At 38.5% G+C, this 144,179-nt stretch overlaps 3 protein-coding genes across 3 annotated transcripts; all 3 read right to left on the reverse strand.

The window, feature by feature from the left end:
• Positions 1–23,938: 23,938 nt before the first annotated feature.
• ereg.L (epiregulin L homeolog) lies at positions 23,939–33,315 on the reverse strand. Its single transcript, XM_018252411.2, has 5 exons — positions 32,984–33,315; positions 27,163–27,252; positions 25,960–26,083; positions 25,323–25,469; positions 23,939–24,212 (listed from the first exon to the last, which is right to left on the reverse strand). The coding sequence occupies exons 1-5, from the start codon at positions 33,024–33,026 to the stop codon at positions 24,146–24,148; spliced, it is 471 nt and encodes a 156-aa protein (XP_018107900.1). The 5' UTR covers positions 33,027–33,315; the 3' UTR covers positions 23,939–24,145.
• An 18,260-nt stretch (positions 33,316–51,575) lies between these two features.
• Positions 51,576–57,097, reverse strand: epgn.L (epithelial mitogen L homeolog). Its single transcript, NM_001097861.1, is given in 5 exon segments — positions 51,576–52,448; positions 53,434–53,586; positions 54,158–54,269; positions 56,666–56,734; positions 57,011–57,097. Coding segments are annotated over 4 exon segments (378 nt in total). The 5' UTR covers positions 56,730–56,734; positions 57,011–57,097; the 3' UTR covers positions 51,576–52,399.
• Positions 57,098–71,866: 14,769 nt separating this feature from the next.
• Positions 71,867–111,064, reverse strand: LOC108711079 (probable bifunctional methylenetetrahydrofolate dehydrogenase/cyclohydrolase 2). The gene is made up of 9 exons (XM_018252423.2): positions 110,830–111,064; positions 107,058–107,117; positions 105,857–106,041; positions 105,236–105,358; positions 94,320–94,472; positions 93,684–93,791; positions 84,717–84,809; positions 76,929–77,054; positions 71,867–72,150 (listed from the first exon to the last, which is right to left on the reverse strand). Exons 1-9 carry the CDS (start codon positions 110,913–110,915, stop codon positions 72,038–72,040), a joined length of 1,047 nt encoding a protein of 348 aa, XP_018107912.1. The 5' UTR covers positions 110,916–111,064; the 3' UTR covers positions 71,867–72,037.
• Positions 111,065–144,179: the final 33,115 nt, after the last annotated feature.

Consider the following 144,179-nt stretch of genomic DNA (forward strand, 5'->3'; position numbering starts at 1 on the left):
GTGAAGGATGAGGGAGACTATCAAGGTTGGGATGTTTTCTCTGAGAAAAGGTACTTTGTGAGAGGACATGCTTATTCTTTACAAATACATTAGAGGACATTATAGACAGATACCAAGGAATCTTTTACACATAGAAGAGAACAAAGAACAGGAGGCCTTCCCTTTGATTTGAGGAACTGAACTTTAATTTGAACAGTAAATAAGAAAAGTAAGGAGAGTGAGTTTGTGGAATGCCCTGTTGGGTGATGTTGTGATGGCTGATTCTATTAATGGTTAAAGTTTAATATGTGAGTATATTGATAGGTCTGTATAAATAAATATATGACGCTGGGTGCGCTGACGATAGGGACGCTGATGCTGAGCGTGTTGATGCTGATCGTACCAATGCTGGACAAACTGACGCTGGGCATGTAGATGCTGGGCGAACAGACCTTGTACGTGATGATTTATGTGTTGCAACACACATTGACCTGCGAATAGGTGTGTTCATGAGTCCAGATGCCCTCGTCAACCAGGACCCCAAAGGTAAGTCTTACAAACACTGAGGAATGGGATCATTGGGGAGTTAGACATAGATCACTGGTAGCGATGAGTGAATTTTTCGTCAGCTCTGGATTTGCAGCGTAATTCCGCATTTCTCCATCTGCAATTTTTTGTGAAACAAAAATGTCACCAAGACGAAAATGTCACCAAGCCAGAAATATTGCCAAGACAAAAAAGTTGCCATAACAAAAAATGCCCATTGACTTTAATGCATTTGGACAAAAAAGTCACCATAAGAAAAAAACTTTTATTGACTTAAATGCATTTGGACAAAAAAGTCTCAGAGACAAAAAAAAGTCTGACACGAAAAAAACTCCCATTGCTTTTGCAGCAAGAAAAATAGTTGCACGTGTATAAAATTGTCATGCGTAAGAAATTATGACACCCATTGACTTCAATGCATTTAGCAATTTTTTTGCAGTTTCACGATTTTTTTCACCATTTCGCTAATTTTTTGACAAATCTAAACTGGACAGATTCGCTAATCACTAATCACTGGAGGACTGAGTTTTTCAAAGTAAAGGACTAAAGAAAAATAGACCCTATAGTTTTGTATTCACTCCATTCATATGTTTGCTTTATTTCCAAATATTTTTCTCTTATAAAGTTTCCCTAACTGCAGAGGTTTGCATAACCTTTTTTTATCAATGCCAAATTTAGCTTTAAATAATAAAACAACTTTGCCATGTTAGTCATAAATGATGCACCAAAAATAATCTTACCTTTGTATTTAAATACGTAATATTGTTTTGCATGAATTATTATTTAAGTAGGTTTCATTATAGTGCCCTAACATAAAAAGACAAGGCCTTGAAAATGATAAGGAAGACAGCTCTTTTTTTACACCCAAAATACATAAAGTACTTGGTTACACATTTTTTTTCCTTTTAAAAACAAATTGCTCATGTCTTAACTTAGCTCCTTAAAAACAAGCCAATTATCTAATTATTTTTAGATATGTAAAAAAAAAGTGTAATGTTTGCCCACATGTAGTAATCCATAGCAACCGATGAGATGTTTCCTAGTAAATGCAACCTGCTTATTGGTTGCTACTCTATTAGTGATTAGTGCTATTAGTGATTATTATAGCCCTCTTTTGAGCCTAATGGGGGTTAACATAGGAGCTAAATTGCACAAGTGCAATTACTCATAGCAATCTGATCTTTGCTTTTATTTAATAAACTAACTGCTGATTGATTACCATAGGTAGCTGCACTGGTGGTATTTAGAACTTACATTAAAGGGGCTGTTCACCTTTAAATTAGCTTTTAGTATGATGTAGAGACTGATATTTTGAGACAATTTGTAGCCAGTTTGAATTGTTTATTATTTGTGGTTTTTGAGTTATTTAGGGTTTTATTAAGCAGCTCTCCAATTTCAGCAATCTGGTTGTTAGGGTTCAAATTGCCCAAATAAACATGCTTTATTTGAATAACAGACTGGAATACGAATAGAAAAATTAGTAATTGAAAGTAGCAATAACAATAGATTTGTTGCTTTACAGAGCATTTGTTTTTTAGATGGGACCCCCATTTGAAAGTTGGAAAGAGTTAGAAGAAGAAGGCAAATAATTCAAAAACTATAAAAAAACAAATAAGGAAGACCAATTGAAAAGTTGCTTATAATTGGGCATTCTATAACATGCTAAAAGTTAATTTAAAGGTGAACCACTTATACCAATTATACCCCATTATATTTTGTGTGTCCAGTTTTTCCCCAGTAGCTCTAATTGTTTTGCCCCTTTGAGTCCTCCATAACATTTTCCATGCGAAACCCACTAATAATACCTAGCTCTCTGTACGTACTGTATGACACACTCTACTTATATTAAATCTAATTTAAGATCTATGTCTCATTTGATATTTATTCATTGTGGTTTGTCCTGTCTTATTACAAGATTTCACCATCATCCACTCACACACACACACACTGTCCCTTGGAAGTTTGCATGGGTGTAAACCATCACAGCACACTTCCTTTACCACAACTAAATCCTTTCTCTCTCCTTCATGTTCTAATACCTTTGTCATAACCTAAGAAATTCTGTATTTGATTGTGATGCTTAGCTAAAGGATTGCATCCTGTTTATAGAGAAAAGACTGATGTGGCTTTACCCAGTATACTGTAGTTATATTTTCATTACTGGAACATCCAGACTTGTATATGTAAACTGTTATTGCTTCTGAGACTTTTTAAAGTCCACCTGGCTTTTTTAATGTATGTATGTATGCATGTATAACTTTATTTGTAAAGCGCTGTTAAGGAGCCTCAGCATTGTACAGTGCATAAAAGTACAATATATATAAAAGTATACATGGGGTAGACAAATCACATAATAAATATATACAGAATCATAGGACAAAGAGCTTAAGTGCTATGGGCAAATTCACTAACCTGCGGAGCTTCGCTACCCTTTGCCGCACTTCGCCAGGCGCCGCTAATTAACTTAAAACCAAAGTTGCGCTCAGGGAGGCGAAAGGTAGCAAAGTTGCGCTAGCGTTAATTAGTCAAGGAAAGCGCAGTTACGCTAGCGATGCCTAATTTGCATACGCCACCAAGTTAAAATACAATGGACGTATATGTAGCAGCAAATACATTACACTACACAAGCCTGGGAAAGCTTCATAAAATAAAATAGAGTTGTTATTTTGCCCTATACATGTGCCCACTGTATAGTTTAGGTACCATATGTTAGGAAATGTAGGAGGGAAGGAGGGTACCCCCAAAAAAATTATGAACCTTTTCAGCCTATCACCCTTAAAAAAGGAAAAGACGCCAGCGTTTTTTGGACTTAAAAATATATGATGTAAATAACTGAAGATTGAGGAAGTTCTATGCACTCCATTGCAGTTTGCCTGGTCTGAGCTGGCGAAGGCAAGTCTGGCGAAAGAGGTAAAAAAAGGCTGCATTTTAGTGAATTTGGGGAGTAACGTCCATTCGCCAAAGCGAAAAGTCATCTGGCTTTGGAGTGTGAATCACTGCTAAGGTCTATCTCCTTTGCTAGCGAAGTGACACCTGCACCCGTTAGCAAATCGGTGAAGTCCCTGAAAGCGCTAACACTGGCAAATCATCACCAGCGTTAGTCAATTCGCCCTTTAGTAAATCTGCCCATGTTTGGGATGGGAGTCTTTTTTGTTCTATAGTTGCATCATAGTGGAAATGAGCTTCTCTGACAAGGTAGAAAATTCCTTTATCCAAAGATAACTGTCCCGAGGCTTTTTTCAGTAAAAAATATAATTTTATTTAAATTAGTATTAAAACTCAGATACAAACTGACCCCACCAGGCCCACCTTACACGTTTCGCACCCTCCGGCGCTTAGTCATAGGTGTATCCATAGGGCAATTTATATGGTATTGCAGAGCTAAAAACATCTTCACCGCAATGTAAATTCACCTTTGATTCCAATGCATTTGGTAACATTTTGACAAACTTTGCTGTCTTTGCAGATTTTTCCACAATGTCACAAATTAGGAGAGAAGTGGAATGTGCCAGTTTAGCACATTGCTAATTATTGAAAATTGAAAATACCAGTTCCATAATAAAATAAAAACACTCCCAATTTGCATTGATACATAATGTACATTTTTAAAAGGTATACAATTTCTGCACTGATATTTACGTAGCCTCTCACTGTGTAAAATATGGATTTAAATGCAGCCATGAGTTTATTTACATAGAAACTGGTGAAACTACATTATTAAAACAGAATGAACATTAAGGTAATATAGGTACAAGGGATTTCTAAGATATGCAAGAAGATTTTGAAAATTCCAGGCACTTCCAAAAGGCATGCACAAGTGATAAACTAGTTTGGCGAAGTGTCATCACACCAATTTGTCATTCCTGGAACTTATTTAATAACAAGTTCCACATTTACAACTTTGGAAATACTCTGTCTCTTTTTTCCTTGTTGCTACATACTGTAAAATTAAATATTATACAAAGTATTACCCTTCTGCTTGGAGGATGTTAAGTCATACTTCTCTTTCCCATGCCTCCCAACACTTGAAAAAAAAAAATTGGGACATGTTATTCCACACAACTAGTAATGGGTCAATTTATTCGTCAGGCGCGAATTTGCAGCGAATTTCCGCGTTTCGCCGCCGGCGAATAAATTTGCGAAATTGCTGCAAAAATCCAAATTCTGATGCCAGCGACAATTCCGACGCCGGCAACAATTGTAGGCGCCCATTGAATATAATGGGAGTCAGGATTTTCGTTTCGGAAATTTTTCTCGGTCGGTGAAACAGGAGAAATTCGCCCATCACTACACACAACATCCATTTATGTGCATACACCCCCAGTCTGACCAAACTCTGCAAATTTAGTAGGACGATGCAAACCTAATCAAGGATTGTCCTGCCTAAATAGGGACAATGGGGACATATGCTTTTCTGTTCTAACTACTAGAGGGAGATGCCCCGATGGAATTGTGGCCCATGCATTAAAACTGATGCAGTTGTACTTGCATTTTTAACACAGATTTGATGTGACTGAGCTGTAAATCTGTGACAATTAACTCAGGTCACTGTGGGAACCCAGCAGCTACAACCTTATTCAGAGGTGGAGGTAGGTCCAGTGTTTCCAGAGGCCTGCATCAATAGGTCCAACTACACTCAGGAGGCAGGATAAAGACAGCAGCAGGAAGCACAACTAAAAAAGTACATGGAGTATGTTGAAATATCTTTTATTTTTGGTGGTAAATGACTCCAACTGGGATTCTCAAATTTGTGCTTGCTAATTCTACTCTGCAATGAACATTCAGAAGGGTGGATTCAATTATGTTTAAACATTAGGAACTAGAAAAGATTATTTAGTGCAAAAAGTATGGGGGGTTATAGGGGCACTCCAAGGCTAGGTAAAAATGTATAAATAAAATGGAAATGCAGCTGACAAAATCTTACTGAATTAGCTACAAGCAGACAAAAAAAAAAGAGGGCATTGATCAATGCACATTGCCTAGTCCCCTGACTCACGGGTAATCTTGTATATTTGCAAGTGTAAGAGGAGACTATAAGATATAGATAATACTGTAGTTGAGATGTGACATGGTAAGGAAGGGAAGGGTCCTATTAGATTTGATGAAAGAGACATAAGAAGGATAGAGAAAAGATAGCAAGTGTTTACCTAAGGTTTCTTAGGTTAATGACTAGTGAATGAAACCTGAAACTGAGTGAACTTCCTCCTACTGATGTATAATGGAAACTGTCTGTCACTGCTGGTAAAGGAAGTTTTTGGCATAAAAAGTTCCAATTTTGGGCCAAAAATAACCTTGCACTAACAGATAGATTTTATTACACCTAGTTGGGAAAAGCAGAAGTGATTTTGGGCTATTATTTTTAGAGAAATCTAGAGAGATCTTTCTGGAAAATCATGTAAGCATTAAATAAACCCAATAGGCTGGGTTTGCTTCCAATAAGGATTAATTATTCTTAGTTTGAATCAACTATTTTATTAGTACAGAGAAAAAGGAAATCATTCTTATAAAGGTAAAATGTAGTCTATGGGAGACAGCCTTTCTGTAATTCTGAGCTTTCTGGATAACAGGTTTCCAGATAACCAATCCCATACCTGTATTTGGTTTGTCAATGGGGAAATTACAGTTCATAAGAATGGCAAAGAAAAAACAGAGGACGTGGATACATCATAGAGCAAGGCTATCTAGAAATTATTTTGTTCATGTTCATCTTGAAATCTGCATGTAGAGATGAAAAGATAAACTTTACAGAGTTCAGAAGAAAAGAATGAGAGCAAAGGTAACGTTGGATGAACTTGATGCCTCACCTCTTCCTTTCCCTTCACAAGTATTTGGTGTTTTGTTAAATGGAAGGCCTTCCAAAGCACCCTCCAGATTTAGTAATCCACAGCCACCATTAAGATTTTAAACAGCAGATCAATAGACCCTACCTGCTGATTCTGCACCTGTTTATATACTGTACTTCACAAAAAGAAACAAAAGGGTATTTAGTTGTTACATAATAATGCTAGCTTTTAAAATTTTAAAAAGAACATCATTTTATCAAGCACAATATATATATATATATATATATATATATATATCTATCTCTATATATATATATATATATATATATATATATATATATATATATATATATATATATATATATATATATATATATATATATATATATATATATATATATATATATATAGAGATAGATATATATACGTATATATCCGGAGACCTGTTATCTAGAAATCTCTGATTTACGCCAAGGCCATTTTCCATAGACTCCGTTATAATAAAATTATTTACATTTTAAAAAATGATTTCTTTTTTCTCTGTAATAATAAAACAGTACCTTGTACTTGTCACTTTCTAAGATATAATTAATCTTTATTGGAGGCAAAACAATCTTATATGGCTTATTTAATGTTTAAATAATTTTTTAGTAGACATAAGGAGGCTATTTACTAAAAATTCTATTTTTTCGTGATTTATTATACCCCAAGGATGGAAAAAGTCTGAATCGGAAAATCCGGCATGTCAGACCTGCCAAGGTTGTATACAGTCAATGGGAGAGTTCCCTATCCTATTTGGAAGTTTCTTTGGTCTGTGCTGGAATTAGCCCATAAATGAAACTATGTCTGACTTTTCGGGCAAAAATCCGAAAAATTCAGCTTTTTGGGAAAAAGACAGAAAAAATCATATGATTCAGGAAAAAAATCAGAAAAAAATCTTATGATTCTGATTTTTGCTTGATTTTATCGTTTGTCCCCGATCTGATTAAATCTTGCTTTTTTATTACTTAATAAGGTCACATTGTCGATTCTAGAGTGGTCAGTAAAAATAGGATTTTAATGAATAACTCCCTAAATAATCTATTGCCATGGTTTCTGTGGAACCCTGTATTTATTAGAGAATGTGAATAATAGCCTTTCTCAGACCCTTTTGCAAAGGATATAATGAAGATCAAAAGCTGGGGAAGTGCTGACCTTATACAGAGTCACAATCTGACTTTACATCCTCCCACCCCTTCCCTCTGTAAATTCATCTCATGCCATTGGTCTCATTGAGCATATGTGTGCAAATCCAGGAATCTAGTCAATAAATTAACTAAATGAATAAATACTTTACTGTGCTGAAATTGGAATTTCTGATAAAAAACAATGATACAGGTCCTGACCTATGGTGCTTGTGCTTAGGGCACATTGTTAGGGGGTAGGGGAATAGGCACAAACCTCTTCTGTCTGCCTGCCTTCCCCTAGTTCCGGTGCTTGTACAAGCTGCCGTCAGATCTTCTTCAGTGACAGTGCATTATCGAGAGGGGGGGGGGTTGAGGGGAAGGTTTATGAGCGGGTTGTGCCAGCAGGAGTGGTGATGACGAATGGTGTGCTGGAGGGAGACACAGAAGCTTGCCTTGGCTTCTCAAACCTATTGGCCCTGCACTTCAGTGATATTTATTTGATTAGGAGCAGATGTGTAGAAGCATAAACATTCTCTTAAATGTTGCTCACTAACTGTGTGTGCACATAAGCCTTTGCTCAAATTTGATGGAGTAATACATTTTATTCTGAAGAACGTCTTAATGTGAGTCTGTCTGAATGATGCATCATCTCTGGCTGCTACCTGATACAACACATCATTGTCTATTTATTTATCACTCACTAATCCTCACTGGGAATATAAACTATGTGCAACTGAACTTAGGATAACTGTTTTTTCTGAATTGTGCTAATTATGTTTAATCATGCTAGATACATTTTTATAGTATCCAGTATATAGAGACATATAGAGAAGACTATATGTCCCCAGTACAATTAGACTACCAGTGAAGGTGGAAAACAGGACAGGAGAAAAAACTTGGTCCTCCCATATGTAACTGGGGTGTTGGAAAAACTTAGGACTAAAAACTATATCCCTATCTGCTTTAAACCCAGCAACACACTGAGGCAGCAACTAGTTCACCCAAAAGACCCAACCCCAAAGCACAAGAAGAGTAACATTGTGTATGCAGTGCAGTGAAGAGTGCTCTGATTTGTATGTGGGGGAAACCAAACAACAGTTGCACCAGCATATGGCACAGCATAGAAGAGGCAGCTCCTCTGGTCAGAACTCAGCCGTGTACCTACATCTAAAAGAAAAAGAGAGTTTGAAGACTTCCAAATCCAGATTGTAGACTAGGAGAGCGACTGGTTCAAAAGAGGTGTTAAAGAAGCCATATATGTAAAAACTGAAAAACCAAGTTTGATTAGAGGCAGGGGGGAGATGGACATCTAGGGGCTGATTCACTAAGGGTCGAATATCGAGGGTTAATTAACCCTCGATATTCGAATAGGAATTAAAATCCTTCAACTTCGAATATCGAAGTCGAAGGATTTAGCGCAAATACTGCGATCGTACGATCGAAGGATTATTCCTTCGAACGAACGATTAAATCCTTCGAATCGAACGATTCGAAGGATTTTAATCCAACGATCGAAGGAATATCCTTCGATCAAAAAAACTTAGGAAAGCCTATGGGGACCTTCCCCATAGGCTAACATTGACTTCGGTAGCTTTTAGCTGCCGAAGTAGGGGGTCGAAGTTTTTTTTAAAGAGACAGTACTTCGACTATCGAATGGTCGAATAGTCGAACGATTTTTAGTTAGAATCCTTCGATTCGAAGTCGTAGTCGAAGGTCGAAGTAGCCTATTCGATGGTCGAAGTAGCCCAAAAAATACTTCGAAATTCGAAGTTTTTTTACTTCGAATCCTTCACTCGAATTTAGTGAATCGGCCCCCTATAGTCTGCCACATACAATGCTGTTTTGGCACCTCTCCCTGGAAGGTTTAATAACACATCAAAGCTCTCTTCAAATCAATCTTGCTAATACAATCAACACCTAACATCATGACATCATTGTGAATTATGATAAACAGATTATGCTGATTGGAACAACATTCTAGAGGATATATAGCGAAGCAAGTTCCTATGTACGAGTTATTCTGAATTGAGAAAGCCAGTTGGATACTGGTGAAACGTCTTCAAGAAAAGCACAGCAAGTCCAGTTGATATGACTTATTTCTTCACAAACATTTTCAGATAATAATTCCCATACCTGTATATTGCCCTGCTTTTCTATTTTAATGGCAGTGCAATGTCCCTCGTATCAGTCATAAAAACCACAAACCCTTCAAATCTTTTGAAAATGTGGAAACCATGATTTTTTTATTATCTTACAAACATCTAAAGTTCTTATGGAATCCTATGCTTACGTCCTGTATTCTGTGAGATAGGATGTGAACGAAGAGGAGAATGCATGACCTACATAGGCATGCGTTAAAACATGTCTTTGTACATTCTGCTAAATTATGTGTAAGAGATTTTGTGACAAGTTCTGAATAAGCAAAGTAGTGTTTTCTTAAATTGCATTCCGTCATTTGTTTAGTTCCTGTCTGCATCCTGCCATTTAGTGTACAATGCATTATGTCATTATTATTCTTCCCACATACAGTTGCCTTCTTTGCATTGTGTGAGGTGGGTAACAATTTAACCCAGGGACTATAATGTATATAAACAACAATATGTTTATTGATGAATGCAAGTATATATATACCTGTATACACATTTTCAATTTACATAATTTGATTTCACTGGTGACAGTTCAAAGATCAATACCACAAGCCATTTTTATATCTAATATGACCGTGATCTGTTTTCATAAGAGTGCCCTGGGATGTGTATAACTAGAAATGAATCAGCCTCTTTTCTTCTCTACTAAAACTCTTTCCCCCCTTCCTCGATGCAGTCTCTGCCCTCTCTCATCTCTTTTCTACACACCAACTTTTGTCTGCCTATAATGGGATACTAATAAACCATTATCTTCTACTGTCTCTCCTTCTCCTTCCATTATAATGGGATGCTAATAAACCATTATCTTCTACTGTTTCTCCTTTTTCTGGACCTTCTAACTTTGAAGGCACCATTTTCTTTGCATTTGCACCTGTCCAAGATTTAGTGCAAAGTTCACTTTGTATCTTGCACCCTTTGCTCAAAAGTGCAATTTGCAGTGAGCAGCCAATGAAAGCCTTCTATTTAACTTGTGACATGATAAGGCATTAAATACAGGGTTCTCTATGCACCTTGTAGCTGCAGATGCATTCATCACTTGACTCTAGAATTATAGGCTATACAGGGTGTGCATGCTCACCCCCATGGGACTTTCAACTGATGCTCCATTATAGAATATACATTAGTTGTGTGTACTAGAGTGCAATTCACAGTCAGGTCACAACGTTTGCAGCCCATAGTGGAGTGCATCTGACAATGGAGGCCAAAAAAGGCAATTGCAAAGTGGCAGTTAGCAATATCCCATTTTGCAGTGATGATTTTATTTGAAGGTGGTGTTGTTCATCCATAAGTTAACTTTTTATGCTATAGAATACCCTATTCTTTGAGCTTTTCAGTTGACCTTTTTTTATTTGTAGTTTTTAAATGTTTGTTTTCTACTTCTACATCTTTCTCGTTGTCAGAAGGTGGTTACCGACTCTAACAGCTAAAAAAAAATATTTCTCTGTGAGGCTAAAATTTTGTTGCTGGTGTTACTTTTTACTACTAACCTTACTTACACACATCATAATTAAAGTTAATATAAAAGTGAACCACCCCTTTAATTTCTATTCTAATTGATTTATAGCCTGAGGATATTCAGATCTGCGTATAAATCTCTCAGAACTGAGAGGACGTGTGCTCCAAGAGTCAATGAAGCTTGCAGCAAAGTCTGCAGCCAATTGGTCTTTATTTTCTTAAAACCTTTTAATTTTTTGCTTCACTGCATAAAACAAAACATATCTCTGAAAAAATCGAAACATGTTTTGATTTCCTCTGCACGTGGGAGGATGAGTGAAGACTCTTTACTAGTAAAGTATGTTTTTGTCAGTAGGTTAACTTACAGACTTTTTTGATGAAAGTAAGGCTAAGCTTAAATGGTCCCTGACACACAGGGCGCCATAAAGGTTCTCAGTACATACAAAAAAAAGTAATTTGTTATTTTGCATATGGCATTCTTGCAAAGAAAAGGGATTAATGAAACAATATACTCTCTGAGCCCTACTGTCCTATAAGCAACAGGATGTCTTTACATCAGAGAGTATTGCATGATTCTTTACCTCCAACAAACAGAGTCAGATTGTCCTCCTGCCTTCAGTTAAGTAGATGAACGCTGTGGGAGTTTGAATTTCCCCAAACACAGTTAATACATGTCACGTAACATTGAGATACACGTGTTTGTCACGGCATATTGTAACTGAATCTAGACTCTTTATCAAAGTAGAAAACATAATCCATGTTAAAGAGGTAACCGACCAGATAATCAGTGCAGGTATTTGGCAACGTTTTTGATTTCAACTAAAAGATTACCTTCTGTAGATGAACTTCCACGAAGGACTTGGGGGTAGATTTACTAAAGAGCGAAGTGGCTAACGCTAGCAACTTTTCTCCAGTGTTGCCACCTGCAGGGACATCGCCAATTTGCTTACGGGACTGTCACTAGCATTCATTCGCACTCTATCGGCAGGAGATTTCTCGCTCTGGCGAACGGGCTAAATTCACTAAAATGCTTCGCCACCGCTGATCATGCGAAGTGCTATAAAGCAGTTAGATCTTCCTCAATCTTCTGTCACTTACATCATATCCTGTGAGCCAAAAATGCATCAAAGTTGAAAAAAAACGCTGGCGTCTTTTCCTTTTGTCAGCGTGATTTCCTGCAAAAGTCCTAACAAGCTTTTTTTTGGGAACTGTTTTTTTCCAGACATTTCCTAACATATGGAACATTCATTTTAGAGTGTGCTCATGTGTAGGGCATTATAATAACTCTATTGTTTTTATTAAGGTTCCCTGGGTGTTTTAAAAAGTGGAATTTGTAAGTATTTGCACCAACATTTAGCATAAAGACGTCCATACAAGTTTAAATGTCCCGCCCTATGCAAATTGACCAGAGTACAAGATCACTAGCGATTTTCGCTAGGCAGAAATAAATGCTAGGCCTCTAGTGAACAATGAAATCACATAGACCATGCTTCAGGCTGATAGTGGCCTTTTAAAAAGCTTGTATGGATACAAAACAGAAATATATTTAAGACTTCCCACTTTACTAAGCATAAATGCATGCATACGCATTATTGGCAAGTCTACTATTTAATATCCAACAACATTAAATAATTCATATGACAAAATATCCACCTCATACAAAAGCTGAATTCATTAAAAGCATTATAAAAGGTCAGAAATTCATGTTATTGTTGAAATTCACCCACTTATAAAAGGCTACAATTCATGAATATATGAAGTTGGGACAATGATCCAAATTAATTACAGAGCAACTGGCAAACTGGGAGTCTTAGTAGGCTTGGAGTATTTGTCATGAAATATATAGTTCAAAATTGGTAATCTATTGGCATTTAACATTGAAGCAAAATGGCATCCATCTAGGCACAAGTCAGTTGTGATTTGCATGCAAACTGCTGTGGATTCCCTGGAGCTCTAGTTGTGCATACATTTATTAATATTTGTGCACTTGCATTCATAAATGAGAATGTATGAGATTAACTACTGTGTAGTAAAAAGGCATAACCATAAAGCAGAAAGAATGATATGATTACTGAGCAGGTGCCAAAATATTATGCATCATCAGCAGTAATTATCATCATTTACCTTCAATTCATGACCCGCTCTCCTGTGTGCTGAAAACTGCATCAGTTTGGAGTACTTCTGTTTGAGCCTGATATTCTTCTTCCTGAATCTTATTTATAGTCTGATTCAGCTGAACATGCACAGTAAAAAGTTGAACTTAGAAGCAAATAATGAAGAATTGGAAGAAAAATATGATATGTTCTCCTAGAGAAGTACCCCAAGCCTAATATTTTGCAACCCTCCTCCCCCGACCATGGTTCTAACTTTACATCAGTGATTCAAAAAGTACATTCCAGCATTTAAACTATGGGGCAAATTCACTATGCACCGAAGTGCCTAAGGCTAGCGTCAATTTGGTAGCGTTGAGCATTTTCGTTACTTCGCAAATTCTTTAACGGACGCTGGCGTAACTTCGCTAGTGTAACTTCGCACCCTTACGCCTGGCGAATTTCTTCAAAAAAAGTTGAAAAATTTTCTAAGTCACAAAAAAACGCTGGCGTTTTTTTCTATATTATGGGTGATAGGCTGAAAAAGATCGAAATTTTTTTTGGGGCTCCCCTCCTTCCCCCCTACATTTCCTAACTCATGGCAACTTAACTATACAGTGGGCACATGTGTAGGGCAAAAAAAAAAAATTATTTGATGTTTTGAAGGTTTCCCAGGCATTTGTAGTGATTCTACGTATTCCTCCATTGAAATTTGAATTTGGCGCCATATGCAAATTAACCATCACTAGCGTAACTTCGCTTTGCTTAGCGAATCAACGCTAGTGCAACTTCGCAACCTTACGCTACCACTGAGCGCAACTTCGGAATTTAGTGAATTTGCGGAGCGCTGGCGAAACTACGCCTGGCGAAGTGCTGAGAAGTTACGCCTGTCGCAACTACGAATCTTAGTGAATGTCAAAGGCTTTTCTCATATCAGATCATAAAGGATAATTTTTCTCAAAATAAAATATTTGGTCTGTTGATTTAAACAGGGGGTCTGACATTTCTGGGCGATGATTTGTTCAAATGTTATTGGAAATAAAGTACAGGTATGTTGACAAAGAGGTCAAAAACACAATAGCTATGTGTACTACTTTCACCAGATCCAGCAAATCATTTCCATCATTGGGCTGAAATAATATAGCACCAAAGATTGATTTGCACTGCAGATAAGATGCTAAAGTTTGAACTGGAATTACTTTTTGATGAATCATCTCTCAGGAATGGGAAACCCCACAGTTAATCAACTAGAGGAGATATATAAATTAAATAAACTGATTCAACCATTTAGATCCTCAGTCTCATAGATTATTCATAAAGTAAATGTTGTGAAACACAGAACTATATCTTCCAACTCCCCTTTAAAATCACTTTTAAAAAGCACTGGTGTTGAAATGTCTGCAGCCCATCATTTACAGTGCCATTAACAAGCAAAAGTGCAAAACCAGATGCAAATCATTATGATTTTTACCTTCAACACAGAAGTTTTTTTTCCTGGATTCTAGCATTATAGCTAGGGTTTTCCAGACAAGGGGATGGACCAATTATCAGTTTTGTGTGGGGACAGTGTCATGGCATGGGGGGGGAGTGTTCATGATAGTTCAGTGTATGGAGGTGACATTGGAGGTGGATATAGGCCAGATTTTTGTTTGCTTTGACAATGCTGAAAATCAGACAGATGTGAGCCAAGGTAAATTGCTAGCAAGTTATGCTTAGTGTGAATTCCATCACAGGGCATTACTGGAGCATCAACACTGGTGTCAGTACTGGCATAGACATGTGATTCCCTAGATACAATTGAGTTGTGTCCAGCATGCTAATGATCAACACAAGTTTTAATTCCTGGGCATCCTTATGTCTGCAATAATGAAAGGGAGGAATCAGTGATGAAGGGCCATGTGGTCCCGAAACGTTTGCTCTTGTGAACAATGTGGAGAGCACCATGGAATAAAGTTTGGGATCACCCCGTTTGATGCATAAAAAGGTATCGGCTACTTTCATTGTTGCATCCTTATGTCTGGGCAGTTTGCCATTCCTCCTAGTGTGGACTAATTTAGAACAGACTGATGTGTACTGCCAATGTAAGGAGCATGCATTGACATATCTGCAGTGCCATATTGAAATAATCATTATGAGCACAAGTGAAATGTACAAAGTGCTAAAAATCAATTCAAATCGGTAAGTTGTAAGCATGGTCGGAGTAGGCCAGCAGGGCACCCAACCGGATAATTTTGGAGCAGCCACAAAATAGATGAAGGTATGAGGTTGGTGTGGGAGGTACAGGGTTGGGGTAGGAGGTACTGTACAATTTTGGGAGGTTGCGACTGGTCGGTGGGTGTCAGTTTATGGTGATGGGGGAGTTCGAGACTGGGGAATTTTCTTTTAAGTGTAAAGTCAAATTTGTCACCTTCTTATGTCTTTTAAAGCAACTCTGGGCAGGGGGCGTGGGGGTGCCGGCTCTGTAAACTGTTCTATATTGATACATTAGTTGATATATTTCTTATCTTTGGCCCTGGGGTATAATAAATAAAATATTCAAGGTTTTTTCACTAAAAATTCAGATTTTGTAATTAAAAAACCTCAAATGTTGGGGTTTTTGGGCTACAGACATTAGAGAACGCCATTCAAAGTAGTTTTTTTTTTTAAATGTGTAACTGTCTAAAGGGGAAAGCAGAAACTGGAATCTTTTATACCATACTGTACTAAATTACTTTTACACTTCAATGTCTGATGCTGAATTACTGTGTATTTATTCATATAGTGAGCAAGTGGTGTAATACATTCACCTCTGTCAAATTAAGGGGTAGTTCGCCTTTAGATTAACTTTTATTATAATGTAAACAATGATATTGGTCTGCAATTGGTCTGCATTTTTTTAATCATTTCATTTTTTGTTTAGCAGCTAAATTTACCCTAACATTTAGGCAGTGATCTAAATTAGAGACTGGGATATCATTAAAAATAGTAGGATAAATAATAAAAAGTGCAAAATTATAGCTTCAGAAAGCACGTTTTTGGATGTCTGGGTCAATGACCCCCATTTAAAAGCTGGAAAGAGGCAGAAGAGGAAGGCACAGAATTCAAAAACTATAAAATATAGAACATAAAAATAGGAGATGCTATAACATACTAACTTAAAGATGAGCTACCCCTTTAAATCTGTTTTCTTCTTGACATTTCTAAACAAAGTAGTTGCAGTGTGTCATAGACCTCTTGTGGGGAAAACTGTTACTAGCACTTACTTTAGTCATGTCTGATGGGTATAGTTTAATTTTAAAAATGTGAATCATTATTGGAGTGGTTTTTACACTGTTCTTTAATGGTAGAGGATGGGTTGTTCAAAGACATGACATGTCATCTCAGAGTAACAACAGTGAAAAACAAAATGAAGGTGGGAGCAAGTGCAGTTATACGATACGTTACCCAGAAAGCTCAGTAATTACTGGAAGGTTTAAAACATATTTCCTTTTTCTCTGTAATAACAAAACAGTTTCTTGTACTTGATCCCAACTAATTTATAATTAATTCTTATTAGTGGGAAAAGAATTATATTGGGCGTATTTAATGTTTAAATGATTTTTAGTATGGGGACCAAATTACAGAAAGATCCCTTATCTGAAAAACCCCAGGTCCCGGGCATTCTGGATAACAAATCTCATACCTGTAACAGAGACACAGGGAAGTATTTGGTTACTTCTTGTCTCTTGTCTTTCTAAACATAAGGTTCAGATTGTGGGCATATAATATCTCTATACATACATACATATCTACATATCTACATATCTACATATCTACATATCTACATATCTACATATCTACATATCTACATATCTACATATCTACATATCTACATATCTACATATCTACACCCCAATTGTTCACAGACCAGCACTCCCTATTTTAAAAGTTCAATTATTTATTGTTACATAGTATCTGTGCCCGACGTTTCAGTCCCTGTTGGGACCCTTTTCCTTGAAACGTCAGGCACAGATACTATGTAACAATAAGTAATTGAACTTTTAAAATAGGGAGTGCTGGTCTGTGAACAATTGGTGTATATAAAATTACTATGCACCCCTCCCTTCGAAGAAGTTATTGGCCTTGGATATATATATATATATATATATATATATATATATATATATATATATATATATATATATATATATATATATATATATTATATATATATATATATATATATATATATATATATATATATAACAAACAAGGGAAAGTTGTGCTCACCACTAGTTTTTAAAATCATTAGGCGGGGGTGCAATGAGGCTGTGACCACAAAATACATATAGACAAATACAAGGTTCCGCTGCACTCAACCCATTATCAATATATTTAAGACAGAGACATTTTGTGCATACTGCTACTAAAAAATGCCTTACCCTTTAAACAACACAGGGATTGTTTGTCCATATATTGCAATATATTTAAGCTGGCCAACTACGTCAAAGTCATCCCATATCTGGCCAGTCCTATGCTCAATTTTCATTTGATTCATTAAGAATTCTATGGTTTCATTATACATTTTATAAGAGGGACGAATACGTTTTACCTGCAACTTACTAGCTGCTTTCAAAGTAAAATTCCCAAACTTGGCTGCCCTTTTATTAGACACCAGTGGGATCACCTGACTATAGTTGGAGAGGGTGGGAGCTACAACATGGAGCTGGTCACTGCTCCTGTATAACTATAACAAACAAGGGAAAGTTGTGCTCACCACTAGTTTTTAAAATCATTAGGCGGGAGTGCAATGAGGGTGTGACCACAAAATACATATAGACAAATACAAGAGGTCCTCTGCACTCAACCCATTATCAATATATTTAAGACAGAGACATTTTGTGCATACTGCTACTGAAAAATGCCTTACCCTTTAAACAAAACAGGGATTGTTTGTCCATATATTGCAATATATTTAAGCTGGCCAACTACGTCAAAGTCATCCCATATCTGGCCAGTCCTATGCTCAATTTGCATTTGATTCATTAAGAATTCTATGGTTTCATTATACATTTTATAAGAGGGACGAATACGTTTTACCTGCAACTTACTAGCTGCTTTCAAAGTAAAACTCCCAAACTTGGCTGCCCTTTTATTAGACACCAGTGGGATCACCTGACTATAGTTGGAGAGGGTGGGAGCTACAACATGGAGCTGGTCACTGCTCCTGTATAACTATAACAAACAAGGGAAAGTTGTGCTCACCACTAGTTTTTAAAATCATTAGGCGGGGGTGCAATGAGGGTGTGACCACAAAATACATATAGACAAATACAAGAGGTCCTCTGCACTCAACCCATTATCAATATATTTAAGACAGAGACATTTTGTGCATACTGCTACTGAAAAATGCCTTACCCTTTAAACAAAACAGGCATTGTTTGTCCATATATTGCAATATATTTAAGCTGGCCAACTACGTCAAAGTCATCCCATATCTGGCCAGTCCTATGCTCAATTTTCATTTGATTCATTAAGAATTCTATGGTTTCATTATACATTTTATAAGAGGGACGAATACGTTTTACCTGTAACTTACTAGCTGCTTTCAAAGTAAAACTCCCAAACTTGGCTGCCCTTTTATTAGACACCAGTGGGATCACCTGACTATAGTTGGAGAGGGTGGGAGCTACAACATGGAGCTGGTCACTGCTCCTGTAGAACTATAACAAACAAGGGAAAGTTGTGCTCACCACTAGTTTTTAAAATCATTAGGCGGGGGTGCAATGAGGGTATGACCAGAAAATACATATAGACAAAAACAAGGTTCCGCTGCACTCAACCCATTATCAATATATTTAAGACAGAGACATTTTGTGCATACTGCTACTGATAATGGGTTGAGTGCAGCAGAACCTTGTATTTGTCTATATATATATATATATATATATATATATATATATATATATATATATATATATATATATATATATATATATATATATATATATATATATATATATATATATTAGGATTTGGCACAATATTAATTTTATCACCAGTTTAAAGGAGAAGGAAAGGCTAAAATTAAGTAAGCTTTATCAGAAAGTTCTATATAAATAAACCAGTAAAGTAATGCTGCTCTGAGTCCTCTGTCAAAAGAAACACTGCATTTCTTTACTTCTATTGTGTACACATGGACTTCTGTATCAGACTTTCAGCATAAACCTCCAGGGCAGGGCTTGAGCATGCTCAGTTTACTCCTCTCCCCCTCCCTCCTCCCATCCCTGCTGTAATCTGAGCTCAGAGCTGTATGTGAGCAGGGAGAGACTCAGGCAAGAAGTGATGTCACACCAAGCTTATTATGGCAGCTTCTATCCTAAACAAACAGAGTCAGTGTCTAGAGCTGTTTCTCAGGTATGGTAAAGCATTCTGCAGAATAAATATAGTGTTCTAGTTTGCACTATTGTGGCTAATCTGTTGGCAATAAACTGTCTTGGAGCTTTCTTTCTCCTTTAACTCTATAATCTTAATGGAAAAACAAACCCCTTATTAAAAAAACCCTACCCCCTACCCCACATAGACCCCCTCCTTTCTCACCCCCAGCCTAGCTGCTACCCATGGCAAATGTCCCTAACTTTTTACTTACTCCTCTGTGCTAGGATCGGAGTTCACGGCAGCCATCTTCCGGGTCTTCGTGTCTTCTTCCATTGCTTTTGCAATTTCCGTCCATTTCAGTGCATGCGCAGTGGTAGCACACTGAGAAATTGCTACAACTGCGCATGCGCCGCTCCACCAGTCTCATTCTCAGAATACCGAAGACCCAGAAGATGGCTGCCATGAATGCCAATCCCTGAATCTTCACAGAGGGGTAAATAAATGTGGGGTTTTTTTTTCATTAAGGGTTTTGTTTCTCCTTTAAGAGCATGGGGTTAGGAAGTAGTTCTTCCACTCCTTTGCATTTTGCACGTTATTAAGTTGTCAATTTCAGCCAAAATATAATAGTATTATTTTAATAGTCATCCACTATTTATTTATTTTTATATTATATACATTGATAAATAGCTTAAGGGGGAAATATAAATCTGTATACACATCAACTCGAGCCCAATAAAGGCATATGCATTCGTGATCCCATCTACCTGATTCTTGATGGCATTTGGGGGTGGAGGAAAACAGAAAACAACCCCTTATATTCTGAGACATGGAAAATTTGCTTCTTTTCTTTGGCATGCTAGAGTCAAATATAACAGTCTACTGTATCTGCCCCTTATTTTTCCTAGAGGATGGTCACATCTTTGACATTTTGGGAGTAAGTCTAAGGCCAGACGATTGCGACAGATTGAGAATCCACTGCACCGGTCCTCCTCCACTCCACTGCACTCTGAAGCATTGTCTCCTGTAGGCAGTTGCAACACATTTCGTGCCGGAATATGCCTTCCCTTCAGAAGACAAGGGGAGCAGCAGGACAGGGATTCTCCACCTGCGGTAGAATCCACCATTGTGTACATCATCTGGCCCTAGCCTAAACCAATGGGAATCCACCAATGTGTTGCCCAATGTAAGGATCTTTACCTTTGCAGAAAAAGAACCTCGCACAACCTAAATGAGCAACTACACTGAGGTTGTCATTCCACTCATAAAATACTAGTAAAGATTATTTACTAGTGTAGTCCATAGTTCTTACTAGTTAGGAGCTCTCTTTTAAAGTGATGTTTGGCTTATAAGTGCTTAGCAAGTAAAATAAATATCATAATTGTGAGAGCCCTTGAAATATGAAAAACTTGTCAAGCTTTTTGGACTCCATGTAGACAGACTTGTAGGATAAATTATCCACACAGGGCCGGATTTACATAGAGGGCGCCCCTAGGCCCACTGAGTTTGTCGCCCCTGTCCCCTCCCCTTTATTCGTGCAAATTTTCATCATCAATGGGGAAATTTGAAAAATTATTGTATCTCCAGCGCATTCCCAGTGTTTTTGAACCAATGTGGGTGTGGTTGGGCAGCAAGCCGCCCCCCTAAAATCCTGCCACCCTAGGCCCGGGCCTAGGTGGCCTTTCCACATAATCCGGGCCTGTATCCACACTATAAGTCAGGACTTTTGATGCAGTTTTCCATCTTTTCCTAATGTTCCATAGAAGTCAACCTACTGTAATTGCCCTGTGTCACAAATGTGCACTTCAATTGTAATATACTACTGCACTGTATTGTTGTTCTTGATTCAGCCCCACATATTCAGATAGCACGTTGCACAAAGAGTTGTTTAGAAATGTCTGGGGCTAATGCCCCTAGATGTGGATTCTGGCCTACAGGTCAGTAAAGGTTGGACTTTGAATGGCTGTGTATGATTTGCTAGTTTTCAAGGCATTTTTGCCATATGTAATTTTCATAAACACAATATGACTGGAAAAGCTACTGATAATGTAGAAAAACAAGTCGAGAGTAAACAAATCTGACTACTTCCTAAATGAAGCAAATTAAATGCAGTGTGGTCATTAATTATCCAGTTATTGTAATGAAGTAATAATTGAAAAATAAAAACAAAACAAACAGTAGATGAAACCATTATTTATTTCAGCATGTGTCATGATAACAATTATCATTAGATATTTGTATTTATTTTAGTTAGAATACATTGATTTCACACATACTCTACATTTACCCTGGGTTGCAGTAATTTGCATACCCAGCTATAGTTACAATAGCTGCACACAGGCTCATAAATGCACCAATCAATTTTCCCCAAGTTAAACCAGACTATTCCATCAAAATGAATACCCTTTAAAGGCCAGTAATTTATCATTTATTAAGATACTAGATTTTTTTTACTTAGCAGCATATTTAACAAATTACATTGACACTGTACAGACCACTTTAAATTAAGTGATGAATCACAGCATTTAGTGATATCAATTGCATTGCACTATATACAAGACTAGGATAATATCTATTATCTATTTCTAAGGGATGGAGGTGTCTGAAAACACTGAAATCAATAATCAATGCTTAAGCAACACTTATGAATTGACAAAGCAAAAGAAGTTCTTTAAGTTATATTACAACATCTACACGCCTGCAAACAACAAGCAACACTACCAAGCTAATAATTTAAATTTAATAATACTAATGAGCAATTCTTGGGCAAAAGCAATATGATAAACTTGCTTGCACAGATCACAAATAAAATGTTATATTCTGTTCTCTATTGTGCTGATGTTCCAGGCATTGATCTCAGATGCATTGTCACACTCTCCAGACTCCAATATCTGTTATGCAGTACCTGTTTTGAAGCTATGGGGCCCATTTACTAACAATCGAATTTCCTTTTTTTCCACAAATCTGTAAAAATGTGTGGTTTTCCGAATTTAAAAAAAAAAAACTCTAAAAATGTACAGTATTAAGTGTAAAAACAACTAAAACCACTAATACAAAACTTTACCAGGTAAAAGTTGTCGAATCAATGGGAGCTGCGCTGATCATTTAGTGTAGGACCGTTTTCAATCAATTCGGACTTTTAGTGGTTTGGATTTTTTTTTGCTGAGAAATGTTATAAAAGTTCTACTTTTTAGATGTTTTAAAGCTATTTATATTTTTTTATTTATATTTTTTAGTACATTGTTCAGCATTATTTTCCATTTGTACTTTTTTTCAGATCTTTTAATAAATGTCATGACATTCATGTTTTTAGAGAGTTTGTGAGTTTAGCAGTTGTTTCAAAAACCTCTAAGACCACTAAAATCCAGCCTTTGTTAAATAGGTCTCCAATTGTCAGCCTCATAGTGATGTGTGGGTCAGGTAAAAGCCGACCCTAACCCGCGCTCCCTCCACCCAAGCCCAACTTCCGGGTTTCTTTTTTAGACCCACACCAACCCGCCGATGACGTCACAAAATGGTTGGGGCGATCAGGTGCGCCGCTATAAAAGTGGAAGCCAGAAGTCGGAAGCCAGCAGTGTAAGGCACTGATACAGAGTCCAAACACAAAGAGCAAAAACATCTTAGAGGAGCTTTGAAAGCGTGTGGCTACCCAGACTGGGCCTTTGTCATAGCAGCAACCAAGCCCAACAGAAACACCAATAGAAATAACCGCCCGGAGACACATAGTAGGCGAAACATAGTTATCCCATATGTAGCTGGAGTGTCAGAGAAACTCAGGAGGATTTTCAACAAACACCACGTCCCTGTGTTTTTCAAACCTAGCAACACACTGAGATAAAAACTGGTACACCCAAAGGATCCAACACCAAAAAGAAAAACAAAGCAATGTGGTATACGGAGTCCAGTGTAGCATGGAGTGCACAGATCTATACATCCTATCACAGTAACTACACAGAATCAACACCTGTGAATTTCTTCAGATTTCACCTCTTTGAAGAGTTACAATGTGCCATTGTAATTGGATTAGTGGAAGAATTTTTATATGCCGAGAACTTCCCACACCAGTCAGTTGAACTGAAGAAGTTGCTCGGATGAGTAGTGAAACATCTTCATTGATTACTCAGCAAGTCCAGTTATTTTTAGATTTTCCTATACTAGATATACCATGACCTGGATGAATGAAAATCTTCATAGTCACATTTGTAATAATGAAAGTCATCAGCAGCACTTCCATTCCAGGCATAAACCATTACTGGAAAGCACAAAAGAATCCTTTGACATTAGTTTTTAATAATCTAACGTGTTATTGTTTTAGTACCTGACTAAGTTACATGTCAGTTTATAATAAAAAAAAAACCCACGGAACATAACTGACTAGGCTCTTTAAAAAATAACTAAATTTATTTATAAAACAAAGTATATAAATATTGAACAGTATAAAAAATTCATGTTGTTAAAAAAATTACATACAAGGCATTTACATGTTGTAAGACGTATAAATATATATTTATATAAATATATATATACACATACAATTAACAGTAAGCATATTCGAACATTGGCTTTGCCCTAACAAACCATGTAAAATATTAAGCAGAATAAATAATGAACTGTTAAAAAAATAGAAATGAATGCAACAGAAAATTCTATAAACTCTGGATGGTGACTTCTTTATATTCATTGCGAGGAAGTTCAGCTTTTTTCGTCTTGTACCTGAAAAATAAAAGATATTTTACTAAAAATTGCATTTTTGTCAACTCTACCAACATATGAGCTCTGCTACAATACTCTGCATGGAGAGGTCTGTGCAACTTTCTGCAACACATTTTAAAGTAGTGGGCTATGCGGGGAGGAATCTATGTGGGGAGAAAGTGGGAGGGGGGCCAATGGGTGCAAGTAGATGGGGACTCTCTTTAGAAAGGGGTTTAGTTCTCCTTTACACTGATGATAGTGATCGGCACAGCTGCTGGGGATCAATGAGCACGATCATCAGTCTAAATCCTTAGATTCACAACACAAATCGTTCTATCTTGGAAGCTCTTATGATGAAAAGCAACTGTAATGTTTTACCAAATGCTAACTATTGTTAACACTCAGTAAAATGTATTGTATTATACAATCAGCTCCTCAAAATGATTGGCTTAGTCTAACTAAATCATCAGCAGCTTATTGCTTTTGCGATTGCCTTCCTTTTTAGATAAAACTCTCCCTATCTTTAAAAAAAAACTACTTTGCCTAGGGTGTTATTGGTGACACTTGACCCAGTATTTACTTGACATTCAATCATGCATGTGACATGAGACCTTTGCTACATTGGGTGATTTCCCAGCAGCAATAAATAAGTGTGAGCCATAAAGTGACAATGTCCCTTCTGTGTGGCACAGTACATGAGGATTTCTCAGGAAGTACTAGTTAATGGACACTTCAGCAAGAATCTCTGAAATTATTAGGGCAATCAGTAGCTATGACAGTCAGTAACTTACTGATAGTATTAAATAATTACTTTGGGTTAAAAATAGACAATAGTCAACCAGACATACATAGGGGTATTTTATCAAAAGTGAAGTTAGAGGTAACTACAGTCTGCTGAAATACCACATCTCTCCATTAATTTCTATGGGATTTTTAAAAGTTCACCCTTTGATAAACACGCCTTTAAAAATCCCATAAAAATGAATGGAGAGAGGCAGAATTTCTCTCTAGGGACTGTGGTTATCTCTAACTTCACACTTTGATTAATTTGATTGGGTGAAAAATTTAACAGCATGGTCATATTGCACTTCTTTAAGTAAAAAAAAACAATACAAAATCAAAAACATTTACCATTTGTATGCAAATAATGCAGCCACTGCAACTGCCAAAAGCAGTAAAGAGGACAAGAATACTATTATTGCCAGATACTCCTCGTTTATAGGCTGATAGACAAGTTCAGCGTGTGAACAGCGAATTCCAGTATATCCCTTTTCACACCTGTAGGACATACAAAAACCAAAGTTAGTGGAATATAACTTCAATATAATGTCTAGGGAAAGCATCTAAATATTTATAAACACCATAAACTATAAACTCAACAGGGGCTGATTTTTTTCAGCAATAGATTGCTCTGCCTCTGCTGCATAATGACATTTCTTAAATTTATTTTTTGCACACAAATTTAAATGACTCCAGGTTTTGGCAAGCTTTTAATTATTGTCAAAGATCAGCTTGTGGGGAAAAACACATTTTCAGAAATGGCATAATGCAGCAAGTCTGAGCAATCCGTTTCTAAAAAACCAGATGAGATCACACTTTTTTATCCAATCATTGTGATCAACTACCTATTTTGCAGGCAGGCAACCTGATTAAATAAGTATAGCTTGTTTTTTTATGCATGTGTTTTGGACTACATGATCATTATTAGACCATATATGTGGCTAGTTTAAAGTACAAAGTAACTTTTCTAGTCTAGTAAATATATTACCTGCAATAGTGTTCATCAAGGTCCACAAGGTACATGCACTGCCCATTCCAACAGTAACTCTCCATTTCCTGTTGACACCTGCCTATTTTCACTGGTACCACTATTGGGCTATGGGTTGTTTGCACTGGAAGGAAAAAAATAATTTAGTTTAGAGAAATCAGATATCATTACAAAAGTATGGTCGTTTTATAGGTTTATCAACACCAGTAAAAAACCTAAAATGAGCCTATATATAATACTTGAGTTGCTATCAATATATTGAAAAATGTGCCTATGTATAATACTCAAGTAGCTATCAAGATATTGAAGAATGAGCCTAAGTATAATAATTGAGTAGCTATCAATATATTGAAGGATGAGCCTAAGGGGCACATTTACTAAGGGTTGAAGTGAATTCAAAGTGAATTTTCGAAAATCAAAAACTTCAAATTTCAAAGTAATTCTTCAACCATCGAATAGGCCAAACTCGACTTCGATTCGAAGTGGAAAAACTTTGAATATTCGACCGTTCAAAAATCGAAGTACTGTCTCTTTAAAAAACTTCGACTTCGACACTTCGCCACCTAAAACCTGCCGAATTGCTATGTTAGCCTATGGGGACCTCCTAGAACCTATAGCCAACATCTGGCTAAGTTTTTAGAAGTCGAAGTTTTTTTTGTAAAATCGTTCGTTAGATCGATTAAATCGTTCGAATCGTTCAAATCGAAGGATTTCATCGAACGATTTTACTTCGACCGAATATGGCCATATTCGATAAAAAAAAACAACTGGTCGAATTGGTAGAATTGGTAGAATTTCTAATTTTTTTTCACTTCGACATTCGACCCTTAGTAAATGTGCCCCTAAGTGTAATAATTGAGTAGCTATCAATATAATGAAAGATGAGCCTAAATACTATATGCAAGTAGCTATAAATATAATGAAGGATGAGCCTAAATGTAATATGCAACTAGCTATCAATATATTGAAGAATGTGCCTAAATATAACAATCAAGTAGCTATCAATATATTGAAAATGAACCTATATAAAATACTCAAGTAACTATAAATATATTGAAGAATGCTCCTTAGTATAATACAAAAGTAGCTATCAATATATTGAAAAATGAAAAAAAGTACATGAAAAAATTTGCATCACTATTATTTTGCAGCACTTATTTATATATGGTTTATTATTATTATTATAAAGTGTGTGTTTCTTACCCATGGCTGTTGTGCAGTTCTCTAAAGATTCACCAGGCTGACAAAGGGGAACCACTGTTGTTCCATACACTGCACGCACCAGATGCGCACCTAGAGAAAGAAGATTTTTTTATCACTACAGCTATAGTATGAACTCTGTGATTAAGAACTGTTTGCAAAAATGATAGATACAAATGACATACGTGGAAGGTAATTGAGGTTATCTACATTGATACAGAGAGACAGAAAGAGAGCTTAAACAGAATTTTTTTTTTATCAGGTTGCTTAAGTGCTCTGCTACACAAATGTTAGCTGCTGTGCTAGCCACCTGTCAGATGCAGAAAAAACAGGGCTGATGTACCTATAACAAACAAAATCAGTCCTTCTCCCTTTTAGACATTTTTGCCAAGGTTCAAATAATCAATGAGCACATTTATAACATTATTATTATTATTAGCCATTCCAGATGGTATTTTTTTACATGTAGACCTTTTCCTGACAGTAAAGTCCCATCCCAATGATACTATGCAAGGCATCTGTTTCAGCTTGCTGGCTTTTTACTGCAATAAGGAAAGGTACTTAGGTGGAGTTTTGTCTTTAACATTTTTCACATTTTTCTCAAATGTAATGGAAGGCCCCAGGTCTGTATACTGGAACATTTGAGTCAGTGTGATACCTTTAGCCATACTCCCACTACCTCCTCTTAGCTAAGCAAAGTGCTGCAAGTAGCTAAAAGGCATTTGCAGATGAATACATCTGCTTTCCTGAGAATGGAGAACCACAAACAAAGGAACCAAAATATAAAGATACCCTGGTCTTTAACACACATATTAACCACTAGCGGTGGAGGGGTTAAACTACCATATCAATTATTTCTGAAAAGCTAAGTTCATTTGTCCTGCGCAGCCAACGTGTCACTAATTTAAACAATGCAGCACCAGGGTTAGATCTATGTTTACTTTGGTTGGCTGACAAACAGTGAATAGTATTAAACTAACAAAGCTTAACCTGTAAAATATTTTGTCAATGCCAAAGCAATTCTATGTGTTATGCCATTGAGTCCAAAGGAAACATGAGCTGAACGCTCAGTAACCAATAACATTTGCCTCCATAGTTACTGGTCAGAGGAGTGTATTAATGGTTTGTTTGTGGATGTATTAAGCTGAGAGCAAAGATTTCCTTTGCATAATATTATATTGCAGCGAGCATATATATATTTAAACAAAAGCAATTGTATATACATGGAAGCATCGCTGTGAAATATGTTTATCCTAAAGAAAACAGCTGCTCAAATGTAATGTTAAACTCCCTAGTGACATGTGATATGTTTTACCTTATTTCCAAATGTTAACTACACAAATAGAAATAGCCTTATTTGTGTTCATTTGGGCTGCAGGTACTTGTATATCTGTTCAGCACAAGCACGGCCAGGAAAGTTGGTTCAAGTGAACAACATGAAATTGGGTATTATACCACCACAATTGATGAATCAGGATGCTGACAAGCCACAATTGCAAAATGTACTATAAATCACAGCAGAAAACATAAAAAAACAAAATGTGTACTTGCAGCTGGCTGCTTGCTGTGTCTTGTTACTTGGCTCTTCCCCTTAATACTTTACATAATATGCATTCATTAGGTTAATGGTCTGTTCTTTTCTTTAGGATTATGAATACTGTATATAATTTAACATGAATGTGATTGACTAGTGGAACACTGGTATAATTCCTTCTATTATAAAATACAAATTTCTATGTACTGTAAATTAGAAGCCCAACAACCAACCATTATAATACAGAAAAAATACGTGTTTGATAGCACTTGCAGAATGTGGGTTTATTTAGTACATATCACACCAGTTCCTGACCCACAGCAACTAATTTGAAAGCTGTCTTTAATTATTGTCTGCCTATTGGCTGATTGATCTCTGTGCAATGCATATGCACCATGCGTTTGCTCCATGTTATGGCAGAAGCTTGGTTATGTGATTCTCGCACCCTGTTCTCCAGAATGCTGGAGACTTGGTGTTTTTCAGACAATGGAATTTTCCATAAAGTGGACCTTCATACTAGAAAATCATCTAAAAATTAAATAAACCCAATAGGTTGGTTTTTCTTCTAATAAGGATTATTTATATCTTAGTTTCAGACCAATTTCAAGGTACTGTTTTATTATTACAAAGAAAAAGGAGATCATTTTTAAAAATATGGAGTCTTTGGGTGAAGGCCTTCCCATAATTTGGAGCTTTCTATTTGTGCAACGTTGTTCACATGTGCAATTTAGTACTGTCATTTTTTTTTAAAAAAAATTCCACTACAGATGTTATATTGTCCTATGGTGGAAAAAAGATAGGGGCAATGTGAATTGTCCTTTGCCAGGGCCCACCATGAGATCCCCCCTGGTGCTCTGGCAGTTAAGTCCAATTTTAGGGTATTTTAATGAAGAATTAGGTAGTTATATAATAATGAAATAGTGATATAATAAAATTATGATGCATGTAAATGTATAATGTCCTACTTTAATGTCTGTATGGTAATATGTGGGAATATGAATATGTGTTTAGTTACATAAGTGGACATTTTTTTATCCTTGATAAGTGCTTTATAAAAAAAGATTTTCATGTTAATAGTTATATGGTTAGTGTGTTACATCATCTTTGCGAGAAACAATGAACACAACATTCATTAGACAAGCGATTCTTCAAATGGAATGCTAATCTCTATAGCACAACAAACATTTATGTGGTTAATGCGGGATGTGATGGCAATCATTGAGGATTACCCTACTTAGTCGAGCTACAAAGACTGGACTCCTGAAGGTAATTAAAATAGTTGGCTGGCTTTTTTTGTTCCAGGTGGCCATGTAAGCAAATAATGACACTGCAAATGGGAACAGGCATGTTCATTGGTCCGAGGCAGGTTTCTGCAAGACAATTTAATTTCAAGTAGCTATTCAGGTTAATTATGCGCAGAAGAGCACAAACGAAGCAATTCTGTTCTATCAGTCTAGATTACAGACTTACTTACAGTTTATATAGTGGTGCTGATGATGAAGATCACAGTCATCACTGGACTGTGAGTAAGCAAGTAAGTAGATAAAATAATGCTGACTGATCTTTTTAATTGCAAAATTGCAATTGCTACTAAAGCAAGATGGTGTCATGCATATCCTTATTATGGGATCTAAAGATGTTTGGAGGTTTAGCCAAGAGGGTTTCTCTTTACAGGCCTTAATAAATACCTCAAGTAAAAATCCAGTTTGGAACCACCTCTATTAAAAGTATACTCGTGGAACTTATTTTACTGGGTTAATTTTGGTTCCTCTAAATGACCAATTTCCTTAGCAAATTATTAAACTTATAATTATGCTACATGTGCTTGCGGGAATAATTCCAATTATGAATTACTTGGGATTTTAAAAAATATTTAGTCCTAAACATTTTATGAAACAGTTGCTATACTAATAAAATGTACACTGGAAGGATGCTGGTGGATCGACACACTGTAAATTTATGGAATAAAATTATTTATATAGCAGACATATTCTGCTACCTCCACATAGTTAGTAAGAAATGTATGCTTACTTTGGATCCCTCTCCCTATTCCAGAAATTATGTTGTTAGCAATAATTATATAATAAAATGGGTTACTTTAGGTCCAGATAGGTTTATGCTGTGATTTCACAAGAGGTTGATCAGTTGAATGGAATATTTTTGGGGGAGGGTGGAATCTGGGAGTCTGTATTTTATTTTTTTGTCTCTACAATTATTCAAAGAGCTATTCAGATATAACACAATTATAAATAAATTAGTCTTAATATTTAACAGTATGCAACTCTACTATGTAGCACTGTACAATTATTCAGAAATGAGTGCCCTGTAGTGCTTACATACAAATGTGTTGCCCAAGGGGAGATAAGTGAGTTGCCCTGGGCCACAAATTTCTTGTCATAGATTTCATCACCTGGAATGTAACTCAGAACACCTCAATGCAAAATCCAATGACATAAGTTCTGACTGAGCCATTTTTTCTCCCTGTGTACAGCATATCACCAAATGCTTATTAGGCTGGAGAGCTTACGAAACAGTATTTAATTACATTAAAGACCAACTAAATACATAATAGATGCTAATTATTAATAACGCTCCTTCTTTACTTAAACAATAAAAATGAAGAAGTAAGTTAATAATGCACTAGGCCACACCTTTACTCAATCCTGTAGTTTTTTCTTCTTTACTGCTATTTAGTTTCCAGTGAACTTTGTACATCTGATGCAATCACTGATATCTGAACACAAGTTAACTTGGCATAATGTAGCATGTTCCTTACTACAAAATGCATATCTAGTAAATGTAACTCCAAACCGTAAAGAGATAAGATTGATATTAAATATATCTGTTGGCATGGTACCTAAAAATTTACTTAGGAAAACAGAAACTGGCCTGGGTAATCTGAAAAGAAGTTTTGCTTTACAAACAAAATACACAACCCATAATTATACAGCGAATATGTGGATACGTTTGGTAACCTAATCTGGGTGTCAGGCAATTTATAACACAAATAAAAGTGTGACATAAACTCCCAATGAAACTTCTGTAGAGGAAGGCAAGTTCCAAGCCAAATGTCTGCAGGTTTTATTGTGCTATGGAATGCAAGATAAATAGGGCACTCCTGTCATAATATGCAACATAGAAATCAGAAATACTGAAATAACTCTTTCTTTCTTTTTTTTGCATTTAAAGAGATCCACAACAGTGTTTTAAATGAGCCAGATGAATAATGCTTTTTACAAATACAACATACACTTGAGTAGAGTGGGGACAAATATTGCCCTTTATATTATAAAGGCCTGCTCCTCTGTGCTGCTTGTAATTTTAGGTAAGAATACTAAGAACATTTTTATCATACAAAGGGAATGATTTCATCTGTATCTCTCTTTAAAGACAAATTTCCATTGGATTAAATTTGGATTTGCTCAATTGGAAGCAGTGTTACCTACATAAAAGCAGATACAACTCTGTAACTTCAGCGGGAGTAGAAGAAGATTAACAGAGAAAGAAAACAGTGATTTGTTTTAATTTCTGCCTTAGTCATATTTAATATTTAACCTGCATGCACACAGAAATATCCCATGGTAAAACCTGGCATTCAATTGCTATATCTAGAAAAACAAGGTACTGCTTTTGTAATAGGTGTAATTAAATTAATATACAAGTTTTGAAACCATTTATAGCAAAATTCAATGTTAATGATCATATATTTACATTTACAGGTATGGGATCTGTTATCCAGAAACCTGTTATCCAGAAAGCTCCGAATTACGGAAGGGTCATTTCCCATAGACTCCATTTTATCCAAATAACCCAGTTTTTTAAAAATGTTTCCTTTTTTTCTGTAATAATAAAACAGTACATTGTACTTGATCCAAACTAAGATATAATTAATCCTTATTGGAAACAAAACCAGTGTATTGGGTTTATTTAATGTTTAAATGATTTTCTAGTAGACTTAAGGTATGAAGAGCCAAATTACATAAGGATCCATTATCCGGGAAAACCCCAGGTCCCGAGCATTCTGGATAACAAGTCCCATACCAATAAGCATTATATTACCAAACCTGGACCAAAACTGACTTGCTAACATCAGAACTGGTAATTTTCATTTACAATTAGTATGATATGGTATAGTTGATGTTATCATCAACCCAAACCACAAATATAAGTTTAAAATTAGATAAAATTGTATGTAAAATAAAAACAAAAAAAACAACAACTTCCATTATAAAGCAATTAGTGAATATCTATGATATTATATTAAACCAACATGCATTGTAAATTACTCACCAAGAAGAACTAAAAGGCTATAGAGATTCTTAAAGCATTCCATTCTGAATTTCTGACAGGCAGTGGGATAGGATGAAGAACTGCTAGTGCAGGCAGCAGCAGCCCCTTGGCGTTCTGATTGTTAGTGCTTGAAAAGAGATTATGAAACTTGGGAGGGTTGAAACACCTGGAGAGAGGAAAGATGCAGCCTTGAAAGAGTGAGTAATAGGGATCAGCGTTCAGGCAGGTTTCCCTCTTAGGAAGGAATGCTGTCCTTAACTCCTCAGCTCTGCTTTTGACCTCTGAGCCACTGAGTCATTTATATAACCAGTCCAACAAGATAACTATTTGGCTCAAAATGTAAAAGTGGGAGGAGTTTTTTTTTTTTTAATTTTTGGACCTTTCTGCCCACCAGCGGAAGTTATTTAGTTTATTTAAGCTTTTAAGTGAAGTAGCCACACTGCCAGGGGTTACAAAATTTGTATCATGGAGGTGGGTTGATGACTAAGTACAGCCATCAGGAGAGTTTCTGTCACCCCTCCCAACTTCTTTTATATCCTAAAGCTCAGACAGTAAGGTATTAAGGGAAATTCCTACAATAAAAATATATAGAGTAATATATTTAATTATATATGCAATTATTATTATAATCAAATTATATAATACTGGTAGTTTGTGACGACAATACAATTATGCTAGCAAAGGGATGTTAAAGCTGTATTGTAGTGATGGTCAAAGGTTCTTTAATAATTAAACTCATAGATCTGTTCACTCTAAGCTGCAACCCCCTTTTATAAAACATTATATTTAGAATTATAGTTCATTGTATTTTCTTTATTTATTAGATTCGAAAATTGCCACATGAGGGGGTAGCGTGTATTTAATTTATGATCATTTGACTATTCAGTGATTACATTTTTAGATGTTTGACTAAAATGTGAAAGAGAATGAAAACTTTATCAATTCCTATCTGTTTTATAAAAATGTTTGATTCTGAATGGGTTCCTCCACCCAAAACAGTTTACATATGAAAGAAATAAAAGTTTTCCACAACTTTCCTGTATACAATAATTACAGATATTCAGCTTTTAAAATACTGATACCAGAAATTAAGCCTTTTTTATACATCTATCATAACATTGTCTTTTCAAGCTAATTATAATTTTGCCATAAAGCATTTACCCAATGCTTTTATATTAACTATCTGATCCCCCCGGTGTGCCTTTATGAGGGTCTGCCATATTTGTGCAGCAGTAGTCTGTTAGCATTAGGGCTCACACAGATGGGTGTTTTGCCCTGGGTTCCTCTGCACTTAATTTTCCTGCTTTCCACCGCAGGGTAGGGCAGGAAGAAAAACACCCACTTTTTTAGGGGCCTGTACTGACACAGGCACATTCAAGCGCCAAACACAGGTGGAACACATCAAGGGTTATTTACTAATATCCAATTTTTTTTCCTTATTTTAATAAAAAAAAGTCAGACCAAACTAGAATCCACAATTTGACCTTATCTATTGTTAAAAAATCTTGATTTAATCGATTGAAAACCTGAAACGTACTGTTTTTTCTAAAGGTTTTTCTGAATCGCTAGATTTTTCGGATTTTTGCCTGAAAACCCAGAAAAGGTCAGATTTTCTGCTAAATCCAGCAAAGAAACTTCAAAATAGGATGGGTCCTCTGCCATTAACTTATATACAACCTCGGCAAGTCTGATATGGCAGATTTTCAAATTCGGGTTCTTTGCTGCATCTGGCTGTAATAAATCTCGAAAAATTTGAGGTTGGAAAAAACCCCAGAAAAATGTGAGTTTTACTCCAAAAAGCCCAAATGAAGACTAATAAATAACCCCCATCATGTTGCATTCCACATGTATTTAGCGGTGGGATGTGCCTGTGTCAGTTAAGGCCTGTAAGAAAGACTAGGCTGGGTTTCATAATGCATTCTCCTGCGTGAAACGCTGGAAAATTAAGCACAATGGAATGTAAGGCAAAATACCCATCTGTATGAGCCCCTTAGTAGGGGATACAGAACAGTAGTCTCTGTCACTAAGAGCTTACACTCTTATACAGAGGGCAACTTTGGTACTTCAGAGAATTGCAGTCATAATACAATTCAGGCCTTTGTCCCAAATGTAAATCATATAACAACTACTGCATGCAGCCCTGGATTTGTGGCAAAGCCACAATGGCCCTGGCCTAGGACAGCAAGATTTTATGGGTGGCATGCTAGCCAGCCGCAACCTAAGGAGATCTGGGGACTCGTACTCCTGTACTAAATGTATTTGTTAATGTACAGATTTATCATACTCTGTCCCTTTAAGAACCACGAATTCTACCGTTTGCCACCTAAAACCTGCCGAATTACTGTATAAGTCAATGAAAGAGAATTGGTGATGTTTGCAGCCTTCCTGACATTCAAGTTTTTTTCAGAGAAAAAAATTCGAATCAAGTTTTTTAAATTCAAATCAAGTTTTCCTAATTAGAATCAAATTAAATTCAAGTTTTCAGGTCGATTCAATTCGTCCGAGTTGAGAACATTTCATTTTATTAATAATTTTGATTGGTTGAATTTCAAATTTATGGGAGTTTATGGGAGTTTTAAAAAACTTTAAACTTTAAAAAACATGAATTTGAAATACGACCCTTGATAAATGTGCCTCGGGACCCCTGTCTGTTTTTTTTATATTCGCTAAACTCATGGCTCTGACTCTTTAAACAATATAGCCAAAGCCAGCTGCCTGAAGTCTTGGAGGTAAACCAAATTCTATTATATTCTTTCAAGAGTCAGAACCAAACAACACAAAGGGATAAACCTATACTGCTTTTAAATTACATTGACAAATAAAATAATTTTAATGGATTTTGCAAAGTCACATGTAATTACATTTTCTTTCATTATTCAAAAAACTTGCAAATATGTGGCTAGAGATCCACTTTAATGAGAAAAATATTTTTCCATTGCTAGGTAGAATACATATTCTAAATTATAATATATATTGTTAAGACATAAATGTATGTCTCTTTCTCTCTTATTAACCAGTATCGGTGTGTCCTTCTTGTTAACAATGAGTCATCCACTCACATCTTGTGTTGCTTGGAATAAATAAAAAAAATTATTTTCTGTATAACGTTCACCTTGATATTTGTCTCAAGGACCCATATACCAGTGTGCAGCACCACACAAAACATGTTGGATTAGGTTATTCTGCTAAACGAAAACGCTTGTGCTACCCAGATCTGATGTCCTGGCCAAAGTATCATTAACCTTATAAACTAGTTTTTTAAGTATAATATATTGGTTAAAAACTTGAGAGAACCACCAGGCAAGTGTACCTACCTACCTATCTTTAAATAATAGTTTGTACCTAGATATGTGCCAACTGCAACTGCGCATAATGCAGTGGAGAAAATAATATGGGGGTCACAGGGACTGGCTGTCCTTTATATTCCTTCATTATCCTTTATGCCCTTCATTGTGCACATTCCTCCTCTGCATATTCATTAGTGGGAGTTGCTATACTACTCTCCAGAACATGTTTTAACAGCACATATAAATATATTTGTCAAACATTTATTACAAAAATAATAAAAAAAATATATATATATATATATCATACCAATTGTGAATGAAATTTACCAGCTCTGATGTTAGCAAGTCAGTTTTGGTCCAGGTTTGGCAATATAATGCTTATTGGCATGGGACCATGGGACCAGAATGCTCCGGTTTTCCCGGATAATGGATCCTTCTGTAATTTGGCTCTCATACGTAAGTCTACTAGTAAGTCTACTAGAAAAATATTTAGACATTAAATAAACCCAATAGGATTGTTTTGCTTCCAATAAGGATTAATTATATCCCAGTTGGGATCAAGTACAATGTACTCTTTTATTATTACAGATAAAAAGTAAATCATTTTTAAAATGTTGGGTTATTTGGATAAAATGGAGTCTATGGGAGAAGGCCTTTCCATAACTCAGAGCTTTCTAGATTATGGGTTTCCAGATCACACACACACACACATATATATATATATATATATATATATATATATATATATATATATATATATATATATATATATATATATATATATATATATATAATGTACAAATTTCACATAGAGCCGCACACCATTTTCTTCTTCGTAAATCAAGTGATATTATTTATTTGCATAGATTTGTTTTCAAACGTTTCGGCCCTCTTCAGGGCCTTTATCATCCCTGATAAAGGCTCTGAAGAGGGCCGAAACGTTGGAAAACAAATCTATGCAAATAAATATCACTTGATTTACGAAGAAGAAAATGGCGTGCGGCTCTATGTGAAATTTATATATATATATATATATATATATATATATATATATATATATATATATATATATATATATATATATATATAGTGAATAAAGTACCCCCTTTTGTAAAATATAAGGATATTATAAGTTACCAAGGAGTTTCATGACCATATAAAAACACGAGGCCAAAGGCCGAGTGTTTTTATACAGGTCATGAAACTCCGAGGTAACTTATAATATCCTCATATTTAACAACTGGGGGTACTTTATTTATTATAATACACAAATTTCAATGAGTCATGTGACAGAAATGACATCAGAACTCACCGTTTATAACTGATGACATCAGAACTCACCGTTTATAAGGATATAATTTACAGGATATTCATGGCTTTTGTGTATTATATATATATATACTTGTATGCACAGCACTGTACATTCTGCATAGGGTGTAGATCTAGTAAGCATTATTGAAAATGAGCAATGCAGATTCAGCTTGTATATACTTGTATGCACAGCACTGTACATTCTGCATAGGGTGTAGATCTAGTAAGCATTATTGAAAATGAGCAATGAAGATTCAGCTTGTTAAATGTTTACATGTAAATTCATACTGTATATAATGTCTGGAGAAATAAATACAACATACAACATAAATGGTGTACAAAATGTTCATGTGTAGCCAATCACAGGGAGAGCAATGGAATTTGCTTGAAGATTCTCCAGTCCAATGACCTTTCCTATACAGTTATTCCTGGAAAGCTAATGCAAAATAAAGCATGTCTTTAGTGTACAGATGTAAATTACTTTAATGAATAGGACACCTGTCCTGCTTCCCACATGCTACTAAATAAAATATATACACCCCCCAAACTACTTTATGAATCTTCCAGATTTGTTATTCTTCATTACTCAGTAGCTTTATCTTTAAAATACAGTAGCTGGTCTAGAACAACTTCCTTTTTAGCTATGAGAATAATAATATCAAAGCATCTTCACATTAATACCGTTGGGTCAGGAATGTAATTTTGGGAAGGCAAGTTTCCAGATATGTTAGATTGTGTTAGATAGTGTATTTGGTATCCAAATCCAATGATCCTAAAATTACCCCAAAAACAGCTTAGGCTACTTACAGCCTAGTACAGGCATGTCCAAAGTCAGGCCCGCGAGCCAAATGCGGCCCATTTTCAAATTTACACCAGCCCACAGCCTCCATCATGAAATTAATAATTATGTGGCCCCCCAGCACAGTGCAATCAGGAATCGCGTAGCCGTAGCAGTAATATTTGGGCACATTAGTGAAATGATCTGCCACTTGGTCTATACTGCTGCTTGTGTGCTGAAGATTAATTAATTATAATAGTGATGTGCCACTCTTGCATACGTCTTTAGAGCTGAAGGTGCAATAGACGTACTGACGTGCCAGTACTGTAAACTAAAGACTTATGCGAGAGCGGTGCATCACTACTATCACTGTCATTGCATGTTTATCGTTAACACCTTCAGCACACAGGCAGCAGTATAGACATTCATTTCATCATGTCCCCAAATATTACTGCTACGGCTACGTGATTCCTTGTCTAAATGAGGTGTGAAGAATAAGTCCAAACAGACTCCACTTCTTCACTTCCGTCGTGTACGCGTCCATCTCCAGGAGAGAATGATCCTGATCACAAGCAAGCTACCTCGGAATGGATGTCAGGCTAAATGGTCGGCCCCCACACATTCACTAAATCTCACTAAATCTGGCCCTCGTTGCAAAAAGTTTGGACACCCCTGGCCTAGTATAAATGTTGCATTTTAGTTACAATCTTTCATGGTTATTCACTAGATGGCGCTGTACAACTCAGTCTAAACAAGGACACTTTGTAGAATATGTTATCTTATGTTTATAACTGCCATTATAGTGTAATTCTCCAAGAAATCTTATGAAATTCATATATTGTAAAGAAAGCAAATAATAACACCTACATATTGATTTCCTCTTGCATCAGTACTGTATGAAGACATTTAGAAAATTCTAAACTATTACACAAATGTTTGTCATTTTATAGTTTCAGTTCTTTGTAAAGCAGCTGCAAGGAAATGACATTATCGGGTACTATAAACTCATAAGTTTAGGGGTATGATGAAATACATTTTGAATGCACTAAAAGTAACTGGAAGTTATTCAGCAAAACAATGTAACTGGACTGCATTACTTTGAATCAACAATCATTATGACAGCCATTGTTGAGTATTAATATCAGTATAAGTGTTCTGATCCCTTTCACAGTTGCGGCTATTGATGCAACACACCAGTTGAACGACGAGTTACTGACAGCTTCAGGTTGGAGGTCGTTTCAGGGACCCCTTTCATAAATGTGCACACTTGTGTGTATTTTATCTGAGCAGGCTTGCATACTGTAGGTTCTCTGTACATGTTGCAAGTGAGCATGTATGATGCAAGTATCTTTGTGAATGGCGACACCGCATGCACTTTGCACTTGTGTTAGCTTTATAAAAGAACACTCATTGGGGCTCATTTATAAACACTGAGCCAGGGTTGTCCAGGGCCCCCTTACTGAGATGCGGCGGCTTGTCGCGCATGCACAGCGGTGGTGCTCGGCGCGCATGCTCAATAACAGTGATCGGCATCACTCTTCGCGCATGCGCAGGCTGCGCATCGCCGTGCCTCTGGAGAGGGGGTCTGGCCTGGTGGGGGCTGATACATGGCTGATACATGACCTGAGTATCGTCAAGTCTTGGACCCCTCTTCCCACCACATTTTCCCTTTACCATTAACTGGACAACTGTACACTTCTTTAATGGATTGGAAAGGCCCCAGCCACTTTTATTTATAAACAAGTTAACAATCAGATATCTTTAACATTTCAAACGTTAACATTATAACCAATGTCCAGCGAGATCTCCACCCCTAGCCGCTGAAGGCTGCTCCTATGGAGATTCCCTTGCTACTGGACCTATCCACATCCTGAGGCTAGGCCCCTTGTTTTGACCTTCCCCTCTTAACCGTGGCCAATGACCACACCCCCTAGCCTCAGCCCAACCAATCTTCCGCCACGGGCGTCCAGTATGAATCCTCATCCTGGCGCGCCCCCCACCCCCATGCAAAGGGCCCTTCCAATCCCATCTGCTAATCCAAGATTGAAAATGTCAGTCCCCACCGCTGACAAATGAACCCCGTCTCTACAATAGTGACCCGGCATGCATGATTCCAACACCTTATGCCGCACCACTATTCCCCCGGAGTGCCTTATGAAGGCACTGAGCAGTTTGTTCAGCTTCTGCCTACTCCGTTCCATCGCCTCTCGGTCCCGTGCCCATCTCCAAACCAACCGTCCCACCATCTCCGACCAGACTATCACCACCCCTTGAAAAAATGACCTCAGCTTATCCACATCTTGCTTCATTGTCCTCACCAAGTCTCTTTGAGACATGACCCCCATATCATTCCCCCCAGCATGAAGCACCAAAACGTTGGGATGTCCCTCTGCCGCTGACAAGCTAAATGCTTTGTCCATCACTCCAGGCCACAACAACCCTCCAATTCCAAACCACCTGATGTTCACTTGGTCTTCCGGAAAGCCCAGTTGCATTCCTCCTCTCCGAACTGCGGCTCTCTCCCCGGCCCTGCGGATGTACGAGTGCCCCAACAGCCATACCACTTTCTTGTTACCTTTTAATGACACAAACAACAGACCAACAACCAATATAACATGGCAACCACATCTCCCCAACCCTTCATATACCCTTTGTACCCCCATTTTCTTTTTAAACTAAAGCTGGTCGTATGTAGCTCCTAAACCGCCTGGACTCCCAACGTCCTATTTTCTTAATTGTTTCTTCTCCGAGGCCGGCCCTAGCCGCCTCTGTAGCCGCCCCGACGCGGAACGAGTGTGTCCCATACTCCTCCGGAACCCTGCCCAACTTCACTAGGGCCCGCCTAAAAACTGTCAAAAACTGATACCTTGATAACGGTACCCCGTCCTCATGTATCAGTAATGGTCCACCCCTCTCTGGGCGTACCTGCAAATAACGCTGAAGGCAACCCCGCGGGCAAATTGCTCCCCCGTCCAACTCACCCAGTACAATTTGTTTGCCCCTGGCCCATTTGTCCGTTTTGGACCGACTAAGCCAAATCCTTACCCCCTGCTCGTCCACGGATATATCCCCCATGGCTAACCCCCCTGGTTTGGACCTGCTCGGGCTCACCAGCTCACCTATTCTGAAAGACCCGAAAAAGGCCAGTGCAAAAGCTGCTTGGAACAAACGTATCTCATATGGAGACTTACCGATTCCCTCCACCCTTTCTTGTAAACCACCCAAAATTTCCACCGATACCGGTCTCCTGGCATCCTGCCCCTTCGTCCCTTTTTTCCTGACCCCTTTCAGTACCTGTCTTACCTCAAAAACTTTGGTGTAGTCCTCCCAGCCCCGCAACTTAAACAGAAATGCGAGGGCTGCCAATCCCCTCTCCAAATTTGCCACCGACTTACCCGCTTCCACTTTCCAAAAAACCCACCAGAGCAATGCCTCCCTTCTGTCCTCCGGTGAAAACGTCCCACCCGACCATTCCGCTAGGTGGTCCCACTCCTCCCAAACTCTTTGGTAAGCCGCCCAAGTGGCCTCTGACACCGATGTCCTCACCAGCCCACCAAGTCTCCTGTCCCGAGTTGCCACAGACCAGTGGGCATGGGGATCCCGACCCGATCCGCTCCCGGTGCCAACTGCCAAAAACGCTCCCACTGGGAGCGGGACAGAGCGTCAGCAATGAAATTCAATTTCCCTGGGACATGTACTGCCCTGAAGCCCAAATTGATCTGCAGACAGCGCAGTACCAAGGCTCTCAATAATCTCACCACCTCCGGTGAGGTAGCAGACTGCCGATTGATTGCCTACACCACCCCCAAATTGTCACAGCGGAAAATCACTCGTCTGTTTGCCAGAACCAAACCCCACAAGTAGACCGCCACCAGTATAGGAAACAGCTCCAAAAAACACAAATTTTTTACTGTCCCTGCCTTCACCCAGTCTTCTTGCCAACGTTCCGCGCACCATCTCCCACCTAAATAGGCTCCAAAGCCTCCTCCTCCCGATGCATCCGTGAATAGCTGTATTTCCTCGCCTGAAATTTCTTTCCCTTGGAACAACACCTTGCCGTTAAAATGTCGCAAAAACCGTGACCATATCTCCAGGTCCCCTTTGACCTCCTTGGGGACCCTGATGTGGTGATGTTGTTCCGTCACCCCTGACATGGCCAGCCCGAGCCGACGACAAAATACTCTTCCCATTGAGATCACCCGACAGGCGAAGTTGAGTTTCCCCAAGAGCGATTGTAACTCCTTTAATGTAGCTTTCTGCCGCCTCCTTAGCTGGTCGACCACCTGAGACAAGTCAATTAACTTGTCCTCTGGTAACCGCGTCATTCCCGCCTCTGAATCTATTTCCAAGCCCAGAAAACTCAGCCGAGTTGTTGGGCCCACCGTCTTACCCGGGGCTAGCGGGACCCCAAATTCCATCGCCACTTCGTTTAGCATCTCCAGCATAAACGAGCACTCCTCCGATGCTGCGGGACCGACGCATAAAAAGTCGTCCAGATAGTGTACGATCTTACTTGACCCCGTCTGCCGCCGAACCACCCACTCTATGAAGCTGCTGAACCTCTCGAAATACGCGCACGATATTGAGCAGCCCATCGGGAGGCAAAGGTCCACATAGATCTTTCCTTCAAATGCACAGCCCAACAAGTGATGACATTCCGGGTGTATAGGCAATAGCCGGAATGCCGCCTCGATGTCAACTTTCGCCATCAGTGCACCCTTCCCCGCCTCCCGTACCTTCTCCACTGCCCTGTCAAAAGATGTATAAGACACGGAGCAAAGTTCCGGGCTGATGTCATCGTTCACTGACCCCCCTTTTGGAAACGATAGGTGATGGATCAGTCTGAACTTTCCCGGTTCCTTCTTGGGGACGACCCCAAGCGGGGAAATCCTCAAGTTGTATAGAGGTGGGTCTAAAAATGGGCCCGCCATTCTTCCTAGTTCCACTTCCATGGCCAGCTTTTGACGGACTACCCCAGGATTATGTATTGCTGACTTCAAATTGGCGTGAACCTCCCCTCCCTCCCGTGGCTTAAAGGGGATCCTAAACCCGTTCAAGAATCCTTCCCTTAAAAATTCTGCGTCTCCCCGCCTACCGTACGACCCTAACCAGGGAAGCATCGCGCTTAGCAGCACTGGCGTCCTCCCCTTTTGCAGCCTCTGTTCCCTTTGCCCCCCCTTTGCCTTTCTTAAAGCATCTGATGTAGGGGTGGTTGGCGCCGCATCCGGAGCATTCATGCTGAAATTTGCACGAGCTGCCCCATTTGCACTGCCCTTCATTGTACAGCCAGCAGAAACCCAGTTTGTGGCCCGCCGATGATGATCCTGACTGGTCCCCACCGGCGGGCCGTGGAAAGGGTGAAACTTTCTGCGCTAACATCAGCTTCATCCATAGTGTCATATCTAGCTGGTCCCATCTCATCCCTGGGTTTGCTGCTAAACGTTGCCTGAATTGCTCATCGTAGCGCCACCACGCTAAACCCCCATATACCCTGAAAGCCTCCCATATCCCGTCTAAGTAGCAGAATAACGCTGAACATTTATCTGGCTGTTTTTCACCGATGACCCCTGCTAATATGCAAAAGGCTCTGAGCCAATTCCCGAAAGTTTTAGGAATTTTCCTGTATCTTTTGGCCCTTTCTTCCTCCTCTTTCTTCCCGTCCTTTTTCTCGTCCTCTTTTACCTCCACTACCTCCTCCAAAGGGAGCAGGGAAAATATTTCTACAAACTCCCCTTTCCATATTTTCTCTCTAGTCTCTTTCTTCAAATGCACCCCCACTGGGCCTGCGAAAGACACATAAGCGTTCTGCCTCGCGGACTCCGCCACTCCTCCCGTGATGGCCTCTTTTTCCTTCTCCCTGGCCGTCTCCGAACTGCTGTTTGCTTCCCCCGCGCTTGTTCCTGGGACCCCCGCCGAGGCCGTGGCTCCGCTGGCCACCGGTTGCCCTACCGTCCCTCCTTCGCGCAATATCGCCGCCAATCCGGCCTCACCTCGGTTCCCTTCCCAAACTCTTCCTATCCCTGCTTGATCCCCTCGTTTGTCCTCCCAACCAGCTAGAAAATTTTTTAGACCTTCCAAGAGGGTCCCCCCAGCCTTTTCCCTCGTACCTGTTCCTGGCCCTCCTTGGGCCGTGGGGGTTGCGGTTGCCGGGACCCCTCGGGGTACTGCCGCTTCTGCTGCGCTGGCTGCCGCCTCCTGCACTGATGTTAATCACCATCCCGTTGTCCCTCTGCTCCGTCCGTACTCCCAGTCCCTCTGACCTCCGTCCGTTTAGACTAGGGCTTCTCTCCGACTCCCGACTCCTTGGCCTGTGTGGAGAAGTACAGCGGCAGCATCCATCACACCTCCCTCGATTCCCTCCTTCTGTCCCTGGTCGCGGCCGTGACTGTTCCTGGCCACCTCTCCTCTCCCGCGCTGTCCCATACCTCTCATTTTCCCATGCTCTTCTGCTTCTGTCCCTGCTGTCCTCCCTGGTGCGGCTCCTTGATAGCCTGTTCCACTGCTCCCTGCTACTATGCCGTGACTGTATCCTCCTCTCTGGGGCCCTGCTATCCGGCCTGCAGCCTGAGGCTCTCCTTGCCCTCTGCCTGTTGCCGCTCCCTCCACCAGGACTCGCTCGAGATTGGCTCCTCCTGCTCCCTCCCTGCCGCGGGCCCTCTCTCTCCTGTGTCACCCGAGCCCTGTCTGGGCTCACTGACCTGGGCCTGCATGGATCCATCCTAGGCCCTTGTGTCTGCACCGGCTCCTGACCAGTGCGTGCCTCCTCCACTACTGCAGCTCCCTGCCTTGGTTCCACTGACCCTGCCATGGCTGTGCTGTTTAGCCCCTTCCTTCCCACTGCCCTTACTTGCCTGGACCTCCTGAGTGCTTGGCTCCTCGACTCAGTTTTCTTCTGTGACCCGGTCCTGCTGGCAGCTGAACCATGCGCATGTTGGCTCCGCAATTCAGGGCTGCGCTGTCTCCCCGCCGACAGGCTCCTCCGACTTCTCCTGGCGTCCGGTGCACCAGGGCTCAGGCGCTCCGGCGGCCTTGTCCTCCGTGCGGGTCTCCTCACCGCTTTCACAACTGCCGGTGCCTTCCCTGCGACTGCTCCGGCACCCGACAGCAGCTCCTGCAGCTCCTTCCTGAACCGCTCCGCATCCTGTCCGGTAAGCGCTGCCCTAATGCCCTCCATTGCTGCCTGTGCCATAGTAATCCTCCGCTCTTCTCCGCTGAACCGTTCCGTCTGTCAGTCTTTTTAAAATTGCGCCGGATTCTTTCCCGCTCCTGCCCTTGCCTATACTATTTCCCGCCGCCTCCTAAAGACTACATCCCCCACAATCCCTTGCTCCGCCTTCCGGGGTTCCCCTCCTCACCCGGTCATGGCCCTATCCCTCCAGCCTCTTCCGGTCTTCACGGGCCTGCTTTTGCTTCACTGAAAGAATGGGAAAGCTGTACCACAGAATAGCAGCTGATATAGAACTGTTTTGTAAAGAATTAAAGCTTAACTAAAACAAGTTGAGCTTCTGTACCAGCCCAAGGCAACCACAGCCCTTTTTGCAGGAAAAATTTCCACTTCCAAAAGATGATCCAATAGTTTCCCATCTCATTTTCTGCTGTTTAACTGCACATGCTCTGTGCTGCTGTCACTTAACAAGACCCATTTGAGAGTTGGATAGAGTCAGCAGAAGAAGGCAAATAATTTGAAAACTATAAAAACTAAAAAATGAAGACTAATTGAAATGTAGCTTGGAATTAGCCATTCTATAACATATTTGTTAAAATTTCACTGAACCTACACAATTAAACTATTGTGGTTCATGCTTACCAAGCATGTTTTTATAACTTTGTGTTTGCAAAAATATTTTTTTTTACAGAACAGTATGTGTAGATAGGAAGGTGGGTCAGAATAACTTATACATCTCTGCACTCTGTTCAGCTTATTAATACCCGTCTTAAGGAATGGAGCCCAAAATGACACTGCATACTCAATGAGGAGTTACCAGGTATCTACAAAGAAGCAAAAAATATTGAGGTAATCCCCTTTGTACAGTATACAAGAGAATGCTTTATAAGTCTGTTATCTACATAACATCCCAATATATTTCCATTAAGAAGGCCCCAATAAAATTTAATTTCATATTTAACTAGAAATTGTGTTATTTTTGCTGCCCACATTTATAATTTTGTGTTTATCAGTGTTGAAACTTGCTAGTTTGCTGCCCAGTTCTCCAATTTAGTCAATTCTCTATTACAGTTTTGTGTTAATATCATCAGTAAAACTAGAGATAATACTTACAAGGCAAACCACAAGGTCATTAAAGGACACGTAACATAAAAAAAATTCTCCTATAGAAGGCAGGGAGGAGAAATCGCCCTGTTGCCTTTTCTGAAGAGGAGGACAAGCGGAGTATCGGTAAGTTATTTCTTAATAAAGACTTTGCAAATGTAAAGTTAAATGTGTCTTGGTGTTTTTTTTTGTTATGTACAAACAATTTTTTTTTGTACATTTTTTTATGTTACTGGTCCTTTAATAAACAAGGTACAAAACAAAGGGCAAGGGAAGACCCCTGCAGTAATCCACATTACAACACTGATCGAATTAGAAAGTATTTAACACCATTTTTTGTAATCTACAATATACTAAAGCCAGGTCTCTATCCAAGTACAAGTAATATGTTCCAGACCAATATTTGTTAATCTAATCCATAATCTGCCATGCGGGACTGTATTAAATACTTTAGCTAAGTAGATAACATCCACTGTCATCCCAGAGTCTAGGTTTCTGCTCACCTTCTCCTAGAAGTCATTTACACTTGCGTGGCAATATCTATTGTGCATTAAACCATAGACACTTTTTTTCTTTGACCAAGTCTATAGTATATGTGCCTTTATCCCAGGGGAAGCCCTCATCAGCATATTCAAGGGACAATCCTTGCTAGGCATGTGATAGTACAAGTATGAGGTCTGTTATCCACAATGCCCAGGACCTGGGGTTTTCTGAATGACAAATCTTTCCATAATTTGGGTCTTCCTACTTTGTCTACTAGAAAATCATGTAAACATTAAATAAACCCAATAGGCTGGTTTTGCTTCCAATAAGGATTAATACATTTTAGATTGGATCAAGTACAAGACATTTTTTTATTATAATAGAGAAAAAAAGAAACCATTTTTAAAAATTTGAATTATTTGGATAAAATAAAATCTATGGGAGACAGCCTTTCTGGAGTTTGGAACTTTCTGGATAATGAGTTTCTGGATAATGGATCCCATACCTGTATTGGGTAAAATAATCTACAAAAGACTACAACTGGGCCAGAAACCTCTAACTAAGAAATCTTCTGGGATCCTTAAAGGGGACCTGCCACCTTAACAAAAAATTCAAAATGCATTTTTATTGTGTTTTCAAAGCAAAATAGAATTTACTTAGATTATATAAATGATTCAAATTGTGTGGTACAGAGGCGAGGCAGGTAAGATATGATTGACAACTGATATTTTAAATACTTTTTCAAACAGGTATGGCTTTTTACTGTATGTCTGGGTGACATGTCTCCTTTAACTTCCCTTTACAAATGTGTACTTATGCGTTTTATGCATAATCATGGGGCAGGTTGTGAATGTCAAACTTTGGTAATTTGATGTGTGTGTGTGTGTGTGCATATTTGGAGTAATTGATTTTAAAGCTTTATTTTTACTTTACATTCCTAAATGTAACCACCAGATGTCCCCGGGACTAGTGCATCTGAACTTTATCAATGTGTATTAAAGGGGATTAAGGGGATTTAAACTCTGCAGCACTGTTATTGGACTACACTGTTATTGGACTACATATCCCAGAAAACTTATTATTGAGGTCAAGGCACACTGGGAACTGTGCTCCTTTAGCCCATTCTGTGAATGACTGACCCTGACAGCTAATAAACTATTGCTATGAGGATATAATGTTACTGGTATTGATGCTTTTTATTGCTTATCTTTCTACTTAAGCTCTCACTCATTCATATTCTTGTCTATCACTGAAACATCTGGCTGGTTGCTAAGTTAATAAGTTAAATTGGACCCTAGCAACTGAAATTCCAAACTGGAGAGCTGCTGAACAGAACCTAATTAAAACAGGCTGCAAACTGTCTCAGAATATCATTGTCATTTAAAGGTGAACCATGCTTTTAATTTCAGTGGGGAAAGGGAGTAGTTATGTTAGATGCTTCAGATGGTTTCTACACTTCTGTTTGTGTTAAACAAGATTGTATAGGGTTACTGTGCATTGTTAGGTTTTCTGGCTTAAACTGCTCTGTGGCTGCAATGCATGTTTTAAATATTACTGTAAATAATCTGGTTTGAGTTTCAAATGCCTGAACTTCCTTTGACTGTTGTATGGCATGTGCAGTGACTGACCCAACGGGATACCAGGAAAACTCCCGATGGGCCCAGGTGTCAGTGGACCCTCATGCTGCTAAAAGTTTGGCCTAATTCATGGACATTTCCTATTTCTATGAGAACAAAGAGGTGAAATAGATAAATAATAGATTATAATATGTAAAGAAAAGAGACAAGGAGAATAGAGGTTGAGTGAGGAGAGTGGGCCCCTGGTCTAAGGTTTTTGGGTGGGCCCCTGTTGTCCCAGTCCAACACTGGCCATGTGTCAAAAAGCAGGTAAAGGAAATACAATAACATGCATACAATTATGTGCTTTTCCTTTTAAAATTAGCAGGGAAGCATCCCAGGTTTCATTTTTAATTTTAGTACAAATAATATTTACTTTTTCTCTGTAATAATAAAAGAGTAGATTGTACTTGATCCCAACTAATATATAATGAATCCTTATTTGAAGCAAAACCAGCCTATTGGGTTTATGTAATGTTTAAAGGATTTTATAGTAGAATTCAGGTATAAAGGTCCAAATTACAGAAAGATCCGTTATCCGGAAGACCCCAGATCCCGAGCATTCTGGATAACAGGTTCCATACCTGTATTGACAAAATCCTAATTCTAGTGTGTTGATGAATATTTTTGTTTGATACTGTGCAAGCTTTTGTTTAAATCTGGACACATTTTTTTAACATTTAAACAATTAAACAGTAGACTTTTAAGAACAGGGATGAAGTGAAAAAAATTTATTTTGTGTCTATCCTGTTTAAATTGAGGTTTTCTAACAGGTGATATGGGCGATACAGTGATAGGGATGTATCTACAATGACACGTGCAGCTGTTTTGTATCAAGATATTTCCTTTTCCCAGTTGTTATCATCATGAAAGCATGACCTCTAAATAAAAACATGATCACTGAAGCATTGTGAAAATATCCCATCATCGCTTCCTGTTTATGGCTTCCCTTTAACAAGGCTTTATATCACGTTTGAGTTATCTGACACTTTTTCCACCAGCTGGAGAGGTTTATATTAGGAATAACAAGATTTTCAGTGACATGAACAGTTTATGCAAGATGTTATTACTATTGGTATACATTATCTTCCTACTAATCCTACCTTTTGCTATGTCACTGGAAAAAAAAACTCATAAGCAATTAACTTTTATTTAATAATGTTGCAAGTAAGGATAATCCCAACATGAACGTCCCTTGTAATTATGAAATATTTTTGGGTTAATTTAACAGCAATCACAGGAGTCATCATGTAATCATACTTCAAGTAAAGCTGATGTCCAGTGTCCACTTGAAAATAAGGCAATAATGTGAATTACCTTAAAACACAAAATAAAAACAAATGTTTTATGTTTTTCCAAGGGGCTGAGATATGTGTGTTCCAGCATCCTGAAACTGAAAATTTAAAATCATTAAAAGCACTGTCACACTGTACTGATGTCCCTATTATGGAACACTTCTGTGACTATTTATAACAGTTCTGTATGGCTGGAGGGGGCAATAGAAATAGAAGTCAGTTAGCCCTTTATTGTTGATTTAACTCAGATTTCGAAAAACATACAGATCAGAGTTTCCTTTCCATAGGCTAATGCGAACATGCAGTACTGCAATTATGCCAGCATATCAATATGTCATTTACAGATACCACAAATTGCTAACTAACATTATTTGTTCCTGCATTTCAAAAATGTAAACTGGTAAAACCTGACTTGAAAGGCTTTAAAAAAGCATGTGCAATGACCCAAAACATGCAAAATTTACCTATTTTGGACGGTTTCTAGAAATATTTTAGAAGTCATCTGACGTATTTGGAAACCCCCATACAAATAAAGAATGATGTAGTTATCTGTAGTGTAGTCTTGCACTGGCCAATGAATTTGCTGGTACAGAGATAGCTGTCTCTACTGGCTTTCTGCCAGAAAGCAGACATTAGTCCTGTCTTTGTGTGTGATGGGGATTTCATGATAGAGAAATTGATAGCATTACTGACTTTGGCAAAGCAAACGCAAAAGATCAAATGTTTAATAGGCCTATGAGTAACTGCCCACACATGCAAGAAATGCGTTAGGCTTATGCTTGTCCAAATAAAGTCTTTTTAATTCATCAAAACTTGAGCTACTGCTTTACTTTGAGGTGCAGCTTACCCTACCTGGATTTTAGAGATGTGACCCCCCATATGAAAGATGGAAAGAGGGCAAAAAGAAATGCAAATAATTACAAAACCATATTAAACAGAAAAGGGGACTTTCTGATACTGCTGAGAAGAGGACACTCAATGACAAGGTGAAAGGTGAACTACCCCTAAGTTTCCATCTCTAGTTGCAGAAACAAGGTCCATGGGACTAGATTTACAAAGATTGGAAGATTTATTTACTCTGCAGTGGAGCATCTGCCCCAGAGAGCTAGATAGTTATTCATAGAGTAATATTGCTTTAAAGGTACAGCCAAAATCCTACTTAGAAATCCTATTTCTCTTAAATACTACTTAAAGGAGAACCAAACTCTTTTTATTGAAATCCCCTATCCGCCTACCCTACATAGACCTCCCTCCCTGCTCCCCCCCAGCCTAAGTGTTACCCTGGGCAAATGCCCCTGGGGTGCCATCTTCTACTCTTTGGTAATCTTTTTGTCTTCTTCCGGTGCTTCAGCAATTTCCGTGGCTTTCGACGCATGCACAGTGGGGGGGGCAGGGAGGGGGGCTATGTAGGGTAGGAGGGTAGGGGATTTTAATAAAAAAGGGTTTGGTTCTCCTTTAACACCTTAAGGTCTTTTCAGAATGCAAAGATGTACACAAAGAAAAAAAAAAATTGTGTAATTTTATGTATTATTATAAACATACCAAGAATCTCTTAAAGCTTCACAGGCTTTTATTATCAAGTGAGCACAATTACATGAGCAGCAAAAAACATATACACCCCAGAGAAAAAAAATATAAATAATTAGATTTAGATATATTTCAAGTATACTTGAAGGAGAACACGGGCTTATGCACTCGCGGCACTTCGATTTCCTTGTGAGGCAACTTCGGGCGACTTCGGAAATCGAAGCGACGCGAGTGCATTGGCGCTGCCATTTTCTCATTATAGCAGGCAGAAGGCAGGCAGTTCGGGGAGATTGTCACCCCACAAAACCTATATAACATCTAAATCATGTCTGAATGTTTAGTGTTAGTTAGTGTTAGTGTACATCTAACAGTGTTTTATGACACAGTTAAATCAGTGTAGTAGTTATTATGTCAAGAAAGCTTTCCAAATCTAAACATTCAGTGTATATGCCAAAAGGAAGGATGATATCTTCAGGCTTCATTCCCATCACAGGATTCTGAAAATTCTTTACTTTCACAGTGTACAGTTAACATAAAGGAAAATGAAAAGTCACCGGTCATAATACAGACTGCCCCTAGCTTATTCTTTTTTATATATATATATAAAAAAAGGTTAATGTGGACCTGAAATGCTGCTGTCTGGAGTCCGTGCCAAATGTATGCAGTAAATGCATTTTGTTCAGCAGCATTGAAGCACTGTCCAGAATATCAATATATGAAAAGAACAACAACAAAATCTGTAGAATGTCCCATTATTTTGGCACCATCAAGAAAACCATGCCATGACCAATAATCTTCTAACTATTGTTCTTGCTGGGTTTTTGCAGGAAACAATAAATAAGTCCTATATTTATATTGCATCTGTTTTCTCACAGGTTTCATACACTGGTTTTTTGCACCTAAAATGTAAAAAACACATGTCATTATTAACTAGGTATAATGCAGCACTTTTAATAAAAGAAAACTTGTTAATGATGTGGTTTATTGATCACAATCTACTATGGTCCCACTTAGTCCTGTATGTTCATGCAAAGCCTTGTATCTATCCTGGAGTAAATAATTGTAACAGAGCTTAGCATAAACATTTGTTACAGAGCTGCCTAGTGCATTCAGGGTAGACAAAAACTGTAAAAACTGTAGACAAACTGTAAAAAATAAGAAAAATCCAATTTTTCAGCATAATATTGAGCACAAAAGGGGTAACGTGCAACTGTATGGGTAACGTGCAACTGTATGGAAAAGCAAGCAGCATGTTTGGCTTTCTACACAACAACATGCATGCTATTGATGCATCTGCAAAAGTAGATGCACCCTATAGTCAACCATTTCAAAGAAATCTGCTTTATGAAACTATACACTCAAATGTGGTCTGGTCGTCTGTTCTGATGATTTCTCTATATATTTTATTATGAGGCCAAATACCAGGTTACCATTTTAATTTGGAATTTCACTACCTTTTTGTACTACTGGGAAAGGACAATAATTTTCTAACTAATTAAACTGTTAGAAGAGTGCCCCTGCACTATAATGTATTTTACAAATGCAATGAGCTATAATTTGTGCCTTCTGATTAAAAATCAGACAATAAGGGCCAGATTAAAATCAGTTTATCAAACAGTGAGAAAAAGGTTTATCGTGTAAAAACTCATGGATGAGATTCAATTTGAGATGCAACTTATCTCACTGTTTGATAAACTGATTTGAATCTGGCCCTTAGTGTCTGATTTTTAATCAGAAGGCACAAATTATAGCTCATTATGATAAATTAATGAGCCCATTATGAGAAAAATGTATGATGAAACATTTTTAATAATGGCTTTAGTGTCAGTTCAAAATCTCCAACTTCAGAAAATATTTGTTTAACTAAGATAGCCTCTTAGTTACCTTTTCTTCCAGTAATACCATATAAAGAAAATCGCTCCACTTATCAGCAACCCAACACCTATTCCAATCGCAATATATACAGCTTCTTCATCATGTGAGTACGCTGGTAAAGTCATGTGTTCACACCTTTCTCCTGTAAAACTGGAGTCACATCTGCAAGAAAGACAAATTGCAGGTTGCAGTTACAACACTTGAAATAGGGCACAACCCTCCTGTCCTAACATGTCATGAAACAGTATTACAAAGGGACAACATGGAACATAAGTTGAAATTCTAGGCAGAGGTGCTAAAAATCTAGGCAAATTCAAGTTGCACACCTTCAAAACAGACCACTTTAGAGAAGACTACTTAAAGGAACAGTAACACCAAAAAAAATTAAAGACTTTTAAAGAAATTACAATGAAATGTATTGATGCCCTGCACAAGTAAAATGGTGGATTTGGTTCAGAAACACTAAGCTTCTTTTTAAATACTAGGTAAATACTATAGAGCATTGTGTACTAAATAAATCTTACAGTGCATTTTATATATATTATAGAAACAGTTTGTCCAAGAAAATGCATGCACATGCATGCAGTATTGACTTTAGCTTTGCGCAATACTATACTCTATATAGGTAATGTAATAAAAGACACATTGCCCAGGGGCAAGAACCCATAACAACTAACTTAGTGCATTTTACTACATATGGGGTAAAAATATAAAAATGCATATAATACAGTACCTGCAGAGAGGAGTGGTGAGATCAGCATGAAACAAACATTGACCATTAAGACAATAGTTCAGATATTCTTTGTAACAAGGATTGCCATCTTTAATAAATTCCTGTTCTCGTCCTATAAATTAATGGTACAAAAAAATGTATATTAGAATACATTTCTGCTATAGAAAAAAAAGTAAACACGTTCAACTGTTTATCATCACTGTTCCCAACTTTAAGCTGAAAGCATCTTAAAAACAAGAAGTGAGAATTTTAAAAATTAGGAAAAGGAAAACTATGCAGCCTAAAAGAGTAATCAGTATAAAAAATATGCACTCAAATAATTTTTCTCTGCAGCAGGCAAATTCAGAGACAGAGTTAAGGGCAATGAAACAATGTAGAAACTCATTGTTGTGCTCCTTACTCAGTTTTGTCTGGGGTTAGCTTCACTCTAGCACAAGATTGTAAATTCCCTGCTAGATGCAGAGTACAACAATGACAGGTGTAAAGCAGTCCTGTCCTTCCCTTTTAGTTAACCAGAACCCAGAAGAAGCAGAAAAGTGATAGCTTTAGCATTAGGGGAATAATGTGTGTATGTAAAATCCACAAACCTTCTTTTAAAAGTCTATTCTGCAGCTGTTAAGTTCTGTTTAGAAGATTATATAACTAAGGTTATAATGAATTAATTTACATTGTCAACCTGCTCAGGCTATTTCAAGAGAGGTTAGTTTATCTGGGGGGGTTGTAAAAGTTGACAAATATGATTTAATAGGCTGCATTAACATATATTACCCCATGTACTGAATTTGGATATCAGGTGCAATTCATAAGTGCATCACACTATCATTTAGGGATTCCCTTAGAGCAGATTCATCTGCCCATCTGTTTCAATAGTAGTATCTCTAATAGAGAGATGCATTTGCCCTACAGACAATTACAACAGACAAGTATAAAAAGTAGCCAAAAACGTGGCTTTACCAAATTATTACAGGTATGGGATCCGTTATCCAGAAACCTTTTATCCAGAGTGATGCTAATTACGGAAAGGCTGTCTCCCATAGTCTCCATTTTATTCAAATACTTCTAGTAGACTTAAGGTAGGAAGATCCAAATTACAGAAAGATCCGTTATCTGGAAAGCCCCAGGTCCCATGCATTCTGGATAACAGGTCCCATACCTGTACTTTAAACATTTTTTTTGATTAAGTTGAAATTAGGATGAGCATTTTTTTCAGTAATCAGGACAAACAGGTGACAGCAGCATTTAAAAATAAATCTTTTTTTATATAGGTTTTTTTTCTGACAATGAATATCAATGGGATCTTTAGTGCCTTTAACATGTATTAAAGTATGTATTTAAAAAATGTATATAAACATTTTTAAAGTAACAATCTGAAATTGTGCTAGCTTGCTATGGGCATACTATACTTATTTCCTCATAGAAAATATATATAAAGCAACTGCTTTAAATCTGTCTGTGTGACACCAACCTAAAAACAAAACTATAGATTGTGTATTTCCAATATCACAAGTACAGGTAGGTGATCCGTTATCCAGAAACCCGTTATCCAGAAAGCTCAGAATTACGGAAGGGCTGTCTCCCATAGACTCCATTTTATCCAAATAATCGAAATTTTTTAAAATTATTTCCTTTTTCTCTATCATTATAACACAGTCCCTTATACATGATCCCAACTAAGATGTAATTAATCCTTATTGGAAGCAAAACCAGCCTACTGGGTTTATTTAACGTTTACATGATTTTATAACGTATGAAGATCCAAATTATGGAAAGATCTGTTATCCAGAAAGCCCCAGGTCCTGAGCATTCTGGATAACAGGTCCCATATACTAGTGAGCACTGACAGCGCTTATATCTACTAAAGCTCATATTTTTGGTTTTCATTGAGTAAAAACAGACTTTGTTTTTTAATTTTCTCTATACAAGCATCATGGGATTCTTTCCAACACATTATAAAAAAGAAAATGACAGTCAGTATTCAGTTCAACTGAGAACCTTGCCTCAGGCAGCTCAAAGCCACACCAGCTAAATTCAAGAGCCAAGGTTCCAGTTTTTGACTGGAAATTCAGCTCTTTTAGTGTAAGGCGTGTAATGGTGCTCTCTACACTAGTGAATCTACCCTCCCTGCCAGATATGTTCACTGCAGGCAGGCACTTAGGAAAAGACAGTATTGGGTCTGCTGTTTCAGTGACAGCAGAATCAGAAGCACCCCTGTCAGTATAGGTTCTAAAATTGATTTATATATTATGAAATTATTTCATGACTCCGCAATGTCTGCCTTCTACAGTATGTGCCTGTTTTGAATTTCAGGGGTACCTATGCAAAAAAACAGTAGTGTAAATCTTTAGAATTGCATAACACATAATAAAATGTATACATTTTAAGCATCTAACGTTAAGTTTTAGCTCACTTCCCTATTAAAAAAAACCCTACCATGCTTATTTAAAATGTAAATGTTATTACCTCTGATTATTCAACTGCACACTAACAGTAAAACAATGGAAAAATTACCTTCTATCTTGCTTGTAAGCTCTGGTGACTTAGTGACTGAATACTCCTCACTCAACACAATCATTGCTGCTGTGGTACAAAATACAATTTCAGTACATTCGGAAAGGCAAACATAGTTTGTTTAATTACTCTATTAAGCAGTTTAGTATATTTCTCTCACATGCTAATATTCCTATAAGTGTAAAAATAATTCTATTGTCAAGAGGATATAGTGTCAATGAACAGTTGAATCATATGTAACGTAAGAGGCTAATCATAACAAAGAGGCTAATTAGTTTGGATTTAATAATAATAACATAAAATATGGCATGCAAGAAAATTGTTAGTGCAGATAAAGAAACTTACCACATGTCAAAGCTATTAATATGATTTGTAAAGACATAATGAAGACTAAACCAGTTCTCTTTCGAATCGATTGCCTCTCAGGCTGCAGAATCTTGTCAGGTATCTTCCTTATATGTAGACAGAAAGGTGTTGTCTGACTTTCAACCAATCACAGCTGTCCAATCCTGGCACTGACCAAATGTATGCAATTACTAAAAATAACTTGATCTGTAATTGCACAAAACTTTCTCGAGGGTAAAGAAATATATTTCCACTTTGAAAAGCATTCTGAATTTTTTTCTTCCTTATTTCTGAGTTCCGGTTCATTGTGCTTAAAACACAAAATTGTGTTCATCTGTTCCTTTTAGTATGTGGTACAGTATAGTATAGAAGTACATCGTTTTATAGAGCAAAACTGTACATATGTATGTGTGTATGTGTATGTATGTGTGTGTGTATATATATATATATATATATATATATATATATATATATATATATATATATATATATATATACAGTAACCCTGATATATTAAATTCATTCTTACACCAAAAATGCACAATTTCATTGATATATATATACATTTATGCTAAGTGGTTTCTGTTCTCCACTGCTAGCCCCATGAATACAATGGTGACGGCATGGAGGTTTTCAGGCTGTAACAGAACCCTGTCCTTATCACCATTTATTTATAACAGACACCACATTGGCTTAAAAAATACAATAGAGGAGGGGTGTAGTGGTAGCAAACAAGATGCCTGCACATTGAAGTTCCTCTGCATTCACCGAGCAGAAATGAATGGGAAAAAAATTAAATAACAACTTCCAAGGTCATATATAAAACAGCCTTGGCTCCAAGAAAGCTCCGCAAGCATATGGCTCACTGCCAGAAGCGACATTACAAAGCAAAGGGTAAAACTTTGAAAACCACTGTGCAGCCCATTGATGCCAACTCTTCGCTCTCTAACTCTGCATTACCATCATCACCATCATCACCAGCCATGTCCAGGCAGATGAGTAACCCATCGTGTGATTTCTCACAGGAACTGCTTGACCTCGACACACAAGAGGTGAGAGACCCTGACCCTGAAAAAGCACTGCTTGATAAGTGAGTCCCAACTTATGGAAGGCATTACCCAACAGATGCAAGAACTCAGATCACGCACTGATCAACCAGAAGGTAAAGTGGACGGTATTATTAAAGTCCTAGACGCAAATGAAACAGACATTGTACCTTTACAGCAGCAGTTACAGGACACTTCATTAAAAATAGAGGACATTGATAATAGATAACTACGAAACAATGTACGAGTTTGCCCGACACTATGACAGCTTTACAAGCCACTCTGACCAACCTCTGCCGGTATCTCTGCCTGATGTTCCACTGGCTAGATTGGAGTTTGACAGTATCCATAAAGCACTTTACAAAACAAGGCCCTTCTTGACATCTTATGCAAAAGAGGAGAACCTTACAACCTAAACTTTTGTGGCAACATATTATAAAATAGAGATGGGCCTTTCCCTTCAGACTATTGTTCAACTATAACAATAAACCTTTCTGCTTTGATTCACTGGAGGAGGGCATAGAGGTGATGTCCAAACCGAAACTGTCAACCACTCTCATAAACAGAGTCGAGGCGGACATCCCCAAGAAAAAAACTCCTATATGGCAACAAGTGAGATCTCCTTCTTTGAAATTTGCAAAATTACGACAGCATGACTGATCATCATAGTCCTCCTTTCAGACCATAAATACTCGACTATTCACTGTGCCTAAAGGACCACCTCGTCCCAGTTGATGTGGTATAACTACTATGGAAAGAATGCCCAGAAATGTTTGTCCTTCCCCCCCTTTTTTCTCTCCCATACCTTTTTTGTTACTCCGATTTAGCTCAACATCTTATGGAAGCTATCCTCAATTCCCAGGAAAATAATATTATTTGTTCCTACTGAGACAGTGCATCTCCTTCCATCTGCTTATCGGCGCTTACAGAGTATCATGAAACCTGGCACGTCTTCACAATCATTCTAACATAGAACCTTTACAGTGAAGTGAACTATTAACTAACACTGAGGCTAGAGTCGGCTTCCTACCTTCCTAAACCATGTACTCTCTCTGGAAAGACAGCATCTCGGAAATTTTGCTCATTCCCATCCCCTACCCTATTTCCATTACTTTTTTCCATTTTCTCAATTTTAATAAACAGTGTTCTCTTCATACAGGTCTACTTCAACAACCAAGTCTCAGTGCTGGTCACCCCTTTGACTGCACCCCCTTCATGGACAAAGCTACCAATGTAGCGGACTGCAAGTTACAAGCTTATGATTGTTTGATGTTTTTGTATTGTATGTTAATATTTTGGCTTTACATAGCACAGGTACTTATCCTACCTCCTTTGTTAAATGCAATGTTTTACTCAGTCTAAGGGAGCAATACACAGAGGATCAGGCAGGTTTTACTCATAATCTTCAGAGTTATATTTTGGCATATTTGACACTATCTATAATGTGGCTTTGCGGGAGCAAAACGTGATAGATTATAGTATACAACTTATTTGGATGGGAATAGTGGGTGTATTGCTACTCAGCCTCTACTATTCACAATGTTTCTTGGTCTGATCACTCCACGATTTTCTTTAAACTTTTGAATTATGCTCCCAGGGATAAAACTCACCACTAGACCCTTAATGACTCCATTATTTGTATTTCTTCTCTAACAAAATAAATAAGTACCCCGCTTAAAAAATACTTTACAGAAAACCTTGGTTCTGTTTCTGAAACAACTCTGTTATGGGAAGCATACAAAGTGTTATATGGGGCAAATTTATACAACTTTGATTCAGTGTAAACAACAAAGGAATAAAGGAAGAGATGCTCTAAACCAGTGATCCCCAACCAGTAGCTTGTTGTTGCTCTCAGTGTCCTCAAACCAGGTGCTTATTTTTGAATTCCAGGCTTGGAGGAAAGTTTTAATTGCATAAAAACTAAGTATAGTGGTAAGTAAAGCCTCCTGTAGGCTGTGAGTCCACATAGGGGCTACCACAGTCAATCACAGCCCATAATTGTCACCCCAAGGGATTTTTTCATGCTTGTGTTACTCCCCAACTCTTTTTACATTTGAATGTTGCTCATGGATAAAAAAGGTTGGGGACCCCTGCACCAACCCAAGAATTCAACACGGTTGATTAGCAGTGTGATAATCCTGACTGATTTATTTAACACCCAAAATAGATTGTGTAATGTCTGACCTTGACCTAGCATTAATACATGAAGCTAAAAAAAGATTAGGATTAGAGATGAGCGAATTTCGCCATCTTTCTTACTGAGGCAAAAATTTGCCGTGGAACAATTTGTTGCAACAAAAAAGTTGGCAAGACAAAAATGTCTCAGAGACAAAAAAAGTCACCATAAAAAAAAAACGCCCATTGATTTTAATGCATTTGGCGCAAGAAAAATGGTTGCACACGTAAAAAAATTTTTGCACATTAAAAATTTTGATGCCATCGCAATTTTTTCACAGTTTTTTACAGTTTCACTCACTAATTAGGATGGTCACAACAGAAATTTTGTTAGAATGCAAACAAATCCAGTAAAATGTTTGCTTAATAGAAATATTCCTCACCCTAAGCCAGTATATTCACTTAAACAGACAAATGGCCAGTTTACAAGTGATCCTTCCAAAGTCCTAGAAACCCTCCTTCCTCCACCTATAAATGACTGTTTCATAATCTAATATTACCAATGATCTCATCACCATAATCAGCAACAATGGATTTTTAAAAGATCAGACATTCTATTACCTCCTCTAATGGAAACTTAATGAAAACTTTTCCACTATTTTGATATATTAGTGTTTACATAGGGGCAGATTTATCAAGGGTCAAATTGAAAATTAGATTTTTTAAATTCAAATTTTGAGTTTATTCTAGTATAATTTCGACTAGGAAATAGTCAAAATTCGATTCAAATTTCGAAATGTATCATGTACTGTCCATTTAATAATTCAAATTCGACTATCCCCCAACGGGGGACCTCCTACAATCAATTTGGAGTCATTTGGTGGACTTTTGAAAAATATTTTAATAAATCTAATTCTATCAAATTCGATTTGATTCAAATTTGCAGCTCCATCCTATTGACCCATTTTTAAAAAATAAGATTTTTTAAATAAATTTCGATTGATCTTTTTCTTTTCTTTATGGGAGTTGATGGGAGTTTTTAGAAACTTCCATAAACTAGAAATTCGACCCTTGATAAATCTGCCCCATAGTGTATGCTCTATGACTGAGCCAATAGAGGTAAAGATCCCATGGAAGCCTTTTGGTTGCCTTCGGAAAGTCTGCCAAAATAACTTCTAATTGGTTTCTTCTCATTTAAATATTTCTTGTTTGGCCTTGGTGACAGCCTTGGTGACACGAATCCCGTAAGGCTTCTGTTTTTATACAAAATGTAAAATAAAAATGTTTGTATTATTTAAATTTTTGGCTCCTGGATTCTCCTCTTTGGTGTTCCGGATTGGTGCCTGCCTGCCATTACAAATTTCTGTGAATTACTTCCCTTTGCTGAAGGTCTGGGTCATGAGCACCCGGACCCACCATTGAAAGCGGTAAGCTTATACATATATGTCCAAGGATTTCAGCTTCTTAAGTTTCTGAATAATATATGCCCCTGGATGCTATACAGACACCCTGACCCATCATCTGTCAGTTTACTGTCAATATGAAAATATTTACCTTTATTATTAACATGTATTTATTTAGCGCCAATATATTTCACAGCTCTGTAAAGTACATGTGGTCATACAAATAAATCACATGAATTACAGAACATATGAAGTTACATACATCACAACCAATACCGGTACAGAAGGTGAGGAAGGCCCTGTGTTAAAAGAGCTTACAATCTAAAGGGAAGGGAATAAGATACAAGGTGTGGGAGTGGGCAAAATCAGAATTAAGTGGGTGAGAGATGTAGTACTGTATGTGGTATAGCATTTGGTAGCTAAGCATAGGGAAGGTAGGCTTTTCTAAATAAGAGATCTTTTAAAAGCAGAAAGGTTGGGAGAAAGTTGGACAGACCGTGGGAGAGAGTTCCAGAGGAGGGGTGCAGCCCTTGCAAAGTATTGAATGCGAGGAGGTAATGAGAGAAGAGTTGAGTAGCAGGTCATTAGAGGATTGTAGTAAGTAGTTGGGTGAGTATCTAGAGATGCATACCTCCCAACTGTCCCTTTTTTTTTCGGAGGGACAGTCCCTCTTTTGACAGCTCAACCTGCAGTCCCTCATTTGTACTGGAAAGTCCCTATTTTCTCTGCACTGAACAGCCAGAAAAAGAAACAAAGTTTCTCACTTGATTGGCTTTTAGCAGAGAGCCCAGAACAGGTAACAGGTGCAAATAAGATACTTTGTAACAATTTTGAGACAGTTTAAATAAGGAGAATTATTTTCAAACTTTCATAACCTGCCAAATTTTGTAAAATGAACATGGTAATTAGGGGGTGTGACATGTGGTCATAAAATTTCGCTGCTCTACGAGCGAAAACATTTTTTGTCCCTCTTTTTACTTCCAAAGTGTTGGAAAGTATGGAGATGAGTTCAGAGATTTAGGGTAGGGCAGAGTTATGAAGTGCTTTGAATGTCAGGGTCATTAGTGGCACTTAGGTAGAAGTGACATGATTTAGTAAGTGACTGGATATGAGGAGTGAAGGACAGGGCAGATTCTAGGAGAACCCCAAGGCCTGGGGAGATGGGAGACGGGGTAATAGTGGAATTGTTAACTATGATGGATACTTCCGGGATGTTACAGGTGTTAGTTGGAGGAAAGAGAACCATTTCTGTTTTAGAGAGGTTTAATTTAAGGTAGCGTTGCGACATCCAAGTAGAGATAGCGGACAGGCAGGAGGAGACCCGAGTTATGAGTTCTGGGTTGAGATTAGGGGCAAAATTACTGCGTGATGTAATTTCGGTACTTCGCTGATTTACTTACGGTCGCTGGCGTAACTTCGCTAGCGAAGGAGATAGACTCTAGTTGTACTTCGCTCCCTAAAGCCTGGCGAAGTTGCAAATTCACTAAGATGCGGATTTTACTGAATGTTACCTCTTGCGCCAGACTTGCCTTCCCCAGATCAGACCAGACGAAGTGCAATAGAGTAGATAGGACTTCCTCAAAATTTAAAAATAATGTAATGTAATGTATTGGCTGCAACATATATGTCCATTAACTTCCCGCTGTATGCAAATGAGGCAACGCAAGCTCAACTTCCCTTTGCTTGCCGCAGTAACACTAGCACTACTTCGCCATAGTTCTGTGCCCTGGACGCAACTTCGAATTTTAGTGAATTAGCGTTGTCCTGGCGAATCTACGCCTGGCGAAGTGTTGCGATGTGAGCGAAGCCGTCACTGGCGAATTTTCGGAGGTTAGTAAATTTGCCCCCAGGAGAGGAGAGACCTTTATCAATGCCCACACTTAGGCCATTTAGACCATTTATACTGTGATCACGCTTATACCTACGTAGCTATTACACAGGTTTCTATTGATTAAGGATAAAGAATGCCTGTGCAATTATTTATATGTTCACCAGTTTTTTCTTTTCCTTTCTTTTCTTTTTCCTAATCTTATGTCTATGATTATGCTCAATATTGCAGTGACCATGCGGCCCACACTATACGGCATGTATTAAAAAAAAAAAAAATAGAATAGAATAGAATAGAAGAAAATAGAAAATAAGTAAAAAAGTAAAAAAGAAACATGGAAAAAAAAGAGAAAGAAAAAGGAGGATAGTTGGGCATGTGTAGCACTATTCATACCCGAAAACTAGTTCATTAACATTCCTAATTAGTTTATTTGTAAAATGAGTCTGATGAGGACATACTATAGCAATTTTTTGCATTGGTAATTTAGTTCCATCTCCCACAAATATCCAAATATTTAATAGACTTATCCATCAATTCGAATTTATACATTATTTCAGTGATTTTATTACCATAACTATCATAGGGAATGATAGTTGAGCCGAATTCTCAATCAGTTGCAAAAAAATAACTTTGTCCATAGAGACAACTTTATGAGAGTGATAAAAAATTGGGATTTTTTTTTTTTGACACACTGGTTTCGGCAGATTGCTTGAGCTCAGTCATTAAAGTTAAAATAGAAGTAGATAACGGGTGTGTCCCATTAGTTATGTCAAAAGGCAATGAAAAAGGTGTTTACCAATGGCATAACTATAATACAGCAGACACCTCGGTCACGTGGGGGGGGGCGGACCACGGGGTCTGCTGTAGTGTAATTTCCCTGCACACTGTGCAAAAGATCACTGCCCAATGCAAGTAATTCAGCAGCAGACTAAGTGGGACTTTCCCGACCAGGGCTGGTGGGAGAGGAGACTTATAGGGGCAAATTCCCTAAACGTCAAAAATTCACCAGCGATGGCTTTGCAGCCATCACAACATTTCGCCAGGCATAAATGCGAAGTTGCGTCCAGGGCACAGAACGCTGGCGAATATGCGATAGCGTTACTTCGACAAGCAAAGCGAAGTTGCGCTAGTGTTGGCTAATTTGCATACGGCGGGAAGTGAAAGTTGAATGGACGTATATGTTACAGCAAATACATTACACTACACAAGCCCAGGGAACCATAATAATATAAAATAGACATGTTATAATGCCCTACACATGAGCCCAGTGTATAGTTTATGTGCCATATGTAGGAAATATAGGGGGGAACCCTGTTACCCAAAAAAAATTTACGATCTTTTGCAGGCTATCGCCCTGAAAAAAGTAAAAGACGCCAGCGTTTTTTGGGATTTAGAAAACTTTTCAACAAAAAATTTACATCTTACTGAATTTGCCAAGTAACGTTCCTTTGCCAGAGCGAAAATTTGCCTGACGATAGAGTGCGAATGATTGCTAGCGTGTGTTTTTTTCGCTAGCGAAGCTATGTCTGCGCCTGTTAGGGAATTGGTGAAGTACCGAAATGACATCACACTGGCGAATTTTCACTAGCGTTAGTCACTTCGCCCTAAAGTAAATCTGCCCCATAAAGTGCTATGATAGATGATCGTTTCAGGAGGGATATTACACCTGTGACTGTAGACAGAAACATCCAATTTACCAACTTCTTTACATCCAAAGAAACAAACAGAGAAGGTGTCTTTACTCTACCAATGCACATTCTGTTGGCATCAGTTGCATGTCTACCTTGGGTGAACCGCAACTTGTCTGAGTGGATTAATCTCATCAGGACATTCAGCAGTTTACATACTAATATTTTGGCATACAACCCCTAAACCCTAAGGGGGGAATTCACAAAAGTGTCGGGAACGAAAAAATGTCTTTAAAATGTCGTAGAAAGTGTCGTAGCAACAGCCGACAAATTCACAGAGCATTTCTCCGCCAATTTTCCGACATGTGCGACACTTTTGAATTAGTGTCGTTAAAAGTGGGCGTGGTTTTTCGGCGCCACTTTTCCCGCCATTTTTATGAATTACTCGTAAACTCATTTTTTTTACCGACAATTTTTCAGACACTTTAGGCTCTCCAAAATGAAAATGTCAGACAAATTGTCGTTTAAAAAGTCTTGGTAAATGTCGTTTGTACGATGAAAAGATATACGACATTTTAGAAAATTGTCAGACTTACGAGACATTCAGAGATGGTAACATCTGCCTTTGTGAATTTGCCGTTCATACGACATTTTACAAATTTGTCGACCGCCACTTCTGGGTTACTTTTTTTACCGACACTTTTGTGAATTCCCCCCTAAGACAAAGGGGGGATTCACAAAAGTGGAGATAGCCTATTTTTGGAGTAAAAGTGGTGGTAAACTGGTGTAAAATGCTTTCTCCTTATTCACAAACAGAAATCCGACTCAACCGCCACTTTTCATTTTTTAGTGAAAGAAAGACAGTTTACAGACACTTTTATGAATTTGTCTTTCAAACAACATTAAAACTACATTTTAAACAACATATTCTCCCGACATTTAAAAATGGAATAAAACTCAATGTAACTATTCCCCATGTGTCAGATCAATTCTAAAACAATCTGCTCTGCTTTGGTTCACTCAATCTTTACTTCACAACTCTTGTAGGTGCCCCATTGGGGAATTATTAGCATATTGAAAGGATTAGCATTTTAGGGCAGAGACACACACTGCTATTTCGGAAGATTAGTCACCCATCCACAAATCGCTTCTTTTTCGGGCGACTAATCTCCCCAAACTGCCTTCCCGCTGGCTACAATGTAAATCGCCGGCGGGATGGCACTTGGAACGATTAGTTTTTCCGAACTTGCCCGAAGTTGCCTCACGAGGAAACTTTTGGCGACTTCGGATAGCCAAAATCGTTCCAACTGCCATCCCACCTGCGATTTACATTCTAGCCGGTGGGATGGCAGTTTGGGGAGATTAGTCACCCAAAGTAGAATTGATTTGCCACTGGGTGACTAATCTCCCAAAATAGCAGTGTGTCTCTGCCCTTATAGTCAGGGAACAAGTTTCTGTGTAACCTTATATAGGTGTAAAAGCCTCATTAACAAAACAAGTATAACACTGATTAAATTAAAAAAAAATAAAAAAGTGTATTTCATACAATTTTATATGTAATAGGTTTTTAACTCACACTTGCGTTATTTTACTGGTTTTAGCTTAATGAATGAGGCAGGATTAGCAATTGAATGGCTATACCATATAAATCTAAAACAAAAAGTAAAGCTTCCCAGCCATTTTTTTTAATTTTAGCAGCACTGAGACACTAGACTTAAGACAATAAAACATATTTCTAATACGAATCCCTATATTATGCAAAATAGCATTTTTTGTATTTTGACCCTTATATCTTGTTACAGAAGTGGAATTAGACAAACATGCAGGCAGATTTAGAAAGCCTGGGTTATACTGAAAAAATGATGTATAATTTTCCTAGATAAAATAAACCCCCTCCCAGGAAATCGCAATTCAGGGGCAAATTTACTTAAGGTCGAATATCGAGGGTTAATTAACCCTCGATATTCGACCGTCGAAGTAGCGACTGTCAAGGATTTAGCGCTATTCGAATGATTAAATCCTTCGAATCGTTCGATTCGAAGGATTTTAATCCATCGATCGACCGATTTTTCTTCAACATAAAAAAGCTAGCTAAGCCTATGGGGACCTTACCCATAGGCTAACATTGACTTCGTTAGCTGTTAGGTGGCGAACTAGGGGGTCGAAGAGACAGTACTTCGACTATCGAATGGTCGAATGGTCGAATAGTCGAACGATTTTTAGGTCGAAGTAGCCCATTTGATGGTTGAAGTAGCCAAAAAAACCATTTGAAATTCAAAGTTTTTTTTATTCATTCCTTCACTGGAGCTAAGTAAATGGGCCCCTCAATGTCTGACTGACAGGTTTAGTAAGAGCTAAAGACAAATTCATAAAAAATGTCATTAAAATGTTGTGAGAAAGACAAAATCTTTAAAGTGTCTGTTTTAAAGACAAATTCACAAAAGTGGAGATTAGGCTTTTATTGAATTGTGAATCTTAATTGCACATTACAAACCTTTAACACCTGCTTGAAGGTGGCTTAAACTTTTGGCACAAACAAAAGAACTTTTTTATTAAGAAGTTTTATTACATACACTGTTGCATTGCGAATGAATTGCAAATTATTTTTGCATTAGCAGCCAATATTACATTCCCCCATTAGAGCTGTTAAAATATCTGAAAAGGTTTTATAGTACAGATGTACTCTACCAGGGAATAGAGGCAAGGAGTGGTTTCCAAATAACAAGACCATGTACTAGGGGTATACATGCTTGAAGTGGTTTCCAAAGATCTGGAAAGTGTGATGGAAGATTTAATTTAGCCAAGAATCTATGGAGCAAATTTACTTACCTCCGAATTTGCGGCAGCGTTGCCTTTGCCACACTTCGCCAGGTGTAGATTCACCAGGGCTGCGCAAATTCACTAAGATCTGAAGTTGCGCACAAGTTAAAAAAAAACTTAGTAAATTTGTGTAGTATCACCCCTTCGCCAGGGTGTGAAGTTGTGCTAGTCTATCTACTTGCTAGCGAATTTTCACCAGGGACACTGTTGGCCGAAGTGGCAAAATGGCGTCACGCTGGCAATTTTTTGCTAGCGTTAGCCACTTCGCCTTTTCGTAAATTTGCCCCTATGGATTGGAAGGTTGAAATGGTAGTGTTCGAATTTACCAATAGATTGTATAATTGTTTATAGTAAATGATGATCGGAAAATCTGTATACGCAGCTTCCACCTGCAGCATTATACCCCCCTTTAAGTTGTTAGTGCTGTCTCAATACTTCCATGGTTTAGTTTTACTATGCCCTTGAGTTCAGAACTACAATGTAACATTCTGAGAGCAGTTCCTTACAAGTAGGGATTCACCGAATCCACTATTTTGGATTCGGCCAAACCCCCGAATCCTTTGCAAAAGATTCGGCAGAATACCGAACCGAGTGGGAAGGGGAAAACATTTTTTACTTCCTTGTTTTGTGACAAAAAATCAGGCAATTTACCTCCCGACCTAATTTGCATATGCAAATTAGGATTCGGATTCAGTTCTGCTTGGCAGAATGATTTGGCTGAATCCGGATTCCTACTTACAAGCTTGTCTTGTGCTGTGGAAAATCTATACAAGCCCTGTAACTCCATTGTTTGGGATTCTGACTCTTCATGAGTTCAGAATTCCTGCAGCTCATGTCAAATAAACTTTGTCTATTACCTCCAGTTCCTGGAATTTCCCCATCACCAGCAAAACCAGTTACCATTATTTCTGTTGTAAAGAACCTGCTTAATAAACATAGTTTGACCTATGTTAGATGTATGTCTGTATGTATTTACCAGTATATACTTTCTGGTTAATAGGACATGTCATTATAATACTACTACTGGGATCCGTATGATGGCCAATATCAGTAAATATCCACTTAAACAAATCAAAAATACAACCCCTATTTTTTAGAAACAGAAGCTGAGTAAAATATAGGCATATCACAGCGCTTACGCAATATGTTGGCGCTATATAAATACATGTTAATAATAGTAACTATAGAATAATGCTATACAACGGTCAACCGCAGTTTCAGATAGCATACTTACACCTGCAGATAAAGCTTTGCAAAATTTGAGCTGCACATACCCAAGGGGGAAAGAAAGAAAAAAACCTTAATATTTCCAATGTAAAGTCTGTAGTAAATAGGTGGGATTGGTTACAAAATCAGTGACTGGTACAGTATGAAAACAATCATTCTATAACAGCACCAACAACTTACAAATCGATCGTCTATTTCCTATAATGCCCTAAGTAGGGGAATAATGCTGTTTGGCCCTATGATTGCAGGAGCAAAGTGCCCTCATCGGGTTTCTAGAAAGAAGTATTTTTGCAATCTTTCTGCAAAAGGAATCCCCACCTATGTTTTGAATATTTTATGCTGGTGAAGAATAGCAGTAATATATGGAATTCTTTCCTTGATTGACAAGTCCTTGGAGAGAATTGTTAAATTGGTTTTACAAACTTGGCCAACACATCTTACACCTCTTGATGAGCTTTGTAATGAGAAAATGCAATCTGATAAGAGTATCCTTTGGGGCTCATGGTGCAGCCAATGATGAATAAGGAGGTATTCTGTAGCAGTCTCTGGAAGTATTGATTGCATAAATTCAGTGAAATAGCCATGGAGCCTTGACTGTTCAATTGCATCTTGTATGCCCCAAATATACGGACATTATTCCACCATGAGCAGTCTTCCTCCGTGTCCTTAATTTTCCTTTTCAGGTCAAGAACAGTATTCCCTGTTTTAGTTGTATTGTCCAGAAGATAATTATGGGGACTCACCATTTCATCAATTTTATCTTCCAGCTATGATGTCGGGTTCTTGAGCGATGTGTATCAGTTTTAAACTTCCTGATATCTATATATATAAATATATATATATATATATATATATATATATATATATATATATATATATATATCAAAGAGTGAAGTTAGAGATCGCCCCAATCCTCTAGAGTGTAATTCCACCACTCTCCATTCATTTCTATGGGATTTTGAAAGGCGTATTTTAGGGATGCACCGATTTTGGATTCGGCCAAACCCCTGAATCCTTCAGGATAGATTCGGCCGAATACCGAGCCAAATCCGAATCCTAATTTGCATATGCAAATTTGGGGTGAGAAGGGGAAAACATTTTTTACTTCCTTGTTTTGTGATAAAAAGTAATGCGATTTCCCTCCCTGCCCCTAATTTGCAAATGCAAATTAGGATTTGGTTCGGCCAGGCAGAAAGATTCGGCCGAATCTGAATCCTGCTGAAAAAGGCCGAATCCTGGCCGAATCCCGAACTGAATCCTGGATTCGGTGCATTCCTAGCGTATTTATCAAAGGATGAACTTTACTTTCACCCATTGATAAATACTCTTTTAAAAAATCCATAGAAATTAATGAAGAGTTACGGAATTTCACTCTAGAGGTCTGTGGCAACCTCTAACTCAGTGGTCCCCAACCAGTAGCTCGTGAGCAACATGTTGCTCTCCAACCCCTTGGATGTTGCTCCCAGTGGCATCAAAGCAGATGCTTATTTTTGGATTTCAGGCTTAGAAGCAAGTTTTAATTGCATAAAAACGAAGTATAGTGCCAAGTAGAGCCTCCTGTAGGCTGCCAGTCCACATATGGCCTACCATATAGCCAATCACAGCCCTTATTTGGCATCCCAAGGGTTTTTTTCATGCTTGTGTTGCTCCCCATCTCTTTTTACATTTGAATGAGGCTCATGGGTAAAAAAGGTTGGGGACCCCTGCTCTAACCTTACTCTTTGATAAATATAACCCATATACTGTGTTGCAGCTGAAAGTGAAATCACCAACTACTTTAATGTTTTTGTTGGAAGAATCTCTATAGATAACATGATTTTCCCCCCATAAATACTCATTTATTAAATAAATATGATAAACATTATTCTCCAAATAAATAAATACATACAATTTCAATTAAACAATGTAATAATAATAATAATGATTTGTGGAAGCAATAAAAAAGGCTTAATAAAAGGTAATGAAGCTAGAATACTAAAAGAATACTATAGGAAATGGCACTGTCTTGTGTAAGCTTTCTGAACGATGAGTTAAAATTCTTGCAAACTGCATTTAAAATGTCAGAAAAATCAATGATATTCTGCAAAAAACCTGGGATGCTACATTTGGTTATATGGCTGTTTATGTTATGGTATATAACTATAATACACAAAAGCCATGAATATCATGTACAGTAAATTATATCTCTACAAACACTGCTTATTAAAGTATTCTGTTATAATTGGTGCTCAGTGAGGTCATTTGTGTCACATGGCTCTTAAAATATGAGGATAATAGAAGTCACCTTAGAATTCCATGACCTGTATAAAAGCACATGACCTTCGGTGTTGTGCCTTTTTGCCTCATGGAATTAAATGTGCTAAATAAAGTAATATATTTTTAATGTCTAAAGGTACCTTGTGTGCACCTGATATCCAAGAAATTGTTTGAATAAAGCGTATACAGGTAGCACCTGGTTCATTTGTTCCATGAAGTGCTGAAAATCCTTATATATATGTTCTATATGTAGATTTATGTTTTATATATATATATAGAGAGAGAGAGAGAGAGAGAGAGAGAGAGAGAGAGAGAGAGAGAGAGAGAGAGAGATCAAACAATAGGCCAGATTCAATTTAGTGATGAGAGGGTTTATCACATGAAAAGTCATGAACATGATTCAATTGGAGATGCAATTCAATTCAGAAAAACGTATCTCAAGTTTTATCACATGAAAACTATTGAAGTCTATGGGAAAAAACTGGAACTGAATTTCTCCTCAAATTGAATCTCTTCCATGAATGTTCACCTGATGAACTCACTGAATTGAATCTGGCCCAATATGGAAGTATAACATAGTTAAAAGTTTTAAAAAAAAATAGTATTATCAATGTCAACTTTATTTTCTAAGTCTCCGGTAATTACATATTTGTATTGTACATGACAGCAGATATAAATTTTTCGTTAAACAGTGAGACTGGCTTCTAGTAAATTAGTTTCTTTGCAGCCAACAGTGTGTTTTTCAGAAGCATTGCGACAGTCATTGGTCCCACGCCTCCAGGAACAGGTGTGATAAAGCCTGCTTTTTCTTTGACCCCTACAAAAAAGATAATAATAATGTGATAATATTTGGGTATCCGTGTAATTTGAAATCATGTAAAATTATGTAAAAAACTTCCAAATATAGTACTGCAATGCCAAAAATACCTGATTGACTAAGATCAGCGCTGTTCTACTTAAAAGACTTAAAAAAAAAACTTTTCAATATATATATATATACACATACATTGTGGGGCAGATGTATGAAGGGTCGAATATCGAGGGTTAATTAACCCTCGATATTCGACTAGGAACTAAAATCCTTCGACTTCGAATATCGAAGTCGAAGGATTTAGCGCAAATCCTACGATCGATTCTTCCTACGATCGAATTTTCCTTCGATCGGATTATTCCTTCGATCGAACGATAAAATCCTTCGGAATATCCTTCGATCAAAAAAACTCAGGCAAGCCTATGGGGACTTTCCCCATAGGCTAACATTGACTTCGGTAGCTTTCAGCTGCCGAAGTAGGGGGTCAAAGTTTTTTTTTAAAGAGGCAGTACTTCGACTATCGAATGGTCGAATAGTCGAACGATTTTTAGTTCGAATCGTTTGATTCGTAGTCGTAGTCGAAGGTCGAAGTAGCCCATTCGATGGTCGAAGTAGCCCAAAAAACACTTTGAAATTCGAAGTTTTTTTACTTCGAAACCTTCACTCGAGCTTCATGAATCGGCCCCTGTATGTTCTTTTGTATAATACAAGAATGATACATTTTAATTGGGGTTCTAATGTATATCATATATATATATATATATATATATATATATATATATATATATGCCCATACTGATATATATAATATCATAACCATCTATGGATGGTTAGAATTAAGAATTAAAAGTAAGCATGTAAAGATTTGCCTGTGACACCAATGCTTTTGCCAGGAGACTTTGTTTTACCTAGAAATGCAATCAAGCAGGGAGTTGCCAACCTTTAAACATATAACCAATGCTAAATAGTTAGGACCACGATATGGGGTTTACCTTGAAATAATATGGAGGTTTGGCAATTTTATGATCATAAACCTTTAGCTAAAACCCCACTTTTGAATATACATGCACTTGCACAGAATAAACTTCTAGTAAATGAAGGAATGTACATTGATTAACTTCCTTAAATTTCTTTATAAATTTTATAAAAGGTCATGTCTCATTTAAAGTAAGGGAATAGATGTGTAAATCCTTCTGATGTGAAGGTTTGAAATCTGCACAAGCTGGTTACTTGAAATGCAAACAGAGAAGCTTAATGAAAAGTTTGGATATTTTCAGGTTGCCTAGTGGAGCTAGTACAGTTTAAATAGATATCCCTAATGCACACCATAAATAGTGGGGTTTTACCCTTGGAATTACACGTGGGGGCACATTTACTAATGGTCGAAGTTAAATCCTTCGACTTGGAATATCGAAGTCGAAGGATTTAGCGCTATTCGTTTGATCGTTCGAAAGATTCGAAGGATTTTAATCCATCAATCGAATGAAATTCCTTCGATCAGAAATTGGCTAGAAAGCCTATGGGGACCTTCCCCTCGGTAGGTTTTAGGTGGCGAAGTAGGTGGTCGAAGTTTTTTTTTAAAGAGACAGTACTTCGACTATCGAATAGTTGAACGAATTCTAGTGGGAATCGTTCGATTCAAAGTCGAAGGTCGAAGTAGCCAATTCAATGGTCGAAGTAGCCAAAAAATGTATTCTATTCCTTCACTCGAGCTAAGTAAATGTGCCCCTTACTGTGTGCATATACAGATATAAGCATTAGTGAAAAACAGTGACCAAAGGGCAGTCCGTACCCTGACCCTAACCAAATCTATTTGGTGCACTCTTCAGGGCTGTAACTTATTAAAAGGGTTGTTCACCTTCACATTAACTTTAGTATCACATTAGTATGATGTAGAGATTGATATTCTGAGACAATTTGCAATTAGTCTTAACTTTTTTATTTTCAGTAGCTATCTGGTTGCTAGAATCCAAATGACTGTAACAACCAGGCAGTGGTTTCAATCAGGCCCGGATTTGTGGCGAGGCCACATAGTCCCGGACTTAGGGCGGTGAAAGTTTAGGGGCGGCACGCCGACCAGCTGCATTGGGAACACAGTGTTCCCCATCGCTCCCCAGCGCTCGCGGGAGGGGGTGCGTGCAGACCCCAGTGCCAGGACCCCCTTTTGAAAGCTGGAAAGAATCAATAGAAGTGGACAAATAATTGATAAAAAATAAATCTCTCCTCAGTGAGCATAAGGAGAACTACTCTTCCTAGTTAGCACTGACTATATCACGCTCCTCCCGCCCACTTCCCACCACACCCATGTCCTGCCTCCACCCCACCTTTGCCCTCCCAGACTCCACCCAGTCCCTCTCCGACTAAAATCCTCTTCCTCTCTGGAACAGCTGGGGAGAAGGGGATTTTTCTTATTAGCTATAAAGAAAGCAAACCCCATAGTCTGGGCCCCCCTGTTCCCCAGGCCCCCCTCTATAGTTATGCAACTGCTCCTTATCACTCACTACAATGCCTTAACTTCCACTAAGAAATCTGGCTAACCTTAGGGTCCACGCTTTTAATTTACTGAGGCCACCTCCTGCCTTAAGTACTCCAGCACATCCACCCCTTAATTAGTTAGTACTTACATAGTTCAATGAGAAAGAACTATGGGACTAGTCTAGATTAAGGAATATGCATACAGTAATACTCTTGGTCCAATGGTAACAGGACATAGGTTACATGTTGCAGATGATACCTATCTGGATTAGTTTTAGTTGCCAAAGCATCACATTCAGTCACTACATACTTGAGACATACTGAAATTGTTCAGTGCTGCTTGTCTTCTTGAAGGACCGATTTCAGATTAATTATTCAGTTATTATAATTAATTAATTATATTTAGTTATTCACTGAAGGGCATGCAGCAGTCACACATAAAGGCAATGTTAGAAGAGGCATATAACGATCAATCTGCCCAGATTATATTGCAAAATATGAATGGGTACCTGCCTTGATGATAGGTATTTCCTGTGGTGATAGATATTGTTATCCCCACTTATATAGAGATATTCTGGCTAAAGGTATCCAATATATCATGCATCAGAATGTGAACTGCCTAAATGAGTAAATCAGAAAAGTATGGAACCTGGGGCAGTTAGGCACCAATGCCAACTATCATAGTAGCAGGTCAGGTACACCAAGCTTATTTCAAGCTCAATTTGTAGGATTTGTTACTATAAAATACCATAGTAGCAGGTTAGTTTTACTCAAGCTGACATTGAATCCTGATCTTGTTAGCTATTACATTAGACTCAGGGCTTGCCACCAGAGTCACAATATAATGTGGATTCTGACTGTTTGGGTTTTATTGTAAGTGTTACCCATGCTCTGCCCATAGCCATAGTCTCTAGTTGTGTATATATATATATATATATATATATATATATATATATATATATATATATATATATATATATATATATATATATATATATATATATAGTACCTTATAAATAATTTGCTGGCAAAATGTACTGTTTAATGCATCCATAAAAATGCCTTCTGTATGTCTACCAATGCCCCCCAATATAGAAAATAATGCACAGCAACGCTGAATTTAGGCATGTGACATTTACATATTCACAGTTGTTTCCCCTGTCAAATATTACTTTGTTATAACCAAAAATGTATTAACAAATAAAAAAAATGCAGTAGTCTAACAACTGTTTGAACTTGCCTTGCATCCTGTTTCATAAAGCCTTGACGCAGAAGAGGAAATAATTACCTGAACATTAACCTGATTTCCATAATCTTACATAAAGGACAAGAAAAGGCATATTCTGGTATGTGTGAGGGCTCCAGATCACTTCCTTAAATGTGAATGTGAATTGCAAAAATCTCTCAACTATTTTTAACACTTGTCCAGTTAAAAAAGAGATTAATGAATGAAAATGAATTAGTAAAATGTTTATATTTTAACTTTTTGTTTCATGTATTAATTAGTAAAATGTATATGATAAGTAGTCTAATAATTTTTAGGTGATATTACAAACCTCCCAAACCATTAAAAAATCATGTTTGAGTATTACAAATCTCACTCGATTTGCTTAGAATTTCTACTAATTAAAAATGTAAGACACAGCAAACTATGCTGGAGTAAATGTACTCCCTATTCTACATATACTTGCTTCTCAAAAGAACACAAACAATTATAACAGTAGCTAACAGAACTGGAAATCAGGATGGGAAGGGGAAATCAAAAACAGTAGGAAGATGAGGAAGCAACAAAGGGATAAAGGATACAAGATTAAGGATGAGAAAAACCAGAAGTGACAAACAGGACAGAATACTATAGCAAAATAGAGAGGGTAAAGTACAAACTGTAAATAAAGCTAAATCCAATAAAAAAATAAAAACTGCAAAAAGGGATTGCAACTGCAACTTACTTGGCTGTTGCTGGGCTAAACATTTCATCATATTTTAATATATTATCAAAGATTAAATCATGGTGGGAGCAAGACCAGGGTTGTATTCATACATCATGAAGCCAAAATTACTCTTTGTATATATAAGATAAGAGCAATATGGAAAGTGCCGGCATGCAGCATTCTGATTGGTGATTGCTTCTATACTGAAGGGTTTTGTCAACAGCATTTTCACTCATGGATTTTCATCTAATTTAGAAAATTTGTTTGCACAATGGGATAGTTTTATGGATGTTTTAGATCTTTTAAAGTTCTGCAAGAAAAAAAAACACTCTGTACATCAGAAATTCCTGTATTACTACTGCACAACATAATGTTTACCTTCAAAGTCCACATCACCTACAATGACTGTTTTCCCTGTTAGTGGATTTTCTATGTGATTAATTCCTACATCAATCACAGTGGCACCTTCTTTAATCATGTCTGCAGTGATTAGTTTTGGAATACCTAAAAAAAAGAATTGATTTTAGCAAGCATACACATATATATATATAATTTAAAAAGATAAAGAAAGTGCATAAGGCAAAACTCTCTAGAGTGTGTTTTCGTTTTAATTTTAAGATTTAATGGTTGGTGTGCATGAGCACAACTGAGGATCTTACACTACTGAGAGCTTCCTGTCCTCAGAAAGTTCAGCACAAACCCTATAGTTATATATATATGTCTCCAACCAAAAAACTACCTTTCGTATTCACCTTTAGTCCTGAGAGTGCATATTTTTTCTTTGCTGTAGATCTATATACATTTATAATACACAAAAGCCATGAATATCTTGTAAATTATATCCTTATAAACGGTGAGTAGTGATGTCATCAGTTATAAACGGTGAGTAGTGATGTAATTTCTGTCACATGACTCACTAAAATTTGTGTATTATAATAAATAAAGTACCCCAATTGTAAAATATGAGGATATAATAAGTTACCTCGGAGTTCCATGACCTGTATAAAAACCCTCGTGTTTTTATATGGTCATGAAACTCCTCAGTAACTTATAATATCCTTATATTTTACAAGAGGGGGTACTTTATTCACTATATATACACACAAGATATATTCATTAAAGTACCCCTATTGTAAAATATAAGGCTAATATAAGTCACTGAGGGATTTCAGGAACATATAAAAGCATAAGTACTTTAATAAAGGTTTTTATTTATCCATTTATATAGTGAATATAAGCTCGAATTATTCACTCGAGCTTAGTAAATCTGCCCCTAAGTGTGTTAAAAATGTGCAATGCTTTGCAACTTTTTAATTGATTTTAATTTTTTTTATAGTTTTTTAAATGATATGTCTTCTGCTCCATCTCTTTCCAGCTTTTAAATGGGGGTCACTTACCCCAGAAGCAAAAAAATATTGCTCAGTGAGGCTACTGCTTAACTGTTATTGGTATAATGTGTAGCGCTATAGTAAATTGTGTGTACTGCACACCACTATTGAGCTCCACTCCCAATAAATGTGCTCTGGATGAGACCTATAATCTTAGGGAGTAAGCCCTCGCAACTGTGTGGAGGCAGGGTGTAGTGCAACTGTAACTGGATACAGGGTATAATAATTGGGCACCAGTGGTTCTTATAACTTAACCATGAACATATTATTGAAAAAAACAATCCTAATTGGAGTATACAATAGAGCAGACAGGATTTCGCATTAACATTGGATAGGCAATATTCACTGCACCACTTGGGCAGTATTAGTCCCCATAGGCAAGAGGATGTGCTCAGCAGCAATAAAGGTACACCCAGCTTTTAGCCTTTTCCCTAAGTGGAACCTGAGGAGACTCTATCTACCCTGTTCCTATACACTTAGTCCCTACTTCTGGGCTATTAGTACCCAGGATCTTAATCCCTCTGACTCTCCTCGTCGGAGCCTTGAGCTGCTCTGCTAAATAACCTGTCTGTCTGTCACTCCTAGAGTGACCTTTAAGGGTGAGTAGCCTATTCTTACTAGACCTGACCTGTCTAGGTTCCACAGAGCTCTACCTGCCTGTTCAGGTCAGAGCTAGCACAAAATGGACACTGAAAGCATGGCTTCAGAGCCTTTTATATTCTAGCACAATGCCATCTGCTGGTCACTATGAGAAACAGCAAGCGGCATAGCTTAGAGCAGGAAGAGCAAACAGTACCCCTCCCAACTGTATTTTAGGACCCAGTTAGGTGTCTATAACACTGAGGGACTGCCTGCCAATAATACTAGGGGTGGCTATTTTACACATCCCTACAAATGTATTACTTATCATTCTATTCAGACCCTCTCCTATTCATATTACAATGTCTCACACCACTCTCACCACACCTAGCAATCAAATAGCTGCTAAAATTCCTAACTTCAGAACTGCTGAACAAAAAGCTAAATAATTTATAAACCACACCTTTGTCTAAAAATATCACTCTGTACATTATGCTAAAAGTTAATTTAAAAGTGAACAACCCCTTTAAAGGGCACCAGCCTGGGGCCAAAACATAGTGACTTAATTTACTGGTGGTCCCAAAATTATTGGTGGTCCCAGTCAATTATTCTTTCTTTCTAACTGTAATTCGATAATCTTGTAATAATGAGAAAAGGCTGACATTTGCATCATGCCAGTAGATAAAAAATCATTTGATGTCTGCAGAACATCATGTTACATTAGCTCAAGACAATAAAGCATATGGACTTTGGAAAGACTGACTCTATGGCTGCTGACTATGGCAGACAAAAGTTGTATGAGCTTGACACTCATTGCTAAAACATGGTAGGAATTTTAGTGAATGCAGTGAACTGTGAGCCCTAAAGATGTAACAACCCAGATTTATACTGTTTAATGATAATTGAAGATTTTGCTGTATCAACTACATCTGACATATTCTGTATCAACATATTCTGACATATGATGCAACAAGGGAGTTGATTCCCAAACTCAGAGAAAATAAAATGTGTCCTTGCCTTGTTAAGCTAATTATCTTGGGAGTGTACTGTGCAGTCAGCAAGGAGTTTTCCTCTAGACAGCTTGTATCTGGGATTCAGCATGCTGAAATAAATCATTTTCCTAAATATTGTTAATGTGAGTGGGGATTATGCAGTTGATAAGAGAGAGCAGCCAATGTATTAGGGGCAGCGTTTATAAAAAATTCTGGTGAAGTCTTGATCTCCGTAATACATTGGCTACTTTTATAATCAATTTTTATATATTATATATATTTTTCATAACTAGAAAATGATAAAGGGGTTGTGCACCTTTGAGTTAATTTTTAGTATGATGTAGGGATATTCTGAGACAATTTGCAATTAGATTTCATTTTTCATTATTCGTGGTTTTTGAGTTATTTCGCTTTTTATTTAGCACCTCTCCAGTTTGCTATTTCAGCAGTCTGGTTGCTAGGGTCCAAATTACCCTAGCAACCATGCATTGATTTGAATAAGAGACTGGAATATGAATAGGAGAGGGCCTGCAAGACAGAGGAGTAATAAAAGGTAGCAATAACAATACATTTGTAGAGTTACAGAGCATTTGTTTTTTATAGATGAGGTCAGTGACCCCCGTTTAACAGCTGGAAAGAGTTCTAAGACCATGACCACAATTCTGCACAGTCAAATCTAGCAGGGAACCAATGCATGTGCAGAAATCAGCGGCTAGAGGGAGCTTTTAGTTCTACCTGTTTTGGAACAGTGGGCAGGGCAACAGTGGCACTTCTGCCATATTGGTGCTGATGGACAACATAAAACATGGTGGCAGCTAGTTTAGTACCACAATTAATTAAGTGTGAAGTAAGTGAAGCAGGAACTATAGAGGGAAAATAATATTGCGACCCCTTAGAGAAAAGGGGTATTTCTCATACAGGGAAACAATGAAACAAAGGGTTGACCTTATAGCAGATTTCTAATCAGATGATCCAGTCTGTCAATACTGCTCTCACTCACTCACTCACTGTGATTATTAGGCATCAGCTGATTTTTCCCTCTTACATACAGATTTATTTTTCATTCAGTCAGAGAAATAGGTAGATCCTATATGTTTCCCCAAATCATAAAAATGACTTGTGGGCAGCAGGGTTATTACAGCATGTGTAAAAATGAATTGCTATTAAGGAAATGGGACTGATGATGACATCTCTTTAAATGGATCTAATGTTTTGAGTGCAATAAAACAGAATAATAGGCAACAGGTTTTAATGCCACAGACACATGACTCATAGCATTCGGTGTCTCCCTGGGGAAAGCACAGAGGTGAGTAACTCAGCCCGGGCTATTCTAGTTCTGGATGACTGACTTCATAATAACTCTTAATAATAGCAATTTTGGTGACCTTACTCTTGAAGAAAAAAAATAGGTTTTATAAATAATATAAACTGTTTTTGCAGTTCTGCAAAATATTTAGTCTTATACTGAATCAATCTATTAATAAGTGATATTAGGTCACCATACAGGTTGTCTTTAATTTCATCCTACTGCTCCTCACTCAGCGTCAGAAGCAATTGCTGCCATTTAAGATAAGCCTTTAGAAATCTCTTAAAAATAGAGAAGGGATTGTAGTGATCAAGGCATGGTATAATCTAGAGGTTAATTTTGTACTGTGTGGATCTTGGAGGATCAAATTTACCAGGGATGTGGCGTTTTTTTCGGTTCCAGGGAGGAAAACTGGGCATAGTTAGAGGTACCTAAAGAATTGCATGTCATCTCTCTCTGTTTATGAAGGTTTTCATACATTCAGGTCATGGTATATCTAGAAGAAGTAAATCTAGAGCAACTGGACTTACTGAGTAGTGATGGGCGAATTTATCCACCAGGCTCAAATTCACCAGCGAATACATTTTCCAATCTCCAGCATAATATTTTGGACGTGCGTCTGAAAAGTCGCTTGCGTCAAAATCGCAGCGCGTCAACACTATTCGGACAAAATTGACGCAGGCATCAGTTTTCGAGTTTCACAATTTTTTTGAAAATTTTTAGACGTTTGTCGAATTTCGCTGCAAATATGTGAATTTTTCGGCAAAACTGGAGAAATTTACCCATCACTATTACTGAGTTATCATTGACTTTTCTAATTTGGATATTATAATTCAATGAGTTGTATAAATGTACAACATTTTCAGTTCACCAGGATATCTCCTAGGTATTTAAGGTCCATCCGGGGCCAGTGGTTAAAATCTTAAAGATATGAAGGTGCCCAATAGGGCCACGCACCTCTGGGGGCCCCGCACCACAGGACAGCACAGATAATATTTCCCTCAGCACATGATGCTGCCTGGCCTGCCCCCAACTTTGAGAGTTCAGCCCATCCCCAAATCCATAGATCCAGCCCACCCACAACTCTGATAAGCCAGCCTATCCCCCAACTCCATAGGTCTAACCTGCCCCCAACTCTCATAGGCCCAGCTTTCCTCCAACCTTGATAGGCCCTGCCTGCCCCCAATCCAACCAAGCCTGCTCCCAAGCTGAATCAGCCCAGCCTGCCCCAAACTAATTGGCCCAGTCCACTCTCCTATTTCCTCCCTCTCTCTCTTACCCTGTGTAGCCCCTATTATGTGCCCCTATTTCCTCCCTCTCACTCTCTTACCTTGTCTGCCCCTTTCCTTTCTATTTTGTGCCTGTATGCCCTTATTTTCCTAAATACTTGGTGTGTCAGTAGCCAGCAACACTTTGTCTAGGGCCCCACCAGCATGGTCCCAATTGGGCCCCACATTTGATAGGACCAGCCCTGACCACAGTATTGCTACACATAGCACAGCTGTATCAGTTGTTACGTAAATACAGCCCCCACAATCCATTGTCATATTGCTATTACTTAACTAGATATCCAATCATTCTCTACCATTTAACAGAGACCTTATCTCCTTAGGACTTCTAGGCTATGCTCATGGCACAATATAATCATTGAGAAACCTCATGAGTACATTTAGTTACTGCTACTAGGACTTTTACAAAGTTATACAGGTTTATCATAGTTGCTACCAACTGCTGCAGCCCCAGGACTGCTGAATGTGGCTTAGTAGGCAGTTTTTTATACTCACAGTCTACTAATTGGAGTGCTTTTGAACGTTGCCATACATCTGGACTGACAGGATGGCCAGCTTGTAGATTTTCTTACTGGTAAAACATTTTCTGCTAGGCCCATACTATTAGTGCAGTAAATCACCTCCCTTATGGAGTTGTTTGGCCTCTGGTTACTATCCCTTTTGCCCATGCTATTGTGATTTTACAGTGACTTGTTCTCTGCTTCTTATGATGTAATTACTCTACAATTGTAAGGTATGAGAATAAAGCAGAAGCAGATCATCTTTTACACCTACAAGTGCTGCAGAATGGAGAATCTATGGCCTATGCCACTGAGGTCCCTTTATCTATATACTGTAGATTTTATGTTCAGTGCCACTTAAAGAGTTAAATAGAAATATTCTCTTTGAATGCATTTAGTAATTGAACTGGCATGCCAACAAAGCCTCCCTATGGTGCTTGGCACACTTGTAAGAAAAAAAAAGAAAACAGATGTTAGGTTTCGCTACACAACCCATATATCAAGTTTATCTAACTTGCAGGTTGGGCAGATCCTGGGAATATGATTTCCAAAAGCATTTAAACAATCCGGTAAACCAACACCTTCTTGTTGTTGTATGGTCTGGACAGGAACATTGAACTTCCAGGAAATGATTTTAGCAAAATGTAATATCTCTCTCAACAATTTTCAGCATGTATTCAGCATGTATTTCAGCAAGTATTTACTATTTAAAAATTTATTTTAGGATGTGTAATTTTCTTTTATAAAAATACAATAATAAATAACCTGTTATACATTATACTCAGCTTCATAGAGAAAATGGAAATCTGATCCAGGAAATTTTAGAGACAGATTTAAGTATCACAAATAACAATGAACAGGGGGCATTACTGCAAAAATGTGGACTGAAGATGTATAGATTTATTCGGTGTATTCTGTGTATTGTGTCTAAATGTGCCTATTTCTATATGGTAATAAATGAATACGCTAGCGAAATTAATTTTCATTTATGAAAACATTTCCAAATGTCATTGCTATTTAATGCTACTCTGCTTTACTCAGCATAGGTGGCAGACTCGGTTTTAATTAAAACTGCTTTTCACATAATTCAGTTATCAGTAACACACTTTCATCCTCAGCCCTCCTACTAACATGGTAACAGCCAATGAACACTCCCTACTGCCTTCATGTTCTTGGCTCAGCCAATCCCCTGCAGCTACAGGTAAGCTGCTGTCTACCAAATAAAGGGGAGGTTCTTTGATACAAAATGTATGCAATAATGATGTTTAGTGTAATAAAACTGTGCACAGCTTACTCCTCAACCTTTTTTCTTAAAATGCAATTGTTATATATTACCTGGTATGTCTCTTGTTCAGCTGTTCTCCTTCCCTGTGGTAAAAGTAGTAGGTGTGTTTAAAAAGTATTTTCTCACCCTCCCCACCTTGAGTGTCAAAACATCAGTCCCGAATCTGTTGCCCTTACTGCTCTACTATTTGTTGGCGCTGGGTCCCTCCCTCAATGCTCGCTATTGGCTCAATAAACCAGAAGCATCCAATCCACACTACATACAGTGTTTATTGAGCAAATGCTCTAAGCGCTTGAAGCTAACAGTGCCCTTGTTGCACATGATGTAATCACCACTGAAGAGGATGGGGGGAGAACGCGGTTGAGTCGCATTTTGCAGGTCAGTTTTCTCAGCAACTATTGATTTTTAGATAATGGATGTAGATTAGTAAAAAAAATGGTTGGTTTGTGCCCAGAAATGACTGCACAAATGTTATTACTAAGGTGAACCACCCCTTAAACTTTAATAATGACACTGCAGGCTTCGCTTTAAATCCTCCTTAGTCCCTTCCAATATCCCTGTGTTGCTAAAAGATGATTATGGTTTGCCTTGGGGTGGGAAGTATAAAAAATGTTTTGTGTTGTTGGGAATCAAATTTACTGGTCACCTGTTTAAAAGCAAACATCTTATTGGTTTCTATGGATTACGGCACCTGGATAAACATAGTGCCTTTTACTACATATAAGGAAAAGGCTGGAATGAACAGATCAGCCTCAGACTCAGCCAGTGACTTGGAGTCCTTATTTCTAGTAATGTCATTATGTATTCATAAAATAGAGGAAATGTACCTGCTGCCACAATAATGATATCTGCCAACTGTGTGTGACTCTTCAGCAGATCCTTTGGGGTATATCGATGTGTTATGGTCACTGTTGCATCACCTGATGGAATTACAATTTTTTAGAACACATTTCCCTTCCCTGGAAACAAATATATTGACAATTGAGTGCTGCACTTCAAAATAGCTCTACCAGATATAACAGACTGTGGGACTCATTTATCAACACTGGGCAAATTTGCCCATGGGCAGTTACCTATAGCAACCAATCAGTCATTAGCTTTTTGAAGCCATCTGCAAGTAGGACAATGAATGCAGCAATCTGATTGGTTGCCATGGGTTACCGCTGTAAGGAAATTCTTGAGTTAATACTTGAAACGCATGATATGTGAAATGTAGCTTCTTTTACCAATAACATGTCCTTGTGATAATTGTAGCTTCTTTAACAATAACAAGTCTTTGTGATAATTTGAAACAGTGCATTTGTACACAGCTAACTGTCCCCTGAATAAATGACATGAACGTGGGGCCAGATCAGCTGCAGAAAGATTGTAACATTTTACAGTATCTATAAAAGCCAGCTACTTTCTGTATTAGCTGGTCAACCTGCAGCTTACTTCTGTATTGCTTGTCCCCTCGCAGCGAGTATAAAACTTATCACATTCCTCTGAACCCTGAATGGTCATTGGCAGATTTTTCTAACAACTTGGTCCTTCGAGCCGGAAACCAACATCTGTCTTCTCAAACGGGAAACGTGACTGTGGTCACTGCAGAGGGTTAATCCTATTCTCTCTGTGGACTGAACCGAAAGACCTCCGACAGCTGTCGTAAAGAGAGGCCAGTTGCACTCGTTTGGGGGAACAGTGACGGTTTCCAAAGAACACAGCGACCAGGGTCACTGGAATCTGGTAACGTATATGTTTTCTTTTTGTTGTTGTTGTTACTAGTTGTCTACGTAGAGGTCCCATCACTAGACTGTTGATATTAAGGTGTTAAGTGGCGTAATCGCCCGCCTTTGATAAAGAGACAGGGAGTGATAGTGGGTCCAGTCACCTAGACTGTTGCTACGTAAAGGTCCCGTCACTAGACTGTTGATATTAAGGTGTTAAGTGGCGTAATCGCCCGCCTTCGATAAAGAGACAGGGAGTGATAGTGGGTCCAGTCACCTAGACTGTTGATATTAAGGTGTTAAGTGGCATAATCGCCCGCCTTTGATAAAGAAACAGAGTGACAAGCGGACAAGTCCATAGTCTGTGTGAGAAGACTACAGGAATAACTAACTCCGTGTGCACGTTAAAGATAAAGAGTACTCCGGGGACCGCTGAATTTGTTGTTTGAAAGTGTGTGAAAGAGAGTGTTTGGGAGTCAAAGAGGGAATGGTCAACCCCTCAGACAGGCCATACAGGGCGATACACTGACCGGTGAACGTTTTCGGCAAACGGACTACCTTGCTCCTCAGGTTTTACTTGGCCGAGCTCCAAGCTGTGAGGCCATATCCGTGAGTACTGCTTCACCAGGCGTTTGACTCCACAAAATTGTTTGTCAATTGTTTGTCATCTATACCTACTAACCATGGGAAATAAATGCTGTAAAAGTATCAATGATCTAACTGAGGACGCTCAGTTCATGCGTGATCAGAATCCAAATAATATCAGGTTCTTAAAAGGTAGAAAGAGGATTCTAATTTTAACCCTATATTAGACAAGGAACAGTATAGATTGCTTGTTGGAGAGGTACTGACGATAAAAAATGTACATTAAAAGTTACCTATAGGTCATGTTTTTTTTTTTTTCTCTTTGCTGGGAGGTTTGTTTTTGTAAGTAATTATTAGATGAAGTTTCTAAACCTGACTGTTTTTGCCAACCTGACTGTTTTGTCAGCCTGTCAGTTAGAGACTCTAATGCTAACGGCCTCCTGCTGCACAAATATCGCAGCCTCCTCATACAGGAGCATTGGGCATCAGACACGTAATGTAAAAGCATTATGCAAATACGTTATTGTGAAGTTATAAGTTTCTTTCCAATGCAATATTATGAGGAATGTAATAGGAGGGAAAATAAAGAAAGGAATGCCAAGAAAGGCAAGGTACAAGAATCAACTATATGTCAGGTAATAAGATAATTAAGGGATTGTGGATTGATATTATTGTAAACTGAAGGAAGTCTTTGACACATATAGTGGTGTGCCTATACCAGATCAGGGCATGGTAAATGATAGTCCTTATGAGCTACAACTAAAAAATGCATTCCTATGAGGATGTCTTTGCAGTTTTGTGAGTCAACATATGGTAGACCACTGGGTAGCCAGTTTGCAAGCAGTCCATGAATATGCCAGACATGCTGAAAGACATCTCCAAAAAACAAAAACAAAAAAAAAACGAGGGTTAAACTATGTGTTTTAGTAGAGGAAGATGTGTATGTGGTAAAGCAGGATAGAGGACGAGATAGGCAGAGAGAAGGGGGGGTTCAGACCCCATTGAGATGACAAGCGAGAAAGGGAAATACTGTAAGTAAAAGACGTAGGAGAAATTAGGTTTTTTCATTGTGAGAAACCGGGGCATTTTCCTAGAGAATGCCGAGCAGAATTGAGCAATGGGGATGACAGGAGCCCCCTTGGGGAGGCATGACTATCTGAGAGTATACATTCCCCTATAAATAACTGAGGATAATTCTTAATATAGAAGACATAGAATGTAGTCTCTTATGTAAGTCGAAACCCCAACTCACACTTGAAGTTGGGGGAAAATCCATTACCTTCCTATGTGACACTGGGGCATGTAGATTCCTTATACACCCCCCTGATGTGCCAACTATCCAAAGAACTGAGGAATTTACTTTTCTAAGAATAGCAGGGGGACAATTAGATAAAGTATACTTGTCCCCACTATTAGCCGTAACTGACCCTGACATTCAACAGACTATTCTTAATCAGTTCATTCTCTCTTCCCATTGTCCATTCAACTTACTGGGAAGGGACATGTTGGTGAGATCAGGAAAGTGCCTTATAACCACCCGGATGGTTAATTGCCTTTGGCGACCATCCGCTTAATAGAATAGCAGCCAACCCGAATCAAATACCAATCAAACCTCTTACACAATCACAAAAGATGAGGAAGCTAGAAAGCTAGAGGGAGAGATAAAGCTGCTAGCAAAGGAGTTAAGTCAGAAAATAGTGAACAGTGAGAAACAACACCAAAAGGAAAAACACCTTAGAGACAATTTATCTTTCAGTGCTGAAAATAGCAGCTCTGATACTGAGGAACAAGCAGTTCCCAGCCCCCCAGCCAAGTTCTACCCCGCCTGTAAATACAAACTAGAGAAGAGGGGTAGAAGCGGGGGCTGCTGCTTCAACACGTCACATTACACACACAGAGTACATTCCATGGGCAGCATCAGATCTTAGAAGGATTTTTCAAGACGTTCCACATCCCCGCACCAATCCACACAAATTTGTACAGGAACTCATGTTTGTCCAACCCTAATTGGACTGATGTTAGTTGTACTCAAACATGTGTGTGGTCCAGGGGCTTACCAACATTTGTTGGTCAAAATGAATTGGGACACTAATCCTGCTGACCCAGCCCAAGTAGGGTTCCGCTTACGTTCTCTGGAAGGTACCAAAGGCACCATTTTTCCAGAAGTTTATTGGGAAACAGTTTTCAAATTTAACCATGATGCTCAAGAGTCTGTTGTCCAGTATGCAACCAGATTTAAAGAGAGGGTCAATGCCTGTGGTGGACCTGCTGTCCTAACAGATGAGGAAAACCTGATGGGAGTTGTTGCATGGTTTAGGACCTACAAGCAGTAAATCAGGCCGTTTTCCAAGATCTCATTAGGAAATGCCAAAGCTGATGCGGCTGCTAAAGCACATTCACATTCAAGCTTTAACTGCATCACCAGACACAAACTTTTTAGATCAAGGGTTACTCAAAGACATGCAAAATAATGTCAGTGAAGCAGAATGCCACAAATGGGTTTCTAAAGGGGCCCAACTTAAACAGGGCATATATTATTGCCCCAAAAGGAAAACCAATCCTTCCTACTACACTCTTTCACTATGTTGCCATTTTGAGTCATGGGCAAAGCCATGTCTCAACAGGAGGAATGGTAAATAACATACTCATTTTAGATTTTAGATCTGCATGGATTTTATCAAACTCAATAGATGGGAGAACAAGAAATGTTGCCTTGTAATTATAAATGCCTTTTTCAGATCATCGAGGAAGAGGCAGACCAAAGTTTGGCGGAACATGTGCAGAATATTAAATAAACAAGAGCTTACTCCAAATTCTCTTCCAGATACCGGAGAGCCCATCCAATAGAACTTGTGAAGCCTGGAGGCTACATGTGGGTAAAGGTAATAAAAATGAAGAATTGGTCGACTCCATTGTGGGAAGGGCCTTATCAGGTGAAATCGCAGAAAGAGTGTCCTGGGTACACTCCAGTCATTGTAAACTAGTAAAAGAACTAGGGCAAGTAGCTAGGGAACCCAAATAGTCCTTTAGATACAGTCTGACTACAAAGGGGGTTCTCTCCACTAGGGAGGGGGTCGTCTCAACGTCAGTGAAGAACCATGGGACAGCAGCAGAAGTAGGGAAAGAGTAGAACAATATGATACCTGGACACCATTCTCAAGGTGGGGTTGTGCAGGCATGTTAGAACTAATAATGTTTTTCATCTTATTCCCTTGGCTTTTCTTCCCCTTATAACATAATGCCACCAACCACAATAATACACCTGTTGGGGAGCATCCCTCATTCCCAAGAAATAGGACTCCCAGAGTGTAGGTACAACAGGCAGACAGGATTGGGGACTACCTCCCAAGGATTATTCATATCCACCGTGGAGCAAACCTCTAGACATTACCATTATCGAAAGAACCACTACCACAGTTGAATTTGATGCCAGTGAATTCAGAGTGATTCCTTAGAGACTGCTAGGTCCTTTGCCTGGGAAAATAAGTATATGTGCATCATTGTACCCCCCAACCCCGGACTAAAGCCCTGCCCAGATTGGTCCACAGTCTGGTGGAGTACAGATCCACAAGGGTGGGAGATAGCACCATGGGTAGGAGACTTAAAGAAATTCATGCAGCAGCAGATTTCCATAATAAAGAAAGTCCCATCTGCTTACTGCACGATCAAGTCATGTAACCCACTGCTCCAAACCATTAAAAATCCACATCCCAGAGACCATAAACTTTTTGGTCTCGGGATTACCATCACAGGAACAGACCCCATGGGATTAATTAATGTAACCATAGATAGGGCAAAGGCCATAAAGAGAGATTCCACAACCCCATTCCTCAAAGAAAAGATCTCTATCTCTGGTTTTCTGAGCCCAGGCTCTGAAGGGAGGGTGACTTACTTACTTACCCAATCTCACCCTTGAAAAAGCTTTTGGAATAGAGACAGGTGTCCCCGAGGGGAACAAATGGTTAAAATATGTCCCAAACATGTCCCCCCCGCTCAGGGAAAGATAACTGATTCGCTTGCGCAAAAGCACGGCCAGCCATTGGTACGGTGCCATTCCCGCTAAACCCTGATAATGACTTAGAAGGGTTGTAGTGTGTGCTTAAGTTATATACTCAAAAGCAACCCGCAAACGGTACCACCCTGTCCTTTCTCTGCCCTGCTAGATTTGCCACCTTCCATTACAGTATATGCAGGTAACCACACCTGTTTCCATAGTCAAGGGCGTGGTCAGAAATTACTGGCACTGCCAGCCTCCTTTTGTGCCCGAAATAAAGTTCTGACACAGAATGACACCACATTTAAAAACAATGGTTCCAGGACCACCGTAGTGTGTGGGCAGATATATGGTGGTTATGTGGAGACACAAAATTGCGCCCCTTACTTCCAAGTCTCTGGAGTGGGAGCTGCTGTTTAGTACAACTGATATTGCCTTTCTATGCTTTTCCCATAACCTCTATTCCGCAGGTACCAAGATTGGAAATGATTCACCGCTCCAAATGAGAAGTCCGACTTAAAGGGTCTTTCAACAATCATGTATACATTGATGATATAGGAGTACCCTGAGGAGTCCCAGATGAATATAAGGCCAGAAATCAAATCACCGCTGGTTTTGAATCCTTCCTCGCCTGGTGGGCAACTATAAACAAGAACGTCGATTGGATCAACTACATCTACTACAACCAACACAGATTTGTCAACTTTACCCATGATGGATTCAAAGGTTTAGCAAGTCAACTGGAAGCCACCTCGGTTGCCTGGCAAGATCGTTTAGCCTTGGACATGCTTCTTGCCGAGAGAGGTGGCATGTGCAAAATCTTCGGTGATATGTGTTGCACCTTCATCCCAAATAACACGGCTCCTGATGGGAGTATCACTAAGGCCTTGGAAGGACTGGCTATGTTATCTAATGAACTGGCGGAAAACTCTGGGATATCCAACAATTTCACCGACTTTCTTAAGACTTGGTTCAGGAAATGGAGCGGACTTGTATCCAGCGTGATAATTTCAACTGCTATACTTGCAGCTATTTTGGTAACCTGTGGGTGCTGTTGCATCCCTTGTATTCGTGGCTTATTGCAACATCTTATCGATACTACTTTTACTAAAACCATGTATACTGCAGCTTCACTCTGCTCTTATGACTATGTGAATAATTATAACACAGATATATGACACGAAGGATGAAAAGCTATGCTAGTCCTGATCACTGATGTTTTTCTGTCACACATAATGCATTTACAAGTATAAAAAGGGTGGAAATGTAAGGAAATTCTTGAGTTAATACTTGAAACGCATGATATGTGAAATGTAGCTTCTTTTACCAATAACATGTCCTTGTGATAATTGTAGCTTCTTTAACAATAACAAGTCTTTGTGATAATTTGAAACAGTGCATTTGTACACAGCTAACTGTCCCCTGAATAAATGACATGAATGTGGGGCCAGATCAGCTGCAGAAAGATTGTAACATTTTACAGTATCTATAAAAGCCAGCTACTTTCTGTATTAGCTGGTAAACCTGCAGCTTACTTCTGTATTGCTTGTCCCCTCGCAGCGAGTATAAAACTTATCACATTCCTCTGAACCCTGAATGGTCATTGGCAGATTTTTCTAACACCACCCATGGTCAAATTTGCCCAGTGTTGATAAATGACCCTCAGTGAGTCACCATTTAAATAAATAAATGTAGTGGTGCCCTGCACTAGTAAAATGTCTGTGTTTGCTTCAGAAACACTACTATTGTTTATATAAATAATCTGCTGTGTAGCAATGGGGGCAGCTATTCAAAGGAGAAAAAGCTCAAGTTACACAGCAGATAACAGATAAGCTCTGTAGAACATAATGGTGTTATCTGTTATCCACTATTTATCCTGTGCCATATAGCCTTTTTTCAATTTCCGCAATTGCTACTCAGCAACTTGTTTATATGAACTACAGTAGTGTTTCTGAAGCAAACACATTAGTTTTACCAGTGCAGGGCAACACTACATGATATTTTCATTACTTTAAAACATTTTTGATGTATATCAGTATACAATGCTAAGCAAAGAAAGTGGTATGCTCATAGGGCCCCTGTTCTGAATTAGTGTTTGCGCCTAGGTAGCATTCCCAGGCTACCTCAGGGCATTTTCATTTTGCAGAAATATATATGGTTATTGCCTATAGATGTAGGATTTGATAAGCATATCGAAAAAGTTTACCATACATCGGGATATTGTACTGTATATAATTGTTGTAGAGATTTACTAACATGTTAGTATTCAGAAAAGACTCAACTCATTATAAATCAGCAACATATTAAATAACCATATGCTAATTCCTTCCTAAACTGTGTTCAGTATTGGGAAATACCTTTGATGGCTTAAACGGATTGTATTTCTTGTTATAAACTATGAACTAATTTAAATTAATCTATAGGATTGCAGCCCTAATTCTAAATGTCCAATGCTGGACCATGTACCTTTTTTGCTTTTATATAAGGGATTGGGAATGATGATACCACAGAAAAGTAGTGAAGGTCATAGGAAAGTTATGAAGGATAAGACCAGTTACATGGTTTGTTTGCACAAACTGACTTCACAATGATTGAATACAATGAATACCTTTAGAGAAGTTATTGTAAGTGGCACCTTGCTTTCAGACACTTTATTAAATAAGTTACTGAGTTTTCCCTGATTAAAATTAGATTTTTATCTACAACATTGTTCGGAAACTTCTGCACTCCAATGACCTGCTAACTGCACAAATAAACACTTCTCCTTACTAATACTTCCTGATCTCCCTGCAAATTTTTTTTTTACATGGTTGATCACTCTATCCTCCTCCAGTGTCTACATTCTCTTGGTCTTCACTGAACTGCCTGTACTAGATTTCATATTACCTTTTAGATTACTCTTTAAGTGTCATTATCATCATCCTTAACTCTTCTGTGGAGGTAGTGCAAGGTTCTTCTGCAGATGCCTTATTATTGTCATTGTATAATTCCTTACTTGGCCAGATAATCTATTCCTATGGTTAACACTATTACGGTAATATTTATGGTCAAGGCACCCATTAGAAATGATCAAGTTCCATACAAGTTATGTAGCGTATCCCTTCTGTCGAGGGGCCTCAATTATTATTTTACTGTGCATTTGGGCCCCCTATCAATTTAGTAGATTGGGGCCCCAATCAAATTTGCCCAATCTCACATCTTGTGGCTCATATCCCATAAGACCTGCTTTACTTCCTATATGAATTAGTATTAGTATGTGATCTGTATGGTTTGATGAATACACCCTTCTACTGTAAAACACTGAGGAATTGATTGCAAGTATAAAAATAAATACATTTAAATTTGAAGTATTCTTTATACTTGTATATAAATATAGTAATACGTGCATATATAGCTATTGGGGCAACCTACAGAATCTTGCAGTTCGTGAAATCGTGAATTTCATTTGTTTTTCACCAATAACTGCATGTACTAAAGCTTGCTATTTAAAGAGTGTATTTGAAGCTTACCTCCTGGTCTCTCGTGTCTTCCATCAGTATGCAGAAGCATAGAAATTGGCATACCAACATTCTTCGAACGTCCGGCAACAACAACATTCTTGCCCAATGTTTCAATACCTTATCATACACAATAAAATACTCAGATGTCAGTATTGAGGAAATACAAAATTAAATGAAAATAATATTTTTCAAAGATGAATATATTTCATCTTTAGGAATTTTGCATTACTGTGTACAGGTATGTCATATATTATCTGGAACCTTGTTTCTGAAATATTTGTTATGAATTATAAGGAAATATTAGTGGCTGAGAATAAGTTCCATGGTGTTGCTTTCTAGGGGTGGGAAATTCAGATTTTGTTAACCAATTTTAAATGTTTGGTCTGGTATATAGGAACTAATTTAAAAGTGTTGTATCTCTATTAACTGATGTGGGATATAGTACGTAAACTAAAAGTTTAAAGTGGGATAATCTAGTGAAAAATACCCTGCCCCCAATAATTATATACTCTTCTAACATTTTACATGCCACAATATATAGATTTATAACTAAAAATACCATACTGTTGATATTGTTCTTTTTATTTTTTCAAATATCAAGGTTAAATTACAAATTGAGTTGGGGGGATTATTTTGTTATTTTACCTGTCCTTTTAATAATTTCCCATACAGCAGCAGCAGTGGCAGGTATTATAGACCACTGATCTAGACACAGCCTTCCAATATTCACAATATGGAAACCATCAACATCCTTATCTGGTACAACTGCATTGCATATGGCTCTCTCATTTATGTGCTCTAGGAGAACAAAAAAAGAACATTTATTTAGGGTAATTTATATATATATCATTACAACAATAGGGTTAAACAGAAGCTTTAATTTTTATACGTAATTTGACAAAACAAAAACTGTGATAAAATTGACATACAGGATCTATTTATTCTAGGTAAAATGGTTATTTGTATAAACTGAACTGTATTTTTAAAAGAGCTTTGGTACCTTGTACTTGACTTATTTTTAGTCCTTACTAGCCTTAAGACATGGTGCTCCACATTACAGAAAGACTCCTTACCTAAGACCTAAGGACTCACATACAGAAAATAGATCTCATACCAGTGACCTTAACTTAGTACTGAAAGTGAACTATACTAATGCCTACTGTGGTGTTCATGCAAATGGCCTGTAGATGTCACTGTGCTCATACTGTGTATACTTCCTGGTAGCTTAAAAGTGAAAGTTACTGTTGTATAATGGCTGCATGAGTCTCTGCTAATAAAGCACTGTTATACTCTACTCATCCTCGGCTACCCAAAACATAACACCTCCTCAGACTGCATCAAAGTTGAACTTAAGCAGAGAACTAAGTACTCATGAAACATGTTGGAGCCACTAAAATCCCCATACTTCAGTCTCCCTGACATCTGTTTTTGAAGGTAATGTATAATATGCATTAAAATGAAAGGAAAGCCCTGGAGCTATAAACATAGGGGCTGCATGACAAGGGATCCAAATGACCAGCAGCCACATTACCAGGGCTGCTCCTGCAATGAGGCAAGGTGAGAACCTTGCCTCAGGCAGCAGTGAGCGGCCACTTACCAGGGACGGTTTTTAAAACGGAAATTTGGTTCTGCTAGTGCAGAGAGCACTATAGCAAGATACAGCCCTCTGGGCAGAAAGTTGTTCCACATTGTCAATATAATATTTGATGATCACCTGGGGGGGGGTGAGCAAAGAGTAATGGCGCAAGCAAGCTTGAAACTAATAGAACCCATCCCAGTCAGTGACCATAATATCAAAGCCTAAGAGGAAAAGTGGTTGACTTTTCCACTGAGTTGGGCCCTTATGAGCTAGGCTTAATAAAGTGGCCGATTGGCCTTACCCTTGGATCTGTGGTCTCTGAGCTGGGTTTCCACAACATGGAAGGGCCAGTTATGGCAGCATAGTAGATTGGCTGGTGGGCCTTATCCTTAAAGCCAGGTTGCTGAGCTGGATCTCCACAGCGTGGAAGGGCTGCTATGGAAGCAGTATAGTAGAGAGAGGCCAGTTGGCCTAACCCTCAGAGCTGGGGTCTCTGAGTTGGGTCTCCACAGCGTGGAAGGGTTGCTACGGAACAGCATAGTAGAGTTGCCAGTTGGCCTTACCCTCAGAGATGGGGTCTCTGAATTAGGTCTCCAAGGCATGGAAGGGCGGCTATAGAAGCAGCATGGTTTAGTTTATTCCCAGAGCTGGGTCTCCACAGCGTGGATGGGCGGCTATGGGACCAGTATGGCAAAGTAGTGGGTTGTGCAATTTCAAAAAACGGTCCGCACACACCAATGTTGCAGTCGGGGATTGTGCCCCTTTTATTAATGCCACCAACAGGGAAGAAGGGAGGCTGTGTTCCCCCCGAAACGTTGATTGTTGGTGGCATTAATAAAAGGGGCACAATCCCCGACTGCAACATTGGTGTGTGCGGACCGTTTTTTGAAATTGCACAGCAGTAAGGAGACGGGGCTTGGTCAACGGAGAACCAGCACCACCACGCAGAATAGTGGAAGGAGGTGTGCGGTAATACAAGATTTCATTAAAGTAGTGGGTTGACCTTACCCTCTGAGCCAGGCATGTATGACTGGATTTGTCTCTACAGAGAGGATGGGCCAATATGGAATAAGTAAGGTAAGTGGTTGGTTGACCTTAACCTCTGAGCCAAGCATGTATGGCTGGAGGGGGGGTTTTCATAGAGTTTATGAGCAGCTACAGGATCAATATGCCAAAGTGGCTGGAGGGAAGTCTCTACAGAGCCGATGGGCCGCTACTGAGGAAGCATGGTAGGTGTCTGGCTGACCTTACCCTTGGAGCTGGGCAGAGGAGGGATCCCAGAGCAGATGACCAGGCTGGCCTGCACTCCATTGTTATTGGATGAGAACTTTATGGTTTAAATTCCTATAATTGAATAAGTGTAGCAACTGGTGAGGTTAGATAGAGTTGACACCTGCAGGATGGAACTTTGCGTGGTTATAAACACTGCATTAGGAGCAATATTGTAACTTCATATTAAACACGGAAACAGTTGTTTAAGTTTATTAGTTTAATTTTTGTTAATATGCAATTTCCAATGCTAAAATGTTTCGATTTATGCTGTATAACTGTGAGACATGATGGATACAAGAGTTTTTCTTGACCCTCAGGGTAATTGAATATGGTGACAATGTCCTCCTCTGCGTAGGAGAGTATCCATTAAACCATCCATTAAAACTTATGAAAATTAGGTATGACAAAAGTAAATGCTGTAATGTTATCTAGTAAAAAAAGTTTTACAAGAAAGGCTATGTTAGCCTCCTAGCCTACCACATGGCAAAGTAAATGGTAAATTGAGCAAAAGAATGCTACAATTTTGTCAGGTCAAGTCTCCTGGCCAATGTAAATTTTCTAGTGATTTTAGTTTTTGTGCTCATACAGTTCTCTAGCATTGAACTATTTGGGTTGCTATGGCAGGCAACCTAGAGGGAAGTTCCCCTTGCTGTAACCAGTCCAATAAATTAATCCACAGGGGAGGTACCTGGCTATGCCGGCAATTGAACATGCAGATTTTTTAAAGGTATCTTAATAAAGCAATTTATTTATGTGAAACAAAGGTTTTATATATTTTGTGAATATTAATTTACATTTTTTTTCTATGTTTTATTAATTGATATACAACAGTTATAAATTTATGGTAGGGAGGAACCCAACTGAAGGTTTTCAGTTGGGCTTGTTGTGCCAGAGTACTGCACAGGAAATTTTAGCCGAGGGAGAAAGGAAGTTCTCTCCTGTGTCTGCACTGTGGGTTGATTGATACAGATGCTACTGCTGCTTGTGCTAGGTGACAGCCTGCTTGGATTTCTTATCATCGAAACACTGCTTTTGGGACCTGCAGCTGGGCTGCTGAACTTTTTTCAAGCTGGGAGATGCAGCTCCTGGTAGCAGATTTTGGGGCCATCCCCTCTGTAGGTAGAGGCAGCCTAATACTCAGGCCCGGATTTGTGGAGAGGCCACCAAGGACCTGGCCTAGGGCTGCAGTATTTTAGGGGGCGGCATGCTACCCAACCACACCCACATTGGTTCAGAAACACTGGTAAGGCACAGGAGATACAATAGTTTTTTAAATTTCCTGTACACCAATCCCCATTGCTCTGGTCCCAATGATGAAAATTTGATTGAATTAAAGGTTGGGAATGGGGCAGCGAACGACAGTGGGCCTAGGGGCACCTGCTATATAAATCCGGCCCTGCTAATACTGGTGGATAAAATGACATAGATAGTGCTCTCAAGTCTTCAGTGAGGAAAGGTAGAGCATAGTAGTGATCTCTTGTAGAATTCTGGCTTTGAATATTGCCTTGGGATGAGGCTGGTAAGGTCCCATTTATTTGATAAAATGTGAATAAATGCTGTGGCCATTTTACCCCATTTCTGGCTCCTGGTGTTTCATTAAGGTATGTAACAATTGGGTTCAGTGGGATGACTGAAAGCGCATGGTCAATTGAGGAGTCCCCTTTCATGATTCTTACATCTGCTGTAGCTATTAGAACTACTGTATCATAAAATGGAAGTGTTGTAACAATAGCATTAAAGGCAGTTTACCCTGTTGTTCAACATGGATTGAATAGGCCTTGCTATTTGTTATTTCTTGTGCTAAACAAGGCATGTAGGGAAATTAAAGCTACTCCATGTTTTGGTTGTTACAAGGAAGATAGACACTACACACTGGTAACCTAAATGATCTACCTCACAAGAAAAACATGGAGTAGCTTTAATTTCTGTTTGCCCTTTAGGGCAAAAAATAACAAAAGCCATACTTCTTTTGTTATTAAAACAATAGGCAAAAATATTTTCATCATAAGCCCTATTCATTGCACTCCTTCTGAATAAGGGGGCTATACTGCCCCTTTAAGAAAGGACATTAAATGGATAAGTTGGCTATGTATGAAACAACTACAGCATATGAAAAATATTAAGTGCCAGCCTATATGGTAAATAAACATTTTCCTAAATAAATAAAATCTCCCCTGCCAAAGTAATCAATGAAAAAAAACCTAAGTAAACGAGGGTTGTAATGTTGTTGCTCTTCTGCTTTTCAAGTAAACTTTTAAACCCTGCCAACAATTTAACCTTTTTGCTGTCTTTTGCTACAACTGGTACTGGATTTTAATCTTTTCCTTTACCCATTTTCACCCACACATCAGATTAAGTTGTCAATCACTGTGTGTATAAAGGGCAAATAGAATTTTCCAAATTATGTCAGAACGTTTTGGAGAACAAAGTACTATTGAAGAAGTCAAAATCACTGTAGGGTTCAGATTAGTTAGGTATCCAGTGCCTAAAATCAGCCTTCTACCCTAAGCCAGAACGCCTCTTTTTACACACGGATGTTCTTGCTGCATTCCCCATTCTTCTGGATCGGGGAGGAAGAACCTGGTCCGTAAAAATGGCCTGCGTTTCATCCTGCATTCCCAACGTATGGGAATACAGGAAAAAGAGCCTTAATGAATGCATCTTCTTCTTGGCTCTCGTGTTTCTCTTTCTTGGTGAATGCACAGTACTGTAAATTCTGAAAAAATTTAAAATTTGCAATACTGCAAATGCAGGGCACGGGATACATGGGAAAAGCAAATAAAAAAATGGGGCTTGTATTTTTTAAAGAAAATAAATGCTGGGTAGTTTGAAATTTTAGTCTAGTCAGTTCTAGACTTTTATTTCTCTTTTAAGATGAATATGGATCATCTAGTGAGAAATGGTAAGTTTAGCCAAAAATTATTTTGTCTAGAAAAAAATAAAATGTTGTAACAGCAGGTTTCTGTGTGAAAAGAAACTAGGTTTTGGCAGGTTTTTGTCGGTTAGGCACCTGCCTAGGGCCCATTGCTCAGGGAATGCAAGTCCAAGTTCTGAAGTAAACTACTAGTATGGAGGGAAGGAGCAAGTGTCAGCCAGATTTGTGGGGGGTGAGTATGACTACATGAGAAGTTGCGGGGGCTGAAGGTATGAGCAGGCTGGAGGGGCATTGGGCCAAGTAGCATTGCCTTGGGTGAAAATACTACTTAGCCCCACTCTGTGTGTGTCAAAACCTGAAAAATCAAGCTCAGAATTAGGTAAACTAGGGGCGTATAGAAGAAAACACTGTGTGTGGGTACAAAATCTCTCTGATATAATATACACAATGTGAATTGACAAATGTTTTGCATATGTTTCTGTTTCATAATATGATATACTGTAAATGTTGTGACTACATTTTCTTCTGCAGCAACTTTCAATATTTAGAATGGAATGGCAAGGGTGCATAATGGGATTATTTGTGCATTCCTTGTTACTTAAATTGTTTTATCAAGTAATACCTTATAATGCATCCCCTAGCAAAATATATGTCTGGCCCCCGCCACAGCTCTGTGCATGTCCCGTAATCCCCTGCAATCCCCAGCTGACTCGCAAGGGCAGGGTAGTGGGGGGATTGCAGGACCTGACAGGACCTCATAGCACCAGGGTAAAGATTTGCATGGGTTTGTTTTTACATACTACCAACCAACCTCTACCTGCTTACCCCCCAATCTGCATCCACTTACCTGCATCCTTTTCCCCATCAAAGTAATATGATTCGTTCCCAACGTAGAAGTGACAATGTGGAAACTGGAAGGGAGATCATGCCATGGATTGCTTTCACTGAAGTAGAGCAGATTTAACTTTTTTGTGTCACCCAAATGGCTGCCTAAAATTCACCCACCTGCATCTATGGGGTGCCTGCAGGCCGCCCCCACAGTTAGGGCTTAAGCTTGACTGCTTTGTGGGTATTCCACGGGTACCAGACCAGCTGAAGGACTCTACACCAGGGTCCTATAATACTATAATAAGTATTTCAATATTGGTTGTTGTAGTTTGCATTTTAAAGGCAATCTAAACCTTGCTGAATTACAACTTACAGCAATCTTCAAGCAGTCAAGGGTTATATTAAGATGGGAACTGCAGTCCAGCAGTCATAGATATGGATTCTTAAGGCAAAAATGCACTATGTAACTTTTTTTAAGTCCTACAGGGCCAATTACCTATTTTAATTTCCACATAGATAATATGGAAATTATTGTTTGTTAAGCTTAAGTTCTCCTTTAAGAGGCTAGCTGGTTTTGGGGAGGGGGGGTGGATTACAAATCTAATGCTGCAAGTATATTTAAATTTCAGATAGTTGCAAAGTAGAACTTCTTTATGTAGATCTCAGTGTTTTCTATGAATACTATAAAGTCCACAAATCTTAGTCTAGATCCCAATTAACAAGAGCCTTAAGGGCTCTTACTCATGAGCGTTTTTACCTGCGCTCCCCTGCGTTTTTCGGCGTTCAGCCGCAGGGGAGCGCAGGAATAGACGCATTTCATTATTTCAAATGGGGCTGTACTCACACAGGCGCATGTAGGCGCCGAACGCAGGTTGAGACGCAACATGCTGCATTTTTCCTGCGTTCGGCGCCTACACGCGCCTGTGTGAGTACAGCCCCATTTGAAATAATGAAATGCGTCTATTCCTGCGCTCCCCTGCGGCTGAACGCCGAAAAACGGAACGCAGGGGAGCGCAGGTAAAAACGCTCGTGAGTAAGAGCCCTAATATGAAGGGGGATTTCACTACCTTTATAAATACAAAAAATTTGCTTATTTATGAATATCTGTATTAGATTTGTTGTGGAAATGACATATGAGCAGCACTGTACAAAAATGTTTGCAATGCAGTCAGTATACATTTCCTGTTACTACAAGCCTATAACCATACTAGGTGGTCACATCCGAGTGAAACCCGGAAGGGAAGGAAGTATCAAATGCTCCAGCAACAAAGTAATCTGTATAACCTCTCAGTGCTAACGTCAGTGTAAATGAAGGGGAAGTGATATTTTATGGGCAAGCAATAACAACATTCTATCCGGTGTAACCCATGTAAAATGGAATGTGCTACGTCTGTAGTGGTGCTGGCTCCCTCATGTCAGGAATTTAGGTGTGACTGCCCCACCTGTTAGCAAACAAGCTGCTGGCTGCCAGGATTTGTAACCGCCCTACTATTACTTGTTCATGCGGTAGACTGATCCTACAACATTTTTGGAAGAATGAAAAAAAATGCAGAGAGATAAATAGGAACAAGAGTAAAAACAATATAGGCACATATAAAGCATAATTGTGATTCCACTATAGAACTGTAGATGGAATTACTTTATAGAATGGGTAACTTTAGTATAGAATGTGTACCAAAGATCCTAAAAGAAATTGCAGTAGTTCCTTAGTCATATCCATTCATTTGTGAGAGTTGTAGTTCAGCAACTGGAAGCAACAGTTACCACATTATTGGGAACAAAACTGCAGTTGGTCATCTGTTCAATAGGAATTGTCTGATTGACTGCTATGGGTTACTGCACCCTGGCAGTAAAGCTACCAAAGCAGTTTTTTGCAAATAGATTAGCAACAACAGTGCAAGATATAACACTATATTTATTCTGCAGAATGCTTTACCATACCTGACTAAACAGCTCTAGAATCGCTCTCTGTTTAGGATAGCAGCTGCCAACTTAGCTTGGTGTGAAATCACTTCCTGCCTGAGTCTCTCCCTGCTCACTTATAGCTCTGGGCTTTACAGCAGCGAAGGGGGGGGTGCGCAAACTGAGCATGCTCAAGCCTAAGCCCTGAAGCTTTAAGATGAAAACAGGAAGTCTGATACAGAAGCCCATGTGTACACAATAGAAGGAAAGAAATGCAGTGTTTCTATTGACAGAGAACTCAGACCAGCATTACTTTGAGGGTTTACTGGTGTATTTATTTAGATCTTTCAGATAAAGCTTACTTAGTTTTAGCCTTTCCTTCTCCTTTAATTGGAAAATTCAGCTTAAACTTCTAGCATGTTAGTATGAACTGTTTTGGAGCAACTTTTTATTTCTCTTGCTTTTTTTTTAATTATCTGCCTTCCTAATCTGCCTATATCCAAAATGCAGTATAAAGGGGATGTTCACATTTACGACAAAACAGCATTAGGCAGGCACTAATCCAGAACGTCCAACAAAAGTAGAATTCAAGAGCCAAAAATTGAGTATAAAAAATGTATAGTTCTTTATTTTACATTTCATCTAAAAGGATACATCTAAAAGGAAGTGAGGTGTTTCGTGTCGCACTGGGACACTTAATCATAGGCTCATTCACATTTATAATAGTTTCAGAAAATAAATGTAAATACACTTTAAATACTATTTTCAATGTGGTTGCATTTTCAATATATCTGTTTGGAAAGGTAATGCTATTGCCGCCTCCCCCTTGAAAACCGAACACATATGGAATCCTCCAGCCTGCATGGCTAATTAGGAATATATTTAGATGCATGATGCATGGCTGCACATAAATCAGTTCAGTCTGCAGCATGCATCTAAATGAATTGCTAATTAGCCATGCAGGCTGTGGATTCCATTCAGTTTTAAAGGGGTGAGGTGGCAACCCAATGCTAAATGGATCTTTTTGTTCCTGCTCTCTGGGGCACAAAGGGTCGACCAGAGAACCTGATATCAAACTATTAAGAACCCCTAATTTTTTAAGGGTAGAAAAACAAACTTTGTTTACATTTATTTGGGGAAATTGATGTGCTTTCTATCTCTTGTTTACTATATACAATTGTCCATGGATATAAAGCACTAGGGACACAAAAGCAGGTGCCTTATTACTCATTCGGAAAGAACTTACATCTGGGGCCAGCAAACCTGTCAACCTCAGTAGACTTTGTCCTGGGGGGATAGTTGCGGTGTTAGCACCTCCAATATTTTGTCATCACTTATGCTCATGCTCACTTATGAACATAATGTCACAGAATGTAGAGATCGGGGGAGCGTGGGATTTTCATGAGACTCCCCAATAATCCAAGAGACTTGACAGCTCTGGGTCTAGCTTGCACATCTGAAAGAGTGGGAGGGACCCCTATGTGCACGTCCTCGTTTATTTTCATGAATACACCACTACCTTACACAGTCAGCACAGTATTCATGTGGAACCAGTAAGCCTGTGTACTACATTTGGGAAAGCATAAACCAGTGGGAATTATGTGCAGGGCAGGGACAAAATGTACCATTTTTTTGTGCGTTGCACCCTGCCCTGCACTTTGTGTATGACCCCTATAAAACCTATATCTTGAACCAACAAATACATTTTATTGTGAATGGGCACAGAGGAAAGTTAGGTTTGAGACAGTGAAGAAATACAGTAGTTACTCACAGATATTGGAGAGCAACTTTTCATGCAACTACTGTATGTGCTTTTCTAATGAGGTGAGGGTGCTATCTAGTGGAGCTAACTATGAATTGAACAAACAGAAGTTGTTGTAAAATGGCCTGCAGCAAGGAATATGCATATCAATGTAGGTTAGCTAATAATTCCATGCTGTATTTCCTAATTGCATCAAAGGGATGGCAATTCCATATTCAGAAAACACTATATTACAACTATTTTAGTCTCCTGTGACCTCTGTAGGACATTTTGCAAATATCATTAATTGTGCTGATCATAAATAACTCCACGCTGTCTCTTACTTTCCAAATTCACATACAGTAGGAATATTCCTGTCACTCAGCACAGGGTGAGCACAGTCAGCAAAGGCCTCTGTACAAAATAATGTAAGGGTCGCGAATACTGTAGCGTTACACTTGTTCTGTTACTATTGCCCCAGTCTCTTATAGTAGTAGTCTCATTAGTGACCCATTAAAATAATGAAAAAAATGACTGTTCAAGCCAAACCACATCAACCCATCTTTCCCATCCACAGACTTTAATTAATAGAGATCAATTAATTTACTATGCAACTGCTCCCAACATCTCTTGTGCTTTCCTTGATTATTATTATAGGTATAGAATTTGTTATCCGGAAACCTGTTATCCAGAAATATTCAAATAACAGGAAGGCCATAGACTCCAGCCTTTGAGCAATTAATTAAAATTTCTAAAAAGTATATTCTTTTTCTATGTAATAATAAAAAGTACCTTGTACTTGGTTCTCTTATGCATATATAAAATAGCAGTTCAAAGATACCCTTGAGCCTACAGGAGAGAGGGAAGCAGAGACTGGGGCATGGGGCTTGTGCCTAGGGTGCAAGATTTCCAAGGTCAGGACATCCTTTTTATGTATTAAATTAAATAGTGTTCAATGAAACCCCTTGAAACTGTATTCCTCTCACTTGTAGTCCCCACCTTGCCCCTCCTGAACTGCTAGGGTTAGATTTCTTTTAATAATATGAGGTGTGTGCACCATATCTTTCATTGCACCACTGGCATCAATAAGATGGTCATCTGTAGTTAAAGTGCAAAGTTTTATGTGTATGCACAGGGCTGTAAATGAGCACTTCTCAATTCAGTAGGCTTTTCTATTCACATCTTTATAGGAGTTGTCTTTTTCCCATAAGCCATACAAATGATTTGCATAGTAAAGAATTTTTGATAAAACAAATCACACAATAAGTAAGGATATTTTGTCTATGCACCCTGTTATTTTCTTTATGGCTTAAATTATATTATACAATATTAAAAATATATTGTTTATTTATTTTGTTTCTTACCTGGTAAAGGCAGTTGAACCAGCAATCCACTAACACTGGAGTCATGGCTTAACTTGAGTATAACATCTAGCAGTTCTTCCTCAGAAATCTTACTTGGTTTCAGTATCACTTCACTTGAAATTCCTGGAATATAAAAGAATCACTAATATACTATAAAGCTACATCAAGGTCAGTCAAATTTGAATAAGCTCAGATTGAATCTGCCTAATGTCTTGCGTCCAGTACAAAAGTGGTATTGCTATATTCAACAGGGTACTGCAAAGCAAATATCATAATAAGCTGAATGAATAAAAGCTGAATGTTTTGTGGCGAAAAAAGCATATATATGTTATTACACTACACCCATGATCCAGGGAAACACTTTTGCATCCCCCTCCTTTACTGCCACATCTTCCCTAAATTGCAGTAAGGTAATCCTTTATCCAACTCTTCTGATTCATGCAATAATTTAAATTGTATATGCCATGTACTGTATTTTTGAAATGCTAACCCATATTTCAACCTGACTTATAAATTAATCTTCCCACTGATGCTGAAACCCCTTTTCCTTTTTATTAGTGGTTGCTTTTTGTATCAGGTGCACTGTCTTATGAAGGAAAATCTAGTCAAGTGAATACATACCTACAGAAGTAGCAGCCTTTATTTTATTTTTGACATAGGTATGGCTTGCAGGGTTGTCTCCTACAAGGATAACGCTGAGATGGGGACGTCTGTTTCCAAGGGACAACCAGATCTCAACCTCCTTCTGCACTTCCCTTTGTATTTGTTTGGCAAGTTTAGTTCCTGAGATAATTGTTGCCTTAGTTCTGCAATACAGTATATGAAGCAGATATTCCATACATAAGCAATTTTAAAAAAATGTGTTATATGATTTTAGATTTTATATGAATCAAAATAGTTTAATTGTATTGGAATCGTTATCCAGAAAGCTCAGAATTCCGGGAAGGCCATCTCCCATAGACTAATTAAAAAAATGATTTCCCTTTTCTCGGTAATAATAAAACAGTACCTTGTACTTGGTCCCAACAAAGATATAATTACTCCACATTGGTGGCAAAAGAATCCTATTGAGTTTATTTAATGTTTAAATTATTTAATGTATGAGATATTGAGATATTACAGAAAGAAAAACCCAGGTCCCGAGTATTTTGGGTAACAAGTCCCATACTTCTATATAAAACATTTGAATTCGTTATATGAACTGTTTCACTGATTTCTGCATTCCATAGTTCATCGTTAATATAATTTAAACAGCCCCTGTCATATCATCTCCTGCAAGGAAATCTGTTTCTTAATGAAAAAGATACCCTGTTGTAAATATGTTTTCCTACTTGATTGCAAAATGTAGACAAAAGATAACTGTATGTGTGGAGATTTTAGCTCTGAAATTGCATATTCATGTATATAAACAATGTACAAAATAAAGCAAAATAAAGGGTCCCACTGCTAATCTCAAATATAATTGGCAAGTATGAGATGAGGGCAAAAGGGTGAACTGGGTACTTAGCTCCCGCCTGTTGTAAGTGAATGGGAACCCATCATGTCTCCTGCTTATTGGCTTAATAAACTTTAAACCGATAATGCAATTAATAATCAAGTGACTGGAATCAAACCTAAACCATGCATTGATCATTTTCAGTTGAGTCCTGTTAGCGCATTCATGGGTTAAAGCTGTTTATAATTTGGTCACTAAATGATACACAGAGTAGCATTGCTTCTATCAGTTACCAAATGTAAATAATGTAAATATGTATATAATTAAAGATTCTTAGATTTACAGGAACATTTTCAAATGCTTAATATGATGCAATCCTTACTCGACCTTGTTGTCTGCAGACTCTCAAGCCCATTTTTGCACCTGCCTCTGCAATCAAGTAATTTTCTGAAAGAAGAAAAAATAATTCATCAATAAGGACATGATACAGTATTGAAAACTAGAATAGAAATAAATACACTGAAATTGCCAAAATAATGCAGGAGGTTATTTACTCTCCGAATGTATCTGGTCAGGCTTTTTGGGGCAAAACTCAAATTTTCCAGGTTTTCTTTTAAAAACTTAAATTTTTCAAAATGTAAATGTATGTATGCTGCAAAAAACCTGAATCTATAAAAAAAATCCACCATCTCAGACCTGCCGAGGTTGTGGGACCTGTTATCCAGAATGCACGGGACCTGGGGTTTTCCAGATAAAGGATCTTTCCGTAATTTGGATCTTCATCTCAGACCTGCCGAGGTTGTGGGACCTGTTATCCAGAATGCACGGGACCTGGGGTTTTCCAGATAAAGGATCTTTCCGTAATTTGGATCTTCATACCTTAAGTCTACTAGAAAATCATGTGAACATTTAATAAACCCAATAGGCTGGTTTTGCCTCCTATAAGTATTAATTAAATCTTAGTTGGGATCAAGTACAAGGTACTGTTTTATTATTACAGAGAAAAAGAAAATCATTTTTAATAATTTGGATTATTTGATTATCATGGAGTCTATGGGAGACGGCCTTTCTTTAATTCGGTGCTTTCTGGATAATGGGTTTCCGGATAAAGGATCCCATACCAGGGATCCTTATAAGTCGAGAGAGGTCCCTATTCTATTTGGAAGTTTCTGTGATCTGTGCTATTTGGGGGTTTTCAGGCAAAAACAGCACAAAAGAATTGAGCAATTCTGGAAAAATCTCAGAAAAATTCTACGATTTTAGAGAAAATATACCTATTGGCCAAGAGGGGTTATTGGGAGTTTGGTGTCTATGGGGTTAATGGAAGTTTGATATCTTAAGTCAATTTTGTGAATCAATTAGCTATGAGGTAAGTACTAATACATTACCCCACTGGGGTTTCTATGCCCCCTCCCAAGCAGCTACTGGCTCTGTTACACTGTTTAGTAATATGGGCAAAGTATTTTGCACCAGTTGCTGCATACTACAACTCCCAGTATTTGCAGTCTGCTTGTTTAGATGAGAGATTCTAGGATATGAATACCAGATTATTTAAAATTCAGGAACACTTCCAATAAATGCAACTTGTGGGGCTGTACTACTTGTTAACTGAAGTTTGATACTGATACTGACTATGGAAGGAATAGAGGCTTTAAAAATATCTTAAATAGCACTGACAAAAAAGTTTGTATCGGAGGAGAAGGGACATCCTCCTGTAACACAAACACTTCGAGGGTTATTTAACAAAATCCGAATTTATCTTTATTTTTTTTAAATAAAAAACATGACCAAATACCCGATTTTCCCTTATATATATTTATATACTGTATATATATATATATAGACGAATACAAGAGTCCTCTGTGTGTATATATGTGTATATATATATATATATATATATATATATATATATATATATATAGGTGAAGAATGGCGGCACTCACAGGATTTTCAGGTGAAATAAAGAAAAACTTATTATTTATATATATATATATATATATATATATATATATATATATATATATAAAACTATGGAATATGAAGGGATTCCCAGAGGTTTATTAAAGCATTATAGCTTCCTGCTGTCAAATTCAGAACATCAGGAAGAGCTATGCAAAACTCTTTTCCTTTAATGTAACGCTAAACTCAGAAACGTACGTGGAAGCACATACTGTACATCATCTTTAGCAAGAAAAGCATTTTTGAATCCTGAAAAAAAAAATGATAGGATGTGGTTGAGTTCCAAACTAAATCCAGAATTTGGTCCATCCTCTGTATGTGATTTGAAGCTACTATTTAAAAGTGTCTGACTTTGTCATAGTACTATGTAATAAAATTCTCATATTAGCAACTAAATCCCCCCCCCAAAAAAAACCCCAGAAAGGAATAAAAAGTAGTTTCGTTTTTTTCAAAAAATATCTAAAATAAAAAAATGTTACCTACAGTTTTCCACTACAATCATCATATGGGCCACTCTATGGCATTATTGTATAGTTTTATTTTTCCTTTTTTTCTGTGGTGCAGAAGTGTATTGATCTGGTTTCGTTTATAAATTGTTACAGGACACAGTGTGCAATGGCCAGTTAATAGTATTTGGAAGGTTAAAAATAATACAGAGAAAGAGAGCAGAAAACAGAGAGGGATATAAAGAAGTGTTTTGCCATATGGAGAGGCTGTGCTTCATATAGATCGCTTGCACCGCAGTAATCTATTAAATCTACTGAAGTGTGAAGGGGACAATGCAGCTGTAATAAGCATAACTGCTAAAGCATCATTACCTCTAATCTGTGCCTGAAAGACAAAGAACATTAAAATGGAGAGGCAAATCAAATCTTGCCACATTTGTAGAAAAAGAGCACACATGGTATCCAGTTCAATATATTTGGTAAAGTCGTATGGAATAAATGTGGACAGTTTTATGTTTTGTACATGGTTTACAGATATAGAAATACTCACTCTCAAATGTTTATTTGGTGCAGTTTTACTAGCATTCAAAGGGTTAATGTACTACTCTGCTTCTATGAGAACTCATATAACCCAATTATAAAAAAATGTGTGTATTTTTCATTGTAAACAGCAGTTTAAATGAATACAATGAGCTGCCTGAAATGATCATTAACCGAGAGAGAGAAAATTTGAATAAAATTAGTATTATAGAATAATAGCAATAGGCTGGCATAGAAACAGCTGCAAGTAAACTCATATTTTGTAATACTGTTACCTTTATGCGCCATAAGAAACCAAAAATAAATTAATAAATCGTGAAAGGAAAAAAGGCAATTTTTATTTTTTTTTACTTGTAAGGTGCAATAGGATGGAACGTTTTGACCAAGGTCGGAGAAAAAGAAATGCCACTATTTTGAATATGATTGTAAATCATCACTGGCTCTGTGCTAATCTCTAGCAAACAGAAGGAATTCATTAACTCATTGTCTGCCAAGAATCACTCTGATGCACCACTAAAAAGCTACTAATTGACAAATAATATAGAATAATCCCTTAAAATTACGTTAACAGTAAACAACTGTTGTGTTATGGTTTGTCAGTATACATAATAAGCATTTCTGATTTGATCGCTCATTGCTAAGTCAGTTAGTTAATGAGTGATCATTTTCAATGGCCCATCTTTACAGAAGAAGTAGTATTATTACAACAAGATCAGTAATTATTGCCCATGTTGGCACTATTTTTGATGTAAAAAAAAAAAAGTTGCCGGTTTCTGTAATGTTCATTTTCGAGCAAAATGTAGTATATTTAATCAAGGATAAAATTAAGTATTACAGATTGTGAGATTTAAATATACAATACACGGCAATGTTTTTCTTCCTCTGAAAAAATGGCTTTAGCCCTTGGGCATTAATCATACTCAATGTAATACACCAGTGCTGCAGAAAATGTCAGTGCTTCATGGATATACTAATAAACAAAGCATAATGATTTCTTCTCTAGCAGTTTCCTCAATCACAACATTTGTTATACATGTTAAAGAACAGAATCGTACATACAGAGGTATAGCTCAGTACATGTCCTTGTTACCTTATACACCATATAAAATACTAGTATCAGACATAGCTTTACAACCTTTGCCCTTGGAATATACAATTCAGCACGCAGAAGATAATATAATATAATTGCTTATTTACCTGTGTATCATTCTTACCTGTTCCATCCGCTTGTTCTGCTCCAGGTACCCACAACTCTTTGCTGTGCCCTAAGGAAAAGGACACTGTAAATTGTAGAAGCCATGGGCAGTGAATGGGATAACAGAACACACTGAGAATGAGGGCATGTAGGAGGGAGAAGAGAGATGCCGTATAGATTGCCTCCCCTATTGCAGCATCACCCTTTTTACAAGCGTAAATTACACAAGTCATACCCTGATGAGATCCGGCACACTTTGAAGGCTCCTGAATGATGGAAAGCTCACTCACCTGGTTATCTTTGTGAAGCTGTAAATGGACAAAAGGAGAGAAACAAAGAATATAAATTAAACAATTAAATAGTCCTGAACAATACATTTTTATGAACCAATTTTATAACCAATTCATGGTTATAAAAAAAATGTGTACAAAATATTTGTTAGTAAAACCAAATGACAAAATGACTGCCTAGAATATACTGAAACATCCTGTGATTTAAAATTATAACATTACAAAAAAAAATCAAAATACTGCAATGAATTCCACTGAAAGGCTTTCGAATGTACTAATAAATAAGCAATATAAGCTCAATAACATGTCGGTAACATGAGAAGGAAAGTCATATTTACTTGGGGAGCCAGAAGTTAGGCACCACCAAACAGCCCCCCATCAGGCCAATAAATAGTGACTGTCTGCGACATCTTACCCCTCTGGGATTTGCCAGAATCCACAGTTTACCAGTTTGGGCCTGAAATAAGTAAGCTTAGCTAAGCAGAGTAAACAGACCATCATGTGAACATATGAAATTAGAACTTGTAGCGTGGTAGAAAATAACACTATGTTAATTAAAAGGTTGTGTAAAATATAAAGTGGTATTATAATAAATGGGGTTAATGACTTGTGTGATGATAGTATTGCTCAAGTTAGTTGTAATGGTTTGCTGTTTAGAATTTGCCAGAGGGGTAAGATGTTTAGAATTTCATCATTCAGTTTAGCCTAGCATGCATGAATATTCATTGATAGACCTAATTTGGTTAATGTATTACAATATTAATTGTTTTGTTTTTTATTAAATCTAGAACAATGTATTGTCCTTTTCAAATTGTAACATTTATTATCAAACCAACTATATACTGTTGGAGAGACCACACTTTGGGGGTTCTTATTTTTGGTTGAAAGTACTGACAGTGCCCGTTCTACATGAACAATGCTAAACCTATTCTCTACCCCTTTAAAGAATAGTCATGCTTTCAAATGGTCATTTATTTCAGATCTTTGTTATTAAAGGTCACCTGATCAGCTGGCCCCAGGGTATATCCAAACTCACTTCATATATATGCTGCTCAGGATAATTGGAATGAGCAAGGGTAACATATTGCATTTCTTTTTTATACCTTCTACATCTTAATCTGCTATGTACACGTGCTTTGTCACAGTTCTAATGTACTAACAATATGTGGTGAAATTATTTTCAAAATGTTTAATGTTTTATCAGTCAAGAATCTTCCTGTTCAGTACAATAGCACAAAGATATATGTTATATAAGGGAAGAAAGTACTCCGACAAGTATGTTAATGAGGCCAGGAACTTTCCTTTACATATACATTTTGTGTGATTAGGATAGTATGTAAATGCAGTGCTACCAAAAGTTTAAAGTTATAAAAAGTGGGCTTTATAGGCTTGCTTGGCATGTTCAATCAACTGGTGTAATCCCTTAAAGGAATTGCTCAGTGTAAAAATAAAAACTGGGTAAATAGATAGGCTGTGCAAAATAAAAAATATTTCTAATATAGTTAGTTAGCCAAAAATGTAATGTATAAAGGCTGGAGTGACCGGATGTGTAATATAACAGCTACACCACTACTTCCTGCTTTTCAGCTCTCTTGGTTTACACTGACTGGTTACCCTGGTTACCAGGCAGTAACCAATCAAAGACTTGAGGGGGGGGGCACATGGGTCATATCTGTTGCTTTTGAATCTGAGCTGAATGCTGAGGATCAATTACAAACTCACTGAACAGAAATGTACCATGTGGCCCCCCTTCAAGTCGCTGACTAACTCAGAGTTATAGAGCTGAAAAGCAGGAAGTTGGATTCTGGCTGTTTTATTAGACATCTGTTCACTCCAGCCAATATACATTACATTTTTGGCTAACTAACTATATTAGAAACATTTTTTAATTTGCACAGCCTATCTATTTACACCGTTTTTATTTTCAAACTGAACTATTCCTTTAAAGATACGGACAATTGAAAGACATTATTTTTGTGCGTTTGTATAAAAAGCTAAAGTGTGCATAGTGCAAAAAAGGCCACAATTGGCCATTTTTTGCAATGCATTGCGCATAGCTCTTACAGAATGACCATAGACACCTGCTGTTTCCTCCAAGAACACAGTGCTGTAGTGGTGAAGGGTGGGTGGTGGAAGCGAGTAGATGTCCACCCTCCTGTGTGTCATTCAGTTAGAGGCAGCAGGAGGTGCAGCCTACATCATGGCCCTGTCTTTAACGCCTGACAGTGATGTGCAGATAGAGAGAAAGTTCACCTGCGCCCCACACTAACCTGCCCGCTACTAAGCCACACGACCCTAACCCACCCACTTGTGTTATAAACCCTACACTAGTCTGCCAATCCTCGGTATTTATAGACTCACACCCACCTCATCCTTCTCTGATGTAACCAAAGGGGCAGAGCACACAGGCGCAAGGCTATAAATATCACCTCCTGGAGACAGAAGTGGGCATTGTAAGGTCTTGGGCCAGGTGGGTGGTTGGTAAAGTGCATTAAGCTCATTATTGCTCTAACACTTGTGCCCTGGGGTAAAGTAAATGACCCCTTCTGTTTAAGGCTGGAACTACACAATACGTCTTCTTGAAATCTAACGCGCTGAGAGGAAGCGCATACGAGGAGACGGATGCAGCGAATATAAGTTAAGTAAAGGTACAACTACACGGACAATATCTGTGTGTTTGTGCTAGATCCGACGCACTGTGCCAAAATGCAGACGTCAAGTCAGATGCAACGAAGGTAAGCAACAGGAATGTTGAATGGTGTCGCATCGTTCGTCCGACGCAACATGACTGTCGGATGCAGACACTGCATGCTGCGTGTGCATCTGACAGTCGTGTCGGATGAACTCTGTGACACCATCCAACATTTGTATTTCTTACCTTGTTTTCCGTCGCACCCGACTTGATGCCTGCGTTTTGACGGATCCGGCACAAACGCACAGGAATCGTCCGTGTAGTTATACTCTTAAAGAAATGTCGGACCTTGTTACCGTATGTGTGCGCTTCCTCTTATTGCGTCGGATGTGATGAAGACACATTGTGTGTTTCAGCCCTTAGGGCAGAACTACACGGGAGATTATGATCAGATTTTGTGGGTCAGATTTTATCTGATCTTGCCATGCAACACCACGCAACACCATACAACACCACAAGCTTTTGTAGCTTTTTGATGCTACAAAATCTGATGCCCCTAGGCTAGAATGTAAAGTTGGATCAGAAACAGTCAGCTGGAGTCTTTTGTTCATGCTTTTACATTCGACAGTCAATATATTTCAATGAGAAAAAAAGTCTTTCCGACACCATCTGTTTTTATCTTGTTGGATCAAGATGCAGCATTCACATCTGACAGTCGTGATGTGTCTGATGGAAAATTTTACATGTAGTTTATGCATCTGATTTTTGTATTATACTGTAACCCACAAGACAACATCCGACTTGTAGGATGCGATTTGTCGATCCGACACCATCCTACAAAAGCGTTTTTGGAGTTCAGCCCCCAGTGTTTTTGTTGGTGGGGTTGTCACATGGTTTAAAAAACATGTTCAGTTAAGCATATTCACAGCTGGCCATCCTGGAGCAATAGGGACATTAGACGCCAAACCTAAATTCATCCTCAGTAAACCATATTCAGCTGTTAGCACTTCTTTAGCAATATTGCCATTACCGACATAATTTTTTGAACCTTATTGAATAGACTACCTGATTTGCAATGTTTGCAAAAGGTATGCAAAAATTATTTTCCCATAGAAGTTTTTGGTGAGTAGTTCATTAGTTGGGTGGTTTTGTTAAATGCAGTTCCTAATAGGGATGCACCGAATCCAGGATTCGGTTCGGAATTTGGCCAGGATTCGGCCTTTTTTAGCAGGATTCGGATTCGGCCGAATTCTTCTGCCTGGCCGAACCGAATCCGACTCCTAATTTGCATATGCAAATTAGGGGTGGGGAGGGAAATCGCGTGACTTTTTGTCACAAAACAAGGAAGTAAATTTTTTCCCCTTCCCACCGCTAATTTGCAAATGCAAATTAGGGTTCGGATTCGGTTCGGTACTTGGCCGAATCTTTCACGAAAGATTCAGGGGTTAGGCCGAATCCAAAATAGTGGATTCGGTGCATCCCTAGTTCCTAACGCCACATTTCTCTTTGCTGACTCCCGATCTTACCCATCCCTACACTCTATGTATCATACCCTATCTTCTTTTAGAGTGTAAGCTCTTTTAAGCAGGGCCCTCCAAACATAAGACCACATAGCATTGTAATGAATATGCTCTACATCCAAATCTCACTTTTATCCAAAATTTAAAACTGTGTTTGTAAACCCCTAGGCAATCTAGCAACTATTTTGGCTACAGGCACCTCCCAACTTGTACAGCAACCCAAATTACATCACACTGCATACTCTCATCTTATAGGTCTATATGGGTGTCCATAAAGGGGGCCCTTGCCTCCACCTGCAATTTTGCATACATAACATTTCACAGCCCCTATCCCAAATTGCTGTTTAAATATCCCACATTGTCCTGCTTGTCCTCTGTTTATCTCAGTACCCTGCTTCTGGAGAGAGAGTCCAAGATGGCTGTGCATTTCACTGTGGAATGCAGGGTCATCTTGGATTTTTACACGAGGCAGAGAGACAGTTACAAGAACCATGGGAGCAGCAGAAATGAAGAACTTTGGTGTTGGCAATGGCGTAACTAGATGTTACTGGACCCTACAGCAAATTAATATTTGGGCCCCCAACATATTCAGAGGTTTTCCTCATTAATTATGGCCTTATGGGGCCCCTATACCTCCTGGGCCCCCCTGAAACCACAGGGTCTCCTTCCTCTGTAGTTACGCCCCTTGGTGTTGGTTTTCTGCTTGTGCAAGTGTAGGTGAGGGAATGCATTCAACCTAACCATTTCTGCATTCATCTTTCTGGAAAGTCTGGAGTAAAACGAGTGCTCATTGGCCATTTCTGCAGTCATTAGACTGGTATGTCTGTGGTTAATATGCTGATATATATAGTAATAAAACTGTAATAGTTTGAATTAATATGCAGATTATTCATTTCATAGTAATTATACTGGCTTGTCTGGGGTTAATATGCAAATTGTCAATTTTCTGTAATAATTATACTGGCACTTCTGATATTAAAATGTCAATTATCTATTTTATTTACTTATTATACTGGCTGATTTGGAGTTAATATGCTCATCATTCATTATACTAGTATGTCTGAGGTATGATTTGGTAAAATGAGTGTGGTATTTAGGTGTTTACAAAGTACGTGTAAGGGCTTTGCAATATTTTTATCAAGCATCAAGCATTAATTTTATTGACCAGGGAGGCATTATTTTGCATCCAAGATTCATGTTGCTTACAAAGCACTCAAAAGTGCCGCACCATTATATATACACACACAAACATATATATATATATATATATATATATATATATATATATATATTAAATAAAGTGCCCCCTCTTGTAAAATATAAGAATATTATATGTTACCGAGGAGTTTCATGACCATATAAAAACACGAGGCCGAAGGCCGATTGTTTTTATACAGGTCATAGAACTCCGAGGTAACTTCTAATATCCTCATATTTTGCAACTGGGGGTACTTTATTTATTATAATACACACGTTTCAGTGAGTCATGTGACAGAAATCACATCAGAACTCACCGTTTATATCTGATGACATCAGAACTCACCGTTTATAAGGATATAATTTACAAGATATTCATGGCTTTTGTGTATTATATATATATATATATATATATATATATATATATATATATATATATATATATATATATATATATATATATATATATATATATATATATAGCCCACTGGTGTCTAATAAAAGGGCAGCCAAGTTTGGGAGTTTTACTTTGAAAGCAGCTTGTAAGTTGCAGGTAAAACGTATTCGTCCCTTTTATAAAATGTATAATGAAACTATAGAATTCTTAATGAATCACATGAAAATTGAGCATAGGACTGGCCAGATATGGGATGACTTTGACGTAGTTGGCCAGCTTAAATATATTGCAATATATGGACAAACAATCCCTGTTTTGTTTAAAGGGTAAGGCATTTTTCAGTAGCAGTATGCACAAAATGTCTCTGTCTTAAATATATTGATAATGGGTTGAGTGCTGAGGACTCTTGTAATTGTCTATATGTATTTTGTGGTCACAGCCTCGCTGCACCCCCGCCTAATGATTTTAAAAACTAGTGGTGAGTACAACTTTCCCTTGTTTGTTATAGTTCTACAGGAGCAGTGACCAGCTCCATGTTGTAGCTCCCACCCTCTCCAACTATAGTCAGGTGATCCCACTGGTGTCTAATAAAAGGGCAGCCAAGTTTGGGAGTTTTACTTTGAAAGCAGCTAGTAAGTTGCAGGTAAAACGTATTCGTCCCTTTTATAAAATGTATAATGAAACTATAGAATTCTTAATGAATCAGATGAAAATTGAGCATGGGACTGGCCAGATATGGGATGACTTTGACGTAGTTGGCCAGCTTAAATATATTGCAATATATGGACAAACAATCCCTGTTTTGTTTAAAGGGTAAGGCATTTTTCAGTAGCAGTATGCACAAAATGTCTCTGTCTTAAATATATTGATAATGGGTTGAGTGCTGAGGACTCTTGTAATTGTCTATATATATCTATATATATATATATATATATATATATATATATATATATATATATATATAAATATATATATATATATATATATATATATATATATAAAACCACTCTAATCAAAAAGTACACCCCAGATGTAACCTTTGGTCTGCAGATGACCTGCTCCTCTCGTCCTCACTCAATTACTTCAACTCACTCCCGCATCCAGCACTTTTCACGTTCTGCACCCAACCTCTGTAACCTCTCCTATCCCATTAGACACTCTAAGGGGCAAATTCACTAAGCGCCGAACGCTAGCGTTACTTCGCAGTGGCATTTTCGTTACTGCGCAAATTCACTAACGAACGCTGGCGTAGATTCGCTAGTGTTACTTTGCACCCTTACGCCTGGCGAATTATCGCTACGGACGTAACTACGCAAATTCACTAATGCGCGCAGTGTACTGAACGCTACCTTTTACGCTAGACTTCCTTCGCCACCTCAGACCAGGCGAATCGCAATAGAGTAGATAGGGATTGCTTCAAAAAAAGTCAAATTTTTTTCTAAGTCCCAAAAAACGCTGGCGTGTTTTCTACATCATGGGTGATGGGCTGAAAGCTCCCCTCCTTCCCCCCTACATTTCCTGACTCATGGCAACTTACCTATACAGTGGGCACATGTGTAGGGCAAAATAAAATTTTTATTTGATGTTTTGAAGGTTTTCTAGGCATTTGTAGTGCTGATACGTATTCCTCCATTGAAATTTGAATTTGGCGCCGTATGCAAATTAACCATCGCTAGCTTAGCTCCGCTTAGCGAATCAACGCTAGCGCAACTTCGCAACCTTACGCTACCCCTGAGCGCAACTTCGGATTTTAGTGGATTTGCGAAGCGCTGCCGAAACTACGCCTGGCGAAGTGTGGCGAAGTGCGGCGAAGTTACGCCTGGCGCAACTACGAATCTTAGTGAATTTGCCCCTAAGAGCCTACAGACCTTCAAACAGTCATCCAAGCTTATAACTTAAAGGAGAAGGAAACCCCCTGAGCGCAAAAATCCCTCCCCCCTCCCCTGTGTTGCCCCCCCTCACTCCTCCACCCTGGCCTACCTGTCCCCCCCGGGCAAATGCCCCTAACTTGTTACTCACCCCTCTGCGCAGGTCCTGTTCACAGGTGCCATCTTCTCCCATGCGGTCTTCTTCCTGCTTTGACTGGCGTTTTTGGCGGATGCGCAGTAGGGGCATTTACCGGTATGGATCTACTGCACATGCGCCAAAAGTCGCAATGGAAAGATCATCTGCATTACATGGAGTACAAGGCGCATTATGGGGGTATTGGGATGATCTCATTAGTATTTTATATGTAAGTGGGTACACAAAAATCTTTCCTCTTTAATTCTACTCTTTCATGCAATTGCAATCCAGTAGGTGGTGCTGTTGCTATGAAACAATGACTAGGGAATCTCATTTCTTAATATCAACAGCACCACCTACTGTTATATAATTGCATGAAAAAGTAGAATAAATGATGAAAGATTTTTGTGCGTACAATAAACATGTATATAAAATACTTAAAATGCCTTCCAGGCCTCCTCCCCCACACATTATTTGTAAAGCTGACATGGTAAGGCAGGGGGACTAATACTAACCATGCTGTATTACAAAGAGTGACATGCAAGTCTCAAACACTCAGTCCTGATGAGAAGCTCATTAGGCAGGGGCAAAAAGATACATGATATATTACAAGTCTGGAACACTCAGTCCTTATTGAAGAAGCTCATTAGGCAGGGACATAAAGATATGAAATGATACAAGTCTGGAACACTCGGGCAAATTTACTAAAAGGCAAAGTGACTAACGTAGGCGAAAATTTGCCAGCGTGATGTCATTTAGGAACTTTGCTGATTTATTAACTAACGCTAGTGAAGGAGATAGACTCTAGCGGTACTTCACTACCTAACACCTGGCGAATTTGTGCTCTGGCAAATGGACATAACTCCGCAAATTAATTGAGATGTGGATTTTACTGAACGTTACCTTGCGCCAGACTTGCCTTCGCCACCTCAGACCAGGCGAAGTGCAATAGATTAGATAGGACTTCCTAAAAAAATAGTTGAAAATGTTTCTAAGTCCCAAAAAATGCTAGCGTCTTTTCCTTTTTCAGGATGATAGGCTAAAAAGGAGTGTAAATTTTTTTTGGGGTAACCAGCTTCCCCCCAACATTTCCTAACATATGGCACATAAACTATACACTGGGCTCATGTGTAGGGCAATATAACAATTTTATTTTATTTTATTAAGATTTCCTGGGCTTGTGTAGTGTAATGTATTTGCTGCAACATATACGTCCATTGAACTTTATCTTCCCGCCCTATGCAAATTAGACAACTCTAGCGCAACTTCGCTTCACTTGATGCAGTAACGCTAGTGCAACTTCGGCGCCCTGGATGCAACATTGGATTTTAGTGAATTAGCGTTGACCTGGCGAATCTACGCCTGGTGAAGTGTTGCGCTGGGGCGAATTTTCGGAGGTTAGTAAATTTGCCCCTCAGTCCTTATTGCAGAAGACGCTGATTAGTTAGGTTAAAAAGATACATGAAATGTTACAAGTCTGGAACAATCACTCCTTCGCAGAGACGCTAATTAGACAGGTTCCACAGTCTGGAACACTCAGTCCTTGGCAGAGAGGTTCATTAGGGCTAAAAGATACATGAAATGTTACAAGTCTGGAAAACCCAGTCCTTGGCAGAGAAGCTCATTAGGCAGGGGCAAAAAGATACATGAAATGTTACGTCTTGAACACTCAAGCCTTAGTGCAGAAGACACTGATTAGGCAGGTTAAAAAGATACATGAAATGTTACAAGTCTGGAACACTCAGTCTTTGGCAGAGAAGCTCATTAGGTAGAGGCAAAAAGATACATGCGATGTTACATGTCTGGAACACTCAGTCCTTGGCAGAGACGTTGATTAGACAGGTTAAAAAGATACATTAAGGGGCACATTTACTTAGCTCGAGTGAAGGATTAGAAGGAAAAATATTTTGAATTTCGAAGTATTTTTTTGGCTACTTCGACCATCGAATTGGCTACTTCGACCTTCGACTACGACTTCGAATCGAACGATTCGAACTAAAAATCGTTCGACTATTCGACCATTCGATAGTTGAAGTACTGTCTCTTTAAAAAAAAATTTGACTAGCTACTTTGCCAGCTAAAACCTACCGAGCACCAATGTTAGCCTATGGGGAAGGTCCCCATAGGCTTTCTAGGCAATTTGGGATCAAAGGAAAACCGTTCGATCGATGGATTAAAATCCTTCGAATCATTCAATTTGAAGGATTTAATCGTTTGATCGAACGATTTTTCCTTCGATCGCTCGATTGAAGGAATTGCGCTAAATCCTTCGACTTCGAAATTCAAAGTCGTAGGATTTAACTTCGAGGGTCGAATATCGAGGGTTAATTAACCCTCGATATTCGACCAATAGTAAATGTGCCCCTAAATGTTAAAAGTCTGGAATACTCAGTCCTCTCTAAGGACCAAGTGCCAACGCTAGTGTTTTCCTTTTTCATGGTGATATGATGAAAAAGAGCGTAAAATTTTGGGGTAACTGGCTTCCCCCCTACATGTCCTAAGGTATGACACATAAACTATACACTGTGTATACAATGTGTAGGGCACTATAACAACTTTATTTTATTAAGGTTTCCCGGGCTTGTGTAGTGTAATGTATTTGCTGCAACATATACGTCCATTGAACTTTAACATCCCGCCATATGCAAATTAGGCAGTGCTAGCGCAAGTTATCTTTGCTTGGCGCAGTAACGCTAGCACAACTTCGCCTGCATTCAGCGCCCTGGACGCAATTTTGGATTTTTGTGAATTAGCGCTGTCCTGGCGAATCTACGCCTAGCGATGTGTTGCACTTTGAGCGAAGCCGTCAATGGTGAATTTTCGGAGGTTATTAAATTTGCCCCTCAGTCCTTAGTGCAGAAGACGCTGATTAGGCAGGTTAAATGATACATAAAATGTTACAAGTCTGGAACACCCAGTCCTTGGCAGAGAAGCTCATTGTGCAGTGACAGTGACTTTTAATACTTTTTAATGACAGAAATATTGCATTTTATATTGCATATATTCAGCGCCGATCCGCGCCTTTATGCCGCCTGAGGCGGCCTTTCGTTGCCGCCCCGACCCCTCCTCCCGGCGCTCACATTTTCTGCGCAGGAGGGGGTCGGGGCGCTGCACGACGCTAGTGCAGAGAGCGCAATTGCGCTCTCTGCACTAGAAGAGCCGAATTTCCGGGTTGAAAACCGGAAATTCGGCTCTTAGTTACCAGGAGCGGCATTTTTGCCGCCCCTGGTAACCAGGGGGGCGCTGCCGCCTGAGGCGAGTGTCTCAACTCGCCTCATTGGTGGAGCGCCCCTGCATATATTTAGGGGGTTATTTATTAAAACTAGAGTTTATCGATTTTTGGCTCATTTAACCAATAATCAGCTTGAACAAGTCAGGGGTCGAGAAAAGCCTTTACATAATCGATCAAAAATCGTTTTTTTAAGATTTAATGCCAGAATCGCTCACATTTTTTCGATTATCGGACGAAACCCAGCGTAGGTCACAATATCTTCAAATTGTAAAAGGGACATTTGCCGTTGACTTCTACATGACCTCAGCAGGTTTGAGATGGGGGATTTTTGGATTTGGATTTTTAGCAGCTTTGGGGTATGATAAATCTCTAAAAAGGTTTTTTTCTAACGAAAATTCTAGTTTTTGCCCTAACCATGACCAGAAAAAATTAATAAATAACTCCTTTAAAGTACTACAGGACAGGGACCTCCTTCCTACTGTGTCATTATCACGTTGCCTAATCTGTATATTTATACTTATCTGTATATATGTGCTTAGGTTAAGTAATTGAAGGGATGGCATGTTCCAAGTGTAACGCTCTGTACCATTTTTGAGACCAGTTTAAAGCCAGTTTGAAGCAATATACTCACTACAGTGCTTGTGAAACTGAGTGACTGCTGATGGCACTGATTCACTACTTGTGGAACACACTGTAGGGTGGGGTTGGATAGATGGAGACACATAGGCATACCCCCACCCCCTTCCACTCCCCTGCATCATTCAAACACTCAAGTTAGTGAAGGTTGGCAGAGCCCTATTGTCACAAACACGGTACTTCCAACCGCACGTGACTTTAGGTGTGGCTATCAGGGGTCATTCACTCAGTCTCTCACCCACCTTGCACACAGGTTAGACTAACACAAAAGCACCCCAAACACCAACCAACACCCACAAAACTAATTCGCTGCCACCATCTATCATTCACTAGAAACTAGAAACCTAGTGTGACTATTCCCCTGTTCTCTCTAACAGGTAATAATTCACAATACACCAATGCAATAACACTCTCTCACTATAGTCAGTTAGTTCCTACTGACTCAACAAGTACTTCAGTATGCAGAGGGTTAAGGCTCAACTCTTTCAGGCTAGGTTCGTTTAGAGCACCAAAGACAATCTTGTTAAATTCTCTTTAATATTATAAAAGGTATAACAGTGCAAAATACAAAAAGATGTTACAAAAGAGACATACATTCAATAATACAATTACAAACAGTTGTAAAATAAAAGGGAAAACATGGAAAACCTATACTTAACGCCAAAGATATAGAATTCCTGGTCCTGGAGGCAAGGGGAAACAAACGGGATAACTTCCAATCGCAATTGGTCCTCCAAAGTAAATCCAAAGTTTAGTCAGAAGAGCTGATTATTTATTAGTGATTTCAGGGCATCAGGTAACTGCACACTCCCCCCTCCCTCAGGAATGTAAGGGGGCGTGGCCTGGCAGGACACAGCTTGAGTTTTTATGAGCTCCTGTGAGTAGGAACTTGACCAACAATATAATGACCATAACTCCCTATTGGAACATAGGAGAGAGATGATATTATATTCATTGGTTATTAATTCTCTCAGGGATTCCATAGATACTAAACATCAATACTTTGTGACCTGCCCCTGCCCAGATATTCACATCTAATATACAGGGTACCAAACCTAGTCATGTTTGGACTCGTTGGAAAGATGAAATTGCCTTGAACCCATCATCAGTTTTTTATACTGTTGGTACAACAGGTATGGGTTCTGTAAGGATAAATATATTGGAGTATACATTATATGTAACCTTTACTTCACCTTTGAGGGTCTTGCTGGGAACTTTAAGTTCTCACTCCTTGGGCTTCCCCCTCCCCATGGAATGGCTCTTATCAGCCAGGGCATGGAGGAGGGAATTACAGCTCTGACCCCTCTGACCATAGTGAAAAGAGGCCTGTTATGTGTCTGATTTAGATGTTGGCAGAAATATTTCTCATGATACCTTGGCCTGTTTTATTAACTATTACAGGCCTGTATCATGACACCTCCCCTTTTTAGAGTGAGCAAGGGGAGATTGACTTACAGGTCACTCTTAACCTTGCCACAATAAAAACATAAATCCAATACCATAGCCAGGTCATTATCGAAATATCCATTCATGTTATACAGTAAGAGGGATCAGGCTACCTCCCCGGCCTAAAGTCTTGTTCCTTGAGTGCTGTATCAGTATAATCCCAGGTACTGGACTGGTTTGATGTAGGTATACTTCCCATTTTGCCTCTATCTGCACTGTCTCTGGACAGAGTGCAGGTTTGCATAGTAGGCAATGGTCTATCACTGCTCTCCTCAGGCATCTGACCTATTCCTCCCACCTTGTTCACTGAGGGGCCCTCCAGCCTATCTCTAATCTCCCATTCCCTGGGCCTAGACATAGAAATTAGCTGGCGGCCTCCCACCCCATTGATGCAACCCTGGTCTCCACTGACCTGGTTAGTCTTGGGTTGACATAAACCACTGGGCGCGTCTTTGATACCCTGGACTTCTGGAACCAGTACTTTGTTGCTATCTGACTTGGGAGCAACTCCTGGTACTGTCAGCCTTTCCTCCTTAGTACTGACCACCTGACCCCCCCCCCCTCAGTACTGGTTCTGGCATGAGGGCTATTCCTGGCCCACCACTACCATCACTCTCCCCAGTCTGAGTGGCACTATCCACTAGGACCCTACTCTGAGTACTAACCACCTGTCCCTCATGCTTCTCTCCTGACTCCTGAGCTTGGCATAGCTGCTGACCCCCACTCAAGACTTCAGGCATTTTGGGTACAGGATCAGGGATTACACGCTGGAAATCCCTCACTGCCGGTATACTACCGGGCTGCACCAGGAAGACTCCTAGGGGAAACCTCTCCTCCCCCTCTCCCTTCTTATCCCTACTTTGGGACAACACTGGTTCAGGCACTGGTTGACTCTGGCTCCTGCCTCCCAGTCCTCCCTCCCAGTTACTTTGCTGCATTGTAATTTTTCCAATTACCTGTTGAGGTGGGTGGCCACACTCCAGCGCGGCTGGACCTAGTGAGACCTGGTCATAGGGCACAAAAGCAGTTCTCATGTAACCCAAATCATTCCCCAACAAGACATTTACAGGAATTTCATTAGTTACACCCACTTCCCTTAGACCTCTCCCCGCACCCCAATCCAAGAAAACTTTTGCCACAGGCACCTTTGGGTGGCTCCCACCCACTCCCTTTATGGACAAAGTCTTTCCCGGAATAATGTCCCCAGTGTTTATCATCTCTGGACGCACCAGAGAAAAATTAGACCCTGCGTATCTTAGTCCCTGAGTCACTTTGTCCCCCACAATCACAGACTGCATATGATGATGTAGATTCTCAGGCTTACCAGACACAAGCATCACAACAGGCTGTCCAGGTGAAGTTGGTTCCTTCTTTTGTGGACAGTCAGTCCTTACATGGCCCATCTGGTTGCAGGAGAAACATCGGCGGGTATCCTTCTGCCCCACAGCTGCAACAGACCCCCCAAAAGATGAATTCTCACCAGACTGTCGACTGCTGTGTGTGGTTCCTCCTGTTGATCGCTCCTTGTAGCTTGGTAAAGATGCTTTGCGGTGCTCTGGCATCCGACTAGCTGCATAAGTATCAGCAAGCTTGGCAGCCTGGTCTGCTGTTTTAGGCTCCCGGTCCATAACAAACTGCCGTACTTCCAATGGACATATGTGTAGAAACTGATCTTTGACCATCAAATCAGTTAAATCCTCAACTGTGGTAACATCCAGTCCAGAGACCCATTGCTTAAAGGTAGTTTTCAAACTACTTCGGATATCTGCATAGCTGTCAGCAGGGCCTTTTTGTAGGGAACGAAACCGTTTCCTATATCTTTCTGGAGTAAGATTATACCGGTCAATTAAGGCTTGTTTGATAGCATCATAATCCCCATCGAGCTCTGGTGGTAAATCCACAAAGGCTTCCAGGGCTTTGCCTTTTAACCCTGGGGTAAGGTACTTTGCCCATTGTTCCCGGGGCAGTTTGTACTGTCTACAAGTCCTCTCAAACCCACGCAGGAAGGTGTCCATATCTCCATCCTTCTCCATGGTCGGGAATTTGTCATGGGAAATATGGAAAGGATGGGCCCCCCTGGGTTCCATGGACGGTAGGTGTGAGTTTTGTTGCTGGAGCTTTGCTAACTCCAGTTGATGCTGTCGTTCTGCCTGCCTTTCAGCTGCTGCTGCATCTCTTTCTGCTGCTGCTGATGCTGCATCTCTTTCTGCTGCTGCTGCTGCTGCTGCTGCATCTCTTTCTGCTGCTGCTGCATCTCTTTCTGCCTGTTGATATTGCAGGATGAGCTGAAGACGCAGCTGGGGGTCATCTGAACCCAACAATTGCAAAGCTGCTTGCAGGGATGAATTCCTGTCATCCTGCCTACTGCAGCTAGAACTGTCCTCTCGCTGAGAGGATCCAGGAACAGAGTTCATCACTGGGACATCCTGAGTTGCATAGTCTCCTGACTCAGGTGTGTAGTTCTGCTGCTCCTTTTCCACCAAGGCACAAATCAACATTTCCTTCGATTTGTCCGCTGCATCAATTCCTCTTTGCTCACAGAGATTGATGAGGGTCTCGTTGGTCTGCCTCTTGTAAAATGCTGCCATCTTGCAACACTTTGCCAAAATAAAAGATAGAAAAGAAAAACAAGAAGGGAAGGGAAACTGTTTGCAAGTATGTCTTAATAAAAATAGTATGCACTGAGTTTGTCTTTGAAGACTGTAAACTCCTCGCAAGGATTTACAGTTCTTTAGTGCAAGGTTTAATGACTTAACCCAAGCACTAATGCTCTAAATAAAAAATATGCCACCGCTGCCTACCAATCTGTCACGAACACGGTACTTCCAACCGCACGTGACTTTAGGTGTGGCTATCAGGGGTCACTCACTCAGTCTCTCACCCACCTTGCACACAGGTTAGACTAACACAAAAGCACCCCAAACACCAACCAACACCCACAAAACTAATTCGCTGCCACCATCTATCATTCACAGGCGATAGAAACCTAGTGTGACTATTCCCCTGTTCTCTCTAACAGGTAATAATTCACAATACACCAATGCATTAACACTCTCTCACTATAGTCAGTTAGTTCCTACTGACTCAACAAGTACTTCAGTATGCAGAGGGTTAAGGCTCAACTCTTTCAGGCTAGGTTCGTTTAGAGCACCAAAGACAATCTTATTAAATTCTCTTTAATATTATAAAAGGTATAACAGTGCAAAATACAAAAAGATGTTACAAAAGAGACATACATTCAATAATACAATTACAAACAGTTGTAAAATAAAAGGGAAAACATGGAAAACCTATACTTAACTCCAAAGATATAGAATTCCTGGTCCTGGAGGCAAGGGGAAACAAACGGGATAACTTCCAATCGCAATTGGTCCTCCAAAGTAAATCCAAAGTTTAGTCAGAAGAGCTGACTATTTATTAGTGATTTCAGGGCATCAGGTAACTGCACACTCCCCCCTCCCTCAGGAATGTAAGGGGGCGTCGCCTAGCAGGACACAGCTTGAGTTTTTATGAGCTCCTGTGAGTAGGAACTGGACCAACAATATAATAACCATAACTCCCTATTGGAACATAGGAGAGAGATGATATTATATTTATTGGTTATTAATTCTCTCAGGGATTCCATAGATACTAAACATCAATACTTTGTGACCTGCCCCTGCCCAGATATTCACATCTAATATACAGGGTACCAAACCTAGTCATGTTTGGACTCGTTGGAAAGATGAAATTGCCTTGAACCCATCATCAGTTTTTTATACTGTTGGTACAACAGGTATGGGTTCTGTAAGGATAAATATATTGGAGTATACATTATATGTAACCTTTACTTCACCTTTGAGGGTCTTGCTGGGAACTTTAAGTTCTCACTCCTTGGGCTTCCCCCTCCCCATGGAATGGCTCTTATCAGCAAGGGCATGGAGGAGGGAATTACAGCTCTGACCCCTCTGACCATAGTGAAAAGAGGCCTGTTATGTGTCTGATTTAGATGTTGGCAGAAATATTTCTCATAATACCTTGGCCTGTTTTATTAACTATTACAGGCCTGTATCATGACACCTATACTGTAAGGAAAATTATGCATTGGTACTGATACTGCTGCTTCCCTCTGTCCTCGGATTCTGTCATGATTTTTTATGATGTCGTTTTTATTTCTAAATTACACTGTTTACACTGCAAATATAAAATGTAATTCCTGAACCAGCAAGTGTATTTTTTTAAGTTGTAATATTGGTGTGTAGGCAGACATCTCAGGTCATTTTGCCTGGTCATGTGCTTTAGGATGGAACTACTTACTGGCAGGCTGTTTCTCCTACTTATTGTTATGTCATGTGCTTTCAGAAAGAGCCAGCACTTTAGGATGGAACTGCTTTCTGGCAGGCTGTTACTCCTACTTAATGTTACTGAATGTGTCACATTGGGACCTAGATTTAACTATTGAGTGCCGTTCTTAGATCTAGCAGTGAGCTGCTATCTGGTTACCTTCCCATTTTTCTGCTGATGGGCTGTTGGGGGGGGGTGATATCACTCCAACTTGCAGTACAGCAGTGATGGAAATTTATCAGAGCAAGTCACATGACTGGGGACAGCTTGGAAATTGACAATATGTCTAGCCCGATGTCAGATTTCTAAATTAAATATAAAAAAAAAAATCTGTTGGCTCTTTTGAGAAATGGATGTCAGTGCAGAATTCTGGAGCAGCATTTTTAACTGATGAATTTTGAAAAAAAAAAAATCAATGACAGTATCCCTTTAAGAACTACAAGTTGGGCTGCCTTTTAAGATTTAAAGCTTGTTTTTGAAATATTTGTAATGCATGCTACAGCTTTTGACCACAAGATGGCATTTATATACAAATTATACCTCTGTTTAGACTGCGTTACTTAAGATAATCCATAGTCAGAGTCAAAAATTCTACTGACCACCAAGTTGTGTTAACCATATCTTCAAACATTGTTTGTCCTACAACAAAATGCCAGGAAATGGTGCAAATGCAAAAAAGCAGCACACTTTTGAGAGAGAATTTAAAAATTATTATTTAAAAATAATAAAGATATTAGGTATGATATGTAAAAATTATATCTATTATAATACTTATTTATTAAATTTGACCATAATGGCTTTCTATGGGACATTCATATTCAAAAGGCATTTAATGCCGAGTGTGTGACCCCAGAGCATTTCATAACAGGCATACTGAGTGCCTCTCCCCTAGATTTCATGACAAAGTTTTATGACAGGTTGAGTTGGTGGCCCCAAAGGATTTAATAACAGGCAGTGTGTGTGCCCCCAGAATTTTATAGCAGACAGAGTGTGTGGCCCCAAAGCATTTAATAACAGACAGAGAGTGGCCTCAAAGCATTTCATGACAGGTAATGTGTGTAACCCCCAGCATTTTCATGACAGGTCGAGTCTTTGTCCCCTGCCTCCATAAAAAGGGAAATAGGTGAGCTCAAAGAAGGGTCACAGCCACATTACATGCCAGAAACATGGCAACCAATGACCCGGACCATGCTATTAAACTATATGCTTAGCCTCTAGGTGGGATGCTAGGACTTTGCAATAACTATAGGTCAGTCATGCAGTTTATCTAGGCATAATATCAGCTATATCCATATCTGATGAAAGGAAAAAATATAGGTTTTGCGCTGAGCGTCAAAGTGTAGGCATCTTTCGTAGGGTAGGGTTCGATCCTCAGTTGCTTTCATATGCACCAACAATGAATCTTAAATGAAAAAGAGAGCGTACACAAGGGAAAACTCCCATACTGTTGAAACAATTCCAATTAGAATCCTTTATCTTATGACTTGTTGAGTTTCCCCTTGTTCTTTTTATGATTTAATCCCTATCTGAGGCTCACCAGCAGTGATGGGTGAATTTCTCCCATTTCGCTTCGCCAAATTTCCAGTAATATTCCAAAATGGCGAAAAATTCACGAAACACGAATTATGACGCTGGTGTCAAACTTATTTTGACACTGGCAACAATTCTGACGCGCATTAAAGTCAATGGCGCCTATTAATTGTTGCCCATGTCAGAATAGTTGCAGGCATCAGAATTGTCGCCGGTGTCAAAATAATTTTTGTGAATAATTTTGTTAAACATGCAAATTTGCACCTGGCGAATAAATTGCTCATCACTACTCGCCAGTTATTAAGGCAGGTATAAGAAATTGGAACTATGTGTGTGCTATCCATATCTTGCATCTGAAAGGCATATAATCTGTGAGAATATTACATAGGTGCCCCCCCATCCAGCTCTTTCCAGTGATCTGTACCCAATTCTGATGATGTTCAGCAAGTGTGCATGTGCATTGATAGCTTTGCCAAGTGAAAACTTGATGTTTATAAAAACTTTTTCTCATTCTTTTAAAAATATAAGTTTGACCTACCTTCCAACCACGATGTATTAAAAAATCCAAATGAAAATTTTACCTGTGGAAAAAGTCGCAACAAAATTATGCAACAATTCAAATGGTGTGACTTTCTTGATTTGACACCGGAAAACCAGGAATTTTTTGGATTTGTGCCGAAACCCACAAACATAATGAAGGCAAGAAACATCTTCCAGTTGTTAAATGGACATCTGCCACTGACTACTACATGACTTTGGTGGGTTTTAGCTGGGGACCAGACCAGAAAAATGTCATGCTTAATAAATAGTATATATATATATATATATATATATATATATATATATATACTCACCACACAGAGCATCCCTCCACTTTTTCACTCCAATTCAAGCACAGCTTACAGCTGACAATGGATATACTGAATATATATATATGTTGATATTTCTTTAAAAACCTAGCCTGATAGAAGGAATGATATCAAAACTGCTGAACTTTCTCAACATACATTTATGAAATCCAAAATGACAAAGCCACTAATGTGATTAAGAGGAAGTAGGAATAATAATTTTGATGCTGCTGTAAGACAATTGCTATAAAACAATGTCAGTTTGTATTTTTACGTATGCATGCTTTCCCACTGAGCATAGAATGTTCTGTGGTTTTTGAGTAGCCGAGGAAAGGAATTTGCATTCGTCACTTATCACCATGATTGAGTAACAAAAAATCCTCATGGGAGCAAATTAGATTTAACAAAGATTTTATTTTACTAAGCTTAAAAAATGCTTTCTCGCTAGATCCACACCATTTTTTTGGGGTTAGGATAATTGGGGCCTAGAAAACAAAACTTATGGTAAAACACCACTGTGCTCAATACACATCCTTAGTAAATTCCTCCATTTGCACATCTTGTCTACTTTCAATTTATTGAACATTGTTTTAGGATTTACACTCTCCCTGTCTTCCTGGAAGGTACAGTGGTAGGTCCCTAGTTTTTATTTGATTCAACTGGGCTATAGATGAATAGTTTCCCCTTTGTAACTATATACAGAAAAATATAGAACTAATCCTTATGTGCATTGTACTATACAGTGACTATAAGCACAGTCACTTGCAAATAAACATTACAAGCTAAATACATTGTTATAGAAGTTGCAATTTTTATTTAATGTATTTCAGCTGCATATTTTGTATGGCCTCTGAGGAAGTGGTTGCAGACTCTCTGTCCTCTGTTACACCCGTGTGAAAGGACTCAAGTAAAGCTGCTGCTTTGCACAAACAAGTAGATATTCTTTTGTCTGTTAAGCCTGTATGTTGTACATTTATTTACTGGTCTTCAGTATCCAGTCCTTTGTGAAAAAGACAGCTGTAAAACAAATGCACTGATAGGTTACAATTCTGGAACTTCTAATTTTTTGTTGGAGAGATTCATCATCAAGCACAACACTTGTCAGTTGTGAATAGACACACGAATAGACAGATGTATATATATATATATATATATATATATATATATATATATATATATATATATATATATATATATATATATATATATAGTCAACTACAAGAGGTCCTCTGCACTCAACCCATTATCAATATATTAAAGACAGCGACATTTTGTGCATACTGCTACTAAAAAATGCCCTACCCTTTAAACAACACAGGGATTGTTTGCCCATATATTGCAATATATTTAAGCTGGCCAGCACAAAATGTCGCTGTCTTAAATATATTGATAATGGGTTGAGTGCAGAGGACCTCTTGTAGTTGACTATATGTATTTTGTGGTCACACCCTCATTGCACCCCCGCCTAATGGTTTAAAAAAAAAAAAAAAATAGTGGTGAGCACAACTTTCCCTTGTTTGTTATATATATATATATATATATATATATATATATATATATATATATTGGAAAATGTATAAAAGAATAAAATAACACAGTTTTATTCACTGAAGAATGGTGTGCGAGTCCTTCAATCATTTTATATATATATATATATATATATATATGTATATATTCTGATGATTAGGAGGAACACATGTTTTTATTTATACAGTTGCTGCTATAAGTCAATGTAAAACTCACAGAGAAAAGTGTTAGGTGTATGAATCAGTTTTTTTTTATCTACGTATCCATGCTTTCCCACTGAACATGGACTTTTTGTTGTGGCTTTTCAGTAACTGAAACAAGGAATTTGCAATCATTACTTTCCCTCCTGATTCCAGTAAAGCAAATGATAATTATATGTATTTAATAACGATAATGGTTGGCTAAGCTTGCAAAATTATCTTGTTTCCTGTTAAACCCACATATTTTTTTATGTTAGGATAACTGGGGCCTAGAAAATGAAACTGATGTTTAAAAGACACTGGGCCTATAGTTTTGTTGTTATCATGAAGTTGATGACATTATAATGAAGAATTTGAGAAAACTTGAGGGACCTCTCACTGGAAGGTTTCATAATTCCTCAAAGCTCCAATCATGCTAATACAATCAACACCTAACTTCATGACATCCTTGTAGATTCTGATAAACAGATTATGCTGATTGGAGCAACATCCCACAGTATATATTCTGGAAAAAAAGATCTTATTTACAAGTTATTTTGAATTGAGAAAGCCGGTTGAATTGTCTTCAAGGACAAACACAGCAAGTCCAGTTGATTTGACTTATTTCTACAGTAATACCATGACCTGGATGAATGAGAATCTTCACAAATATACTGTACATAGAAAGGACTGTACAGTTTATATGAGTATGATTTAAACTTACTAAAAGAAATTGCATAGCTCATAAATATTACAACAGTCTCTGTAAAAACAATAGATTTGGGCTTGACTTCTCCTGATAACTGCATAGACCAATGTATACTTCAGTTCCATATCCACAGCTATGATCCTACAATTGATTTACCTCAGTCTCCAATAACAAGTGAAACTGTTTTTTATTCTACTTGCTATTGGACATAAGTGTCCTCTCCCTTCTCTGGCCTCTGGTTGCACGTGTGCAGTTCAATCACTTTTTTGAGCTGAAAATTCATGGTAATGGTTTAAACCTTCTCTGGAACAGAGAATATCAGGCGAGCAATGCAGCCTGGAAGTCCTGGAAATAATCTTGTTCAACAATGCTGATACAAAAATGTTACTAAAGATTGAATTTGGACTAATTGTTTAGTTGTTTTAGCACTCCAATATGCTTTTTAACTGTGGTAAGAGTTTTATAGTTCTTGGGGAGCTTTAGTTTTCCTTTAGTTTTCTGTTGCCATTTCTGTCCTACTCACCCTACTTTCCTTTTTCTATTCACTCATCATCAATCACTCTTCCTTTTCCGTGCACCAACATGCAGTATTTAATTTTCATATCTTGGCAGAACACTTAAGAATATTTTGAAAACTTTAAGTAAATAAAATGTAATATGAACCATCTGGCCGGCACAAAAATGTAGCAGCAGTATCTCACTGCTCCACAAATCTGACTAGTCAATGTCAATGACAATGGTTCCTTTAACTTAGAGGGAAAAAAATCTGATACATGTACGGATAAACTGATTGAAACATAATTAGTAACACCTCAACTGCCAGATGACACACAATTATCAGATGGGGACACATTATATTCACAATACCTATGTATTCAGTATAGAATAAAAGTAGGGCCTATAGTCCTACAGCTTATGGAATTCCTGTATTGTTCCATAAGATAATAATAACCACAAATCCACACTATATTAAAGCAGACCGGACACCCACACATAAAAAGCTGTATAATTAAAGCATGAACCCCAAATTCTTTTTTGAATAAAACATTCATATCTATTAAACATTCATATCTATTATATATATATATATTATATATGTCAATCATATATTGCTTGCCTGAGGCATAGATGTTGGGCAGTCAATTACTTTCACTTTCCATTAGCACTTCTTAATATCACTGCACTACTCACATTCCCCTCCCTGCTCACAGTTTATAATTATATAGCCTGTGTTAGGCAGGGGGAATAGGTCCCTTATTCTGGCACATACACAACATTTTGGGGTGATACAAAATTTGCCTTAAAGGAAAACTATACCCCCAAAATGAATACTTAAGCAACAGATAGTTTATATCAAACTGAATGACATATTAAAGAATCTTACCAAACTGGAATATATATTTACATAAATATTGCCCTTTTACATCTCTTGCCTTGAACCACCATTTCGTGACTCTATCTGTGTTGCCTCAGAGATCACCTGACCAGAAATACTACAACACTAACTGTAACAGGAAGAAGCGAGGAAGCAAAAGGCAGAACTCTGTCTGTTAATTGGCTCATGTGACCTTACATGTGGTTTGTATGTGTGCGCAGTGAATCGTACGATCTCAGGGGGCGGCCCTTATTTTTTAAAATGGCAATTTTCTATTTATGATTACCTAATGGCACATACTACTAAAAAAGTATATTATTATGATAATGCCTCATTTACATGAAGCAGGGTTTTACACATGAGCTGTTTTACTCAGTATCTTTTAATAGAGACCTACATTGTTTGGGGGGTATAGTTTTCCTTTAATTACAGTGTCCACAAAATGATGTCTGCCTGCTTGCTGTGATTGTGAGTTTTAAGATTGAAGGGAAAATAATATAAATAATTTATACAGTATAAGGAAAGTTTATTTTGCTCAACTAACCTAATAGAAAACCATTTGGAATATTTCTTACAGTTACAGGTCCTCTTTAAAGGGTTAATATATCATGCAATATGAATTAAACATTTACCTTTGTATGTATCTGTTAGACAAAGGAAGAGAGTTCAAAATTGAAGGTATTCTTTCCCTTCAATGATGCATGTTTAGATGTTCAGCATTTGCTTTGTGAAGTACCTTTTTAATAACAAAGATGTGATATTATATATTTTAACTGGGCCAACTAACATTATTGTTTGAATGATCATGCAAGCATTCAATTTCCAGGTTCTCATGATCTTTGTCCTCTTAGTTAAACATAAATCACCACATGGAAAATCCAAAATTGCACAATGCCTCTTAGGATTTAATCACATTTTAGTTTGCTGATAAAATAAGGAAATCTCAAATGTAAAATATTCCTTCAAAAGGTTGGGCTGCAGTAATTCATGTTGTCTGTAAATCTATTATATAACATCAATACGACCGCAGCACACTGCCAATATGATTCCGTTGTGCTTTATATGTTTATTGGCTCATTTGAGTAGACAAAAAGGCAACGTTTCGGCTGTTACAGGACCCTTTATCAAGTCTGTGATCATATACAAAACTCAGTGTTAAATAGTGAGGGCAGGGAAAGGTCAAGGGGAGTGTAGGGCGGGAACATCAATTACAGCAAATGCCATTATGTTTCACATAATATAAAAATTAATGCTCCACAATTGGTGAATTATCCGTTTGAAAAAAAGTTGTCCATCATAGTTTGTGTCCAGTCCATAAACTTTATATAAGTGTCCATAAGGATATGTTGTATACATTGTTACTAATTGCTATGTACAATTGTATCAATTCTAGTGACATAAAAAAAGGAAACAAAGTAGAAGATATCTCTTTGCAGTAAATAATCAGATAAACTCCATAAATTCAACGATCAGGTTGTTAAAAACAAAAAATAAGTGAACACAAAAATAAAATTAGGAATGCAAGGAAAGTCTGAAATGCTTGTACTACTTCTCTTGCAAACCATGTTCATATTGGTTCCTTGTTTTTCAACATTTGCAGCAGGTAATGTCAGAATTATCCGTTTCCCAAACCATTCTTAATACCATTCAAAGAAAGAGAAGATTGTTAGTTTTTTTATATATAAGAATGAACATAATCATCTAAAGTCTACTATCCTACTGATGTATAAACATACCAGGAGTATACTCCCTGTTAAGTCCCCTAGGCCAGACTGTGTCAAGCCTGTGAATCCACTGCATCTCTAGCCTATGCAATTGCATCAATCTATCCCCTCCTCTCCTAGGTAGTTCAGTGGAATCAATTATCTGAAACTTCAATTGGCTCACTGAATGTCTAGCCTGTTGAAAATGAATTGGCACCGGTAATGTCGTTATCCCTTTGTGAATGGTGGACTTATGTTAAGATATTCTGTCTTTGATTTTTTGAGTAGTCTCACCCACATATAATAGTCCACAAGGACATTTAAGTAAGTATATGACAAAGGTTGAATGACAGGTATAGTAATGTCTTACGGTGTATTTCTTCCCTGAATGGGGATGAAAAATGCATCCCCCTTAGTAACAGAATTGCATTGTGTACAATTTAAACACGGAAAAGTCCCGAATTTTGGTCTTTGCAGAAACCGGGTATTTTGTGCCTTACTGCTCCGCACATCCACTTTTATTAGTTAGTCTTTGAGGTTTCTTGCCCCTTTGTATGCTAGTATTGGTGGGGACTGGAAGCTGGGAACATCCGGTAGACACGATTGTAGTATATGCCAGTGTTTACGTATGATTTGCCCAATGTTTTTACTTGCTGTATTGAAATTACTCATAAAGGCCATTCTATTGTCACCTTGTCTATTTTTTATTATTACCGCTTTTAGTAATATTTCCCTATCTTTATGTTATAATTTCTGTAAGCTATTAGTCAGAACTTCTTTGCTGTACCCTCTCTGTGTGAATCTCCGTGACATATCTCTCATTTGCTCATCACATTCTAAGGGATCACCGTTAATTCGTTTGACCCTTGCAAATTGTGACATTGGTAATGAGCATTTCAATGGTTCTGTCAAAACTGTCAAAATTTAAAGAGGAAGATTGGGATAGAGAACTGACCAAATGGGAAAAATTATTGGAAAGCAAAGAGGTCCCTAATAAAGCAATATCCATTATATATAAACTTATAGTATCAAATATTTCTCTGGGGAAAGACACAGCTCTCAGGGAGTGGGAAAAAGAATTAGACATCAAGATCTCCCCCGAGATGTGGAATAAGATCCAGTTACAAGCCCACAAATCATCTAGAGCGGTAAGAGTGTGGGAAATGAATTTCAAAATAGTTACTAGATGGCACCTCACACCAGCTAAGTTGAATAGGATGTACCCTGAACTTACAGATTTATGTTGGAGATGTGGTAGGGAGAGGGGGACACACGCGCATACAGTATATGTTGTAAGTTTATTGGGGTAATATTTTGAAAGTAATAAAAGAAATAACGAATATCAATATGTCGGCGGAAGATGTCCCTTTGATCCTGTTAAGCCTAGATATTGATAAAAAGGGTTTATTAAGGGACCCACTTACTTTACATTTGCTGGACGCGGCAAGGTCAATAATCCCAAGACATTGGAGGGAGTCAGCTCCCCCCAGCTGCATGGAGTGGCAGCAGGTAGTAGAGGATACTAGGAAGATGGAAGAAATAACACATATTATTCACAATAAGAGTGCTAAATACTGGGAAATCTGGGAACCATGGGTTAGGTTTCTAAACAAATCGGTATAAAAGGGACGTCAGGTTGAAAGAGGATCAAATGGAGGATCTTTCTGCGTATAAACATGATTGACCAGGGGATGGGGCAAGTGAGTCAGTCAGAGTAACAAAATTTGTAACTGGTTTAAGTAACCTTGAAGGTTAAAGAGATGGTTTGCAGGTTAAGGAAGCGAATTATGGAAGTGTACAGCTACGAGGTAGCTTGTGTCCTATATACTCTTAATCTACTCTACTTTATTCTTATGTACTTTTTATTCTAAAACTGTCAAAATGTAAAAAATGATTCCAGTCTGTGGATTTTCTATATAGGCTGGTCTTGAGTTTGTCACCTTCCCTTGTAATCTGTACATCCAGAAAATTAATAGAGAATTTATGAGAAATCAGTGAGATCAGTTTACTTACATATTTTCTAAAAATTCTCTCTTTGTACCCAAGGGGATGTTGAAAAGATTGCCCACAATACATGGCTTGTTTGCTGTGTAAAGTTAAAATATCCAACACAAAGCTTTTGATTTTTACACATTTAAATCTGCCCCACAGATTACATACCTCATTTCTCTTAAAATGGAAGTGCTAAATAGTGCCGCACCTCACTATTAAATTGCATCTTTCTGCATTTGGCAGGATTGCATTCAGAGTTGGCAGATAGTGTGGAAAGTGGGCAAACCATGGAACACCACTTAGCCATGGGTGTCCTCAAATAGTGACATGTCCCACATTGCCCTTTTTTTATAGGTTCATCTCAACTTCATGCTTCTTGAGGAAAAAAAACCAAGATAAATGTGTAATCCACTGTGGAATACATGGCCATGTTGGATTTTTTATATGAGCCAGGTAGAGGGAGGCAGAGAGAATGAGATAGAAGCAGCAGGAAAGAAGAACTTTGGTGTTGGTATTCTGCTGGTACATGTGTAGGTGAGATAATGCTTTAAATCTATCTAGGGTAACCACTTTTCTCTGCTGCTAACTCTGCGCAGGGGTGCGGTGATATCAATGGGCAGGGCAGTGATGTCATGGGGCATAGCTATGACTTGATGATCGTTGATTGGCTGCCATGCCATTCTTGGAGAGTCCTTTCTGGTTTTCCTTCTGAAAACTGGGCTGTCCGGGTCAAAACCGGATAGGTGGCAACCCTAAATATATCCGTTTTTGCATTCATGTTACTGGTATGTTTGGCATTAATGGAGTCTCATTGGCCATTTGTACATTCATTATACTGTCTTATTGTCCACTTTTTGTAGTAATTACACGGGCAAGTCTGGGGTATGTTTTGGTAAAATTGGTGTGGTATATAGGGGTGTATTCACAAAGTGTAAATAGCCCAGATATTTTCACAGTGCTGCAACAGAGTTTTGTGTTTTTACTCTCTACTGAAACAGCCATCCTAGTTATACAATTATTCAACTGTGTGGGCTTTGCCAGTAAATTGATTTCCTGCAAACTTTGAATCTACAGTAGTTATATACTAGATACACAGGCTTAGTCTTAGAAAAGCAGGTTACTTTTACTTGATGACTTTGCACCCTGCTGAAAAATCTGCAGATGCCCATGCCCTTACCTTCTTGCTATTCAGACATAATAGTCTATGGAAGGTCAGGGGTCACAAGGCACAGAAAAGACTTATTCTTATGCCTATGGCATCATATTGTTAGGTGTCTGGCTCTTACCTCAGACTTTCCCCCGCTTCTGCCAGGCTCTTCCAGTGCTCACTGGGTGTGCAGGTATGTGCTGCATGACACAAATGTGCATTTGCTCAAGCAAGCAGGCGTGTTGATGTCACCATGTAGGAGCAACAATGTGCAATCTGCTTAAAGGAATGTTACACAGCCTCATCCTTGTGAAGTAATCTCCCTGCCTATCCCATGAGTAAATACGCCTTTTATTGCTAAGTGATACCTGTTTTTGACCTTTTTGCTACGTTTTGGAATTGCCTGATTGCTGATTTCCTCTGATCTTGGCATGGACCAGACCTTCCGCTAATCGCTGCCTAAATTGACTCTTGCATGTCTTGACACTGCGCTAGCTCCGGGAAGTGTCTGTGGGTTCTGGCATCTTACCAGCATCTCTTTGGACCTTACTGGGAATTCTGCCACTCCTTCGCTTGTTCTTGTTCCCATTTCAGGAGCTGATTTCTGTGTTGAGGTGCAGGAAAGATTTCTTCTCTAGCTTCGAAAAAAGGTTTGTAAACCATGACACATATACCGATTTTCCCATGTATCTGCACTGCATCTTGCACTGGATTCTTGAATTGCTACAAGGGGTAGAGTTCGGTTTGCACACACCATTGTCCCAAGAGATAGTGCTAAGTACATGGGCCCCAGTAGGTGCAAAGTGCCCCGGAGCTGTTAGCAATGGTTATGGTTTGGAAGTCCCCATAAAACTGTATTGCTTTGTGGGAATTTATTTTTTAACAAGGCTGTATTTTGCAATAATTTGGTGAAAGACCATTATTTGAAACAAGTTATATTTTGGTATTTTGAATTCAGTAGGACATCTGCTTTCACAGAATATATTATGGAGGCATACTTTTGAATGGTGTTTTTGCCATGCAATATAAAGTATGTTTATTTATAATAGTGTTCTTTTCCCATCTCCCTTTATACTGATGTGGCTTTTTGATCTATAGATAGATCTTAAAGTCTTGGGGCTGATTTATAAACACTGGGCAAATTTGCTCATGGGCAGTAACCATTACCAACCAATCAATGACTGTCTTTTTTTCTTCCAACTGCATGTTGAACAATAAAAGCAAATAATTTTGGCTTCATTTGAAATAAATAAGGGCTCATTTACAACCACAAGCATAGTGGGAAACTTGCGCTTTCCCCCATGTTAAACCACCTTCATTAAAGCATCAAAATGCACTCTTCGTGGCTATAGTATAGTTGAACTCAGTGCCACAAAGGCCTTCCACCTGATCAGACAATAGCTCCAGGGTTCCCATAGTATCCTATTTCAATTGCTGTGCACTATCCATGATTTCAGACAGAATTTTGGTGCAACTGCCAAGATTTGCAACAAATTGCATGCGCTCTTGAACGTTAATTATGGCAAATTGATGCATTTACATTGCAATGTAATTTCATTGGATTGAATATCCCTTTGTACCTGCAATGATGTTGGAATTCTGGTAAAATTTTGTATTGTGGGAGAAAGCATACGGCACTTAAAGATATAAATGAGCCCTATAGAATAATCATTATGTGAACTTTATTAACTGTGCATCAGAGTAAACTGAGGTGGATTTTTAATGCAAAGTGTGGAAGCCAAGACCTATTTTTTCTCTAGCAATATGGTTGGAAACACCTATTTAAACATTCAGTTGGCTATACACTGGACATACTTTCAGAACTCAAAGGTAACACAGTCTTCCTAAAAAAGACAATATTCACAAATTCTTTGTGAGAGTCAAATTACCACATACTCCAGCTACCACAACAAGTCTAGCCATCTGCAAAATTGATACTGACATCTCTTTCTGTAATAAATGCTTTCATAACATTCCTTGAACTGTTACACAAATCTATAAACTTCTATATTTTATGGCAAGATATAAAACAGAACAGCTGTCCAGTAAACACAAATACATTTTTTGCTGTGTCCAATGTCTTGTTTAAAAACCACAAAACGTGGACACATTCTTTTATTTATGGGTTTCAGCTTTGTTAATGAGGTGATAATATCCAAAATTATACAGGTCTATTAAACTTTCATTACATATAAATTTGTAGACAAAATAATATGCAAATATCCCATCTCTGATCTCAGAGCATTTTCTTTTTGCAAATCCGTCATTGTAACAATACAGATGTTATATAACTTCTTGTATTGGTTTAAGTCTACATATGTTTTTTTATTTAAAAATGGATTTAAAATTGCAGATATGGCAATTGCCATTCTAGGAGGGAAAATGTTGAATGTGGTAAAATAAAGGGAAAAATGCAAAAATTTATTTTTCTAAATATATTATTCAAGACTTTATACTTGACAATCCCCCATAAATAAGGTACTAAGTTTGCCCAGGAGCAGTAACCTGAAGCAACCAATAAGCTGTTTGCATTTAAACAAGTGATCAGTAAATTCTACATGCTGATCGGTTGCTATGGGTTACTGGCCCTGGGCAAACTTAGTGACTTTTATTAAATTTCCCCGGTAATGTTGTTTCAGTTATTTCTGCAAAATCTAGTACTAGCCATACTATACTTTTCTTTTTTGCAATGTTCCGTACTAATCATTTGGTTGTTTTACAGTATTTGAATTGAATCTTTTTAGGCTACAAAATAACCCTCTTACATTTAATGAGCCAAAAAATATTTAACTAGTCACATGGATTATAGAAGTGGTAAGTGTCTAAACTATGATCTAGAGCATTATGGCACTTTTTACTTAATTTATAATAAACATTCTGAGGTCTTAAAATAGCAGCCAGCAAATACAGCGACACAGGTAGAGAATGCAAAGACTGAACCTCATTCTACCCTGACAAAGCAAAAGGGACCCATGGTGGATATACATGCGCTGTAAAAAAGACAGGCCAAAGCATCAGCAGAGTTTCCACACACCAGTGAGTGTACAGTAGCTGCTGCAGTTGCATCAGCACCCAAAATGATGCAAAACAGTCAGACAGCTGCTGCAAAGCTTTAGGGCAGTTGAGGGGGGAAAAGTGGTCAGATCAGACAGAGCAGCCTCAAGGAGTCTAGATCTGAAAGCTGATTTATAAACAAAAAAGAATTTGCCAGGATAAATAATCCCTTGTTGGACATTCATAACAATGGCACAATGTAATGTTTTGTACAGTATATACAACTCATTTGCAATCCGTATTGTATGGGGGCAGGAAACTATTTATTTCACTGCTACTGCCATTTTTTTCCTATCCACACATGTTCCACTGCAACTTAAGATGGCCATAGACGCAACGATCCGATTGTACGAATCGTGGATTCGTACGATTTTCGGACCATGTGTGGAGAGTCCCGACATTTTTCGTCCCACGGAGATCGGTCGTTCGGTCTATCGGACAGGTTAGAAAATTTCTGTCACCTGCCGAAAATATCTCTGCATTTATTGCAGATCGTAAGATTTTCAGTGGGAGACTGTCACTAGCGTTGTCAGACATAACTATCGCACGATTGCTGTCAGGGGCAGAACATCGGCTGATCTGTTCTTTAACTACTTTATGATCAAAATGGTAAGACTTTGATCTAAATGGTTAGTGGAGGGCAGGGTCGGACTGGGGGGCCAGGGGCCCACCGGGACTACTGTCCAGGGCCCCCTGGCCCCCCGACCCCCCCACCCCCCTACTGTGATGCGCACTGCGCGCCTGCGTGACGGCGCGGCTCGACGCTCCTGCTTGAAAGGCGCCGCTCAGGGATCTGTATGAATGCCGCTGCGCGCATGCGCAGATGGAGCGGCGCTTATAGAAATCTTTTTTTTTTTTCAAACAAACTTGTCGGGAGAGGGGTCTGGCCCGGCGGGGGCCCATTAAGGGTCGGGGCCCACCGGGTTTTTTCCCGGTTTCCCGCCGGGCCAGTCCGACACTGGTGGAGGGTCGGGAGATTGTTAAGTCCGATCGTATGTTGATTTGTACGATCGTATCTTTGCGTCTATGGCCAGCTTAACTCCCACATGTCATTCTCTCCAGTCTTCCCGAGCTATTTTCTCTTCTCAGTGCCTCATTCCCCAATCTACACTCCTTACTTGAATGTTTACAGTAACATTCCTGCATTTTCTTTGCTTTACACAGTTTCCATACTGCTCTCTCATTTTCTCTTCTAAGTTTAAGCCCCAGTAGAGCTGCACAGGGATTGAAAGTTTGAACTTCCCTTCTAGCCTATTCAATCCCCATGTGGCTGTATCAGGACTTACATTCTGTGAAAAAACTGAGCAGTATAGAGAGCTGTGTAGGACAAGATGAGGGGACTATGGTTCTATGGTTCTGTCCCAAGTCTGCAGCGTAGTGACAGCACTGGAAGCCTAGCCCTGTATAAAGGAGTACAGTTCTGTCAGACATCCCTTAAAGGACCAGTAACACTAAATTTTTTTTCCACAAAATTCGTTAGTATAGAACGAAAAATAAACACCAAGGCAAATAAAACTTTTAAATTGCAAAGCCTTTATTAAGAGATAACTTACCAAAACTCCACTTCCTGTCCTCTTCTAAAATGGCGAAAGGGCGACCATCCATGCATCGGCGTTCAACTTCTCCTC

This window comes from Xenopus laevis, chromosome 1L (assembly GCF_017654675.1).
Source record: "Xenopus laevis strain J_2021 chromosome 1L, Xenopus_laevis_v10.1, whole genome shotgun sequence".
Classification (NCBI taxonomy): domain Eukaryota; kingdom Metazoa; phylum Chordata; class Amphibia; order Anura; family Pipidae; genus Xenopus; species Xenopus laevis.

Excerpts from the sequence above, each read along its gene's own strand:
- ereg.L (XM_018252411.2), bottom strand. The coding sequence starts at position 33,026 with ATGGAATGCTTTAAGAATCTCTATAGCCTTTTAGTTCTTCTTG. Across the intron at positions 26,084-27,162 it reads GAACTGCACAACAGCCATGG|TGCAAACAACCCATAGCCCA; the intron begins GTAAGAAACACA and ends TTTTCCTTCCAG. Across the intron at positions 24,213-25,322 it reads GCATTATTTGCATACAAATG|GTACAAGACGAAAAAAGCTG; the intron begins GTAAATGTTTTT and ends TTTATTTTTCAG.
- LOC108711079 (XM_018252423.2), bottom strand. The coding sequence starts at position 110,915 with ATGGCTTCTACAATTTACAGTGTCCTTTTCCTTAGGGCACAGCAAAGA. Across the intron at positions 106,042-107,057 it reads GAGAGTCTGCAGACAACAAG|AACTAAGGCAACAATTATCT; the intron begins GTCGAGTAAGGA and ends ACTGTATTGCAG. Across the intron at positions 94,473-105,235 it reads GGTTCAACTGCCTTTACCAG|AGCACATAAATGAGAGAGCC; the intron begins GTAAGAAACAAA and ends TTGTTCTCCTAG.